This window comes from Bufo bufo, chromosome 6 (assembly GCF_905171765.1).
Source record: "Bufo bufo chromosome 6, aBufBuf1.1, whole genome shotgun sequence".
NCBI lineage: Eukaryota > Metazoa > Chordata > Amphibia > Anura > Bufonidae > Bufo > Bufo bufo.
The window spans coordinates 74,326,570-74,470,748 of NC_053394.1; the positions used below are offsets into that span (position 1 = coordinate 74,326,570).

General features: G+C 44.5%; 1 protein-coding gene across 2 annotated transcripts; it reads left to right on the top strand.

Moving 5' to 3' along the window:
* Positions 1-24,982: 24,982 nt before the first annotated feature.
* Positions 24,983-119,792, top strand: HERC4 (HECT and RLD domain containing E3 ubiquitin protein ligase 4). Of its 2 annotated transcripts, XM_040439069.1 has the most exons (25): positions 24,983-25,163; positions 34,984-35,282; positions 42,413-42,572; positions 47,423-47,499; positions 54,520-54,741; positions 55,196-55,287; positions 62,780-62,910; positions 64,845-65,005; positions 65,107-65,183; positions 66,488-66,612; positions 67,965-68,024; positions 74,275-74,386; positions 76,864-77,053; positions 78,228-78,400; positions 78,610-78,729; positions 80,798-80,821; positions 83,029-83,127; positions 95,284-95,451; positions 95,538-95,681; positions 97,226-97,392; positions 101,775-101,841; positions 105,727-105,809; positions 115,280-115,463; positions 117,610-117,712; positions 119,275-119,792. In XM_040439069.1, the coding sequence occupies exons 2-25, from the start codon at positions 35,057-35,059 to the stop codon at positions 119,481-119,483; spliced, it is 3,174 nt and encodes a 1,057-aa protein (XP_040295003.1). In that variant the 5' UTR covers positions 24,983-25,163; positions 34,984-35,056; the 3' UTR covers positions 119,484-119,792. The 2 variants fall into 2 exon arrangements, with proteins under 2 accessions (XP_040295003.1, XP_040295004.1); XM_040439070.1 differs by lacking the exon at positions 80,798-80,821 and having other exon boundaries at positions 24,986-25,163.
* Positions 119,793-144,179: the final 24,387 nt, after the last annotated feature.

A 144,179-nucleotide genomic window follows, 5' to 3' on the forward strand; every position in this document is an offset into this window, starting at 1 on the left:
CCATAAAATACGGAATGCACGTGGCTTTTTTGGTGTTTTATTTTTTTTGCGTGGTATCGAATGGTATCAAGTATCACAATACTCAGTGTGCACTATGTTCTCTCCGGCCAGACAGTGGAGAAGGAGGGAGGGAATCCCTCTCTCCTATGACGCCATCCAGGACCATGCAGTGCCTGATTTCCTCCAGACATGACACTTAGAATTGAGGCCAAAAAGTTAAATTCTAGTTTCATTAGACTAGAGAATCTTGTTTCGCAAAGTCTAAGAGTCCTTTAGGTGCTTTTTTTTTCCCAAGTCCAGGCAGGCTATCATTGGTCTTTTACCGAGGAGAGGCTTCTTTCTGGCCACTGTACCATAAAGGCCAGATTGGATGACTGCTGCAGTGATTGCTGACCTTCTAGAAACTTTTTCCATCTGCACAAATGATCTTTGGAGCTCAGCCACAATGACCATTGGGTTCTTGGTCACCTCTCTTATCAAGGCCCTTGTCCCCCGATTACTTAGTTTGGTGGTGCAGCCACCTCTAGGAAGGGGCCTAGTTGCTCCAAACTCCTTTAATTTAAGAATTATGGAGGCCACTGTTCTCTTGGGAACTTTCAGTGGAGCAGAAAATTCTTGTACCCTTCTCCACCCAATCCTGTCTGGGAGCTCTACAGGCAGTTCTTTCCTCCTCATGGCTTGGTTTTTGCTCTGATATGTATTAGCAGCTGAGAGACCATATGTAGACGAGACTGTGTCTTTCCAAATCATGTCCAATCAACTGAATTTACCACAGGTGGACTCCAATCAAGGTGTAGAAACATCTCAAAATGATCAAGAGAAATGGTATGCTCCAAGAACTACATTTCAAGTGTCATAGTAAAGGGTCCGACTAATTATGTACAGGCAAAATTTCTAAAATGTTGTTTTCACTATGTTATTATGGGATATTGAGTGATTGTTGGGGGGCTATTTAAATTTTTTAATTTTTTTTTATTTTAGCACAAAATAACAAAATGTGAAAAAAGTGAAAGGGTCTGAAGACTTTCCGAATGCATTGTAACTGGAATACCTCTTTAAATAGGTTTCCCGTAAAATCATTTATCACCTACCCAAAAGATGGATGATTGCTGGGGGTTTAACCACTGGGATCCTCATTAATCACAAGAATGTGGGTCCCTGTTGAATCGAGCAGTAGTACACGTATATAACTGCCACTCTATTCACTTCTATGGGACTTATGAATGAGGGCATGTGACTATCTCCATCAGGTCAATAGAAGTGAATGAAACAGTCGTCACGCAGTCAGATTGGATCTGTGAGCAGCAATTTTCCCAGATTCTCAATGGGATTTAAGTCTGGACTTAAACTGGGTCATGCTAACACATGAATATGTTTTGATCTAAACCAGGGATGCTCAACCTGTGGCCCTTTTAGATGTTGTAAAACTACAATTTCCATCATGCCTGAACAGCCTACAGCTATTAGGGCATGCTGGGAGTTTTTTGCAACCGCTGGAGGGCCGCAGGTTGAGCATGCCTGATCTAAACCATTATAAAAGAGAAATATAGTGTCTCACCCGTTTCAATTTCTGGATCTAGATGCACTGTTATCAGACTGCCCCACAGTCTATAGGTAAAAAATTATGTTTTAAAGTGTTAACAGGCACTCAATCACCGGGAACTGTATCGAAAACCAGTAATTTATTATACCAAGTGTAGATAAATAAATGCAGGCAATAAAAATAGATAAAAATAGATAAAAAATAAAGTGGTAGATATTAACATAAAAATAAGAATAAGTATTTAAAAACAAGTACACGTCACAAATTAATATATCAGCTGTCAGTTGTGTGTTCTCCTATGTCAGATTCAAAGCGACTGCCAGTGGTACATAGGACTGTGCTAGATATACTGTAGGCTGGTACTCAGTTATATATGTGACTAAGCAAGACAGGGACACATCCTGAACCAATATACACGATATAATTAGATCCAAAGAAAAGAACACTATTAGATCATAAAAAGCAAGCTCAGTATGATCCTAATGTACCGAGTTCATCCAGTAATCATACTAATTTGATTAAAACGTCCTTTTTATATCCAAAAGTAAATTAATGCTCATTAATTGCAAATAACTGTGAATAATGTCATTTCTTCATGGTTCAATTTTATTCTCTAATCAATGTTCATGATTATGCACAATGAATGGTTACTTGATCCAGATATTGTATGTAGTTTGATTTATGAATCAGTGCTCATTATTTTCAAGGTGCAAATGATGTTATAGCTACCGTAATTCAATTTCATTCATAAATCAATGTTCATAATTATAAACATGAGAAGATAGCTTGATTCAGATATTATTAATCAATGTTCATGATTCACACTGTATATATATTATTTTTCTTTTCAGGTGTAGATAATATAATTAATAGCTTAAGCAGTTGTTCTCGCTATGCTTTGGATGCTTATGTAAATATTGTAACTTTCTTTGTTACTAATGATTAGATTTCACCGCATCGTTCTCCGACTTCTCTGGAGCGGGTCTTCTATTCGAGCACTTGTGTTTTGCTCCTAGACGGAGTCTCCTGGCACCCCGTATCACAGCCGGTGCATCTCCTATGTTCGGCGTCCCACGTGCTTGGGCTGTTCGCTTGATCTCCGATGCAGCGCACTGCTAGTTGATATATCTCAGATTATTGTATCAAGCATTCAAATCTTGCACTCCTGGATCGTGCTGTGGTTACACCGGGGGTATCTTTTGGATTACTGTAATCATACCGTACGTGTTTCGTAGCTACCAGCTCCTTCCTCAGTGGCTCTTACACGTAATCCATAAACTTGTACTATTTATACCCAGTAAATGGGTGGAGCGAGCGTCTCTCTAGGGTTTAACAGAAATACATATATACCTCCAACAGATATGCAGATGCACTAGAAGTATTAAGAATAGAATGATCTTTTTTAATTATTAATCCTAGTGGACCAATTATGGAGATGTCCATTTTGTTACACCAGTCTTATGCCACTTATAACCGAGAACGCATTTTGCGTTTTGAATATATATTTTAGTATATTTTATATACGTTTCTTCAAAGATAAGAAAAATAAGAAAAAAGAGAAAAAAAAAAGCAAAAATGATATGGAATAGAAAGAAACAAATCCTCTCTTCGTAAGTATTGTGGACCTATAAATTTTTAACCCTCAAGGGCCAATGATTAGACATATTTTACTTATTCATTATCCCTTTTTTGTTCTTTCATTCTTGATAAATGAACTATGGAGACTTCTTATCCTACCTCCCCACTAATTGACCTCTATTAGGGTGTAACAGCATCTGCTGTGCGACGCTGTTACACTGCTTACTGCCGCTGTCCGGGACACTCTGTGTGAGTGAAGTTGCTTCTGAGGATTCCGCTCCACAGCTTCCATTCAGCCCTGGACACAACATGAGTTGAGTTTGGCTGGTTTCATGTGTCACTGCTCTAAGGGAGGTACGCATCACTCCCTGGGCTGGGTCAGGTGACCTTGTTGACCAACCGTGGCTCTCCTACACATACTTAAGGGGCTCAGCCCTTTTCCCAGATGCCTGAGTGTCAAGGTCTTAGTCTGTTGCTAAAGAGCTTGATAATCACTTGTATTACTGACCTATACATTGTCCCTGGACTTCGCTTATCGTCTGATCCCTGCCTACTTGCTTTGTCTCTCCCGTTGCCGACCCGGATTGCCTGACCTGTACCTGTGCCGCCTGCCCTGATCTTCTGCCTGTCTGACTACACCTCTGCCTCATCCTTTGGTTCCTGTTTTGTTACTCCTGGTAATGACCCTGCCTGTCTTGTTCCCATTGAGATCACCAGAGAAAAGAAGTTCTTCTTCTGTGCCCTCCCAGATGAAAATGATATCATCTATATAGCGGCGATAGAATTTGATCTTGTGGTGGGCGAGCAGGCCATGTCTTTCTTCAAAGAGGCCCATAAAAAGGTTAGCATACGATGGGGCAAACTTAGTCCCTATCGCAGTCCCTTTGTTCTGGAGATAAAAATTTTCATTGAAAATGAAATAATTGTGCCGTAGAATAAAATCTACAGATCTAGTTAGGAACTCTTTTTGTGAATCTGGCATGGTGGAGTCCAGAGAAAGATAATGTTCTATAGCCAAAAGTCCAAGTTCGTGTTTGATGTTGCTATACAATGAAGCTACATCTAGGGTTACCGACAAATAGTTATCTTGCCAGTGGAAAGGTTTTAGAAGATTAATGAGATGGGCTGTGTCTCTCAAATATGAGGGAAGTGTTTGTACATATTTCTGTAGAAAATAATCAACATAAGCTGAGAGGTTGGAAGTGAGTGAATCTATGCCTGAAATGGTGGATAGGTGATAAATTTATGTATGTTCGGAAGAAAATAAAACTTGGCCAAAGAAGGGTGAGGAGGTGAGAGAAATTGCTTTCCCATTTTGTCTAGTAAATTGGAATGGAGCACTGAGTCTATTAGTTCGACTAATGCTCTCTTAAAGATTGTTGTGGGATCTTCATTTTGGACTCTGTAGTATTCAGGGTCTGACAGGATCCTATGTGACTCATTAACATAATACTCTCGGTCCATAATGACAACACCCCCACCTTTATTGGCATTTTTAATAATTATTTCTACGTTCTCACGTAGGTTTTTATAAGCTTTTCTCTCTCTCGGTTTAAGATTTTGATGGTTCTTAATCATATCTTTATTTTCATTTTCATTTTTGTTTTTATTGTTTCTAATATTGCAAGGCTGGTCTTCCTTACACATTTTCTCCAGTTCTTCTAATACTATGTTATAGTAGCTTTCTATATGTGCACCTCTGCTTTCCAGGTGATAAAACTTGGATTTATTCTTCAAATTAGATGGTATAGGGATCGGCGAGGTGGAATGTGTGCCTGTGTCAGTTGTAAAATCGGTGCTGTTCTCATTAACAGGTGGTTTGGTAAGCTCCTTTATTGTGAAATGACGTTTCAAGGTGAGCTTCCTAATAAATTTGTTGAGATCTATAAATAACTCAAACGGATCAGGGGTATTTGTTGGGCAGAATGATAGTCCTTTGCTGAGTAGTTCTAATTCATTAGGTTCTAGAGTGTAACTAGAAAGATTAAAGATCCCTTTTTCTTTTTGGTTATGTAATTTAACATGATCAGATGAAGAACCACCTTTACTTTCTATTGTTTTGGTACCATTCTTAGCCTTTTCTTTTCTGGTCCGTTTGGATTTACCTCCTCTACATCCCCTAGTTCATTTTTTTTGGTGATGTTAGGGGGGGTGAAAAAATGTGTTATTTTGAGGCTCTGTTGAGTTCCTGTTGGAGTGAAAAAAGGGGTGATTGGTTGATAGACAGACGAAGTCTGTCGCAGAGGGGGGGTCATGAGAAGAGGTGGTGTGGTTGGTGAAATTTTCCCTAAAAAAGGACTATCAGATAGATTGGTAGGTAAGGCTAAGAACGCTTCCGATTGTGTACTAGAATTGGAGTAGGTGGAAATGTTCAAGGAAGATTCTATAGCATTATCCGTTGCATTGGTCATTGCAAGGGGCAATGTAATGGTCATATTGTTAGCCTCTAGTGATCCTATTAAACCCATGTCAGCTGTATTGGTAATTTTGGGATTCGGGGTGACATGGATAGATAAATTAAGCAATTGATCAATACTGGAAACGGAATGGGTGTCATGTGAAGGGAGGCTCAGGATAGTTACAGGGGGGATAATTCCAAGGGTGAAGAGTAGGATGAATTAGGTCGCTGGTAGAGGTCGGATCTCGATTCAGTCTCCTATGATGTGGGGTTCCTATTCGTCATGGAGGGGGTCGGTTTAGTAGCACAGGGATTATTAAACTCTATTGCAAAAGTGGAAGAGTTTTTGGAATTAGAGATATTTGGACACTGCTTTGGATTGATGATCCTATTCGGGAGTAATTTTTTTTGGGGATATTACTATTATAAAATGTTTTTCTTGTCATCGTAGGTATTTGTCCATGTTGTCCTTTGTTGGCAGTATTGATAGTTCGCACCGTATTGAATAGTGCGGGTTTGCTAGGAGCATTGCTGTTGGGGGGGGGGGGGGGGTCTGAGTAGGGTGAGGTGGGGCATGTTGGGTAGAAGATTCTACAAAAATCCAAAGAGTTCCATTACTGCATTTAAACCATTTGAAATTAAAGTATCAAACTCAAAAATTCTCCTAGATTCCCTTCTTGACATGGATGCTATGTGATCTCCTCCCCTCCTTTGTTTCTTCACTTTTTCAAGAGCTATAAAGGTAAGTGTTGATGGATCTTTATTGTGGAACTCTTTATTGTGGAAACCGTTTTTGAGATTGTTAATATGTTCGGATATTCTCTTCTTTAATGTATGTTTGTATACCAATGTATTGTTTGTTACATGATCATTGTATAATGAGATTACATCTGTTGAATTGCATGTCCGATTATCTTTGATCTCTAAATAGAAAGAGTTCCTTGTAGAATATACCTTAGTGGTCTTCTTTGGGAATTTGGTGATTTTAGAATTGTTGCATATCCCACACCTAAAAAATCCATTTAAGTCCAACGAATTGTGTGCTTTCATTACGCCAGTTTTTTTATATGAAGGGGCAATTTTCAAACCTAGATTTGGTGCTTTTGTATAAGTCTATCTGTGGAGTTGGAGTTAGCATTGAACCTATTGTTTTATCTTCTAATATATGATGCCAATGTTTGTTTATTATCTTTTCTACCCCTTTATAATGACTATTAAAGGGTAGGATTATTTGTAAGTTATCATCTTCATTTTTTTCAATTTATTTTTATTTTTTTTAAAAGTCTCTCTCCATAGATCTAACTTTATTTAGGGATGTATTGATTAATTTTAGGGGATATTCTTTTATTAGAAGTTGTTCACTCAGTTGTTGTGCCTCCTTCTCAAATTGATCATCTACGGTACAATTCCATTTTAGTCGTCTAAATTGGCTGGTTGGTATGTTTATCAGCCATCTTGGTAGGTGACAACTTGAGTATGCAACTGTTTCTCGTAACTGATTTTTGGTATGTATTACAAATTAAGTTATGATTTTGTCTCTTAATTGTTATATCCAAAAAATCCACCTTTTCTCTACTAATGTTTGTAGTGAAACTTAGTTTTTTTTAGTTCATATTAATCTCTTGTATAAGGTCCTCTTCTGATTTTTGACAAATTAAAATGATATCGTCTATACAGGGTGGGCCATTTATATGGATACACCTTAATAAAATGGGAATGGTTGGTGATATTAACTTCCTGTTTGTGGCACATTAGTATATGTGAGAGGGGAAACTTTTCAAGATGGGTGGTGACCATGGCGGCCATTTTGAAGTCAGCCATTTTGAATCCAACTTTTGTTTTTTCAATAGGAAGAGGGTCATTTGACACATCAAACGTATTGGGAATTTCACAAGGAAAACAATGGTGTGCTTGGTTTGAACGTAACTTTATTCTTTCATGAGTTATTTACAAGTTTCTGACCACTTACAAAATGTGTTCAATGTGCAGCCCATTGTGTTGGATTGTCAACGCAACCCTTTTCTCCCACTCTTCACACACTGATAGCAACACCGCAGGAGAAATGCTAGCACAGGCTTCCAGTATCCGTAGTTTCAGGTGCTGCACATCTCGTATCATCTGAAGGCAATCGTCTATGCTGTGAAGATACGAGATGTGCAGCACCTGAAACTACGGATACTGGAAGCCTGTGCTAGCATTTCTCCTGCGGTGTTGCTATCAGTGTGTGAAGAGTGGGAGAAAAGGGTTGCGTTGACAATCCAACACAATGGGCAGCACATTGAACACATTTTGTAAGTGGTCAGAAACTTTTAAATAACTCATGAAGGAATAAAGTTACGTTAAAACCAAGCACACCACTGTTTTTCTTGTGAAATTCCCAATAAGTTTGATGTGTCAAATGACCCTCTTCCTATTGAAAAAACAAAAGTTGGATTAAAAATGGCCGACTTCAAAATGACCGCCATGGTCACCACCCATCTTGAAAAGTTCCCCTCCTCACATATACTAATGTGCCACAAACAGGAAGTTAATATCACCAACCATTCCCATTTTATTAAGGTGTATCCATATAAATGGCCCACCCTGTATATCATCGCCAGAGCGCCAGGCTCTCCCTCAGCTTAGGAATGATGACCTCATCCTCCCAATGTGCCATAAAAAGATTGGCATAACTGGGGGCGAAACTGGTGCCCATGGCGGTCCCCCTGGTTTGTTGAACCCTATAGAGAAGCTTACTCCACTCACGTACTGGGTATAAATAGTACAAGTTTATGGATTACGTGTAAGAGCCACTGAGGAAGGAGCTGGTGGCTCCGAAACCCATATGGTATGATTACAGTAATCCAAAATATACCCCCGGTGTAACCACAGCATGATACAGGAGTGCAAGAGTGGAACGCTTTATACAAGGATCCGAGATATATCAACTAGCAGTGTGCTGCATCAGAGATCAAGCGAACAGCCCGAGCACGTGGGACGCTGAACAGAGGCGATGCACCGACTGTGATACGGGGTGCCAGGAGACTCGGTCTAGGAGCAAAGCACAAGTGCTCGAATAGAAGACCCGCTCCAGAGAAGTCAACGATGCGGTGAAATCGAATCATTAGTAACAAAGAAAGTTACAATATTTACATAAGCATCCAAAGCATAGCGAGAACAACTGCTTAAGCTATTAATTATATTATCTACACCTGAAAAGAAAAATAATATATATACAGTGTGAATCATGAACATTATTTAATAATATCTGAATCAAGCTATCTTCTCATGTTTATAATTATAAACATTGATTTATGAATGAAATTGAATTAGCTATAACATCATTTGCACCTTGAAAATAATATAATTACCTATCATAAGCACTGATTCATAAATCAAACTATATACAATATCTGGATCAAGTAACCATTCATTGCGCATAATCATGAACACTGATTAGAGAATGAAATGGAACCATGAAGAAATGATTTTATTCACAGTTATTTGCAATTAATGAGCATTGATTTTCTTTTGGATACAAAAAGGATGTTTTAATCAAATCAGTATGATTATTGGATGAACTCGGTACATTAGGATCATACTGAGCTTGCTTTTTATGCTCTAATAGTGTTCTTTTCTTTGGAACTAATTATATTGTGTATATTGGTTCAGGATGTGTCCCTGTCTTGCTTAGGCTACTTACAAACTCACGTTTGGTCCGGATCCGTCATGGATCTGCACAGACTGATCCGTTCAAATACTGTATTTTTCGCCCTATAAGACGCACTTTCCCCCCCCAAAAGTGGGAGAAAAATAGCAGTGCGTCTTAAGGGACGAATGCTGCTGATTTTGCCGAATTTTCAATGATACACCCGCCGCGATGCCGCGCGGCGGGTGTATCAGCTGTGAGGGGGGAGGGGCTGGGGGCCGGCATCTGCTTTCATAATGACAGAGGGGCCCGTGCAGTGACTGTATTCTACTACACGGGCCCCGCTCACTGTATAATCGTATCTGTAATAGTTAATTATGTATATACCGGTAATCGCATAATCAGCGCCTGTATTACTTACAACTACAAGCGCTCGGTAGGTAGCAGAGAGGAGGGAGGAGGCAGACCGGGAGGACGGGCGCCGGCAGCGTGAGTCACTACGTCACGCGCCTGCGCCGCCCACTTTATGAATGAAGCAGCGGCGTGGGCGCATGACGTAGTGACTCACGCTGCCAGCGCCCGTCCTCCCGGCCTGCCTCCTCCCTACTCTCTGCTACCGAGCGCTTGTAGTTGTAAGTAATACAGGCGCTGATTATGCGATTACCGGTATATAAATGATTAACTATTACAGATACGATTATACAGTGAGCGGGGCCCGTGTAGTAGAATACAGTCACTGCATGGGCCCCGCTGTCATTATAAAAGCAGATGCGACCCCCACCCCCTGTATTGTGGGTCATTCACTACAGGGACACTGTTTTGGAGGGGATCTGTGGATGACACATAGCATAAGATGCTATATATGTGTCATCCACAGATCCCCCCATAACAGTGTCATACACAGATCCCCATAACAGTGCCATCCAGAGACCCCAATAAGAGCCACCCACAGATCCCCCATAAGTGTCACCCACAGATCCCCCATAAGTGTCACCCACAGATCCCCCATAAGTGTCACCCACAGATCCCCCATAAGTGTCACCCACAGATCCCCCATAAGTGTCACCCACAGATCCCCCATAAGTGTCACCCACAGATCCCCCATAACAGTGCATCACCCACAAATCCCCCATAACAGTGCGTCACCCACAGATCCCCCATAACAGTGCGTCACCCACAGATCCCCCATAACAGTGCGTCACCCACAGATCCCCCATAACAGTGCGTCACCCACAGATCCCCCATAACAGTTCGCCATTCACAGATCCCCCATAACAATTCGCCATCCACAGATCCCCCATAACAGTGTGCCATCCACAGACCACAATTAGTTCAAACCCCACCAAAAGCACACCTATTGGTTCAAAATATTTTTTTTCTTATTTTCCTCCTCAAAAACCTAGGTGCGTCTTATGGGTCGGTGCGTCTTATAGGGCGAAAAATACGGTAATAGAACCGTCTGCATCCATTCAGAACGAATCCATTTGTATTACCTTTAACATAGTCAAGACGGATCTGTCTTGAACACCATTGAAAGTCAATGGAGGAAGGATCAGTTTTCTATTGTGCCAGATTGGGTCATAGAAAACGGATCAATCCCTATTGACTTACATTGTGTGTCAGAACGGATCCATTTGGCTCAGTTTCGTCAGATGGACACCAAAATGGTCCGCCTCCAAAGCGGAATGGAGACGGAATGGAGGCAAACTGATGCATTCTGAGCGGATCCTTTTCCATTCAGAATGCATTAGGGCAAAACTGATCCGTTTTGGACCGCTTGTGAGAGCCCATGACGGATCTCACAAATGGAAAGCCAAAATGCGAGTGTGAAAGTAGCCTTAGTCACATATATAACTAAGTACCAGCCTACAGTATATCTAGCACAGTCCTATGTACCACTGGCAGTCGCTTTGTATCTGACTGAGTAATATAGGACATTCAACTGACACAACTGACAGCTGATATATTAATTTGTGACGTGTACTTGTTTTTAAACTTACTCTTATTTTTATGTAAATATTTACCAATTTATTTTTTATCAATTTTTATCTATTTTTATTGTCTACATTGATTTATCTACACTTGGTATAGTACAATACTGGTTTTCGGTACAGTTCCTGGTGATTGAGTGCCTGTTAACACTTTGAACACTTCTTCTTTACACTTCTCCACAACTTTATCTCTGACCTGTCTGGTGTGTTCCTTTTTTTCATGATGCTGTTTGATCACTAAAGTTCTCTAACAAATCTCTGAAGCCTTCACAGAATAGCTGTAGTTATACTGAGAATAAAGTACACACAGTTAAACTCTATTTACTAATAAGGTGACTTCTGAAGGTAATTGGTCACACTGGATTTTATTTTGGGGCATCAGAGTACAGGGATCTGAATACAAATTCATGACACACTTTCCAGATTTGATTTTATTTTAAAAAAAAATTATAATATTGAATACCATGTATTATTTTCTTTTCACTTCACACATACTTGCTACTTTGCGTTCGTGTATAAAATATTTTTAAGTTTGTGGGTTTAATGTAAAAAAAAATTGGAAAAGTTCAGGGGGTATAAATATTTTTTTAAGGCACTGTAAATCACAGTGCAATTTTGCAGTAAAAATACGTCGGATTGGTTTTTGCCTGTCATGTGCCCACCTTTCAGCTGGGCTGTGTTCACAATTGTCTTTCAGACATGCTACATACAGGATTGCCTCAGTAACTGTGCCGCCCAGCATACTCCGTGCATCTCTCCACACCCACTGTCAGATCAGGCAAGGAAATGGAATTAAAGGGACACGTTAAAGGATCCTTTTGGTTTTCCAGTAGTTTTGATAATAATAATGGGTACATTGGATGTACAGTCTTTGTACACTATAATCCATCATGATCAGGGAATCCATGCCATGAAAGAACAATTAACACATGATGGAAAATTACCTATTCAACAGATAGAATATATAACGGAGGCGGTTCGATTTATATTGGATCATAATTATTTTTACTTTGATACAGAATTTTACGTTCAAGTGCAAGGTACAGCCATGGGCACCAGGTTTGCCCCCAGCTATGCCAACGTTTTTATGGCTCAGTGGGAACAGGACACCATTGTCCCAAGGCTGGGGACAGACCTGGTGCTCTGGAATCGTTATATAGACGACGTGTTGTTTATATGGAAAGGTGATCAAATATCACTTGATCTCTTTTTAGAAAGTATTAATGACAACTTAGGCCTCTTTCACACTTGCGTTGTCCGGATCCGGCGTGTACTCCACTTGCCGGAATTACACGCCGGATCCGGAAAAACGCAAGTGTACTGAAAGCATTTGAAGACGGAACCGTCTTCCAAATGCGTTCAGTGTTACTATGGCACCCAGGACGCTATTAAAGTCCTGGTTGCCATAGTAGGAGCGGGGAGCGGGGGAGCGGTATACTTACAGTCCGTGCGGCTCCCGGGGCGCTCCAGAATGACGTCAGGGCGCCCCATGCGCATGGATGACGTGTCCAATGCGATCACATGATCCATGCGCTTGGGGCGCCCTGACGTCACTCTGGAGCGCCCGGGGAGCCGCACGGACGGTAAGTATGCTGCTCCCCCGCTCCCCGCTACACTTTACCATGGCTGCCAGGACTTTAGCGTCCCGGCAGCCATGGTAACCACTCTGAAAAAGCTAAATGTCGGCTCCGGCAATGCGCCGAAACGACGTTTAGCTTAAGGCCGGATCCGGATCAATGCCTTTCAATGGGCATTAATTCCGGATCCGGCCTTGCGGCAAGTGTTCCGGATTTTTGGCCGGAGCAAAAAGCGCAGCATGCTGCGGTATTTTCTCCGGCCAAAAAACGTTCCGTTCCGGAACTGAAGACATCCTGATGCATCCTGAACGGATTTCTCTCCATTCAGAATGCATTAGGATAATCCTGATCAGGATTCTTCCGGCATAGAGCCCCGACGACGGAACTCTATGCCGGAAGACAAGAACGCAAGTGTGAAAGAGCCCTTACTGAACTTGCACTTTACGGCCACCACAAGTACCTCTTCAGTCGAATTTTTGGATCTGCAAATTAACATAGAAAAAGAAAAATTAGTTTGTAGCACCTATCAAAAACCTACGTCTAAAAATAGCTATATATTATATGATAGCTGCCATCTACCACAATGGTTGGTCAATATTCCATCAGGACAATTTAGACGGATCAAAAGAAATTGCTCAAAAGAAGAAATTTTCGAATCAGAAGCGATAAAATTAAAGGACCAATTTTTGCAGAAAAAATACCCACTGCAAGTATTGGAATCCTCTCTAGAAATAGTGCGCAAACTTGATCGAAATACTTTCTTTTTAGATAAAACAGAAATACCAAAGACCGACGAGAATGTAAGACTAATATTGCCTTTTAACTCTCAATATAAAAAGATCAGATATATAATTAATAAACATTGGCATCATATTGTCAAAGACAAAACAATAGGTCACATTTTACCAAATAAACCTCAAATCACCTTCACCAAAGCTCCCAACTTGGGCTTATTGGTAGCACCCACAATCATTAACAAACTCCCAAATACACCATCAATTCAAAAATGGATAGGGTTAACAGGTTTTCATAGATGTGGGGCATGTATGGGATGTAGATCCACCACATTCCCTAAAAAAACTATTGAAGTTAAATCTACCAGCAACACTTATATTTATAAAATCAGAGAGTTCTTGACATGCAATACAGAAAGTGTCATATACATTATTCAATGCCCATGCAGAAAACAATACGTGGGCAGAACGAAAAGAACACTGAAAAAACGTATTGCTGAGCATATCTCAAACATTAAAAAAGGTTATGACAAACATACCTTATCCCTGCACTTTAAGATGGTACATAATCAAAATCCACATGGAATGACCTTTGCAGCCTTGGAGAAGGTGAATATTCACTGGAGAGGAGGAGACCATATAAGTCGCATGTCTAGAATCGAATCCCAAAAAAATTTTGAGTTCAATTCTATCCTCCCTCTAGGACTAAATGCGGAAATGGAAGTTTTTGGTTTTTTGTAGATTACTGACCTTGTATGCATTATTGTTCACTAGGAATATTACACAATTAATCCTTAGTTGACGTTGGTGCCAGCCATGCATTTGATAAATTGGGTATAGAAAATTAATAACTGATAAATATACTAACTGTATCAATTGCATTGATTATATTAATATCTTACTAAATTATGTAATATTGTACTTTAAAAAAACATTTTTATTATTTTTATCATTTTTATCTATTTTAATTACAAAGTCCCATAGGTATTATTCTGCATCATAACAATCCAATATTGATTATATTTTATATTGTAACACATATTTTTATACTCAGATATATATATATATATGATGCTGTTTGACCGGGGACACCTGTATATGGGGATCAACACCTATGATCCATAATGAATAAGGATGTAGACACGGTCAAACAACAGTGAATACGACAAATACGATAAATGAAGCAGAATAATGAGTGGAATTGTATCATTACCAGTATAATATAGATACCCAATATGATTAATGAACGACCCATTGGATAACTCTATAAATTATACTATACATAATATATGCTGGTCACAATTTTTATATTTTTTAAATTTTTTTAATCTTTTATCCTTTTACTATTTTAATCTTGAAGAGCGGTATTCTTAATAATCTGATCTTGCTTGTATTTCTACATGCAACTAAATAAAGATCACAATTGTGTTTATAGGGACAAAACGCACAAAAACCGCATCAGATTGAGAAACAAGCAACATCAAATATCAACCGCATCCAAAGATATATGAAATGACGATTAGATATAAATCACATGCTATATGCAAAGAATCCTGTATCAATAAGTAATTTTAAACTAAACTCATATTTAATTCGACTATGATGGTTTTAGGACTTTGTTCACATGGAAGACCGCATGAAAATATCATACCATCAGCCAATGCGTTTATTTTTATTATTTATTTTTTATACACATGTATATATACATTCATATACATTACTATGTATTTCCGACACTTAGATTATGTTTATAGGTATATATTCATGTGCAAATAATCAATAACCAAATGTCAAACAGTCGGCAATCCTAAATCCAGATTTTCCGTTCCACCTCATGATGATGAAATAAATCATAATGAACAGATGGCTCTAGCCCTATATAAACTCTTGGACAGCAGACGAGACTTGACCACTGAGGAAGGAGTCACTGCCAACTCCGAAACGCGTCTGGTGCACAAGTCTCGAGTAAAGCAAGTAAGAAACCGCAGCGTATTACCTGCGCAACATTTGGAGTTCTTTGAAGCGCTTTCTACATATCGGACAGGAAGAAATTTAAGTCCAGCTGTGTCTATACCAACAGACAAAAACACAGAAATATAGTGGCAATACTGGAGGAGCGGCTCAACCCCTAACACTGTAGCGTGTTTTACATTGGGGGAGCAGCCCCACCGCATGCGGACCGCAGCAAACGACTATCCCCAGCAAAAAATGCATACGGTGGAGGGGTTGAGCCGCTCCTCCAGTATTGCCACTATATTTCTGTGTTTTTGTCTTGTTTCATATGTAGTGTATGTGCCGTTACCTGGCATTCAAACACTCTTTTGCACCTGGTGACCTCCATCACAGGCTCTGATATGGGCGTGGCTTGCAGTCTTGGCTTTGTTCACATTGCACTAGTTGTCCTGCTAGGCGTTTGTGTGGAAGCCTGGCTGCGAGCTGGATTACATCGCCTTCAGACCGTGTTCACACCATAGGTAGCGTAGTGGTAGGACCCTTTGCCATGCTGAGTGACCGTGACGTGGTGCAATGATGGGCTCCGATATTTTCCTGACAGGAATATATTGGCGAAAGTCTCAGCTTTTAATATCTGCATTTATGACTAGCCAGTATAGTCAGTGGCATATCCGTTTGGTGCATTTTTTCTGTGATTTATACCAACAGACACCAAGGTAACGCCGACAATTCAAGTGGGTCAGAACATACAGACCCCGGCGTCTAAACGGACAGTTTCTTTCCCTGCCACGGTACCCTGCTCACATACACCGAGAGCGGACCAGAACTGAGACCTCTTGTGCTGCAACACGTGGGACGCCACGCTGAGCACGAGTGACCGGTCACTTTACCGCTTCAAACAGTGAGTAGTGTGTTCACACACAGCAAGCCACTATAAATGCATTATTTGATATGCTGTAACAATCAGCAAGCAAGATACGAGACTTTGAATACCATTGCAACATACTAGCCACAGCTGCTAGTCACTATTCAATACTAACAGAGATATAGCGCATTTACCATTGCGCAATTGGATATATTCATTATTAAACCCACGATCCCTATTGAGTACCAGTGACACCCCTACTGGTTATTCGAGTCCACAAAGATGGTTATTTATGTATTAAATGTATTTTATTGAAAGTATTTTATGATATTAAGTTACCATATATTATTTTATTGCGACAATTAAATAGTCTAAACGCATTGGCTGCAGTTCCATTTGATTTTCACATGTAGGTGTGCCCCTCTGCTCTACTTAATACATTTTACAGTTGGTTTCATATTGATAAATATGGAGAGTAAAAAATCATTTAAAGAGAAAGGTGGTGCTCAGAAAATACGAGAAAAACGGTCCAAAGAACTTGAGTTAGCAGGAAAGGATCCTAAGCAAATGAAACAATCTTTTTTGGTGGTATGTTAAAAGTTCGAAAATTAAGGCTGGTTCTTACATTTTATGTCACAGAAATGTATATTCACTCTTTAATAACAAGAATGAATATATCTACCATATATACTCGTCTATAAGTTGATCTCGTCTATAAGTCGAGTGCAGTTTTTTTTACCAACAATTGTGAAATATGCTATTACTCGTGGATAAGTCAAGGGTAAAACTTGGGGCAATGAAATCCTGTAATTTTTATTATTTTGTTAGATTTTACCTAGGCAAAGATCCTGGAACAATCAAACAGTTACGGTACCTACTTCTCTGGATCTCAGTGCACACACCCAGCTCCAAAGCTATTAGATGACCATGCCTGAATGTAGCAGGCACATTCGGTTAGCGTTATCTCGCCAGCTAGTGTTCCTACTTGTGGCTCACTACAGCCACGGCTGCAATAGTGACGTGGAAAGGGGGTACCGATAGGTGGCAGTCATCAGCAATAGCTGCACTGTATTCTAAATCGGCCTGCTGTTGTCCGTGTGTGTACCCGGTATCTGGGTTGACGTACAGCTAAGTACACTAGCACTACCGGTAACTCGATATTGCCCAGCATTCAATGTGAACAAAATTCTATCTAAACTAGCATGAACCCGTGGATCTGTGTTTTAAAATGGAGTTTACGATTAAAATTTCTCGAGTATATAAACGGTAGTCTGTTGGCATGTGCGATGTGCATGATGAAGTTTTATGTTTGTTAAGATTCATAATGGATTATCAAGGAGTGTGCATACTTGACTTTCCATAGTGATCAGTTTTACTTTTTTTTAAGATAAATATTTACTTATTTGAAATCTCATAAAATCTTACATGTAAGGTAAGTATGAATTGTATATCCTTTGTTTGCATGAGTTTTTATTTTTTATTTTTATGTTACCATAAAAGTTTGGAGTTTCTTGGTTACATCTATTTTGGGGAGATTAAAATAGGTTGACAAAAAAAATGTTATTTTAGGCTGGTGGTATACATCCAAGAATTCCTGTTGATGAGGTTCATACCAGCCAAAGTGCTCCTTCAAGCATGCCAGTTGTGTCCGTCGAAGATGAGGTGAGCCTACTAGCAGAAGAACAGGTGATTGAGGAGGAGCTGGTGTCAGAATGCAGAGAGCAAGCGCAGATGAATGACCCAGATGTCTTTGAAGACCTTCCTGAATTAGAATGTATCACACCTGAAGACATGTCAGAAAGTGTTATAAGTGATCCATCAGAAATATATTTTAGTCTTCCTCCTGCATGTTCCATAGCAGAAAAAAATTATTTTGTTGAAAAACACCCTTTTCAGCCAACCAGGACTGAATGTGCAGATCTTCCTTTTCAATTTTTTATTACCGCAAAAAGTCCAATGGGCATCGTATTAAGTGTTCATGGCTGAGTTGTAAGATAAAGGATCGAAAGTTAGAAGCATTTTTTTGCAGCATATGCATTGCCTTTTCTAATCCCTCTTCCTCGTTCACTAGTGGTTGTTCTAATTTTCGACATTGCATTCAGCAGCAAATAAGCACGAATCTTTAAAAAGTCATTGTGATGCTGTTAGTGCTTATTTTACCATGAAAACAAATGGAAGCATTGACACATTAATAAATCGGGCTCAAGTCTCCAGAAGAAAGAAGGAGATACTACAAAGTATTGAGGTATTAAACCGTATATTTAATATTGTAAAACTCCTCGGAAAACAGGGATTACCATTTCGTGCCCATGGCGCTAATGAATCGCTGTACAATTTAAATAACATTGAAATAAACCATGGGAATTTTCTGGAAATTGTCCTACTTTTTTCACAGTATGATATTCCTCTTAAAAATCACCTTGATAAATGTGTTCAGGACAGTGAAAAAAGAAAATAGCGATTGAAAGACAGAAAAACATCAGGAAAACATTCAACTGGACGTGGATCTCTTGTGACATTTTTGTCCAATAATACAATAAAAAAGTATTTGCCGCAATAGTTCGAAGAATGAAAGACGCAATTGTGTCTGAAATCGGAGAGAAACGATTCAGTATACAGGTTGACTCCACACAAGATGTTGGAGTTGTAGATCAAGCAACAGTAGTTGCGAGTTATGTGCAAGATAATGCCATTAAAGAACGGCTTGTGGCGATTCTCCCTGTTAAAGATGCTACAGGAAAAGGATTTCACAAACTTTTAATGTCCTGTTTTGTTGTACTTGGATTAGATTTCCAAACAATTGCCGGTGAATCATTTGATGGTGCAGCAAATATGAGGAGTGCGTATGTGGGACTACGTGCACAGATTGCGAAGGTAGTGTCAGATGCGGTTTATATCTGGTGCTATAGTCATATCCTTAACCTGTGTGTCTCAGATTGCTGTCAAGTATTGGAATCAAAAAATTTTTGGGGTCTCCTAAATCGCTTGGCAACCTTTTATTGGAGACTCCCACAAAAGAATGAATATCTGGAAAGACTAACTGGATAGACGACATGGACAGGAAAAACATTTAAAGTTACAAAAAATTGGAAAGACAAGATGGTGGGCAAAAGAAAAGGCCCTTAACTGGATTTTTGGTGAAAAACATTCTCTTTATTTAGACACCCTTGAAGTTTTATATGTAGTTTCCCAGAGTAACTTCGAAAACCACTTCTGAGGCCTCATCCCTTTTTCACAATCTTTGTCAGTTTAGGATTATCCTTACAGCAAACATATTTTTACAGGTTTTTGATGTTATAGAGCCCGTGTCAAAATATCTACAAACCAGTGGCCTTGACTTCAAGGCAGCATGGCAAATGGTCGAACGTGCAGTTGAGCAACTGAAAAAAATTAATTTCAACAATCTTAAACAAAAGGCTGAACACTTTGCAATAAAAACAAATTAGTTAATGGATGAAAGTGATGTTCTCAACTCCTTGGAAGTCGAGACCATGCTTCCAGTTCGAAGAGTGGCACGAAAAAAACGCTTGGCTGGAGAATCTTCACATGTTGAACAACCTGATGAAGAAATGCAATGTTTTCGAGCTAGTGTGTTCAGATCAATTCTGGACCAAATCATACAAAGCATGACAGAGAGATTTTCAGAAAATAAGCAATTGGTCATGGAATCCCACTACTTGGATCCTCGCACGTTTCAGAAAATTAGGACAGATCCCAAAGTTCTAGATAGAGGGGCACTAGAGAGAATTTCTAAGTTAGCCAAAGTAAATGAATGTTCTCTCAAAACTGAATTAATAAGTTTTGCCAACTTATTTCCAAGTCTTACAGGATGTCTTTCTGAAGACGAGACACAGAAAGTGGAAATAATTCTTGATGATGATGATGATGAGGACATTAATGACTGGATTCCACCTACTGACAAACTAGGTGAGGTACAAAAGGAATCAAAGTGCGGTTCTTGCAAGCAGTGCTTTCTTTGCTGTCACAGGTTGTTGTTAAAATACAACCTTTATTCTACAGCTTATGAAAATCTTTCTATCACGTATGAGTACCTGTTGAGCCTTTCTTTTACACAGGTGTCATGTGAGAGAGCATTCAGCAAGCTAAAACTCATCAAGACCCGACTGCGAGCCACAATGGGACAAGAACTGCTTGATGCTCTAAAGCTCATGTCACTGGAGAGAGATCTTCTGGAACAGGTCCAGTTTCCAGATGTATTGGAAATTATTCCTCAAAGTTCTTCCTTGATGAGGTCTTTGCTAAACGTTTGATCAAATATTTAGTTTAAAAGTTTTATACAGATATTTCTTTCTCTGGCTTCTGTATTTAAAAAAAAAGGGTATTGTGTCCATACATTGTTCATTTGTTAAAACTGTAGATTTTATTTTTGTTAAACATCATTTTAGAAACATAGAAACATAGAATGTGTTGGCAGATAAGAACCATTTGGCCCATCTAGTCTGCCCAATATACTGAATACTATGGATAGCCCCTGCCCCTATCTTATATGAAGGATGGACTTATGCCTATCCCATGCATGCTTAAACTCCTTCACTGTATTTGCAGCTACCACGTCTGCAGGAAGGCTATTCCATGCATCCACTACTCTCTCAGTAAAGTAATACTTCCTGATATTACTTTTAAACCTTTGCCCCTCTAATTTAAAACTGTGTCCTCTTGTAGCAGTTTTTCTTCTTTTAAATATTCTCTCCTCTTTTACCTTGTTGATTCCCTTTATGTATTTAAAAGTTTCTATCATATCCCCTCTGTCTCGTCTTTCTTCCAAGCTATACATGTCAAGGTCCTTTAATCTTTCCTGGTAAGTTTTATCCTGCAATCCATGTACCAGTTTAGTAGTTCTTCTCTGAACTCTCTCCAAAGTATCAATATCCTTCTGGAGATATGGTCTCCAGTACTGAGCACAATACTCCAAATGAGGTCTCACTAGTGCTCTGTAGAGCGGCTTGAGCACCTCCCTCTTTCTACTGGTAATGCCTCTCCCTATACACCCAAGCATTCTGCTAGCATTTCCTGCTGCTCTATGACATTGTCTGCCTACCTTTAAGTCTTCTGAAATAATGACCCCTAAATCCCTTTCCTCAGATACTGAGGTTAGGACTGTATCACTGATTTTATATTTTTTGCTATTACAATTAAATTATGTTAAACCACATTGTATAATATTTGTCTTGCTTCATAACATCAAAATCCGTTATAAAACAAGGTTAAGGTGGGTGTGGACGGTGAGCTGATTTGGTGGTGCAATGGGCCACTTGACTGGATTTGCCCCCCAGGACTAAGGCTGCCAGCCCTCCCCTGTACAGGGCCCCCATTCCTGTGATGGGTAAGGTCCCAGTGGTCAGAGCCCCATGATCCAATAGTTATTTCTTCAGGATAGGGGCTAACTTGATATAAGCAGAATACTCTTTTAACGATAATGGTTCCTGTCACCATTCAACTGGTATTTGTCTAAGGCCTCTAAGGCAGGGATCAGAAACCTCCAGCACTGCAGCTGTTCAGAAACTACAACTCCCAAAATCCTCCTTTCACTTCTATGGGAGTTACAAGAACAGGCAAGTAAGTGTGCAAGCTGGGAGTTGTAGTTTCACAGCACCTGAAGTGCTGAAGGTTGCTGACCCCTGCTGTAAGGCCTCTTTCACATGTCAGTGAATCATAGATGTGTGTAGGGTTGCACCAGATATCGAATTATCAATACCCCCCTCACTATTACATTCATTGGTAGCGCAGTCCCCCCCCCCTCAGTATTATATTCATTGGTAGCGCAGTGCGTCCCCCCTCAGTATTATATTCATTGGTAGCACAGTGCGTCCCACCTCAGTATTATATTCATTGGTAGCGCAGTGCGTCCCCCCTCAGTATTATATTCATTGGTAGCACAGTGCGTCCCACCTCAGTATTATATTCATTGGTAGCGCAGTGCGTCCCCCCTCAGTATTATATTCATTGGTAGCGCAGTGCGTCCCCCCTCAGTATTATATTCATTGGTAGCGCAGTGCGTCCCCCCTCAGTATTATATTCATTGGTAGCGCAGTGCGTCCCCCCTCAGTATTATATTCATTGGTAGCGCAGTGCGTCCCCCCTCAGTATTATATTAATTGGTAGCGCAGTCCCCCCCCTCAGTATTATATTCACTGGTAGCGCAGTGCGTCCCACCTCAGTATTATATTCATTGGTAGCGCAGTGCGTCCCCCCTCAGTATTATATTCATTGGTAGCACAGTGCGTCCCACCTCAGTATTATATTCATTGGTAGCGCAGTGCGTCCCCCCTCAGTATTATATTCATTGGTAGCACAGTGCGTCCCACCTCAGTATTATATTCATTGGTAGCGCAGTGCGTCCCCCCTCAGTATTATATTCATTGGTAGCACAGTGCGTCCTCCCTCAGTATTATATTCACTGGTAGCGCAGTGCGTCCCCCCTCAGTATTATATTCATTGGTAGCGCAGTGCGTCCCCCCTCAGTATTATATTCATTGGTAGCGCAGTGCGTCCCGCCTCAGTATTATATTCATTGGTAGCGCAGTGCGTCCCCCCTCAGTATTATATTCATTGGTAGCACAATGCGTCCTCCCTCAGTATTATATTCACTGGTAGCGCAGTGCGTCCCCCCTCAGTATTATATTCATTGGTAGCGCAGTGCGTCCCCCCTCAGTATTATATTCATTGGTAGCGCAGTGCGTCCCGCTTCAGTATTATATTCATTGGTAGCGCAGTGCGTCCCCCCTCAGTATTATATTCATTGGTAGCGCAATGCGTCCCCCCTCAGTATTATATTCATTGGTAGCGCAGTGCGTCCCCCCTCAGTATTATATTCATTGGTAGCGCAGTGCGTCCCCCCTCAGTATTATATTCATTGGTAGCGCAGTGCGTCCCCCCTCAGTATTATATTCATTGGTAGCGCAGTGCGTCCCCCCTCAGTATTATATTCATTGGTAGCGCAGTGCGTCCTCCCTCAGTATTATATTCATTGGTAGCGCAGTGCGTCCCCCCTCAGTATTATATTCATTGGTAGCGCAGTGCGTCCTCCCTCAGTATTATATTCATTGGTAGCACAGTGCGTCCCACCTCAGTATTATATTCATTGGTAGCGCAGTGCGTCCCGTCTCAGTATTATATTCATTGGTAGCGCAGTGCGTCCCCCCTCAGTATTATATTCACTGGTAGCGCAGTGCGTCCCCCCTCAGTATTAAATTCACTGGTAGCGCAGTGCGTCCCCCCTCAGTATTATATTCATTGGTAGCGCAGTGCGTCCCCCCTCAGTATTATATTCATTGGTAGCGCAGTGCGTCCCCCCTCAGTATTATATTCATTGGTAGCGCAGTTCGTCCTCCCTCAGTATTATATTAATTGGTAGCACAGTGCGTCCTCCCTCAGTATTATATTCATTGGTAGCGCAGTAGTTGCTATGGGTAACTAAGGCCTTGTTTACATTTCCGTTTTTCACTAACGTGTTCTATCCGCAATTCCCACGGACAGCACACATACCCATTGATTTTAATATGTCTGTTCGCAGATCAGTATTTTTTTATTGACCATGGGTCAGTGAAAATATCACGGCGACATGCACTACTTTGGTCCATGATGCAGACCAAACACGCCCATTGACCTCTATGGGTCCGTGAAAATCATGATAAATCACGTCATCCATGTTTTGTTCGTTTTTCACTGACCGCTTATACGAGAGGCTTTCGAAATGAATTTTCAGTCTAGCAGTGCCCGTGGAATACGGAGGGCAAATAAACGGACAGACAGGCCAAACACGGATCCTTCATGGACAGCTTCGCGGATGAGATGTGCGGACAAATTTTCGACATCAAACAAATATGGAAATGTGAACGAGGCCTAAGACAGTTTTGATACATGAGGTTCAGCGAGGTGTAAATAAACCCATTAAAATCAATGGGCACGTGTCATGTCTGTGGAAAATGGTAATGTGAACGAGGCCATATTTGGTGGATCTGCACTTTGAGGACTGGAAAATACAAAATACATCCAGGTGTGCGCATGAGGCCACATGAGGGTATTCCAGCTTTAATGTTCTCATTTACATCTATTTAAAACTTTGCTGGTAGACCTTTATTATTGCTGTACATTTGCCTCTCCCTAAAGAAAAAAACTGGTGCGGTCCATTTTAGTCCTGTAAAATGCATCCCTAGGGGAGCTAGGACCAAACATGGCGTCAGTCATGTGACCCTGACAAGTATCATGTGACCTGGCTTCCAGTTCGGTGCCCAGGTATCTGCATATACTGTACTACCTGCAGAAGCAGAGCTGTGGGTGCTCTTATTTATTTTTTTAAAAACCCCTCTAAACTTTATTGACAACATGACATCATTTTAAGACACACGCACACACAAAGATGTAGTGACTGAAATACCCACAATAAAAATCCTGATTCCACCACCAGTGCAGATACATGGGCTGTACCATTTTTTGCATATAGGGGTGAACTGCATTATATGAGGGAAGTACTTATGCAGAATTTTACATACGTATAGATTAGAAAATTGTATTCATTCCTATTATATAAACAAATAAGTTCAAAAATAAAAACCGGAACACCCCTTTAAGCCATGACTCTAGTGTGAGGAGAACCCCAGGCATTTTAGCTACTAAACTAAACTCCTCTGACCACGGCGCCCCCGGCTGACACAAACACTGCCATGACCACCGGACCCTGAGCCGCGAAGCTTCGGGTAGTTTCCAGCGACGAGGATGGCGTCACGTTACGTAAGGCGTTCGGTGCTCAGGCCCCGCCCCTCCCGTTAACCCAGAACTCCCTGGAATGTTCCACATCCTTCCCCGGTCACCGCGCCGAGCACACAAGTCACTGAGCTGCAGGGAGCGGGGCAGGGTGTGAGCGCGGAGGCTGCGGGTGAGTAGTGGCTGCGGGGGGCGCGCATGTAGCAGAGCTGGGAGTGTGACAGGAGCCCCTCTGTGTGTACTGCGCTGATGCGCCGGGCCTGATTGTTTCTGCCTGTCATCCTGTGCTGCCCACATCTGCAGCATGAGGGGCACTCCCCTGTATCACATGTACACTGCTGGCCTCTGTATGTGCCTGACAGCCTGGAGTACCGTGCGGTAGTGTATAAGGCAGTGTTCACATGTCAGACGGGCAGTATACCGTGCGGTAGTGTAAGGGTACTTTCACATTAGCGTTTTTCTTTTCCGGCATTGAGTTCCGTCACAGGTGCTCTATATCGGAAAAGAACTGATCAGGCATATCCCCATGCATTCTGAATGGAGAGTAATCCGTTCAGGTTGTCTTCAGTTCAGTCGTTTTGACTGATCAGGCAAAAGAGAAAACCGTAGCATGCTGAAGACTTGCCTGAATGCCGGATCCGGCATTTTTTCCCATAGGAATGTATTAGTGCCGGCATTCAGAGTGATCCGGCATTCAGAATACCGGAATGCCGGATCCGTCCTTCCGATCTGCACATGCGCAGACTGAAAAAAAGTGAAAAAAATAAATGCCGGATCCGTTTTGCCGGATGACACTGGAAAGATGGATCCGGCATTTCAATGCATTTTTTCGACTGATCAGGAATTTTTAAGACTGATAAGGATCCTGATCAGTCTTACTAATGCCATCAGTTGGCATACGTTTTGCCTGATCCGGCAGGCAGTTCCGGCGGCGGAACTGCTTGCCGGATCACTCTGCCGCAAGTGTGAAAGTACTCTAAGGCAGCGTTCACATGTGTGAGAAGCAATAGTACCGTGCAGTAGTGTATAAGGCAATGTTTACATTTGTGTGACAGGCAGTAGGAAAGACATGAAGCGTATATACAGAACCGTGCAGTACTGAAGTGGTGTAGAGTGTTAGGCAGTGTTCACATCAGCCTCACAGGTTCCGTTTAAGGCCCCTTTCACACAATCAAGTTTTCTGCGCAGGTACAATGCGTGACGTGAACGCACAGCACCCGCACTGAATCCGGACCCATTCATTTCAATAGGTCTGTGTACATGAGCGTGTTTTTTTTTTTTTTCATGCATCAGTTCTGTGTTGTGTGAGAATCGCAGCATGTTCTATAGGCTACATGCACACAACCGTATGTGTTTTGCAGTCCGCAAATTGCGGATCCGCAAAAAACAAACAAACGGATGACATCCGTATGCAATGCCTAAGGGTACTTTCACACTTGCGGGAGAGTGATCCGGCAGGCAGTTCCGTTGCCGGAACTGCCTGCCGGATCCGTCAATCTGCATGGAAACGGACAGCATTTGTAGACGGATCCGTTTCAAATTATTTTTTTCACATTTTTACCGGTCTGCGGGAAGGACGGATCCGGCATTTCTGTATGCACTTATGCATTCCTATAGGGAAAAATGCCGGATGCGGCATTCAGGCAAGTGTTCTGGTATTTTAGCCGGAGATAAAACCGTAGCATGCTGCGGTATTATCTCCGTCCTGAACAGTCAAAAAGACTGAACTGAAGACATCCTGATGCATCCTGAATGGATTACTCTCCATTCAGAATGCATGGGGTTAAAACTGATCAGTTCTTTTCCGGTATAGAGCCCCTGTGACGGAACTCAACACCGGAAAACAAAAATGCTAGTGTGAAAGTACCCTAAAACGGACAAGAATAGGACCTGTTCTATTTATTTATTTTTTTGCGGTGTGCTGTCTTCATTTTTTGCAGACCCATTGAAATGAATGGGTCCGCATCCTATCCGCAAAAAAAAAAAAAACAGAATGGACACGGAAATAAAATACGTTCGTGTGCATGAGGCCTTATTCGGAATATTTCACGCAGCCCTGGCCCCATAAAAGTGAAGGGGGCTTCAGTGAAAAAACTCATTGCATCCGGATATACTGTAATCCGGATGTAGTCCTGGGGGCGATGCGTTTTTCACTGATGGTTGCTAGGAGATGTTTTTTGTAAACCTGCATTTTTATTTTTTTCATGCACCCGTGCGGAAAAAACGGAACCACTGAACGCAATGGCAGACCAAACTGACTGAACTTGCTTGCAAAATCTGCAATATGGGGTTCACAAGGCCAGTGCCTGTGTTTTGCAGACCGCCATCTGTGGTGTCGCTACATGTGCACGGTGACCACACGGTCGTGTGAATGGGCCCTAAAATGAATGGGCACATGTGCTGTCCGTGAATCGCTGACATGCGAATAAGGCCTTAGGGTACGACCGCAGGTATGACCAGGTAATCTGACCTGCAGTGTGGACATTAAATCTGCAGCCTATCGACCAGCTGCTTCGGAGGGGATGTTATGTTTAGGGCTCATGCACACAACCGCTGTCTGTTTTGCGGTGCGCAAACTGCAGATCCGCAAAACACAGATACCGGCCGTGTGCATTCCTCCTTCTGTATGAAATGTCCGGCCATAATAGAGCAGTCCTATCCTTGTCTGTAATGCAGACAGGAATAGGACATGTTCTCTATTTTTGTGGATTCCACACAACGGACATACGGATGCGGACAGCACCCGGCGTGCAGTCTGCATCTTCACTGGGGCCCGCTGAGGTGAGCGGTTCCACATCCGACCCGCAAAAAAATCTGATCAGATGCGGACCAAATATAAGTTTGTGTGCATAAGCCCTTAGACAGACGCATCCCATGGCACGAGCCGCTGTGCTGCGGGTTCTGCCATAGGTTTCTGTTCAGACCTTCACTAGGTTTTGCTCCATTAAATGGGGCTAATCCGCAAGCAGGCTTCCGCTGCAGGTCTGTGAGGGGTCCGGGTGGTAGCTGCGCTTCCGCTGCAGGTCTGTGAGGGGTCCGGGTGGTAGCTGCGCTTCCGCTGCAGGTCTGTGAGGGGTCCGGGTGGTAGCTGCGCTTCCGCTGCAGGTCTGTGAGGGGTCCGGGTGGTAGCTGCGCTTCTGCTGCAGGTCTGTGAGGGGTCCGGGTGGTAGCTGCGCTTCCGCTGCAGGTCTGTGAGGGGTCCGGGTGGTAGCTGCGCTTCTGCTGCAGGTCTGTGAGGGGTCCGGGTGGTAGCTGCGCTTCCGCTGCAGGTCTGTGAGGGGTCCGGGTGGTAGGGGCGCTTCTGCTGCAGGTCTGTGAGGGGTCCGGGTGGTAGCTGCGCTTCCGCTGCAGGTCTGTGAGGGGTCCGGGTGGTAGGGGCGCTTCTGCTGCAGGTCTGTGAGGGGTCCGGGTGGTAGCTGCGCTTCCGCTGCAGGTCTGTGAGGGGTCCGGGTGGTAGCTGCGCTTCCGCTGCAGGTCTTTGAGGGGTCCGGGTGGTAGGGGCGCTTCTGCTGCAGGTCTGTGAGGGGTCCGGGTGGTAGCTGCGCTTCCGCTGCAGGTCTGTGAGGGGTCCGGGTGGTAGCTGCGCTTCTGCTGCAGGTCTGTGAGGGGTCCGGGTGGTAGCTGCGCTTCTGCTGCAGGTCTGTGAGGGGTCCGGGTGGTAGCTGCGCTTCTGCTGCAGGTCTGTGAGGGGTCCGGGTGGTAGGGGCGCTTTCGCTGCAGGTCTGTGAGGGGTCCGGGTGGTAGCTGCGCCAAGTACATTCTTGGTCTTGAAAACAGTGGCACAGCCTACCATTGAACACAATGAGAGGCCGTTTCAGCACCAAATCTGCTGAGAAACCTGTACCCAAAATGCTCTGTCTGAAAATACCCCAAATCGGTAGCAAATTCAGCAAGTATGTCCACGACAAAATGATTTTTTGCTGCAGAATTCCAGGAGAAATCCACGGCAGACGCGGTACACACTCTTAGGCCCCTTTCACACGGGCGAGTATTCCGCGCGGGTGCAATGCGTGAGTTGAACGCTTTGCACCCGCACTGAATCCTGACCCATTAATTTCTATGGGGCTGTGCACACGAGCAGTGATTTTCACGCATCACTTGTGCGTTGCGTGAAAATCACAGCGTGCTCCTCTTTGTGCGTTTTTCACGTAACGCAGGCCCCATAGAAATGACTGGGGCTGCGTGAAAATCGCAAGCATCCGCAAGCAAGTGCCGATGCGGTGCGATTTTCACGCACGGTTGCTAGGTGACGATCGGGATGGAGACACGATCATTATTATTTCCCCTTATAACATGGTTATAAGGGAAAATAATAGCATTCTGAATACAGAATGCATAGTACAATAGGGCTGGAGGGGGTTCGGGTTTGGGTACCAAACATGCCGATTTTTCTCACGCGCGTGCAAAACGTGTTATAATGTTTTGCACTCGCGCGGAAAAATCGCGCATGTTTCCGCAACGCACCCGCACCTTTTCCCGCAACGCCCGTGTGAAACCAGCCTTAGGGTTGTTTCACACGAGCGGATGCTGTGCGGTAATCCGCTGCGTGAATGAGAGCCAAGACCCGCTGCGGAGAGAACAAGCATGGAGCGTTAACATGACCTGTGACCTTTTTACTACAAAATCACATTGAGATAAAGTTGTCACCGTGATTTTGTAGTAAAAAGGTCCCAGAGAGGCACAGAGCATTATCAATCATGTTAATGCTCTGCGTCTCTGCTGGCCATCGTTCACGCAGCGTATTACACGCACGGCATCCGCTCGTGTGAAACAGCCCTTAGGCTGAGTTCACACGAGCGTGTCCGGATGCGTTGCGGCAAACCCGCGCGAGTAGGTACCCAATTGCAGTCAGTTTTGACTGCGATTTGCGTTCCGTTGTTCAGTTTTTATCGTGCGGGTGCAATGCGTTTTGCACGCGCGTGATAAAAAATTTACTGTGGTACTCAGACCCGAACTTCTTCACAGAAGTTCAGGTTTGGGTTCTGTGTTGTGTAGAACATGGTTATAAGGGAAAATAAAAGCATTCTTTAATACAGAATGCTTAGTAGGTGGTCAATTGAGGGTTAAAAAATAAAAAATAATTAACTCACCTTCTCCTCTTGATCGCGTAGCTGCCGGTCTTTTCTTACTTCCTTAATCATGAGCTGCCGGCTAAAGGACCTGTGGTGACGTCATATCACATGGTCCAATCACATGGTCCATCACCACGGTTCCGCAAAAAATAGAACATGTCCTATTATTGTCCGCAGACACGGACAAAAAAAGGCATTTCTATTTAAAATGCCGGCTATGTGCGGTCCACAAAATGCGTAACGCACATGGCCGTTGTCCGTATTTTGCGGACCTGTGAATGGACCCAAATTCAGGAGGGGGACCTGCTAGTGTTAATTGAAATGCTGAGAGCCTCCGATCATCATGTACCCAGTGACCGTGAGGAGGGCTCACCCAGGCGCATAAGTACCTGAAACTTCTACAGGGTGGCCTCCTGGGCATCGTCCCACTGGGAAATTTCCCTGTAGGGTCCATGGCCAGTCCGCCCATGCTGCTCAGAGCATTTACGGATTACATTTCTGCCTGTAGGACAATCTGTTCTCCTCTTAATAAATTTGGTGCATGCCACTGTAATGATCTTTAGTTTAAAGAGGACCTTTCACCGGTTCTGACACTTACAATATCCGTATCTCGCACTGTAGGGCATGTTTAGGAGATGTCATGGCACTAATTATTTTCTGCTCTGCTGCTCCGTTGTCCCCCATTCGGTTTTGGCGCCCTGTATGCTAATCAATAGCTTTGGTACAGGGAGGAGGAGCCGGCCGTGTTCCTCAGGGGGCGTCTCCTTCTCCAGTCACAGCGGAGCTCGTCACAGCTAGGGAGAAAGTGAGCAGTGTTTTCTCAATGGCTGTGATGCTAATGATTAGCATACAGGGGGCCAAAACCGGGGGTCAAAGCACCGCAGAGGATCTGCCCATGTCAGAACCGGTGACAGGTCCTCTTTAAGACTGGCATATGAAACAACGTAGCTTACTGTTTGCAAAGCTTCCATTTGACTACTATGGGAATTACGGAAACAGCGGAGAGCCGGCTGCTCTGCCGTTTCTGTAACTCCGCCTCCCGGGGCACCATGAAAGGACAAGTTGGGACAACCCCTTTAAGGATGTCTAGAGCCCCCTCACACATACTATTTAAAGGGGCTGTCTCACTTCAGCAAGTGGCATTCATCATGTAGAGAAAGTTAATACAAGGCACCTACTAATGTATTGTGATGGTCTATATTGCCTCCTTTGCTGGCTGGATTCATTTTTCCATCACATTATAGCCATGGTTACGACCACCCTGCTTGCACACTATAGGAAAAAGTGCAGGCCTCTCACAGACCATGGGAGTGCACATAGGCTGGTGCTTTTTCCTATAGTGTGCAAGCACGGCCACCACTGATGGATTGCAGGGTGGTCGTAACCATGGCTATAATGTGATGGAAAAATGAATCCAGCCAGCAAAGGAGGCAATATAGACCATCACAATACATTAGTAAGTGCCTTGTATTAACTTTCTCTACATGATGAATGCCATTAACTGAAGTGAGACCGCCCCTTTAACAAGAATTTTACCATTTTACGTTCTCCATTTACCGCCATATCCTTCTCCCTGTTTGTGTTGAGTCCTAATGCCAGGGAATCCATCATCGAGTTACTGCCATGAATTAATTATACATGTTCTGGGCTTGGGTGACAATATACCTGTGTTATCTTAGGGTTTACTGTCATGCAGACCTTGCATAATGGAAGGTTAGACCCATTACTTGCCCAAGAAATCCCTTGCCAGTCCAGTGCCACTGCTCTCGTGGTCTCCACCACCTTTGTTTGCTTGGCTGCAGTGATAATGTGCCGTCTACCCATGTGACCTCTGCAGCCAATGGCCACTATGATGATACTAGCCGGTACAGTGCTAGACTGCTGAGGCCAGTGATACGGGCACGGCGCTGCTGCAGCCAGGTAATCAAAGTTTGTCAGAACCCCTGTAACGGAGAGCGTTTAATCAGAGGAGTATCGAGTCCCTTATTATCATAACTTTCCCCCTTGGCCTTTGTTTTCCGAACTCTGAAAGCCCCTTTTAATAATGCGGGCAATGAGGGAAGTTGCAGTGGATGTATAGACCGTTTCGGATTTTACTTTAGTAGCTTCTCACAGTCGTGTCCCTTGACTGAGCCCTCGTATCGTTTGTTTGTCTACCACATCCGGCTGTGTTTGGTGTCATTCCTTGGTACATAAAGTCATTTTTGCCCTAAGCAACATTGAACTCTCTAGTACAGCGATCAGCAACCTCCGGCACTCCAGATGTTCTGAGACTACAACTCCCAGAATGCTCCATTCACTTCTATTGGAGTTGTGAGAACAGCTGAGCACGTTTACATGCTGGGAGTTGTAGTTTCAAAGCAGCTGGAGTGCTGCCGAAGGTTGCTGATCCCTGCTCTAGTAGGGTGGTGGTGGTATTTTTTTAAATTTTATTATACTAATACCATAGCTATTTAAAGGGGATGTTAGAGATTTTGGTATTGACGTCTTATCTTCAATATCAGATTGGCACGGGTCGGACTCTGGGGATCCTGCCGATCCCGTGTTTGAAGAGGTTGTGGCGCTCCCGTGAGCACTGTGGCCTTTTCTTAGGCCGGTGACATCACGTTCATCAGTCATTTAAGTGAATGGGGCTGAGCTGCAATACTAAGAACAGCCACTATCCTATGGACGGCGCTGTGCTTGGTAAATTGCCAGAAGCCCACAGCCCATGCTTAGGCCTGTATTACACCAACTGATTATCTGACCAATATCTGTCCAATCAGACCAATAGCTGGTGTGTGTAACAGAAGATCTGTGTGTGTAACTGGCCATCTGACCAATGACTGATCAGAAAATCTGTCAGATAATCTGTTGGTGTAATACAGGCTGATCCGCAGGGGTGCCAGGCCCTGCCTATCTGATATGGATGAGCTATCGTGATCTAATATTAAAGGGGTTGTCCCCGCGCGATGAGCTCTATGAAAGGAAGGCGATAGACATAGCAGCGAGCAGGAAGAGAGAAGAGGGACGGCACGCACGCACGCACGCACTGTGCGCGCATTCCCTTCATACAGCTGATCGGCGTGGGTGCCGAGTGTCGGAGGATAGGTCATCAATATTATTAGCCCAGAGAACCCCTTTCAACATCTGGACAATCCCTTTAAACGGCATTTATCATGTAGAGAAAGTTAATACAAGGCACTTACTAATGTATTGTGATTGTCCATATTGCCTCCTTTGCTGGCTGGATTCATTTTTTCTTTACATTATACACTGCTCAGGGGTTACGACCTTCTTTTTCCTATAGTGTGCAAGTACGACCACCGCTCCTGGATTGCAGGGTGGTCATAACCGCTGGATACGAGCAGTGTATAATGTGATGGGGAAAATGAATCCAGCCAGCAAAGGAAGCGATATGGAAAATCACAATACATTAGTAAGTGCCTTGTATTAACTTTGCATAATAAATGCCATTTGCTGAAGTGAGACCGCCCCTTTAAAACAACCCTCTGTTTCAAGAAGAAAAATCACATTAACTAGGCCACAAGCAGAACACTTAGATGGAGACCTCCATTTCATCTTTTTAGCTGCAGATCCGCTAATTCTTGGGCTTCTCTTGTGCCTCTCAGGATGGCGGCACTGCTCTTCAGACTGTGCATCGGTAGTCCAAGACGCTTCCTCGTTGTACAGCCGTGCTCTCGGATTGGCCGGCACTGTACATGTGAGCAGTGCTGGCCAATCCAATGGTAGCAGGGAGTGTATTGGGCTGCAACAGGAAGTCTAAGAAGTGGATGGCAGAAGGGGAGCCTGGGAATTGACGGATCTGCAGCTAAAAAGACGAAAAGTAGGGCACCCGGAAAGTGTTCTATTCGTTCCCCTGTATCTTCAAGTCAATGGGTCCTATTCACACCGCCAGCGCCCCTACATTGCGGATCCGCTGTTTGCAGTCTGCAATACGGGTACGGATGGACCCTTAATGTGATTTTTTTTTTTTTTTCTCTTGAACTTGAGGATCTCTTTAAGGCCTCATGCACACGACCGTTGTTTTGGTCCGCATCCGAGCCGCAGTTTTTGCGGCTTGGATGCGGACCCATTTACTTCAATTGGGACCTCAAAAGATGCGGACAGCTCTCCATGTGCTGTCCGCATCCGTTCCTCCGTTCCGTGGTCCGCAAAAAAAATATAACCTGTCCTATTCTTGTCTGTTTTGCGTACAAGAATAGGCAGTTATACCAATGGCTGTCCGCGCCGTTCCGCAAATTGTGGAAGGCACACGAACGCCATCTGTGTTTGTGGACCGCCAAACACACATCGGTCGTGTGCACGGGGCCTAATTCTGTATTGTAAATGGCACAGGATAAACGTCAGCGGTGCGTTGCTTCAGTGTAGGCTACGACTTCATATGACATGATGGCGTGCATTGTTGTAGCATCGCCGTACTGCACCATTACAACACGCTCATTAGTAAACTGTAGCCAAAACCAGGCAGCTGCTGAGATGTCAGTGTTCATGCACATAGCAATGCGTGAAGGGTGTTTGTCCATATTGTTCGTCCACGAGTCGCCGTATTCTCCTCTGGGAGGCATCTAGTAGAGAATACATATGGAGACGCATGCCACAATTTTAAGAAGAAAAAGGTGTTGCTGTGTGGGCTCTGTTTCTACCATATTATGGATCCTTTATATGGCTGTGTGCATGAGCCCTTAAAATGGAAATGTGATACATGTCTGCATTTGGATACTTTGTGCCAGCACAGATTTGTGTCACGTTCTAAAAACTTCTCGGATGAAGCGCTGACTGGTGTCGGCAAGAAACGTCTTGGTAGCTGGTGCGTTTGTCCGGTAGTTAGACATCTTGTGAGACATTCCTATTGCTTTTATGTGTCGGAGCTCCATACTGTTGTCGGTTTTCATATTTTACCTCACTTCATTTTTGCAGCATGTTCTATCCCTGAAAGAGCCTCCTCGGCCGGCTGTCCTGGATTATCGCTAATATTTGCAACCCACCAAACATGTTGTGCTGGGGAAACGCTTCCTTTGGACAGCTGGGACTAGGTGGAATCGATGAAGAAATAGTCGTAGAGCCCAGAAGATGCAACTTCTTCCTCCACAAAATAGTCGGGGATGTTGGCTGTGGAAGCAGGCACACTGTTTTTGTACTAGACGATGGGACTGTCTATACGTGTGGGTGTAATGACTTGGGGCAACTAGGTCATGACAAAAGCCGAAAAAAGCCAGGTAAGACCCTCTATTACTGTGTTAGAGTATAAGACCTGCAGTAGTGTAATGTGCAAAAGCTTTAGGCAGGTTTGGGAAAAGTGCTGCCGAGCAAGAGGAACGCTTTCAAAAATAGAAGTGTTAAAGGGGTTTTCCCATCTCAGACAATGGGGACATATCGCTAGGATATGCCCCCATTGTCTGATAGGTGCGGGGACCCGCACCTACAATGGGAACAGAGCAGGGAAATGAACGGAGGGCGCATTGCGCATGCGCAGCTGCCCTCCATTCATTTCTGTGGGGCTGTCGAAAATAGCCGACCGTTGGCTCGGGTATTGCCGTCTGCCCCATAGAAATGAATGGGAGCATGGGCTGCGCATGCGCGGTGCGCTTCCATTCACTTCTATGGGAGCAGCGCTTGGTGGTGGACGGACCCCAGGAAGTCCGGGGTCCTCCAGCCACAGCGCTCACCGCTTCGTTCTCGTTGTAGGTGCGGGTCCCGCACCTATCGGACAATGGGGGCATATCCTAAATACTAAGTGATAAAACAAAAGAGGAATCTGAATCTGGTCAATATTTGGTGTGACCACCCTTTGCCTTCGAAACAGCACCAATCCTTGGTAGGTACACCTGTACACCGTTTTTGAAGGAGCTCATCAAGGAGATCCCAGAGATTTCTGCCAGTTCTGAGTTCATGGCGATGCTGGACATCTTACAATTTCAAAATAATGCGTCTTTCACCTTCCGTACCAAGTTTCCTTGGCCAACCATTGTGTCTACAGTCCTCAAAGTGTTCAGGATTAATGCTGTCCCCAATGCTGAGAAATTTTGGTAGATACTTGTCAATCAAGCATTACCATCACAAAGGCTTCTTGATTGGCTCCAAATGTATTCTGCAGCAGGACAACAACCCCAAACATACAGCCTATCTTCAGTATAACGAAAAACAAGGAGTCCTGGAAGTGAAGACATGGCCCCCACAGAGCCCTGGTCTCGTCATTGAGTCTATCTGGGATTACATGAAGGGACAGAAGGATTTGAGCAAGCCTACAGTCACAGAAGGTCTCCAAGATGTTTGGAACAACTTCCCTTGCCAAGTTCCTTCAAAAACTGTCTGCAAGTGTACCCAGAAGACTTGATGCTTTTAGAAGGTAAAGGGTGGTCACACCAAATATTGATTTATCTTTTATTCATTCACTTTGCGTTTGATAATTGATAAAAAATAAACTATTACCACTCGTATTGTTCAAAGTATTCTTACTTTGCATCACCTGCCAATTCTGTATATTACTGCATACTTTGGTTAGAGTATTTGTGAAGGATGGTTCCCACCACTTTCAGACCTCCGCTGGGCTTTCCTTTGGGGGTATAGGTATGAATATCCGAACCTGTATTCAGACATATACCATGACCAATCAATTCATTTTAAAGAGGTTTTGCAATGATATCAATGTATCCCCCATCCACAGGAATGGAGTGGCAGGTCGAGCATGCGTGCTACCTCCCAGTTCGTTCTCCTTGTGACTGTAGGAAATTGCCAAGTGCCTTAGGGTCCATTCACACATCCGTAGTGTATTGCGGATCCGCCATACACCCAACCGGCACCCCCCATAGAACTGCCTATTCTTGTCCGCAATTGCAGGCAAAAATAGGACATGTTCTATTTTATTTTTTGCGGAGCTGCAGCCTGGAAGCTCGGGGCTGCGCTCCGGAGATGCGGAGAGCACATAGTGTGCTCTCCGCATCTCTTCCGGCTCCATAGAGAATGAATGGGTCCCGATATTGCGGAACGGATGCAGACCCATTTGCGGACGTGTGAATGGACCCTTACTCTGCTAATTCCAGGAGCCCCATAGAGAATGAATGGAGCAGCAGGGCACATGCTTGAATGGCTACTCCGTTCCTGTGGATTGGGGGGATACAATTATTTCGGGGCACTATGTTAGTTTCTACTTCTGGCAAAAAAAGAAACGGACACAGGTCAAACAATGAATTGAATCCTTTGGACTCTGTTTCCCTCACTGATGTGAATGGATCTGTCGCAGGATGTATGAATGCCGTTTTGGGTATGGAAATGCTAACGGAGGGATCATTGTGGAGTGAACCGATTGTAAGCTATTCGGAAGCAATTATTATGTTCCGTTGAAGCAGAGAATGTTGTCTCATGCTGACAGATCTGCTTTCGCTTTGCTTCTGGCTGTCCTCCACCAGGGCAGAGGTCCACCCTGTCCACATTTTTAAGCTAAATATGTTCTCAGAGTCGTCTTTGTTCAGCTTCTCCAGCCATTGTGAAACAAACCAGCTGTGTAATGTGGCTGTCTCCTCTGCCATAGCTACCCCCTGTTTCCCCGATTTATTAATTTTTTCTCCCAAAGATGCGCTAGGTCTTATTTTCAGGGATGTCCTATTTTTCCATGACACAGGGGGATCAGAGGGGGAATCAAAATGACATAGGGGGATTAGAAGGGGGAATCAAAATGGCACAGGAGAATCAGAGGGGGGATTACCATTTTAGTACCCCCTTCTGATCCTCCTGTGTCATTTTGATTCCCCCCTCTGATCCCCCTGTGTCATTTTAAGTGACCCCCCTCCCCTGTGCCAGTGGACAGTGGATTATTTAGTCTCTCTCCCCCCTCCCACCTTCACCAGACTTCCCCACCACTTTATCAGACATTCCCCCCCCCCCTCAGTCACCCCTGTGTGTCCGTGCCAGCCGGATTCCACACAATGTGCCCGACTCCTGCCCTGCGCGACTCACTCACTGTCTAATTGTGAGTCAGCCAGACTCCGTCAGGGCAGAGCGAGCAGCAGGCGGCAGCTTGTCCTGTCGGCGGCGCGGGCTCTCTGATTTAAAGAGACCTTGCACTGCCCGAACAGCTCTGGCTACGCTGCGGCCAATCAGTGAGCTGCGCGGTGGCGCCCGCCGCTACGGTCCAGAGGAGTCAGACGCCTTACGGTAGCTTCGGGGGCCTTATATTCCGGGGGGGGGTCTTATTATCGGGGGATGTCTTATTTTCGGGGAAACACGGTAATATAGTAAGTTGCCGAATTCATGAAAAGGGAACCATGTTGTTCACACTGTAAACCGGTATGCGATCATAGGCAAGTCCTTTTACTCCATTTGCCTCGACATGCCCTCAATGAGGGTATAAAGGTGATGCGTCACTTTTTATAGCCACCATGATGCTCTTGGACTGTCCTTGTTACACTCCAGGTACCTAAAATTGTAATAATACTAGAAATCAATTGTGCCACTGCTTTTCTGGTTGCCCAGAGGTGCTCGCTGCAGTCGCTTGCACAGGCACATTACTGTTCAGTTGCTCGTATTATCCCAGAAGTGAAACTGCTGCTCGGTAGCTTGGCATTCCCCATATCTGCTGAATACGCCCCCCTCCTGTTGCTGACATTTGATAAGTTCTTGAACGTTTTCTCTTTTTCTTCTGTAATTTATCTGCGGTAACAGACATCAGGGATGTCAGCGCTGAATCACAAGCAGAATAAAAATCCAGCAAGGCTCGCGCGGTGTGAAGGGTCATTTGGGCTGCTCCCTGTCGGCTCCTCGCTTTGCTCAGCTTGATCGGTAGGTCTCTCCCTGTACAGAAATAGGAAGAGACCTGTCGGTCTAGTTGGTCGGGTGGAGCCTGTTGGGGTTTTTATACTGAGTGTGGTTCTTGCAGAATTAACCCTATTACATTGGCTGACATGAGCGATGTGCTAATGTCAGGAGACCCTAACTGTACTATATTTATGCTTATAAATGCCCCGGTTACTTCACAATTTTAACTTTGATGATATGCTAATTAGCCTCTAGGAGCGGGGGGGGGGGGTGCGTTGCTCCTGCTCCTATAGGCTCCGTTCGCCCACCTCAAGTCACGTCCTGCCATCCTTGATTGACAGGGCCAGGCAGCGTTCGTCTCCTCCGCCGGCGCTGTGTGCTGGAACTGCACAGGCGCAAGATTTATCCAAGATTTACGGAGCCTATAGGAGCAGGAGCAACGCCCCCCCCCCCCCCCCCCCCTTACCAAGCCTAGCGCCTTGTGTTGTACAGCAGCTGTGCTTGTTATTGCACTTAGCCCCATTCAGTTCTATGGGGCTGAGCTGCGCCTAGGGCACGTGACCGATAAGTGTCATCTTGCATTTTTCTCACTCCCATCACTATAAATTACTATTTGTTTCTTCAATACGGACAAGAATAGGATATGTTCTGTAATTTGCAGAACAGCACACAGATGACATTTGTGGGATGTCCACTGTTCTTGGACCTATAGAAATAACGGGCCTGTTCGCAGTCCTCATAAAATTTTGATTGACACATGCAAAATATGGTTGTGTAGTTGAGGCCTAAGAGATATGCATGCAGATGGGAGTGCTATCACTCATGTAGACACCCAGGGCAACGTCAAAGCACTTATCTAAAACGACAGGTACGCTTTAAATAAATAAAAAAAATATACGCTCAGGTAGCTTTAAGATAATAAAAGCATTAAAGGGGTTATCCAATATCATAAATAGCCCCCCCATGTGCCAGGCCCCTTAGAGGTAATATACCGGTACTTAGCCCGATCCCCGAACCGCCACTGCCGCTTCTCCCTGTACACGGATAAAAACATCCGGTGTCGGGGGGAGCAGCCAATGGCAGGCAGGGACAGGAGGGGGGCTTCCCTCGCATCGCGGGTGACTCTAGGGAGGCTCGTCCCCGCCTGCCATTGGCTGCCTGTCCCCGACAGCAGATGTTTTCATCCGAGTACAAGGAGCAGCGGCAGTGCGGGGACCAGGAGGGGAGCGGGGTAAGTATATTCCCCCTGAGGCACCCGACACATGGAGGGGCTGTTTATGATATTGGATAACCCCTTTAATGCTTTTATTATCTTATCAATCACCCCCATTGCTCCTGCTCCTCTTCCTAATCTCTGCGCTTCTTAATCTCTCTCTTCACAGGCATGTGACGCTGCAGCCAATCCCTAGCCACAGTGGTGACCGTCTGCAGTGGTCACATGTCTGTACAGAAAACTGGCACCAAACAGGAGTGGTGGGAGAGAGGTAAGGGGAGCAATGCTGCTCTTATAAGTGTTAGACAGCTCCTTTTATTGGTTTTCCTTTAGACATTTTCCAACATGCCAAAAGACTTTATCATTTGGCTTCTTCAAGCTAGTAACCATATCTAGAGTAACAGACACGCCACCAAAATCAATGGGATGTTGACGTGCATGTGCTTAAAGGGCATCTGTCAGCAGATTTGTACCTATGACACTGTCTGACCTGTTACATGTGCACTTGGCAGCTGAAGACATCTGTGTTGGTCCCATGTTCATATGTGCTCTCATTACATGTGTGATGATATTTTTACTGCCTGGCCCTGTCAATCAAAGTGTAGAGGGCGCAGCAGTTGCAGAGAGAGCTGAGCCTCTAGGTGTAACGGCAACACCCCTGTAGCATCCAGAGGCTTGATTGCATATATTAACATTTATTATATATATATATGCAATGCGGGCACATATGAACATGGGACCAACACAGATGTCTTCAGCTGCCAAGCGCACATGTAACAGGTCCGCCAGTTTCCAGTATAAATCTGCTGACAGAGGCCCTTTTGAAGGTTATATTATTATCTGGTAATATATATTGGTAACCTATCCTCAGGATAAGTCATCGACCTCAGATTGGCGAGCATCTGACACCCGGGACCCCCCTCGATCAGCTGTTAGAAGAGGTCCAGCGCTCTGTGCGTGCTCTGTGGCCATGTGACATCACCGTACATCGGTCACATTGACTAGACAGACATCCAGTTGCGGAAAGCACACAGATCACCCGCATCTGTATTTTCATTTTGCAAAAAGAGAGCATATGTCTGCCAGATGTGGACCACGGACCCATTGAAGTCAATGGGTCTGCAAAAAATTAATGCAGATGGCTCACAGACCGCATCTTTATTTTGTGGACCCACAGTTTGAAGCCCGCAAAACAGACATGGTCGTGTGCATGAGGCCTTAGGCTACTTTCACACTGGCGTTTTGGCTTTCCGTTTGCGAGATCCGTTCAGGGCTCTCACAAGCGGTCCAAAACAGATCAGTTTTGCCCTAATGCATTCTGAATGGAAAAGGATCCGCTCACAATGCATCAGTTTGCCTCCGATCTGTCTCCATTCTGCTCTGGAGGCCGACGCCAAAACGCTGCTTGCAGAGTTTTGCTTTCCGCTTCATGAAACTGAGCCAAACTGATCTGTCCTCCATTGACTTTCAATGGTGTTCAAGATGGATCCGTCTTGGCTATGTTAAAAATAATGCAAACGGATCCGTTCTGAGCGGATGCATGCTGTTGTATTATCTGGACGGATCCGTCTGTGCAGAACCATGACGGATCCGCACCAAACGCGAGTGTGAAAGTAGCCTTACTTTGAAGGGTGTCTGTTCGCAGCTTTGATCGTTCTATACAGCTGACCGCATTAGGTGAGGTTTGGGGAGAGCAATACAGACAAATCTTTGTGGGGCTTTTATCATCGCGAGTAGTGTGAATATGAACTTTTATGCTGCCAGGCTCTGCTGCAGCTATATCATCCAATCCGGAGACCCCTACACCTGTCACGTCTAAGTAATATATATATTTTTATATTTATAAATTCTTTATTTAAGTGGCCATATAAAAGGCAAGTACAAATGTCTCATCATCCAAATAAAACATGTCAATCACATAATGTGTGGAGAGTAATCTTTGGCATATCAAAAACAGCGCAAATATGTTCGGTCTACTAGACAAAAACCTGACTGTAGGTCAGCATATTTAAGATGAGCAAATGAAAGCACGAAGATCCTAAGGAAAAGTACAATCCTTATCGGATCACCTATACTTTAAGTGCAACATTTTTCATACACACAGGGAGGTTGGGATATCAATAGGGGAGAGACGGACTGTAACAAATAAATAGATAAATAAGCCATTAAGTTATACACAAGGGAGAGAAAATAAAAATTTAAACTAGAGGTCCCCTTTAGGCAAGAAGAGCTTGGTATATCGGTGTGTTCTGGAACAAAAACCATGGGGTCCATGCTGAAATGCATGCCTCATGGGAGTTTTTCAGAAGGGCAGTCAGTTCCTCCATTCTCCGCATATCCTCCACCTCCGTCTGAGTAATATTTTCACTTTTCTTCTTCCAGAACAAGTTGGAGCCCTTGACGCTCAGAATATCGTTGCGGTCTCGTGCGGGGAGTCGCACACACTTGCACTAAATGACAAAGGTCAAGTGTTCTCCTGGGGTCTGGCTAAGGATGGCCAACTGGGCTTCTCCATAACAGAAGACTATATAAGAGTACCAAGGTAATAGCTTTCCTAATAATCATTGCACATTTGTATGGTGCTGTTTTCGGTATGCATAATCATGTAATTCCCAGAAAAAAAATCACAGCGCAACCAGCATGAAAATATTCACACCCAAGTGTGAACCGTCAGCTATACTGAATAGATTCACATTTTGCTGCAGAGGGTGAAACCCACAGACAACTCTGCTGAAAAACTCTTGCGAATCTGCACCCTCCCTACAATTCTCTGCAGAATATTTCCATTGCATGCGAATCAGGGCTGGTAACATCCTGTTCCCTCGCATTGTGCTGTACTTTGTTGTGGATTTTCAGTCTGGATTGCACAATGTCCTAGTCTACCATGGATGTGGGATTTTGGTAAACACATAATTATGACGTCCACAGGTTTTTTGCAGTACAAACATAATGGAGCAGATCTAGTAATCCTGTCTAAACCTAGACAGTCTAAAGATGGGCCGCATTTATTACAGTGGCCCAGGCTGGATGATAAATATGGGGCTCCTTGAGACACTTTTTTCTCCAACTTTACATCGCCTATAGGTTGGATACCTTTGCGTCAAAAGTTTGCATCAAAATTGCCTTCACCGATAAATTTAGCTCCGAGGCCTTCTCTCAGCTTTTACTAGGCCGAGTGACGACACGTCCATGTGTCACGTGGCCTAGGAGTAGCTCAGCCACATTCAAGTGAATGGGACTGAGCTGCGATACCAAGCACAGCCTCTGTATAATGACTTCTATGAAAAAATTCTTCTAGGCCTGCTCTGTGCAGAGGTCAGGAGGGAGTAGATGAGCTGTGATATCACCCATTGTAAATGGTGGATCATGTGTTATCTATATAGAGGTGTTACTTCTGCCTGTGGAGATCATGATAATGTCTACTGAAAAGTTACCTGCAGTGACCAGGAAATCATGGCTTGTTATTAGACCTAGTGGCCAGTGTGAAAATTGCAGCATTAGATACATTTTTATTAAATATAAACAGTGACCTAGAAAAATAAAAAAACTCACCAAAAATTCTAAAAAATATGGGGGTCATTTATCAAACCAGTGTAAAGTAGAGTTGGCTTGGTTGCTACGCCAGTTCTACTTTACACCAGTTTGATAAATGACCCCCCATATGTTGAACATAAAAACGTGACTTAAACAATAGGTCATTTGTTGATGACACATTCCCTTTGAAGGGGTTGTCCGTCCGTCCCAAAGGTAAAATTGGTTGAGGCGTGGGAGGCGTCACTGGCCTCAGCTGTCACGTGCTGTTTGGGGACACGTAACTGCTGAGGTCAGTGAATGGCTGCAGCCGTACACATGGCAACGAACGGGGTGTCATGCTTTCAGGCCTTAAAGAGTCGGAAGCGGCAGGGGGAGGAACATCAAGACTGGAATGGAGCACCAGCCAGTCAACAGGTAAGTGGCTTTCTCTTTTTTATGTATTTAAACACATCCTGGGCTTTAGTTAAAGGGAACCTGTCACCGGGATTTTGGGTATAGAGCTGAGGACATGGGTTGCTAGATGGCCGCTAGCGCATCCGCAATACCCAGTCCCCATAGCTCTGTGTGCTTTTATTGTGTGAAAAAACTGATTTGATACATATGCAAATTAACATAAAAGAGTCATATCTTAGGCCTCTTTCACACTTGCGTTGTCCGGATCCGTCGTGCACTCCATTTGCCGGAAGTGCCCGCCGGATCCGTAACACCGCAAGTGAACTGAAAGCATTTGAATACGGATCTGTCTTCAAAATGCGTTCAGTGTTACTATGGCAGCCAGGACGCTATTAAAGTCCTGGCTGCCATAGTAGTAGTGGGGAGCGGGGGAGCAGTATACTTACAGTCCGTGCGGCTCCCGGGGCGCTCCAGAATGACGTCAGAGCGCCCCATGCGCATGGATGACGTGATCCATGCGATCACGTCATCCATGCGCGTGGGGCGCCCTGACGTCACTCTGAAGAGCCCCGGGAGCCGCACGGACGGTAAGTATACTGCTCCCCCGCTCCCCACTACACTTTACCATGGCAAACAGGACTTTAGCGTCCTTGCAGCCATGGTAACCATTCAGAAAAAGCTAAACGTCGGATCCGGCAATGCGCCGAAACGACGTTTAGCTTAAGGCCGGATCCGGATTAATGCCTTTCAATGGGCATTAATTCCGGATCCGGCCTTGCGGCAAGTGTTCAGGATTTTTGGCCGGAGCAAAAAGCGCAGCATGCTGCGGTATTTTCTCCGGCCAAAAAAGTTCCGTTCCGGAACTGAAGACATCCTGATGCATCCTGAACGGATTTCTCTCCATTCAGAATGCATTAGGATAATCCTGATCAGGATTCTTCCGGCATAGAGCCCCGACGACGGAACTCTATGCCGGAACACAACAACGCAAGTGTGAAAGAGCCCCTTACTTGTGTGACCAGAAAGGAGTCATATTTTCAAGCTCTGACTCATCTCAGGTTAATTTGCATATGTATCAAATAGTTTTTTATACATAATAAAAGCACACAGAGCTATGGGGACTGGGTATTGCGGATGTGCTAGCGGCCATCTAGCAACCCATGTCCTCAGCTCTATACCCCAAATCCCGGTGACAGGTTCCCTTTAAAGTTTTTCGGCACTTAGTTCCGTCCTAGGGGCTCAATACCGGAAAAAACTGAGCAGTTTTATCCTAATGCATTCTGGATGGAGAGCAATCCGTTCAGGATGCATCAGGATGTCTTCAGTTCAGTCATTCTTACAGTATTTGACCAGAGAAAAAATTCCAGAAAACTTGCCGGAATGCTGGATCCGGCATTATTTTCCGTGCATTAATGCCGGACCCGGAACCAAGTGTTCTGGCAATACGGATCCGGTTTTCCGGTCTGCGCATGTGCAGACCTTTAAAAATGCAAAAAATTTAAAGTACCGGATCCGTTTTTCCGGATGACACCGGAGAGATGGATCTGGTGTTTTTAATGCATTTGTTAGATGGATCCGCATCTGGATCAGTCTTCAAATGCTATCTGTTGGCACACGGATTTCCGGATCCGGCAGGCAGTTCCGGCAGTGGAACTGCCTACCAGACACAATGCAAGTGTGAAAGTACCCTTAGTTGATTTTTACCTTGGGAACGGTTAGACAATACTTTTAAAAATAGTCAATTGCTTTAAGGGTATGTTCATACCTGTCAGATTTGCCTATGAATAATCTGATGTGTATTTATAAAAGAAACTGCAGTAGAAATCCAAGGTTGACACTCAAATTTCTGCTGTGGATGTGCTAGTGGATCCACGCAAGGATTAGCTTCATTCAATGGGCTCAACCACATGGGGATCTGTGCTTTGTCTGCGCAGAAACACTGCTAGTATGGGCATGCGTAGATGAATTATATTTTGCATATTACTTTATATACGTATTAGAGTTGTATTGACAGAAGTGTCTGTCAATATTGGTAAAAGACTGCAAGCTTCTTTTCAGACACATTCCCAACATCTTAGTGGAGCTCTTGTAATGCGGTGGGACAGTGAGACTCCTACAGTACATCAGGTGACTGTACAAAGAACACTGTAAAATGTTCTCTTGCTAAAATGCAAGTTTAGATCTAGCTTTGTGCAGATATTGAGGCCAACTTTCATCTCTGAAGTTTGCAGAATTGTGAATGCAGCTCTGGCCTTGTTCACCCATGTTGGTGAGTCTTCTACAAAGGGCCGTTTCTTGGGACGGGCCGGGCAGCCGCCCGGGGCGCTGTCAGAAGGGGGACGCCGGCAGGGCACAGCAGGAGATGAGCGCTGCGCTTCCATTGTGGAAGCGCTCACTCATCTCCAGTCATCTCATCTGTATCGCCGTCCTCAGGACGGCGATACAAATGTCTGTAATGCGGAAGAGCAGGGAGAGATGTGTCCCCTCCCTGTTCCTCTGGTAGGCTGCCAGCACTAGGCCGGCAGCCTATTAGAGGCCGGTCGCGGTGCGATGACGTCATCGCGCCGCCTGAGCCAGCGAGGGACACAGGCCGGAAGAGGCCTGCATCGCATCCTGGAGGAGGTAAGTATAAGTTTATAAAAAATGTGGGATTTTTAATAAGTGGAATTTCTTGCCTTCTAAATGGGGTTGGGACCATCAGTTGCGTTGAGGAGAAGTCAGGTGAATACACAGCTGATATTCCTACTGAATAGACTGTTAGAATTTGTATTATGGCAAGAAAAAAGCAGCTAACAGTCTATTCAGTAGGACTATTAGCTGTGTATCCACCTGACTTCTCCTCAACGCAACTGATGGTCCCAACCCCATTTATAAGGCAAGAAATCCCACTTATTAAACCTGACAGGGCACACCTCTGAAGTGAAAACCATTTCAGGGGACTACCTCTTGAAGCTCATCAAGAGAATGCCAAGAGTGTGCAAAGCAGTAATCAAAGCAAAAGGTGGCTACTTTGAAGAACCTAGAATATGACATATTTTCAGTTGTTTCACACTTGTTTGTTATGTTTATAATTCCACATGTGTTAATTCATAGTTTTGATGCCTTCATAGTCATGAAAATAAAGAAAACTCTTTGAATGAGAAGGTGTGTCCAAACTTTTGGTCTGTACTGTGTGTATGTATATATATATATATATATATATATATATATATATATATATATATATATATATATATATATAATTAGTGAGACTGTTGCAAGTACTCTTCTGATATGATTTTATCGAGCAGTTTTGGGGTGGGGTTTTTTATTTTTTTTAACACTCGCCCTGAGAGAAATTTTACCTAGAAACTGCACTGCTTCTACACATGCTTAGCTTGAGATGTACCTGACACCATAATCGTATGACAACGCATCTGCTTTATTCCATGTTCTAAACATTTTATTTGTTTTTTTTCCCCCTAGAAATATAAAGAGTTTATCTGATGTGCAGATTGTACAGGTAGCCTGTGGTCAAAAGCACTCAATCTCTCTCTCCAGAGGTAATGTGTTTATAGTACTACTAGTTTATTGTGCTATGAATTTAAAGGCTATTTACACCTTCGGAGGCAGTTTTTTAATGATTGCATGTTACAAATTTTTGGCTTTTTTTATAGGCCTTTATTAAAAATGTTGAGCTGTTCTGTCACAAAGGGTTAAAGGGAGTCGGTCATCAAAGTTTCACCTTTTTAACCCTTCCCATAGCTTTCTAGCAGCCTTACAGTTAATAAAAACATTACCTTTATGAGCAATCCTGGACTTATAAAACCGGCAAAAAAAAACTTAGTAGCATATGCAAATGAGGGATCGCAAGTGCCCAGGGGCGGCGTTACCCTCGTAGGTGCCCAGCTAGCTCAGCCTTATCGTCACTTCCCCCGCCCATCTTTCCCTCTGACCGCCCATCCTTTCCCTCTGACCGCCCACTACTTACTTGTTTCGCCGAGAACCCGCGCCTGTGCACTCAGTCCGTCGGCCGGCACATGCGCACTGCGATGCCCATTCCTATGCGCATGGGCATTAATTACTGTGATGCCGTTCAAGGAATGGGCATCGCAGTGCGCATGCGTCGGCCCGACTGACTGAGTGCGCAGGCGCGGGATCTCGGCGAAACAAGAAGTAAGTAGATCGGCGGTCAGAGGGAAAGAATGGGCGGGGGAAGCGACAATAAGGCTGAGCTAGCTGGGCACCTACGAGGGTAACGCTGCCCCTGGGCACTTGCGAGCCCTCATTTCCATATGCTACTAAGTTTTTTGCCGGTTTTATAAGTCCAGGATTGCTCATAAAGGTAAAGTTTTTATTAACTGTAAGGCTGCTAGAAAGCTATGGGAAGGGTTAAAAAGGTGAAACTTTAATGACAGACTCCCTTTAACTGTTTTTCTAGCTGTGTGACTGGTACTTTCACTTTGTCATCTAATAAACCTTATCTCTAAATTACTAAAATGTCATAAACACTTATTTAAGCCACATTGCTATCAGTAAGATAAGAGCTAAGCTATAATGAGTGTTTATAATGTCAGAGAGCTGAGATAATGAGCCCGTCAGCTCCTGGTCTGACGGAAAAGACAGAAAATCCACAGGCTGCTACTAGAGCATGTCAGCTATGTACAGAAAAACGGACGCCATTTTTCTAATAAAGGCAGACTTAAAAAAATATTTTTAGCTCAAAATGAGTACAAGGCAATAATAATAAAAAAAAATTGCCCCCAAAGGTGTACATGGCCTTGAATGTCTGATTATCAAGATTTCTTGTGCCTTAGACAGGTAGAATCTTAGTCTCAAAGAAGACTTCTGGTGGATGCTCAGCTTTCCATCGTATCACCCACCATGTGATGTTCTGTCACATTTTACACTTCTTTGTGTATATTGTACTTGCTTCCCTGCAATTCAGCTTCCCAACTCCCTCTGATCAGACACCATCTTAAATTTTAGATTTCTCACTACTTTCTCTCTGTGTTATCAAGATGACATTCACAGCGAGAGCTTTGCTGCAATTATCTCTGGTTAAATAAGGCTGTAGTCCCATGTCAGAAATTATGGAAATTCCTATAGAACTGACGGACATCATGGTGGAAGCCCGACAGACGCATTTTAAAGGGGTTGTGCATTGGTTTATTTATTGATGGCCTGTCTTATAGGTCGGCGGGGGTCTTTCTCCCTGCACCCCTGCCAATCAGCTGTTTAAAGGGGCAGCGTCTCTCATGTGAGATCTGCTTCCTCTTACCTGTGCACCCTCTCTTTTGTGGCAGAGGTGCAGTATAATTTCAACTGCTTGTCCCATTCCTTTAAATGGCACATAGTAATTTTGAAGAGGAAGCAGGGCTCACTAACTATCAATTCAAGCAATTGATCGCCCAGGGTACCACAAGTCTGATCTCCACTGATCTGATATTGATGGCCTATCCTAAGGAAAGTTCATCAACATTGAGCCACTACATAATCGTCTTAAGTCAACGGGGTCCGTCAGGCACTGTTGGTGTCCATTATTGGGAAAAGTCAACACTTTGTTATTTTAGATTTTCTGATTCTATGATGGAACAGAAAAAAAAAAGAAGAAATTTTTCAATCGTATCATTGGGGGACACAGGCTTGACCATGGGTATATGATGCGGACACTAAGCACAAAGGTGTGAGTTCCTCCCTTCAGCTATTCCCTTCCTACAGGGACTAAGCTTAATCAGTTTTTTTTTTTCTTCTTTTTTCTTGCGGGAGTTCAGGCAGTTCTAAAAGCTGCCTGCAATCCCACCCAGGAGACGGGAGATCGGGGGTCACCCAAGCCAGCTGCTCTTTCCTGTTCTCCAGAAGCAAAGGAGGACCAAAGGTTCCTAAAAAAACCTCTATACTTCCAGTGTTCGGATCACTATGGCCGTCACTGCAAGTCCCCTCTGTTTCCAGTGTAGCGTCCCTCCCCAAGGAGGAACGTGGTCACGCGAGGAACACTCCCTCCCAATCAACGTTCTGGAGTTTAGGGCGATTAGTCTATCTCTACGGTATTGGACCGACCAGCTCAGGCGATGTCCAGTTCGGGTTCAGTCCGCCAACTCTACGGCGGTGGCGCACCTCAATCACCAGGGCGGAGCTCGGCAGCCATGGTGGAGACAGCTATGATTCTCAGCTTGGCGGAGAACCATGTTCCGGCGCTGTCGGCAGTGCACATCCCCGACGTCCCGACTCCTCAGCCAGGAGCGTCTCGATCCCGGGGAATGGGCTCTTCACCTGCAGGTCTTTCGAACCATCTGTGAGCGATGGGGTCGGCCGGATGTCGATCTCATGGCCTCCCGCTTCAACAACAAGGTCGAGGACTTTGTTGCACGGTCAAGGGATCCCATGGCCCTGGCGTGCGACGCGCTGGTGATTCCGTGGATTCGGTCCACGTTTCCTTACGTGTTCCCGCCTCTTCCTCTCATTCCATGTCTCCTCCGGAAGATCAGATCCGGAGGACTGCCCCTCATTCTCGTGGCCCCCGATTGGCCACGCTGAGTGTGGCATGTGTATCTGGTCACCCTTCTCGCCGACAAACTCTAGTGTCTTCCTCTTCGGGAAGACCTCTTGTCGCAAGGACTGATCTTCCATCCGAATTTAGGGTCGCTACATTTAACGGCATGGCTGTTGAAGCCACCGTACTAAAGGCTCGGGGTTTCTCAGATGCCGTGGTCCAGACCATGATTCGTGCCAGAAAGCTGTCGTCTTCCTGAATCTACCACCGGACCTTGAAGTCCTACTTTAGTTGGTGCGAGCGGCATCAGCTGTCTCCTGTTTGGTTCTCTTTGCCGCGACTTTTGTCCTTCCTGCAGTCGGGCATGGACTTGGGGCTGGCTCTCATCTCCCTCAAAGGGCAAGTTTCTGCCCTCTCCGTTCTTTTCCAGCGGAATTTGGCTTCGCTTTCGACGGTTCGAACCTTTCTGCAGGGGGTGGTGCATGCCGCGCCCCCTTTTTGTCCTCCGTTGAATCCTTGGGATCTTAATCTGGTGCTCAACACTTTCCAGTCTTCACCATTTGAGCCTTTGCAGCAGGTGTCGCTTCGCTTCCTGTCGTGAAAGGTGGCATTTTTGTTGGCAATCGCTTCCATCCGTAGGGTGTTGGAACTCGCGGCTCTTTCATGCTAGTTGCCTTTCCTCATCCTCAATCAGGATAAAGTGGTCTTTTGCCCTGTTTAATCCTTCCCTTCCAAAGGTGGTGTCAGCATTCTATCTAAGGTTACTTTCACACTAGCGTTGTTTGAATCCGGCGTTCAATTCCGTCACCGGAACTGCCTGCCGGATCCGGAAAAACGTGTGAAAACGGATTACATATGAATCCTGATCAGGATTTTGATCACAATGAAAAAATGCATTGGAAAAAACAGATCCGCCATTTATGGACTAACTTTTTTTTTCTAATTTTTCGGGTTTAACATGCAAAAGCCGGATCTGGTTTGACGGAACACACGGCGTTAATGCAAGTGAATGGGGAAAAAGGCCGGATCCGGCGTTCACTCAAAGTGTTCCGGATTTTTGGCCGGAGGTAAAAATACAACATGCTACGGTTTTCTGAAAAGCCTGATCAGTCAAAAAGACTGAACTGAAGATATCCTGATGCATCCTGAACGGATTACTCTCCATTCAGAATGTATAAGGATAAAACTCATCAGTTCTTTTCCGGATTTGAGCCCCTAGGACGGAACTCAGCGCCGGAAAAGAAAAACGCTAGTGTGAAAGTACCCTAAATGAGGAGATTATTCTCCCTTCATTTTGTCTTGTGGGGGATTAGCTCTTTTCCGGTGGTTGCAATCACACACTTCTTCACAGACACCAGGATTTAGGGGCCAAACTGTGCTTTATTGTGGCACACGGCATAAAGAAAAACACACAAAGCCAAAATAAAATACCTTGCCCGTCTGGGCCCTATCTAAACACATAGGTTTCCCTGACTCACCTAAAGCGTACCACAGTTCACACCCGTGATGAGATGCGGCTTTCCCAGCCCAACCTCCAGGCTGCTCCCACACCAGGGTCTCTTGTGGGATAGTGGTCTTTCAGCCCTCCCGGCTCAGACCACACGGAGCCACTCCAGCCTTCTGTGTGCAAGTCCCCCAAAGTCCAGGCTATTGCCTAGCCTCGTGGCCCCTCAGCCTTGCCTAGCTGAGACCACACTGACAGAGCCTCACCAGGCCTCTGTCTGCACACTCTCCAGAGTGAGACACACCCAAGATCCAGTAGCAGGATTAAATAGGATCCCTGGACATGAGCATGGCCTAAGTCCCGGACTGGAACCTGGGGAAACACCACCTCAATGTTCACATTGCCACAGTCTGGACCCGTCTCATCCTCTGGAGCAGTCGCTCCACATTCAGACTTGAACGGCTCGTACCAAATTCAATCTGTCCCAGACGTCCTCTTTCCGGGGGACGGATTCCCTGTTCGTGATTCCAGAGGGGCCGAGACGGGGGCTGGCGGCGTCGAAGGCTTCCATTTCCCGATGGATTTGTTTGCCCATTGTGGAAGCGTACCGTGTCAAGGACCGGGCCCCACCCTTTTGGGTGACTGCTCATTCGATGGGGGCCTCTTGGGCAGTGCATCACGGGGCTTCGGACCTTCAGGTATGCAAAGCGGCTACCTGGTCGTCTTTGCACACTTTTTCCAAGTTTTACAAAGTACACACCTTTTGCGTCTTCTGACACTTCTCTGGGGCGTAGAGTTTTGCAGAAGGCGGTTCTCTGATGGGCAGGAGGGTTTCTTGTTATGCCCACTCTTGGGGACTGCTCTGTAACATCCCATGGTCAAGCCTGTGTCCCTCAATGATACGGATGAGAAAACAACTAGATTTTACCGTAAAAATCTGTTTCTCTTCCGTTCATTGGGGGACACAGCTCCCACCCGTTCTCTTTTTACGGGCCTCTTTGCGGCCTGCATGGTTTTGGGTTTGTACCTTGTTTGGTTTTCCTGCTTTTTCTTGCTTCTCCTACTGCTTTTATACTAACTGATTTAGCTTAGTCCCTGTAGGAAGAGTATAGCTGAAGGGAGGAGCTCACACTTTTGTGCTTAGTGTCCGCCTCCTAGTGGTAACAGCTATACCCATGGTCAAACCTGTGTCCCCCAATGAACGGAAGAGAAATTGTATTTTTAACCATTTCTGGCTCTATTTTGAGAAAAAAATTTATTTTGAAAACCCCTTTAAAACAACCTGCTGCTGTCTAGGCGCCAAATAGCACAGAACACCTGTGGAGGTCTTGTGAAGTCCATGCCTTGACAGGTCGGAGCGGATTTCTGGCATGCTGGGTATCTACACAATACCAGGCTGATTAGTGTATTTATTATCTGAGGACTTTGTATAGTTTTAAAGATCCTGTAGCCTGTCCTCCCAGTCTGTGAAGGACCATATTGATTCTAATAGTGACCCCCCACCGCTAGTCGAGGGGGGAGATTCTCCGGTGATCAGTTCTTAAGACTGAGCAATGAAACGTTACACTGCATCCTAATCAGTAGGGTGTCTTATGTAATGTATGGATCTTGGGCTGGACATGCTGGCTTCCTATTACCTCCATATCAGCTAACAGTGCATATGTGCAGAGGTATTCCTAAGCAGAGAGGGGGTCATTTATTATCCTGAAATATGTCTATTAGTTAGGAAGCTGTGTTACATTGACTGGCGCTGGCACCTCTTCATAACTTTGGCAGATCCACCGCCAGATATAGGTCTAAAACGCCGGTCTTAATAAATGACCTCCATAGTCTCTCTGCAGTTAAAGGGTTTCTGTCACCCCACAAAACTCTTTTTTTTTTTTTTTTTTTGGATAGTTAGATTCCTCATAGCGCGATATAGGAGAATATAATAGTCTTACTTTCATGCGGCCGATTCTTTAGAAAACGAAGTTTTATAATATGTAAATCAGGGCTCTACCATCAAGTAGGGCGTCTACTTGCTGGTAGCCGCAGCAGAAAACCGCCCCCTCGCCGTGTTGATTGACAGGGCCAGTTGTGATCTCCTCCTCCGGCCGGCCCTGTCAGTATTTTAAAAATCGCGCGCCTCTGGTCATTCGGCGCAGGCGCTCTGAGATGAGGAGGCTCGTCTCCTCAGAACTCCCTCAGTGCGCCTGCGCCGATGACATCACCGAAAGAGAAGACGTCATCGGCGCAGGCGCACTGAGGGAGTGCTGAGGAGACGAGCCTCCTCATCTCAGAGCGCCTGCGCCGAATGACCAGAGGCGCGCGATTTTTGAAATACTGACAGGGCCGGCCGGAGGAGGAGATCACGGCTGGCCCTGTCAATCGGCACGGCGAGGGGGCGGATTTCTGCTGCGGCTACCAGCAAGTAGACGCCCTACTTGCTGGTAGAGCCCTGATTTACATATTATAAAACTTCGTTTTCTAAAGAATCGGCCGCATGAAAGTAAGTAAGACTATTATATTCTCCTATATCGCGCTATAAGGAATATAACTATCCAAAAAAAAAAAAAAGAGTTTTGTGGGGTGACAGAAACCCTTTAACTGAAAGAAAATGTGACATTATATCTTTTTTCATTTGTAATTTCCATTTTTATTCCGCAGGAAGTGAAATTTTTGTTTGGGGAGACAACAGATATGGCCAGCTTGGATTGGGCTGTGAGCTCAAGAAGGAGACAACACCCAGGCCCCTGAAGTCCTTATCTGGGATCCCCTTTCATCAGATTGCTGCTGGGGGGGCACATAGTTTTGCTCTGACGCCGTCAGGAGCCGTTTTTGGTTGGGGACGGAATAAATTTGGACAGCTTGGTCTCAATGATGACAGGGGTAAGAAAGATATTTTATACATAATGTAGGGCTAATAACATTGCTATTACTAATCATGTCTAATTTTTAGACAGTGTAAACTTAGACTAGACAGTCAACGTTTTTACAGTGGCTCATGCTGGATGATAAATCTGGTACACATTTAGACTGTCTAGGCTACGTTTACATCACCCTGTAGTTGGCTTACTTTTCACCAGAATCGTGAGGCAAATTCTTGGTTCATTTTTTTGGCATATATTGCTGCACATTGTCCACATCCCTTTCCCGATGGACCATCCCCTTGTCAAATGAGTCAGAGAAAGGGTGACTTCATAAATGGGGTGGAAGGCATGCATGCCAGCCTTTTGGTGCAAATCAAGCTAAGATTGTGGTGCATTTTGATGAGTCTCTCCCGTTATACAGTAATGTGCAGTCAATGATCTGGTCACTCATCTATTATTCTCTTTACCTACAGACAGATATTGTCCATGCCTTCTCAAATCATTGCGCAGTCAGAAAATTGTACACATCTGCTGTGGTGAAGATCATACCGCTGCACTGACCAAGGTGAAGAAGCTTACAAAGATGAAGAGTCTCTGTCAGAGTTGCACTTCAAAACTTTTAGTCATGACAGAAGGCAGTCACATCAGCGTCCCAAGAGAATTAAAGGGGTTTGGAGAATGGGTGACAAATGTCAAGCTTGGTATCATTTCTTAGGCTACGTTCACATCTCCGGTAAACGTATCCGGCAGGCTTTTCAGGTAAAGAACAGCCAGCCGGAATTCACTGGATACTGCTATTCACCACCAGACCCCATTGACTATAGTGGGCTATAGGTGCTTTCCAGCATAAGTGTCAGGTTTTGGATGGACAAAAAAACGTTGCATGTAGCGGTTTTTCCCTGGCCAAAACAAGGCATTTTGCTGGAAAGCGTCTGGATCCCCGCCAGATTCCTTTTATAGTCAGTGGAGAAATAAATGAAAAAGTTATGACTGCTGGAACACAAAGGGGGAACATGTTACTAGTCCTTAAAGCTAAAATTAATTATGTCACTAAGGAGTTAAATGCAATTATGTCACCTGAGTTGTGCGCCAACAAAATTTACTTCAGACATATATTAAAAATCTACAATAAAAAAGTGACATTTTTGGATTTTCCAATTTTAATGTGACTGTGTAGGTTAAAGAGGACCTGTCCCCGCTCCCGACATGCCTGTTTTAATAGCTACATACATTCCCCATGTAATAACAATTCCGGAGCATCTATTCTTATGGCTCTATGTTGTGCCTTTCCTGTATTATTCCTACTAGAAGTTATGAATGAATTGCTAGCAGTAAAGGCACAGTCTGACTCTATCCAGTCGGTGCTGCTAGTGTCACTGTGCAGGTTCACCCCCCCAACTGGTTACCGCCCCTCTGTACCCTTACTGCAGACTGCTAGCAATTCATTCATAACTTCTAGTGCAGATACTAAAGGAATGGCACAACATAGAGACATAAGAATAGATGGTCCAGAATTGCTATTACATGGGGAATGTATGTGGATATTAAAACAGCAGTGGCGACAGGTCCTCTTTAAGTAACACTGCAGTATATTTCTCTTACTTTGATTGGCGTAGCTAGAATTGACTTGGCCCCACAGCGAATTTTTGAATAAAATTTCTCGCCCATATTCCTTTGGGGACACAGAAGACCTTGGGTATAGCTCAGCTCCCTAGGAGGCGAGACACTAAGTGAAGACTGTTAAGCCCCTCCTCCACAGCTATACCCTCAGCCTGGAGAGAGAGACTGCCAGTTTTTGCTTAGTGTCCAAGGAGGCAAGACACTCCCTGCTCTGCAGGGCTGTTTCTCCTTGTTATTTTTTCCTTTTAATTTTAATTTTTGTTTCTTTAGGGATACCAGAGACGCCTGGAACTCTCTGCTCTCCCGGGGTCGAGTTGCGCCAGTGCCGGTCACCCGCACTGCTGCCTCCCCCACAGAAAACAAGGTGGACCAGGGCAGCCTAGCTCCCCTGCATCCCGCCAGCATAAGGGTCGCCCGCACGCCAAGTCCCTCTTCCAGCGTCCTGCCACTACAGTGCCAGTAGCTGAAGGGGCGACCCTGCTGGAACGGACCGAGGGTAAAGACGGCGGAGGGTGAGAAAGATGGCTGCTCCAGCCCAACGCCCCCCTCCCGGTCTCCTGCGTGACTAGCTGCATACGCTTGTGGGACTCCTCTCTGGGGCACCATGCCATGGGTTGTGGTTGGTGGGCAGGCTCCCCTCCCCGTCTCCTATACTGCCTTTCCCTGCTGAACCTAGGCTGGCTCCGGGGTGTCGCGGGGGCTGTGATCTTCTCTCCCCCCTCCCTCTGGGCCCTACTTTCCCCATGCCGGGACCAGCAGCGGTAACCTGACCACTCCACCGGCAGCGTTTTAGGCACAGAGTCATCTACCTCACCCTGCCCACTCCACCTGCCGAAGTCCGGGTCACATGAGGATGCGGTGCGGGCTATGTCCGCTCCTCAGCAGCGGCACTTGCCGCTATGTTTACAATGCTGGCGCTCCTTCGCTGTATCTGGGCCAGTAGCCCCTTATCTCCGAGGCTGCACGGGCGGCTATTCCGCCGCCCGGTCATAGGACAAGGCCTCTGCCTCCGATCAGCGATGGGTTTTTCCCGGCCCCCGGGGTGGGCACCCGCGGCCGGCATATGCAGCGGGCGCTTTTCTGCGCGCCGCTCCGTGCGACCGCCGGTACATGCCGGTTGGCCGGGCGCCGCAAAGTTAGGCCCAGGCAATTCCAGCCCCTAGTTGGGGGGGGGGGGGGAAACGGACTCTGCCAGGCGCGAAATCTTCCCGCCGGGAGGTTCCTCCTCCCCCGTGTGTTTGCTACTCCGCCCCCGGGCCTGTAGGTTAACCCCTTGGTGCCAGCCACCCCAGGAAGCGGGCACCAATATGGAGGAGGCTTCTGAAGTCTGGTTTCTTTTCCTCCTGGACGTTTTTTTGTGGCCCCTCCCTCAGAGGCTGTGTTTTAAAAAAAAATTAAAAAAAAAATAATAATTTGTGTAATAATATTTTTTTTTGTTGTTGTTGTTGTGCTGCGCTGGAATCTGGCGTAGCCTCCCACGGTGCAGAGCTGTCACCAGGCTGCTCTCGTTTTCTGATCTGGCCATGTGCGTGACCCCCCTTCCTTAGGCGGCATGTCGCGCTCACCGGTTGCGCTGCTGGCCAGGTGCATGACACTCCCCCCGTCCATAGGCGGAATATTGCGCCCTCCCTCAGTACGTTGTCGGCCGTGTCCATGTCCCCTTTCCATAGGCGAAATTCTGCACTTCACTGGATATGGTGCTGGCCGTGTGCATGACCCCCCCCCCCCCCCCCCCCCCTTTCCACAGGTGGAATACTGCACTCTCACTGGATACGGTGCTGACCACGTGCATGACTTCTTTCCATAGGCGGAATACTGCACTCTTCCTGGCTGCGGTACTGGCCATGTACATGACCCCCTTTCTATAGGCGGAATACTGCACTCTCCCTGGCTGCGGTACTGGCCATGTGCATGACCTCCTTCTATAGGTGGAAGACTGCACTCTTCCTGGCTGTGGTACTAGCCATGTGCATAACCCCCTTCCATAGGCGGAATTATGCACTCTTACCGGATTCGCTACCGACCTTGTGCATGACCCCTTCTATAGGCGGAATACTGCACTCACTGGATTTGCTGCCGTCATGTGTATGACCCCCTTCCTTAGGCGGAATGCTTACACTCTTACTGGATGCGGTGCTGACCATGTACAGGACTGCCTCCCCTTTGCATAGGCAGAATATTGCTCGCTCATGGTATACCATGCTGACCTTGTACATGCCTTTTTCTTAGGCGGCATTTCGCACTCTCACGCAAGTGCTGGCCACGTGCCTGTCCCTCTTCATTGGCCGAGCAGTGGCACTCTCACAGGTTCTGTGCTTGTCGCGGGCTTGACCCCTCCCTTGTTGGATGGTTGCACTCTCGCTTGCTGCGAGGCTACCTGTGTGTGTGTTTCCCTTCCCTGGGTGGGCTTCCTGCGCTCCTACTGGATTCTGTGCGGCCATGTGCATGGCCTCTTCTGGACGGAATATGGCTCTTCTGGTTGCAGTACTGGCCGGACATATGGCCTTCACACTGTGCAGTGCTTCTTGCGGAATGTACCGGCCTTGGGCCCCCCCCCCCCTCCCTTAGGCGGGCTGTTCCGCTCTTCCCGAACGCAGTGGTTGCCATGCGCATATCCCCCTTGTGGGCTGTTTGCGTTTATGTGCATTCTGTACTTGTCTTGTGCATGGCTCCCTCCGGCTGGCATATTGCACTTCTCCAGGCACTGCGGGGCTCTGTGGTGACCCCTTCATCTTGTTGATTGCCCTATATGTGTAACTTCATGCGCACACTGTTAAGTGTACGGCCGTCTGCGCTTCCTCCTCCCATAGGGGGTTGGCACCCTCGCTGCTTGCGGGGCTGACCATCCACATGCCCCTCTTCCTTCAGCCTTTCTCTTGGGATAGATGCTGGCCGTATGCTTCCGCTCTTCTCGAAGAGGTAATTCTGCTGAACCGGGCTAAGCAATCATGTTCCCTGGTCCGGGGGGCATTGCGCTTCTACTTGTGTCAGTATCCACCATATTCCTTGGTCCTTCCAGGGACCTCCAACTGGGGTTCTTCATGGTTCACCTTCTGCGAGGCGGTATGCCAAGCGACGCACGGAGTATCGTGTGATCCACCAGTTGAGCTGTCCAGCTCTGTCTCCGGCTGTCCTGTCACCCTCTCCTTCTTTTCGGTTGGAATGGTTAGGGCGGCATTCTGCCTTACATGCTTCTTCTTCTAGCTGTGGTTTGCTTCTGTTCTGGGCATCTCCCTCTGATGTGGCTTGGGGGGGGCCCTCCCGGTCCGTCCGGGGCACTTGGTCTCTATCGGAGTCCAAACTTCCGATCAACGTCCTGGAATTGAGGGCGATCCTCCTGTCCCTCCGACACTGGACTCCCCTGCTAGAGGGTCATCCCGTCCGGGTCCAATCGGACAATGCCACGGCCGTGGCGTACGTAAACGCCAGGGGGGCACTCGCGGCGATGCGAGAGGTTGCCCTCATTCTCCTCTGGGCGAAAGCTCACGTTCCGGCCTTATCAGCGATTTTATATTCCAGGGGTGGCAAACCGGATGGCGGACTTCCTCAGCCGGACCACCATCGACCCGGGCGAGTGGCCTCTACACCCGGCCGTGTTAGAGGTCATTTGTCTTCGTTGGGGTCGCCCCCGGATGTGGACCTCATGGCCTCCAGGTTTAATCACAAGCTTCCCACCTACCTGGCCAGGGCAAGGGACCCGAGGGCGTACAGCATCGACGCCCTCGTTCCTCCGTGGCACCATTTTTTTTTCCTTCTGTATGTCTTTCCGCCCATTCCCCTCCTACCCCGGGTTCTTCGGAAGATCGCGGCAGAGGGCAGTCCCACGATCCTGGTCGCTCCAGATTGGCCTCGCCGGGCTTGGTACGCCGACCTGATGCTACTCCTGGGAGACGCGCCGTGGCCACTGCCTCTCAGGGAAGATCTTCTCTCTCAGGGACCGATCTTCCACCAGCATTTAAGGTCTCTACGTTTGACGGCGTGGCTATTGAGACCGCCATGTTCACGCGACAGGGTTTTTCCGCGGACGTGGTCCGCACCATGATCCGGGAAGCCTGCCTCATCCAGGATCTATTATCGGACTTGGAGGTCTTACCTGGGATTCTGTGAGACTCGGGGCGTTCTCTCTCTCCGCTTTTCTCTTCCCATGGCTCTGTCGTTCCTCCAGTCTGGTCTGGACCTGGGACTGGGCCTCAGTTCTCTGAGGGGTCAGGTGTCGGTGCTGTCTATCCTCTTCCAGCGTTCCCTGGCCCCTCTAGGGCCTGTCAAGACATTCCTACAAGGGGTGGCTCACTCGGTTCCTCCGTACCGCTTCCCAGTTCCGCCCTGGGACCTGAATGTGGTGCTCTGGGCGCTTCAGGCTGCCCTCTTCGAGCCGTTGCGGGAGGTCTCCCTACGCCTTCTGTCCTGTAAGGTCGTGTTTCTTGTGGCCATCCCATGTCTGAGTTAGTGGCCCTTTCTTGTTCTGAGCCTTTTCTGGTCTTTTCACCAGGATAAGGCTGTTCTTCGTCCCGTCCCTTCCTTCCAAAGGTGGTCTCCGCCTTTCATATCAATGAGGACATCGTCCTTCCCTCCTTGTGTCCCTCCCCTTTCCACCCCAGGGAACGGGGCCTGCATCGTCTGGACGTTGTCAGGGCCTTGAAGATATACTTGGAGGTCACCGGCTCCTTTCGGCGCACGGACTCTCTTTTTGTGGTTCCGGAGGGTTCGCGCAAGGGGTTGGCGGCCTCCAAAGTGGCTATCACCCGCTTCGTCAAATTGGCCATTGCTGAGGCTTACCGCGCTAAGGGCAGGGTCCCGCCTTTCGGCGTCACTGCTCATTCCACCAGAGCGGTAGGTGCCTCCTGGGGCCAGGGGCATCGGGCTTCGACTGAATAATTGTGCAAGGCGGACACTTGGTCCTCCTTGCACACCTTTACCAAGTTCTACAGGGTGCATACTCATGCATCGGCGGACGCTGCCTTGGGCCGCCTGGTCTTGCAGGCGGCGGTTCCTTGATACCTACGGTGGCTTCGCCTTGAGCTGTAGTCCCTCCCCTCTTGGACTGCTCTCGGACGTCCCAAGGTCTTCTGTGTCCCCCAAGGAATATGGGCGAGAAAAGGAGATTTTTTTTTATAACTTACCAGTAAAATCTTTCTTGCTCTTCCTTGGGGGACACAGCACCCGCCCTTCATTGATTGTTTTCTACACGATTATGGTCTTGGTTGCCCCGTTGGGTAGTTGACTTGTTGAATCCATTGTTGGTCGTTACCTTTCTCACTACTTGGACACGCAACTGGCAGTCTCTCTCTCCAGGCTGAGGGTATAGCTGCTGGAGGAGGGGCTTAACAGTTTTCACTTAGTGTCACGCCTCCTAGGGAGCTGAGCTATACCAAGGTCTTCTGTGTCCCCCAAGGAAGAGCGAGTAAGGCCTCTTTCACACTTGCGTTGTCCGGATCCGGCGTGTACTCCACTTGCCGGAATTACACTCCGGATCCGGAAAAACGCAAGTGTACTGAAAGCATTTGAAGACGGAACCGTCTTCCAAATGCGTTCAGTGTTACTATGGCACCCAAGACGCTATTAAAGTCCTGGTTGCCATAGTAGTAGTGGGGAGCGGGGGAGCAGTATACTTACAGTCCGTGCGGCTCCCCGGGCGCTCCAGAATGACGTCAGAGCGCCCCATGCGCATGGATGACGTGATCCATGTGATCACATGATCCATGAGCTTGGGGCGCCCTGACGTCACTCTGGAGCGCCCGGGGAGCCGCACGGACGGTAAGTACACTGCTCCCCGCTCCCCACTACACTTTACTATGGCTGCCAGGACTTTAGCGTCCCGGCAGCCATGGTAACCACTCTGAAAAAGCTAAATGTCGGATGCGGCAATGCGCCGAAACGACGTTTAGCTTAAGGCCGGATCCGGATCAATGCCTTTCAATGGGCATTAATTCCGGATCCGGCCTTGCGGCAAGTGTTCCGGATTTTTGGCCGGAGCAAAAAGCGCAGCATGCTGCAGTATTTTCTCCGGCCAAAAAACGTTCCGTTCCGGAACTGAAGACATCCTGATGCATCCTGAACGGATTTCTCTCCATTCAGAATGCATTAGGATAATCCTGATCAGGATTCTTCCGGCATAGAGCCCCGACGACGGAACTCTATGCCGGAACACAACAACGCAGGTGTGAAAGAGCCCTAAGAGATTTTACTTGTAAGTTATACAAAAATCTCCTTTTTTTTTTAGTCCTGCTCCTGCATGGACCCCTTCTGAGTTCGGGCCCCAAAGCAGCCGCTTCCCCTATAGCTACTCTCCTGTTGATTGCTATAAGACAGAATATCATCAAAGGATAGGACTCTAATAAGGAGGTCTCCTGTAATTGCTACAGCAATGCAAAACCCAATGCGATAAGTTGAGACTGATTTCAGATTTCACTCATAATTTTGCTCTCTGGTTTCTTTAGGAAGGAGGAGTTTTTACTTTTGGAGCTGGAGGATATGGACAGCTTGGTCATAATTCTACAAACAATGAGATCAACCCTAGGAAAGTGTTTGAACTCATGGGGAACATTGTCACACAGATCGCTTGTGGACGGTAAATTTCGCTCCCGTTAGGTTATTCTGCAGCTGACACATTTGGACAAGGTTTATCCTTTTCTTTCTGCGTTAGGTGCAATAACCAGATTAATGTAAAGTTACCATCAGCGGGGGCCTCAGTGGTCAGACTCGCACCGATCAGACACTTGTTGATAGGGGATGTGTTTTCTTATGACATAAATCCTTTATGTAAGCTTTAAAAGGGTTTTCTGGTGAAATAATTTTAAATAAAATCAGCGTCCGGGTAAGGCTCCATTCACACGTCCGGAAATAGGTCCGCATCGGTTCTGCAATTTTGCGGAATGGGTGCGGACCCATTCATTCTCTATGGGGACAGAAAAGATGCAGACAGCACACAGTGTGCTGTCCGCATCCGCATTTCCGTGCCGCAGCCCCGAACTTCCGGTCTTTGGCCCCGAACTTCCAGGCCGCGGCTCCGCAAAAAATAGAACATGTCCTATTCTTGCGGACAAGAATAGGCAGTTCTATGGGGGGTGCCTGCTGGGTGCATTGCGGATCCGCAATACACTACGGACGTGTGAATGGACCCTTAGTTAAAATAACAAAGGATCAATGCTCACCTCACCATTCCTCATTGTTGCTGTCCCACCTCTGCCTCAGTCCCTGCAGTGGTGGGGGATCGGTGAGGTCAGTATGATTATTATATCTTCCTCCTACCCCATTTTAAATAAAATATATCCCCCCCCCCCCTTCCCCCCCCAACAAAAATCTTTATTATTATGTCCTTATTAAAATTAACATCTGCAATAACAGTCCAGACGAGTGTTCCCACTTGGGTGGGGTGTCCCTGCTCAGTCTCACATTATCCAGTCAGGGCTACTTGTGGAAGACGGTGCAGGGACACACACCCAACTGGTAGTTGCCAAAACAGGCATGTCAGGAGAGGCAACAGCTCCTTTATAAAGGTGTTGTCCAGTCATTCTTTCCTGGCTGATCTGACATCAAGTGCAGGGGGGAGACTAATGCACATTTGTTGGAAAATTAGCAGATTTCTCCATATAATCCCTGTCAAGTATTGCATGGGTCCTATTTTGATTATGGGACCAGTGCATAAGTGTCCTTGGTGTGCATCTGTCTGTTGCCTCATCAAGTGTAATGTCCTTCGTGTATTTGCGTCTCTCCATGTCCAGTGTATTCCTGAGCAATGTTTTTAAATCAGTGCTTTTAAGGGAGAACCCTTACTAGTATGTGGCATCCAACTGAGCATGCCTCGATTGATGTATAGTTTGAAGTTCACATACTAATATATGGTTCCATTAAAATCATTAATGCCATGTTCTGGATCCGTGTGGTATGGCTCTCTGATAAGTAGTGTCCATGAACTCTTCACACTGGCGTTTTGAATTCCGTTTGTGAGATCCGTTTCAGGGATCTCGCAAATGGTTCAAAACGGATCAGTTCAGCCCCAATGCATTCTGAATGGATAAGGATCCGCTCAGAATGCAACAGTTTGGATCCGTTCCGCCTCCATTCCGCTCTGGATGCGGACACCAAAACACTGCTCACTGATGAAACGGAGCCAAACGGATCCGACCTGACTTACAATGTAAGTCAATGGGGACGGATCCGTTTTCACTGACACAATATGGTGCAATTGAAAACGGATCCGTCCCCCATTGACTTTCAATGTAAGTCAGGTCGGATCCGTTTTGACTTAGACTTTTTTTTTTAAAGAATAATGCAAACGGATCCGTTCTGAACCGATACAAGCGTTTGAATTATAGGTGCGGATCATTAGTGTATGGGGGTCTTTACTTAACTTAGAACAAGTGACTCACTTACGTTTTTGGCACAGTATTCACGATTAGTCTCATGGATACGTTCATATGTGGATTACCTTTGTAATACATTTCTGGTGTTGGACTCATAAATGGTGACAGTGTTTTCTCTTATATTTGTGTCTGTTCATAGACAGCACACTCTGGCCTTTGTTCCTTCATCTGGTCGTATCTATTCCTTTGGACTTGGAGGCAATGGACAACTAGGAACTGGGTCAACATGTAACAGAAAAAGTCCTTTTACTGTGAAAGGAAACTGGATATCCCACAGTGATTTCTCCCAGCATCCTGTCAGTAAGTGGGTTTTTGGTTCTACACTGTGGGTATTGCCGCTCTTGTATTTCTCAGTTTGGATGTAGTACAGTATTCATAACCACACATTAATTTAATTCTAGGTATAGATGGGTGCTACTGTGTGAAGAAAATTTTTTCTGGTGGAGACCAAAGCTTTTCACATTACTTTCATGTACAGGTAACAAGAAACACCCTGTAGGGGTCATTTGCTAAGCTACAATGCGCATTTAATTAGGCATATTTCAGGCACAGAGATGGTACAATGGTTAGTTGTGCCGCTATCTGCGACTTTTCCCCGCGCACGCCAGTTCTAAAATTAGGGGGATGGGCCGGCAAGCCCATCTCATTCACCATTTTCTACGCCTGTTTTAGGCGTAGAAAATGGTCTAAATGTAAGACGGCAAGGAAGCTTTCGTACATTTTAGAACTGGCGGAGGATGTGCCGAAGTTATGGAGAGGCCAGCGCCTCTTCAAAACTCCAGTGGATCCACCGCCAGCGATCAGGCTTTATTAAGACCGGCTTCTAAAACGCTGTTCTTAATAAATGTGCCCCTATGTTCTTATTCTCTACTTTCTCTAAAATATCTGTGTTTTACAACATTTGTGAAGTGCTAAAACGCGCAGCTTCTATAGGGAGGAATGTATGTAATGGAACAAGTCTCACTTTGCACCAAACATTCGTGACTTTCACCTGACTTTTCGGTCATCCTTACTACTTTCATCCGTGGCCCAACACTTTTTTAATAATGTCTGTGCCAGAAAGCTGGCACACATTACACCTGACTTCTATGCTTCCTCTTAATAATTTTGGCCCTTTGTTCTCCAGTGAGATTTCTAATTAAAGAGGTTTTCCGAGATTCTGGTATTGATGGTCTATCTTCAGGATAGGTCATCAGTATCAGATCTGTAGGGGTAAAGCTCCCTGGACCTTCACCAGTCAGCTGTTTGAAGAGGCTGCGGTGCTTCGATGAGTGCCACGATTTCTTCCTAGGCCAGTGAAGTCATGTTTATCAGTCACGTGAATAGACTGAGCTTTAATACCAAGCACAGCCACTATCTGATGGATGATGCTATGCTTGGTAAGCTTCGAGCAGGCTGAGATGCTCAGCGGAGCATCACAGTCTCCTAAAACAGCTGATCATCGGGGGTCCCAGTTGTCGGACGTAGCAGATCTGATATTGGTGACCTACCTTGAGGATAGGTCATCAGTATAAGAATCCCATAAAACCACTTTAAGATTGGTGTCATTAAATGTTCTTTTATGTTTTATATCTTCAAGTGGTTTTATTCCAATAAACCACTTGGTATCGCAGCCACATTTTTCAGTTATCGTCTTCAAATATAGGAAAACCTCTCAAACATGCTGTCACAAGAACAGCATTTATTACTGATCCATAAGATCAAGTGTACTACCCTTCGGACCCTTATAGTTAGAATGTGGACCCCAGAAGTTGTAACATTAAATACGTTTCCTTTTTCTAGAACTGCCTTCCACCAGATGACTTCCGGAAGTGTAACCATTCCACACCAATATGGACCATAAATGAGGAGCTTATTCAAAGATGGCAGAATTTCACATCAGGAAGACTTCCATTAGATATAGTAAAGTAAGTGAATCAACTCATTCATCCTACATTTGTTGCATGACTTATATTACAATTTTTGATTCGTTGGTCCAATCATCATGCTGATTTACACACACAAATTATCACAGCAACATACTAAAATGATAGGGCAGGGGTGGCCAACCTGTGGCTCTTGTGCCGCATGCGGCTCTTTGCTTATTCAAGTGCGGCTCTAGCTGTAGAGCCAGGAAGCAGTCAGACGGCTCACTCTCCACCCCATACTCAGATTTCTTTTCTTGATCGGGCACTGTTCCTACTTTGTAGCTCCAGCTCACTCTCCACTACGTCCTGATGCACACAGTGTGAGAACCTAGTACGCGGAGACACGGTCTAGGACCCGACGTTGTGCTCTTCAGGTCACAGTGGAAAGCGTGTCAGACCTGCAAAGTAGCAGCAGCCCAGTGCCTGATCAGGAGAGGGAAGAGGTTTTTTTAAATTATAGAACTGGGGGTCTGATCTGAGCAATGGGGGTCTGATCTGAGCAATGGGGGTCTGATCTGAGCAATGGGGGTCTGATCTGAGCAATGGGGGTCTGATCTGAGCAATGGGGGAGGAAGATCTGAGCACGGGGGAGGAAGATCTGAGCACGGGGGAGGAAGATCTGAGCACGGGGGAGGAAGATCTGAGCACGGGGGAGGAAGATCTGAGCACGGGGGAGGAAGATCTGAGCACTGAGGGTCTGACACTGGGAGTCTGATTTGTGTTGTCTGATCTGAGCATTGGGGGTATGATTTGGAGGTCTGATGAGGTTTGAGGATCTTATTTTAGATCAGATGAAGATTGGGGATCTAATTTAGGAGTCTGATCTGAGGTCTGATGAAAAATATATTTTTTCTTTTTTTTTCTCTGCTAATGAAAAATCAGAGAAAAAAATATTTTTTATCAAACCTTAGATCAGATGAAAAATACTTTATTTTTCTCTTACTTTTCTTTGTTAAAACCTAGGTGCATCTTGTAGGGCGAAAAATATGGTGACTTGTGTGTAAATGTATAGCTTGTGGCTCCTGACAGTCATACGTTTTTTTTGTTTTTTTTTGGCTATTTGTTACTGTAAGGTTGGCCACCCCTGTGATAGGGCATGCAGCCATTTTCTGTGTCTGTACCTGTGTGGTTGTTTTGCAGTTCTAAACAACTGCATCTATCTATTCATTCTGTCTATATAATCTCTATCTCTCTTTGTCCATCTCTCTAGCGATCTCTCTGTCGATCTCTCTATCCATCTCTCTAGCTATCCATCTATCCTATGACATGGATTTTCCAATGTGCATCAATTATGCAGGATAGCACAAGGCGTGAACCCTGAATGATAATTTCTTTGCTTTTTGCTTTAATAGTGAAATTGACAAAGTATTCTCATCGGCTGCTTGTATAAATGGAAGTTTTCTCTCTACCAGGTGAGTTTTGTGCCCAAATGATTTTTCCTGTTATTCATATCTATATCCTGTGAAGTGTCTTTTTTATGGCCGCAGTGGTAGACTCGCTTGTACCTCTTTGGAGGTGCTTTGCTGAATATTAGTGCATTCAGAAACTGTAAAGTGACAGTCCATTCATTTCACATAGAACAGTCTATTGGGGACTGCTCTTCACAGATACAACCTTGTAATAGGGTTCCAAACAGTGCGTCCTTCATAATGTGTCAGACCGTTATAATCAAGGCAGAACTGGCTTTGTGCAAATTGTTAATAGAGATGGTTCACCTACTAATCAAAGTATGGAATGGGTGCACCTACAAAAAAGATCCACCCAAAAGGTAAATGTGAAATAGAAAAGTAGTGGGGCACACCTACACTTGGCTACACATGGAGGATTATTTATACAATAGATTTATTTGATAAAGAACTGGCTTTGTGTTGACGGCAGGTACTCTACTTCTGGCTGGATACTACGTTTCACTGTCAGTGTTGCAAACTGAAATGTCATCCAACAACTTAGGCTATGTTCACATCAGCGTTCAGCCTTTCCGTTCTCCTGCTCCGTTATAGGAGCAGGAAAACGGAAAGAACGGATTTGGCTCATAACTGAGCCGAACGGAGCCTACGGACCTCATAGACCCCCATAGACTATAATGGGGTCCGTTAGGTTTCCGCTCAGAAGATGATTTTGGAGCGGAGACAAAAGTCCTGCATCGCATCACCGATGTCAGCCGTTTATACCAGGGTGTCAGCAATGTGCTGACACCCTGGAATACCCACTCTACACCAACAAATTTTCAAGGGGAGGCAGGCGGGGGATCGCGATCCCGCCTCCCGCACCGCCCCCACCGCCCACAACTCCCCCCTGCACCACCCGCCGGCAAAAAATCATGCAGGGGTGCAGGGGGGGTGTAAAATCTATGTTTGAGGGACACTAAAGTTTCTGATCCCCTGCGGTTTGCGGCGATCGCCGATAGGAGGGGGGGGGGGTCACATGACCCCCCCTGGCGGCGTGACAGGATGCCGGCTGAATGATTTCAGCCGGCATCCCGTTACCATTAACACCTGCGGCGCCGCAATCTGCCTATTTCCCTTAAGGACTCTGGAAATAGTGGAAATAGGGCGTACCAATTTGTGCAGAAATCCATATCATTCCAAAGGGTTTATATATATATATATATATATATATATATATATATATATATATATATATATATTTTTTTTTTTTTACATAGTAACCTATGGAACGAGGGCTTCCACCGTATGGCATCTGTTTAATGCATACCTCCCATGAGGTTTTCATTTTTTTTTTTATTGTTTTATTTGATCTTTTTAACAGCAAAATACAAAAGATACATTTTACTTAAGTAGTAAAGTAGAAGAATAACCTAAAAAGCAAGTCCCTAACTCCCCTCCCCACCCATCCTTTTTTCTCATAGAGAGCTTACCGTCTACTCTCCAGGGGCAATATACAACGTAACGCTTTCCTAGTAGGTGTCAAAACACATTATACATCACCAGCTAGTGAACCCGATATCTCGGAGGTGATATACCAAGCTGTGTAATGGAAAGGAGACACCACTTCATTTAGCTCAGTATAAGAAAGGCGCGCATGAAAGAGACCCACTTTTTGAGTGTTTCTTTTTTGTGCTCAGCCTCCAAGAGGTCCATATCTAAGCATACTTTGACCTGCGTGCTTGCTTTCAGCCGGTGAGGTAATAAACTTCTCTTGGCCACCAATAAGATGATGTGAACAAGCAGAGGGATAGAAGATCTCATCTGGTATGGCTTTTCTTCACTGGTCCATTTACCAGATGCATTTATAGCGTATAGGCATTAATGGTATCTTTTCAGTCATGATGGCACTGCTATGCATCCATCACCTCTTCCTATTAATGTATATGTTGGGAGATTTTCCAACAAATGAGGAAAAAAAGGACACTACATAAACAAAAGAAAAAAGTAAACTTTGCGTAACTCCAGGTACTTAGGTGAAAAATAGTGGTTTTTTATTTACCTATGTCTGTACAACGTTTAATCCTCTCCAGGATCTTTCTCAAGTACAATGAATCTAAGTTCAGCGCAGCATTTTATAGCGACCACGTCACATGTGACATAATTAATTAGATCCATCATTAAACATCAATAAAGTGCATGTGCTGATACATAATCACACAAACTTCATAAATCACGTCTGTGCCAAACAATAGTTCCCATGATTCTGTGATAATCCAGGATATCCTTTAGTGCCCATGTTATTCCACATAAAGTGCCTAGTGCTGTGCAAAAAGTGTCCATACTTCATACATTATATTCATAAGACATAACCTGGGGGAGGAGAGAGGACGCTCTTCCAGATCTAAATTTCATAGAGTAATTGTAGGCCGATGCGCTGGCGTTCTCCTGATCTTACTGCGCCTGTCTCTTTTTTTACACGCACATCATAGTTAGGAATAAGGAAGCTTCACTCTGTGTGATGGTGGCACATGCATGCCACTCTGTTAAATAAGCGACCGCCATCTTGTAAAAAGCAAGAAAGTAATGGCATACATATTCTACAGTTTCTTGAGAAACAGACTCACAAAAAGCATTGTTATGGCTGAAAAACTCTGGTAACTCGGCCCAGCCCGTTGTCTTCGCCACCTTTTCTGGGAAGCGATATACACTGTATGTTTTGCCCTATAAGAGACACCTGCCCATAAGACACACCTAGGTTTTAGAGGAGTATCAGACCTACATATTAATAAGTCCCCCAGTCAGACCACAGATCAGACCTCCATGTGAATGATCCCCATGTTCAGATCAGATAAAAAAAAATAAAAATCAACTTGCGTCTCCTGCTCTGGGTGCCTCCTATCATTCAGCTCTCTTTTTCTTCCTGCCGTGCTGTGATCCGAGGTCACAGAGTGCGGACGTCCTCACATTGCGAGCGGCCGAGGAAGACCAGGAAACGGTGAGTACAGAGCTCAGGGAGTGCTGCATTCACTGATTCCTGGTCCTCCTGTGCTAATGAATGCTTCCATAATAAAAGTACTTATTGGGATTCGCCCCATAAGACAGACTGACATTGCGTCTTATAGGGCGGAATTATATATATATGTGGAGATCACTGTCAAGGGGGTAGGGTGCTGTGGAACTCACTGTTAAATGGGCAGGCTGCTGTAAAGCTCAAACTTAGGGGATGGGCTGCTGTGGAGGTCCCATTTTAAGGAGGGTGGGGTCAGTGTTTAGGGGTGGGGGGCTGTGGAGGTCACTGTTATAGTGGATACTGCCTACTTTTAACGACAGATGAAATATACCCGTGCAAAGCCAGGTCCTTCTGCTAGTGTACAGTGGTATGTATGTGTGTGTATGTATATATATTATTATATTAAACGCTGGATGTTCTTTGGTGTTTTTGCAGCAATTTTTATGGGGAAAAAACGCCAAATCTAGGTAGCTGTAAGTCTCTGAGAACTATGCAGTGCAATTTATTATTATTTTTTTTTGTGACATCTTTCTTCACTTGCACTGCATTTTTGGCTCCATGGCATTTTTTTTTTGCAAATAGCAGTTTCTGAATGCCTGAAAAAAGCCTGCCAAATATGTGTGACCAACAAAGGCAGAAATAAAAAATAAAAAAGTACAAAATGCCTAAGAGAATTTCAGTAGCAGTGGTTAAAGTTTTGTTTTACTTGCAGAGATACTAGCTTTTTTTTTTTTTTTTTTACATGGTGACCATTTTCTATAAAAAGCACAGCAGCGAGCACAGCCATATTGATTGTCTTATTTCAATTAAATTATTAGAAATTGCAGATGAAATATTATCTTGGCAGCACGTGTAATTGAAGGGTTTCTGTCACCAGAATTAACCCTATTAAACTGGCTGACATGAGCGATGTGCTAATGTCGGCAGACCCTAACTCTCCTAATCTTATACTTATGGATGCCCCGGTTACTGCACAATTTGAATATGGGTCGATCCGACATTTCGGGTTCAAAACTCTTTGTTATCATTAGCAATTAAATCACGTTCTTTAACTAGCACAATCCAATGCGGATTCAACCGGAAATTCCCGAATTTCTTCTCTTAAAATGTGAGCAAAATAGGTGAATGGTCAGAGCTTCGTACTTCATAGACGAGACAGCGTCTATAAAGTCTGGACTAGAAAGTGCCAAATCTATTCTTGACATAGCCCCATAGGAGCGGCTGTAACAAGAGAATATAAATTTGTCCCCGTATAGTTGGCCGTATAATATCTATTAATGCCATCTCCTGACATGCTCTGTAGAGTAGGGGATCCCTCTGTTACCTTCCGCTCCGATAAGGTAGAGCGTCTATCTGTCTACATACTCCTGACATTGTTAAAGTCTCCCATAACCAGGATCGGACATTTATTCTTACTATCCGCAAATTCAGTGAGGCGAGACATCACATAAAGTGAAAAAGGAGGGGGGATATATATAAAAGCAAGAATACAAATCGCCCCGTTCCAGCGGGCATGTAAAAAAACGAATCTACCATTGCTGTCTATCAACCGGCTCAGTGGTTCAAAGTCTACCTTATTATGAATATATGCACTTACTCCACGAGAGTAAGATGAGAGGCAGGAATGATGCTCGTATTGAGCCCACCTCTTTTTCACCGTATCCAACCTCTCAACTGTCAGATGAGTTTCAACGAGGCAAACTATAGCGGGGAGATGTCTTGCAATAAGGTCAAATACAATACACCTTTTTATTCTGTCGGCCAACCTGCGGACGTTCCAGACTAAGACTCGGTGCATTGAGTCCTATAGAAAAAAGAGAAACAAGAATGAGGCCCTGTGGCTGCCCTTACACATAACTTATAATCAATGGTTACGTACCTTCCCAACCCGAACCCCTCCCCAAACCCTTCACCCTAATTCGCGAGGAAAAAATACCTCATAAATATCTTACAAAGCAGCCCATCCCCTAGACCCTCCCCCAACTCCCTCCACTACCAGACAAGAAAAATAATCTGCAACAGTTAATATCCCTTAGTGTCCAGCCACCCCGATACATCATCATCCGATCTAGTGAAGAACTGAACTTTAGGGTCCATTCACACGTCCGCAATTTCGTTCCGCATTTTGCGGAATGGAATTGCGGACCCATTCATTTCTATGGGACCTGGAATTGCGGATCCGCACTTCCGGGTCCGCAATTCCGATCCCGAAAAATATAGAACATGTCCTATTCTTGTCCGCAATTGCGGACAAGAAAAGGCATTTTCTATTAAGTGCCGGCGATGTGCGGACCGCAAAATGCGGAACGCACATCGCAGATGTCCGTGTTTTGCGGATCCACACACACGGACGTGTGAATGTAGCCTTATACTGAAAAACTATCCTCAATTTCGCTGGGTATAGCATAGAGTATTTAATTGTGGCTTGAATGAGGCTTTTTTTTTTTTTTTTTTTTTTTTACATCTGGAAACTCCGCTTGTTTTGAGTGTCTCTTGAGAAATCTGGAAATATCTCAATCTTGTTATTTTTAAATTCTATCTCCGGCAGATCTCTCTTTTTTTTTTTTTCTCAACACCAAATCGCGATCTTTCGCACACATTAGCTTTGCCAATATCGCTCTAGGGGGGCCCCCAGGCGGAGGCTTTTTCATTTGGATCCTGTGGGCTCTCTCCACAGCAAACCAAGGAGATAAATGTTCGGGGCCAAGCACCTCCGATCTTTGCGTGCATTTTGTTCATATCATCTTTAAGAGATGTCAGATTGAACAGATGCAACTTTTACCAAGAGATCTCCCAAAGCTAGATTAGAGTGGTTCACTACGGGTAAAATATCTGCCAATTTCCTATCGATGATATCAATCCTACTGTCCATCCCATCTGTTTTATCAGAGGCCATACAGCGGTCCAAGAGTACTACAGGGTTCTGGTGGGCTCCACCGGCTTCCCTTATTTCCAGGTTCCCCTGATTCCGCTGGGCCAATCTAGTCTTAACTGGAGGGGATTTTAGGAATTTATCCAGCTTTGTTATAAGACTATCGGCACCAGAATTTTTAGGAGAAGTCATTCCCCCAGTTTTCCTACTTTGGGCCTTGGGAGGCATTTTTATTTTTTGGTATGATATTAATTTGGCTTCTTGTTTTTGTTTTGCTGTTGCAGTTGTCTTGGATGGGCGCATATGTAAAGGAATTATGTTTATCGCTGTGTTGCATTTCATCACTGATTCTAAGGAGACATTGTTAATGTTTTGTTATTTTGACTTCATAGCAATGATGATCATTACCGAACAAGTGCCAAGTTCTCAGGGATAGATATGAATGCTGCTAGACTCCTGTTTCACAAGCTGTTGGATTCAGCACCACAGCAAGCTGTACAGCAGGTAGGTGTGGGTAACAAAACCTATTTCCCAGCAGTTCCTTCCTTCATCTCCTTCATCTGTAAAGATGTCTTCTGTATGTCTCTCAGAAGCCATGTCCCCACTTCTTCTCATTATGTTCTGTTTGGCTGTAAGACAACTGGCTAGAGCAGGAGCCTCCACCTTTGCCCTTTCTGCAGTAGGACAGATAGTTATGTGCCATCACCCTTGCTTAAAGGAAATATGTCCCCAAAACTTTTATCTGCCAGTTAAAATCAGATAGTACCACATATCATTTTTTTCTAATCTTTTTTTACTTTCTGATTGCAGATTTATTTCTTCAATTTACTGAACATGATTATGGGGGCGGCCATCTTTCCTGAGCTGTTCTTAACAACATTTGCAGAGCATTAAGAAAATTTGTTTTATGGCAGCCCCATGGTCCATAGACATAATGGTCAGGAGGGGACCTCTGACTTCTATGGGAGAGTTGTCTAGGCTGCTCTGTGACCTGTGCAGAGGTCATTGTACAAGGAAAGAATAGATACGCTCCGACAATCACCTATTGTGAATGGAGGATCCTGTCTTATCTGTACACAGAGGTGATATCATTACAGGCAGGATTGGAATGATTTAACTGCTGTAAAGTGATCTGTACAGACCGAGAAGTGGCAGCAGTTATTAGACATTGTGACCAGTGTGAAAACTGCAGGATTCTATCTTTTGTTTAAAGGGATTCTGTCACCTCGTTTTAGCCTATAGAGCTGCGGACATGCACGGCTAGATCGCCGCTAGCATGTCCGCAATATACCTGTCCCATAGCGCTGTGTCCTTTTATTGTGTTTAAAAAATATACATCCCTTGTGGGGCAGCTTCTATGTCTAATAATAAGCGCTACTTTTTGGTCTATTCAGATGACTTTTTACCAGTCATCTCATAATTACAGGCAGGATTAGAATGACAGCGCAACATAGGAGTTTTTTTTTTTTTTTTTTTACTATCTCTGCCTTACCTACCACTGTATACACATCGCTCAGTGAGCACTGTGTATACAGATCAGGCAGTGCTGCTCCCTGCTCCAGTCCTAAAGGCTACATTATCGCAGGGCTCTGTTGCATGTCAGCCACAGTTACAGGGGAAATCAGCAATAAACACCTTTTAAAAGGGTCACAATTTTAGTTTCAATTTGTGCTGTTAAAACAAAAATATCGAACCTGATTTGGAGTGCTTTATGTTCATGTAAAGGCTTATGCACATGACTGGTACGGGAATCTTGGCCCGTGTCTCTGACTATATTGTGATGCAGTCAGTTTGTAACTGATTGCAGGTCTGTTGTACCGTGCTCGCATCATCATGTGAGTACAGTACAACAGACTTGCGATCAGACAGGATCTCACTGCAGTCAGTGTAGGTCAGAGGAGTCGCCGTCAGTCTGGGAGATGCTGCTGACACACCGGTCATGTTTCACGGACTGAGATCTGTTGTGTGCAAGAGCCGTAAACTGATTTCAATGAAACGGAGAAATTCCAGCATCCAGATGAAAGATCTTAAAATCGTTGACTTTAGTTGTATTATTAACAACAGGGGTGAACTGAGAACTTAAAGTGGCCCTTAAAAAAACTTAAATGTGTCCCCAAACTGACAGAACACGGGGCAACACAAGTAGGCAGGGACAACAGAAGCAAGCAGGGACAACAATACGGTGATGCAGAACAAAATGCCACCCCAACAGAACCAAATACCACAGTGCAGCACAGAATACTGCCGCCCGTGCCAGAGTATGAAACTGTATCATCGTCCTGAGGACGGCAATACAGTTGAATTCAAGAGGACACCTGCGGCTGCTGGCCAGGCACATAAGTACCTGATGCTTCTACAGGGAGGCCCCCTGGGCATTGGCCCATCTGGAAATTTCCCTGTAGGGTCTATGGCCAGTCTGCCCCTGGTTAACAAAATAAATGAAACATTCCAGACAAACCAACGCTTATGCATTTGAGGACTGATTTGATGTAAAGTTTGCATGTTCTTCCTCCCAAATAGGGATGAGCGAACTTGTGGTTTCAAGTTCGGTGTACAAGGTTAGGGATTGGGTTATCTAAGAACTCTGGTATGGATTCCGCTACCACGGACCATAAGTTATGGTCCATTGTAGCGGAATACATAACTGAATTCTTAGATAACCCGAACCTTGTACATCGAACTTGAAAACACAGGTTGGCTCAACACTACTCCCAAACTCTGAAGACATACTGTTAGGGAATTTAGATTGTGTGCTCCACTGCACTGTGGAATATGTTGATACTATACAAGTAAGTAAAACAAATAAAATGTAATAAAGCCCGGAGTTCTTCTAAGATTTTTCATCCGGATACTGAAATATCTGTGTTTTGCTGGTTAATAAGTCTTGTCCCACACCTACATGCATCAGACGAGCAGCTTGTAGGTGTATTGTTCTTTCAAACTACCGTAATTTCATTCTCACTCTAGTGTTTTACATTTAGGTGGCTGCCAGCTTGGAAAAAAGTCTCATACCAAAACTACCAAGTTCCCCACCTGACATTGAGGCTTTGAGACTGTACCTCACGCTGCCAGAGTGCCCTCTTATGACCGACCCAAACAACTTTTTGTCTTTAGCAATTCCGTTTGGGACTGCAATTATTAACCTTGAAAAGACTCCGTCAAGAGTTCTTGGTGAGTCTTTTTTTTTAAAAGAAATTGGTAACTTGTACAATGGCTCCCACAACCAGCCACCCATATTGATTTGGGTTTATTTACAGTCCTCCCCCTATATAATCTCTCTGCCGCTGTGCTGTGTGTAAAATGACCCCTCTGTGACAAGCTGCAGTGACTTTTATACTTTTGATGGTTTTTTCAGTGAGTACAGTGATTCTGAACAGTGACGGAAAGAAATATTTGATCAGGAAGGAGCATTTTTCTTCAAGACAGTACTGTATATTACAAAATGTATTATATTTACTTATGGCATTCATTTATGGAAATAAAAGAATCACTAGGTAAAGGGTCCGCATCTCCAGAAAATGACCCATTGACATCAGTATTGGTGGCTTGTGTGAATGCATTCACTACTAATAGAAAATTTCACATATGTTAAAATAATAAAGCCCATCTTTCAGGCAAAATGTTAACACCTCCATGAGTCACATTTATTAAGACTGGTGTTTTAGACACCGGTCTTAAAAAAGCTCCGAAGTTATGAAGAGGAGCCGGCCTCTTCATGCAGCGCCAGTTCTAAATGTAAGACCGCTTTCTAGCTGTCTTACATTTAGACCATTTTCTACGCTTAAAACTGCACTCCCACGCCCACAATTTTAGACCTTGCGTGAGCGGGGAGAAATCGCAGATAGTGGCACAACTACATATGTTAGGAGGCAGTCTATTTTTTTACATCAGTCATTGCATAACCCCTTTAATCTAGATTAAGTTAAATAGATTTAAATCCCCCTCAAATGTATATGTCCTTTAGGCTGCATACACACGACCATTGGGTGTTTTGCGGTCCGCAAATCACGGATGGCGTCCGTGTGCGTTCTGCAATTTGCGGAACGGCACCGACAGCCTTTAATATAACTGCCTATTCTTGCCCGCAAAGTGCGGACAAGAATAGGACAGGTTATATTTTTTTGCGGAGCAACAGATGCGAACAGCACACTGAGTGCTGTCCGTATCTTTTGCAGCCCCATTGAGTGAATGGGTCCGCATCCGAGCCGCCAAAACTGCGGCTCGGATGTGGAGCAAAACAACGGCCGTGTGCATGAGGCCGTTAACTGTTGAATTGACTTCCTCTTTCCTTCCACTTCAGTTGTCAGATGTTTATTCCTGTTTTTTTTTTATATCTTTTTGATAGAAAACTGGTGGTCTACCCTTGAAAATCCAGGGTTCATGCGAGTAGTGCAGCTTTTCAAAGATGTTGTGTTGCATCTATTGAATTCTCTAAAAGTTGGAGTTCCTCATGCGGAAAGAAGAACTTTCAACACTTTTCTTAATATTGCCCTGAAGGTTTTGGAGAGTGTGCATAGGGTATGTTTGCTTTATTATTGTCTAATTGTCTGCTTTAATTCTAAATTCCACTATATCACAGATGTTTATAGATCTATACACACCAATATGTTTTACTTAATTCTTACTATTTTGAGTTTCCTCTAAATCCTAACTATCCAAGACTACAATTAAAACTTCCAATAAAGGTGTCTGGGCTCTTATACAATGTGTGATATGACCTTTTTCAGGTAAATGAAAGATCAGGACAGATTATACCTTATGATAAATTCTACATCCATGAAATACAAGACTTAATAAGTATCCAGCATGACTATCTGGCTTGGATCCAGCAACAGGCACTTGGTATGGTAAGTCAGGACTTATTGACTATCGCTTATTAACATTCTATAAATTCTCAAACTTTAGGCTCGACAGGACATGTTTAAAATGATGTGATCAGGATTGTAGGTGTTATATTTGTTATCGGGTGGCGATGTATTATTAGTTTTATGTTGTGAGGGATTACAAATTTTGCACATGTTGAGGAATATGTTTGTGCTGCATTAGTTTGTTATACAGATGGCTTTTGAATAGGACTAGAAAAGATGGCTTACTTTCGTTTAGCACAGCCTGGGAAAAAGATTCCAAGAAATTTCTGGGAAGGACTGGTCTTAATCATTAGAGATTACCTGGTCTGTATCTGCTTCTTGTAAATTACAAGTAATGTATGGTATAGGTATAGGCCGCTAGATAAACTCCATAAATCTTATCTGACAGTTCCCAGTCTCTGTAGGAGATGCAATACTGCCACAGGAACTATGACACATTTCTGATAAAGCTCGAAAAAAATTCGGCTCTTAGATGGCTCTGTATTTGCCTTAAAAGAAATGTTTAACGTATTTTTAAAGAATTTTTGATTTTTAATTTTCCATGTCGTTATCTATATTTAAGCAAAAAACATAAAATTCTGCAGTTTTCACACTGGCCACTAAACCTAATAGGCGCCACTTCTTGGTCTGTACAGATCACTTTACTGCAGTTACCTGCTTATCTATACACAGAAGTGATCTTATTACCGGGAGGATTAGAATGACAGATAAGGCAGGATTCACCAATAACAATAGGTGATTGTCGGAGCTTATCTATTCTTCCCTTGTTCAATGACCTCTGCACGGGTCACAGAGCAGCCTAGAAAACTCTCCCATAGAAGTCCGTAAGGTCCCCTCCTGTCCATTGTGTTTATGGACCATGGGGCTGGCGTAAAGCAATTTTCTTAATGCTTTCTAAATGCTGTTAAGAACAGCTCAGGCAAGATGGCCGCCCTCATAATCATATTCAGGAAATAGATTAAAAAAATAAAAGTGTAATTGGAAAATAAAAAGAGACTAGAAGAAAAGGCTGTGTGTTACTATCTGGTTTTATCTGGCAGAAAAAAAATTGGTGACCCATTTCCTTTAATTGAATCAACTGCACTCCCCAGTGATCGCATTTTTCTTCTCGCATTGTTTGCAGTCTTTTTGAAGGTACTTGCATGTGTGCAGGTCCCATCTGTAATGGTTCATATTTAAATGTTATATGCCATATGTAACATATACTGTGTTTTATTTTGCAAGGTCTTAAAAAGCAATTATTATTTTTTTTCCCCATAAATGAATAGTACAGGTGAACATAGGAAACTTTGTAATATATCTCATCAGAGAAAGATGCTCCTTTCTCTTCTCCTGCTCCCTCTCCGCTTCATTAGTTTTAAATTCACTGCTCAAATCCATCTACAGTGAAGACGGGCTGCCTGCTCACTGAAGGATCAGATTCCATAGAAGTCTACAGGGAGGGGAGGAGGAGAAGGGAGTGGTCCCTGCAGACACACAGAGTCAGAGAGACTGCTGGTGATTTGTAAGTCATTTACGGTCTTATTTAACTGCTGGATTGCTCAGTATTGCTGTGTAGTGTCCTACAGCCATTATTGCTGCAGCTTTTAGGTTGTGCTACAGAGAGTTATTAAGCATGTCCTGTGTATGAATATTCTGTTTTAATAAGAAATAGGAAAATATTGAGTCGTAAAAGGTTGAGGGTACGTCTGCATGGGACTGCAACGTTGCAGATTTGCCACCACAGGTTTGCAAGCCGCAAATCAGCAGTGCTTTTCGGTACCTGAGATTTTAAGGATTCTCATCCACACACTGTAAATTTACCTTCAGTCTAGGGTTTAAATCTGCAGCAATTTATGCTGCGGATTTCACCCTTTGCAATGCGAAGGCTGAAATCTGCCACAAAATCCATGTCAAATCCACATGTAAATCTTGCAGATTTACAGTGGATCCATTGCAAACCCTGCACAAATTGTGGCCCATGTGGACGTACTCTAAAACACTTATATGCAAGATTTGTTGGGAGTTCAGGTACTAATTAGCACTTTCCTCCTACTGCATTTCTTAGGACGTAAACCAGGGATTACCTGAGGTAAGACTAGGATTTTGCTGTTTTTTGATCTGTGCCGTAGTCGTACAACCTAAACTCGCATACTAAACGTCATCTTGTGGCAAATTCAGATCAAATCGTATTCAACATTGTGTCATTTGCTCATTCAATGTAGAAGTAATTGCTTTGGTTTGGTTTTTTGGGGGGAAGGGGATATGTTTTAATATATCCCCCCCACTCCCCCCCCCCCCCCCCCCCCATGTTAATTAATTAATTAGTCTATACTAGTATCACAATATCAGTTTGCACTTTATCCCAGTCTAGCAAGTAATGTGAGTTGCCAAGTAACTGTTTTGCAGCCCACATTAAAAGTGAATGCTTTGCCCTCAAGTTTACTAATAGGAGGAGCTTAAAGGGGTTTTCCTGGAGTTTTACATTGACGATCTATCCGCCGTAGCGCCATGGCCTTCTCGCAGCTTTCCCTAGACCACGTTAGTCATGTGGCCCAGGCGCAGCTCAGCACCTTTAAAGTGAATGGGGCTGAGCTGCTATATAATGTACCGCGCTGTGCTGGGCTTGCTGAGAGAAAGCAGTGGCGCTACTGCGAGCATCATTGCCTTCTCTAACAGCTGATCGGCGAGGACCCCCCACCAATCAGATACTACAGCCACAGATCAGAGATGGAACAGATTTACCTGGGAATTTCCTTTTATAGAGGCCCTGTTGTCTATACAGTAAAACATAAAAAGAGCATCTATGAGGCAGTTGTATTAAAGGAACACTAGACATAGAAAACGAATGCAGAAACCAGCAAATGTTCCATTTCTTTGATCCTGTTTTACTTATACTGTAGTCAAAACTGAGAAATTTTCAAAGAAACCCTTTCTATACGCCTTGAAAGATCAGCTATTTCCTTCCTACTCCTTTCAGTTCTGTGCTCGGCTGTGTGACAGCTGGCTGCAGCAGGAGCCTCCCCCTCACAAGAACATAAGGAAGTTTTTTTACACTTTTCCTAGTGAAATAGGTGCGTGAAGTCCAGGTGGCTGTTGCTCTTTATCATCCCTACTCTCTCACACTGCTTTGTACAGGAGCACGGATTACACTGAGAGCTGTACACGCCAGAAGATCGCTGCTTCTTGGACCAGTGCTTCTCTTTTATATAGGGATCTTGAAGTGTTTTTAGACCAAATAGCTGTATTTTAGTCTGCTCACATTATACACTGCCCGTATCCAGGGGTTACGACCACCCTTGCAGTGCAGCAGCGGTGGCCGTGCTGATGGCCGAGACTGCAGGAGTACGTATAGACCGGCGCTTTTACCTATAGTGTGCAAGCACTACCACCGCTGCTGGATTGCAGGGTGGTCGTAACCATGGAAACGAGCAGTGGATAATGTGATAATAAAAATGAATCAAGCCATCAAAGGAGGCAATATGGAGAATCACCATACATTAGTAAGTGCCTTGTATTAACTTTATCTACATGATAAATGCCATTTGCTGAAGTGAGTCACCCCCTTTAAGTTCTAGCTTACAGCTGTTTATTGGCCAAAAATGGGATGGATTAGCAGGAAATTAACCCTTGTGGGACGGCGGAGGCGTGAGATTTTCTTAGTAGACCCCGGCCGGCGGGAGGAGAGCAGCGCTGCCCTGGCCCTGTCAATCAAGAGAAGAAGGTGGGCAAACGGAGCCTCTAGGAGCAGGTGCAACCCCCCCCCCCCCTGCTCCTAGGGTCTAATTAGCATATTATAAAAGTTAGTTTTTCTCAAGAACGGCGGCACAGAGTGAGATGGCACTAATATAGTTATGTTCAGCTGACATTAGCACATTGCTACTGTCAGCCAGCTTAATACCTATTTTTCAGGTGACAGAAACCCTTTAAATCTTCATTTTATCTTAGATGATGTTTTGGGGCTTTTCAACGGATTACTCGGTTTCAACATACAATGGTTGTCCTGGAGCCGTGAAATATTGTAACCTGAGGGACCACTGTATACGATTTAGAATATGATATGGATGGATATAAATTATGAGGAATTCATCATTGGTCATACAAAATAATATCATGCTAAAAGCAAGACCCATCCTGACATTGCTGCATGTCTGCATGAAATTCCCAGCAAAAAGCCTTTTTATTTTTTGAAGACCAGTGACACAACGTGTGTGTTTGTCTACTGTATACTGTGTGTACTGCCAAAACTTCCGCTCACAGATATTTCTCATACAGCATGTATTCCTCTCTGTTGTACAGGGACCAGATGGCTCTCTCACAATTTGTACATATCCATTTGTTTTCGATGCACAAGCTAAGACAACGCTTCTACAGACGGATGCCGCCATACAGATGCAGGTATGCCGCACAAGCATAAAATGAGGCCTATGGGGTGAGATGTATTGGTGAACAGTCAGTTCTTGATGTTGATGTGTTTGTTGAAAGCAGAAACGTGGACAAGGATTTGAGTGATTTTTACAAGAACCAAATTGTGATGGCTTGGTGACTGGGTCGAAGCATCTCGAAAACAGCAGGTCTTACAGGTTGTTCCTGATGGTCAGTGATTAGTCCCTACCAAACGTGGTCCTAGGAGGACAGACAGTGAACCAGTAACCGGTTCTTCGGCGTCCAAGGCTCATTGATGTGAGTTGGAAGTAAAAGGCTAAGGGTACTTTCACACTTCCGGCAGATGATTCCGGCAGGCAGTTCTGTTGTCGGAACTGCCTGCCGGATCTGTAAAAATGTATGCAAACTGATGACATTTGTCAGACGGATCCGGATACAGATCCGTATGACAAATGCATTGAAATGCCGGATCAGTCTCTCCGGTGTCATCTGGAAAAACGCATCCGGCATTTATTTATTTTTTCACATTTTCTGCGGTCTGAGCATGCGCAGACCGCAGTGCCAGATCAGTTTTGCCGGAACACTCGGGGCCAGATCCGGCATTAATGCATTTCAATGGGAAAAAAGGGCAAGTGTTCCACAATTTTGGACGAGATAAAACCGCAGCATGCTCCGTCCTGGAAAGTCTAAAAGACCGAACTGAAGACATCCTGATGCATCTTGAACAGATTGCTCTCCATTCAGAATGCATTAAGATAAAACTGATCAGTTCTTTACTGGCATTTCCTCTTCAGCATAAGGCAGCATGACCTCTTCAAGTATTCTGATGTATTTAATCTGATCCCTGGTATGCGATAAATAGGCCCAACACCGTAGTATGAGAAACATCCCCATATCATGAAGCTTGCTCCACCATGCTTCACTGTCTTCACAGTGTACTGTGGCTGAATTCAGTGTTTGGGGGTCGTCTGACAAACTGTTTCCGGCCACTAGACCCAAAAAGAACAATCTTACTTTCATCAGTCCACAAAATGTCTCTTTAGGCCGGTCAATGTTCTCTTTGGCAAATTGTAACCTCTTCAGCACGTCTTTTTTTTCAACAGTGGGACTTTGCGGGGGCTTCTTGCAGATAGCTTGGCTTCACATAGGCGTCTTCTAATTGTAACAGTACTCACAGGTAACTTTAGACCTTCTTTGATCTTCCTAGAACTTCCTTGCCATTTTGGCTATTCTTCTATCCATTCAAATGGTAGTTTTTCGCTTTCTTGCACGTCTTTCAGGTTTTTGTTGCCATTTTAAAGCATTTGCAATCATTTTAGCTGAGCAGCCTATCATTTTCTGCACTTCTTCTTTTTTTCCCCTCTCCAATCAACTTTTAAATCAAGGTACACTGTTCTTCTGAACAATGTCTGGAACGACCCATTTTCCTCAGAATTTCAGAGAGAAATGCACTGTAACCAGCATGTACAACATTTGCTGTCTTCCTTCCTTAAATAAGGGCAATAATTGCCACCTGTTTTTCAAATAATGAATGACCTCACTGATTGAACCACACTGAACATTCCTCTTTCAATTAGTGATTTAATTACACAGAATCGGCAGCATGCATGGCATGACGGTTGGGTCTGTTGGATTTCTATTGCTCTACTACACCTGCTAATAAATTATTTGCCATGTAAAAATATGGATGCATGGACCACCCTTACCTGGGACCCTTAAACGGATCCGTGTTTTTGTTTCACTAGTGTTTCCGTTCCGCTTCCATTCCGTTTTTTCGTTCAATTTTTTTGTTTGGTTTCCGTTTGTGATCTGTTTTTTAACGGATCGGAAACGGAAGCATACAATAATGTTTAAACAGTAACAAAATCGTCTGGGCATACAATTTTCAATATATGGTTCCACAGGAACGGATACGGATGACATCCAGATGTGTTCTGTATACATTCCGTTTTTTTTTTTGCGTACCCGTGGACTTGAATGGAGCCACGAAACGTGATTTGCGGGCAGTAATAATAACATATTCTATGTTTGAACGGAAAGACGGAAACGGGAGGCATACGGAGTACCTTCCGTTTTTTTGGCGGATCCATTGAAATTAATGGTTCCGTATATGGTCCGTATACGGAAGGGAACGTAAACAGAAAAAAAACATTTGTGTGCAGGAAGCCTTACTGTAATGCAGTACATAATAAAATTGCACTTTTTTGTTTACTGGTATCAGCTTTACTTCACTCAGAAATGCTCTGATATGAATTTTGCTGACTGCTGTCATCTCCTGTGAGACTCTGTGGGCATTCCTGTGGATTTCACATGCACAAGCTCTGCTGCCCCGCCCCCACATCCTATTACACAGCTATCAGCCACTTACATATAGGCTGCTGGAACTTGTAAGATTTAATTCCAATCCACAACATGGTGAGTCTTACAATATGCTACAACCTGTAATCGACAGATCTTTCTCACTTTCCATTCTGTAGAAAGTCCATTATTTGTAGACACAATAGATATTTCTGCTGATAACGTTAGTGCAGAGATGTACAGTCAGAACCATGGCGTTATAAGCAGGATATAGATCTCATTACTGACGCTGTCACTACAATTCTGAACACAGTATTGTATGCAGTCTACACAGTGAGCAGTCACTTTTCCCACACAGATTAGTACAGTGTGACGACACACAATGCTATGTACACAGTGGGGGAGATTTATCAAAACTGGTGTAAAGTAGAACTGGCTTAGTTGCCCATAGCAACCAATCAGATTTCCAATGAAGCTGTGAAAAATGAAAGGTGGAATCTGGTTGCTATGGGCAACTAAGCCAGTTCTACTTTACACCAGTTTGATAAATGACATACATATATATATATATATATATATATATATATATTCATTCACCCCTGTGGTCGCAATGTTTTCAGCTCATTCACAGAGTCTCTTTTCAAGCTATGAGCTGAAATGTTGCGACTAGTGTTGAGTGAACTTGTGTTTCAAGTTCAGCGTACAAGGTTCAGGTTATCAAACAATTCCGTTATGAATTCCGCTACCACGGACCATAAGGGTCCATTTACACGTCTGCAACTGTTTTGAGGTCCGCAAATTGCATAGCCACAAAACACGGACATGGCCTTGTGCGTTCCGCATTTTGCGGACCTCACATGGCAAGCACTATGATAGAAATGCCTATTTCAGAAAGCCATATCTTTTTTCTTTTTTGGGCGGTTGGCTTAGGTAGGGTCTCATTTTTTGCGAGAGGATAGGATGGTTTGATTGGTACTATTTTGGGGTACATATGACTCTTTTGATCACTTTTTATACCAGTTTGTGGGAAGTGCGGTGGGCAAAATTGGAATTCCATCATAGTTTTTCATTTATTTTTTTTATGGCGATCACTGTGCAGTAAAAGTATGTGATCCTTTTATAGATCAGGTCGTTACGGACGCGGCGATACCAAACATGTTTAGTGTGTTTTATGTTTTACATTTTTAACCAATTATATGTGCGGCTATAGGAAGAACTTTTATTTTGTTCACTTCACTTTTTTTTTACACTTTTTTTAATCAGACCCACTTGTTTCTTGAAGAACCAGTGGGTCTGATGCCTCTACAGTACACTGTATAATGTACTGCAGTGTATTGTCATTCTCAGTAAGCCTGATCAGGCTCAGCTATACTATGGCAATCTGGATGCCTGTGAAGGTGTCCGGTTGCCATGGTAACAATCGGACCACGGCATGGAAGGGGTTAAACGGCTGCCATTGCTGCTTGCACCGATGTCGGCCGTTTCAAGCAGTGTTACAGGTTACAGCTAACACGCTGCCGCTCTGAAGGGAGGGGGGCTTGTTGCCTCGCCGGCCATCCTGAAGGAAGGGGGAGGGGCGGGGGGGCTTGTTGCAGCGCTGGCCATTCTGAAGGGGGGGGGGGGTTGTTGCCTTGCCTGCCATCCGGAACGAAGGGGGGGGGGCGGGTGCTTGTTGCAGCGCCCGCCATCCTGAAGAGCGGGGGGGGGGGGGCTTGTTGCCATCCTGAAGGGGAGGGGGGTGACGGCTTGTATGGAGGTGAGGACGGCCATCCTACAAGGCGGGGCGAGAAGGACTGCATCAGGCCGCTGCCACAGCAGAGCAGCGGCCTGATGGTTAGCCCCTTCCATACAGCGATCATTAACCCCTCCCATGCCATGGTCCTTATGTCTGCAGTTTGAAGCAGAGTAGAGTTTACACAATTTTTTTTCCAGAAGAGTAAAAATACTCCTCTTAACAATTTTAAGGAGTATTTTTAGCCGAGGAGGAGTACAAATATTGCGGTAATTCACATATATAATGCATAGACCCACATAATGTTATGAGGCTGATATTTCTGCAGGGAAACCATTACTAGTCCCCCCCCTGCAGAAAGAAATGTAGACAATTTAACATTTATCCAACGTCATACACTAAACATAAGACCACTACTGCCATACACAGGGCCCGTCTGACGCTGCCATACACAGGGCCCCCCTGACGCTGTACAATAGACTGGTTACACTGACATACAGGCTCGGACTGGCTCACCGAGGAGGCCGGGGATTCCTTGGTAGGCCCCCAGTCTCCTGCACCTGGAGATAAGACAGAGGAGTAATTATTTCTCTGGTTTCTCAGAGATAATTATTGTAGCAACTAGGTGGCAGTATCGCACAGCAATGCAGCCTCCTACTGGTGTAAATTGTACAGGAGGCCCCGTAGTATCTTCTAAACTTCCCAGCTGCTAGCAGTGAAGGAGGAGAGAACATGTCTGGCCATCCTCCTGCCGTCCCTGCTGTCAGAAAACTGGCTGCTGGAGAGAAGGACTCTGCGGTGTGTGACAGTATTGAGCTGTAGAAGAGTAAGGGGGAAATAGGGGATTTTTTTTTATAGCAGACACAGATCTATGAATGTGTGCTGCTCTCTGCAGAGTTCAGAGTGGCATTGGGGGGGACTCTGCCCTAGGCACCCCCAATGCCTCTGCTTTAGGTGCACCCTCATAAATGTCCCAGCTCCAGATGCCCCCACTCTAAATGCACCCCTAATATTGCATCTTTTCCAGTTTGCCCCCTTAATACCTCTGCTCCAGGATTCCCACTATTACCCTACCTCAGGCGACCCTAATGCCTCTGCTTTAGGTGAACTCCCATTAGTGCCCAAGCTCCAGATGCTCCCACTCTAAATGCACCGCTATTATTGCCTCTTCTCCAGTTACCCCTGCTCCAAGATCCACACTACTACCCTGCCTCAGGTGACCCTAATGCCTCTGCTTCAGTTATGACCCTCCGTTTGTTCCCTTTGCTCACGTTGCTGCTCTAGCACCTTTGCTTGGGCTTTGTTAAAGTTTATGACCTGCAAAGGGGGTTGGACTTATGACTGAAAAATTCTGCACAGTGCATCACATTCTCCAGTATTGACACGTATGGTTTACATGCCGGTAGTGATGATATTCCGTATTTACAGGCATCACTGCTGCCATGTAAAAAGATACTGGTGGAGTATTTAAACATATGCCCTGCTGCTCCATTTATTCTCTTTGAGACCACTGGAAATAGCCAAAGCTGTACTCTGCCATCTCCAGTGATCCCATAGAGAATGGATGGAGAGGCAGGGCATATGCTCGATCTGCCACTCAGTCAAGAAGGGTGATTAGCGGGGGCTCCAGTGTTCAGACCCCTACAGATCACTTAGTTACCCCGATCATGTGGATAGAGGATAACTAGAAAAGTGGACACAGGCCCTGTAACAGCGAGCATTTTTATTTTAGTTTGACACATATTTTGGGCCAGATTTTTTATTTTACATTTATTTTTTTTACACCCAAAGAAAACCTTTAAAGATAGGGAATGTGAAAAGGTCCAACAGCTATGACACTACAGGTGATAAGTGTCTGATTGATGAGGGTCTGACTGCTGGGACCCCCATGATCAAGGGAACGTGGTCTTAAGACTCTTGTGTACATAGGTTGGCTGTAATGTAATTGAATGTCTCAGGACCCCCTTTTTCATGATCAGTGGGTGTTCCAGCAGTCAGACCCCAGCAATCTGATATTTATCACCTATCCTGTAGATAGGCAATAGGTCATTATGGTAGGACAACCCTTTAATGGGTCCATTCACACGTCCGTGGTGTGTTGCGGACCTGCAAATTGCAGATCCGCAACACACCTGGCCGGCACCCCCTATAGAAATGCCTATTCTTGTCCGCAGCTGCGGACAAGAATAGGACATGTTCTATCTTTTGCGGAGCTGCGGACTAGAAGTTCGGGGCCGCACTCCGCAAATGCGGAAGCGGAGAGCACATAGGTGTGCTCTCCGCTTCACTTCCGGGCCCATAGAGAATGAATGGGTCCGCACCCGTTCCGCACCCTTTTGCGGACGTGTGAATGAAGCCTAAATATACTGTAGATTATGTGCAATATGAGGAGGTTAAGATTTGGTAAATTTCATGCCAGCCATTTATGCTTAAAGGGGTTGAAGGGTTTGTCTCACTTCAGTAAATGGCATTTATTATGCAGTTAATACAAGGCACTTACTAATGTATTGTGATACTCCATATTGCCTCCTTTCCATCATATTATACTCAGCACGTATCCGTGGTTATTGCCACCGTGTAATCCAGCAGTGGTGGCCATGCTTACACACTATAGGGAAAGGCTGGAAGTGTGCATAGGCCAACACCTGTACCTATACAGGGCTCCAGACTAAAAAAAAATATCAAGGAGCCATTGGCTCCTAACCTGAAAAATTTAGGAGCCAAATTTACATTTTTAGTCGCCAAATTTAAAATACATATAATTACGGTATTATAAAAAAAACAACACATGTCTTACCTAGGGTTGTCACGATACCAAAATTTAGACTTGATTTCGATACCATAAAAAAGTATTGCGATACTCGATACCACGTGAAAAAAATAAAACCCCAAAAAAGCCGCATGCATTCCACATTTTATGGAACGTCTGGACCATAATAGAACAGTCCGATCCTAATTTTTGTCGGGACAAGGTGACAAAAAAATTGCAAATTGCACTTTTTTTCTTTTTTTTTTTTCTGTTACGGCATTCACCGCATAGGAGATATTTTTAAATATTTTAATAGTTCGCACTTTTCGGGCGTGGCGATATGTAATTTAATTTTTTTTGGTTTATTTATTTTATATGTAAAATTGGGCAAGGGAGTGATTTAAACGTAATATTTTGAGGTTTTGTTTTTTTAATCTTTTTTTTTTTTTTAATACCTATTTATCCCCTTAGGGGCTAGAACCTGGGATCTTTCATCCCTTGTCCTATTCACCCTGATAGATCTCTATAAGGCCCCTTTCACACGAGCGAGTATTCCGCGCGGATGCGATGCGGGAGGTGAACGCATTGCACCCGCACTGAATACCGACCCATTCATTTCTATGGGGTTGTCCAGATGAGCGGTGATTTTCACGCATCACTTTTGCGTTGCGTGAAAATCGCAGCATGCTCCTCTTTGTGCGTTTTTCACGTAACGCAGGCCCCATAGAAATGAATGGGGTTGCGTGAAAATCGCAAGCATCCGCAAGCAAGTGCTGATGCGGTGCGATTTTCACGCACAGTTGCTAGGAGACGATCGGGATGGAGACCCGATCATTATCATTTCCCCTTATAACATGGTTATAAGGAAAAATAATAGCATTCTGAATACAGAATGCATAGTAAAACAGCGCTGGAGGGGTTAAAAAAAAATAAAAAATCATTTAACTCACCTTAATCCACCTGCTCGCGTAGCCCGGCTTCTCCTTGTGTCTCCTTTGTTCAAGGACCTGTGGTGAGCATTAAATACAGTTACAGGACCTGTAATGACGTCACTCCGGTCATCACATGGTACGTCACATGATCTTTTACCATGGTGATTCACCATGGTAAAAGATCATGTGACGTACCATGTGATGACCGGAGTGACGTCATCAAAGGTCCTTTACCCAGGTCCTAAAGAAAGGAGACAGAAGCAGATGCCGGCTGCGCTATCAAGTGGACTAAGGTGAGTTAAACATTTTTTCTTTTTTTTTTTTCTTTTTTTTAACCCCTCCAGCGCTATTTTACTTTGCATTCTGTATTCAGAATGCTATTATTTTCCCTTATAACCATGTTATAAGGGAAAATAATACTATTTACAGAACACCGATCCCAAGCCCGAACTTCTGTGAAGAAGTTCGGGTTTGGGTACCAAACATGCGCGATTTTTCTCACGCGCGTGCAAAACACATTACAATGTTTTGCACTCGCGCGGAAAAATCGTGCGCACCCGCACATTTTCCCGCAACGCCTGTGTGAAAGAGGCCTTAGGGTGAATAAGACCTCACACTGTCCCTGCTGCTCTGTGCTTTGTGCACATAAGCAGCAGGGAGCCAGCTGACTATGGCAGCCAGGGCTTCAGTAGCGTCCTGGCTGCCATGGTAACCGATCGGAGCCCCAGGCTTACACTGCTTAATACAAACGCAGGCTGCAGGTCCCGGACATATCCCATACCCGGCACCCAGCCTCTATGACTGCGCGCTGTGATCCGCCGCTATTAACCCCTCAGGTGTGGCAGTGGCCATAGGCCCTCCCCTCCTCCTCCCTGCTATCAGCCTATTGGTGGCCCTGCTATAGTGTGCAAGCACGGCCACCGCTGCTGGATTACACGGTGGTAATAACCATGGATACGAGCTGTGTATAATGTGATGGAAAGGAGGCAATATGGATAATCGCAATACATTGTAGTAAGTGCCTTTTATAAACTTTCTCTACATGATAAATGCCAATTGCTAAATTGAGACGACCCCTTTAACCCTTTTGAGTGTGCTACACTTAATAGGGTTAGGCATAAATGTCTTGGTGTGTGTATTGCGTGTTTCCTATGTGGGATTGGTGTGTGCTATATATGATCTATGTATCAGTGGTGTATGTGCAGTATGTAACATATGCATCAGTGGCATGTGAGCCATGTATAAGTGTCTTGTGAGCCACATGTGTCCAATGAGTGATTGGTGTGCGCTGCATGTGTCTAGTTTCTGACTGACTTAAGTGCAGGATATGCATATATGTGTATATTCTGCCACATGTATGTTTGTGCATTTTGCTGTGAGTGTCTACCATCATACTTTATCTTTAATATTTCTGTTATCACTGTAAGTGCTCATGAATACGACCGTTGGATGTTTTGCAGTCCGCAAATTGCGGATCCGCAAAACATGGATACCGGGTGTGTGCATTCCACATTATCAATCATAGGACATGTTTTATCATTTTGCAGAATGGCCATGCGGACATCCAGAGACGGAATTCACAGAGTCATTTTTTTTGCGGCCCCATTGAAGTGAAGGGAACGGTACAAACATGGGGGGGGGGGGAGTTTGTGTGCAGGAGGGCCCCCAGAGTCAGTTACACTGGTGGGCCCTAAGTAGCCCAGTCCGACACTGCAGATTATAGCCCTGCTTTATACACACCTTCCAAACATAAGGTACCTCTGCATTCTCCACCAGCACAGTCCTACACCGAGCCTGTGTTCCCCTAACTCCTTCCACACACATGGCTGATCACATGACTGTGACATCACCACAGGTCCTGTAACCACAATGTACTCTGGAGCTTCTCCTGGTGAGAGAGATGTCTGTGAGGAGCGGGGCTTCATGTGTGCTGGACCTGGCAGCTTCTGGTACAGCGCTCTTGACTGGGGGGGGGGGGGTTGGGGTTGGGGTACAGGAGGAGCAGGGAGAGGGAGACAGTGCGCGCTACTGTGTGCACACAGGAAGAGTTGCAGAAAATCCGTCAGATGACGGATTCTGTAAACTCACTGAGCAAGAAGCACAGCAGGCTGTATATTTTTACAAAGCGGTCCATATCCTTTAACATTGTTGCAGACCAAGTACACCTTTTCATGGTATGGTATTCCCTAATGCCAGGAGTCTCATTTAGTAGGACAGTGTGCCCTACTACACTGCAAAAGTTGCTGAAGAATAGCTTGAGGAACATTCAAGGTGTTGACTCGGCCTCCAATTTCTTCAGATCAACCCAAACAGACTTTTTTTTTTACCAGCACACATAAAAAAAAAAAAAGTCTGCAGCCTCCTAACATATTGGACCTAAAGGATCTGCAGCTAACGTCTCGGTGCCAAATACCACAGGACCCCTTCGGAGGTCTTGTGGAGTCCATGCCTCGACAAGTCAGAGCACCTTTAGAGACACAAGGGGCATCTACACGATGTTAAAGGCTATGGACTCTTTTTGATCATTTTAATTTTTTTATTGTAATTCACTTTGTCCTGAAAACAGATATTTTATGTGAACAGACCAGACAGCCTAGCCTGTTTGTATACTTTTGGGAGCCCATGGCCTTGTGGCTGTTTACCAGTTGCCCTTCCTTGGACCACTTTTGGTAGGTACTAACCACTCTAGGGAGATGCTCTGATCAAGTCATCTAGCCATCACAATTCAGTTCTTGCCATAGTTGCTTGTTTTATCTGCTTCCAAGACATTAAAGGGAACCTGTCATCAACTTTATGCTGCCGTTAGTATGGACAGAATAAAGTAGAGACAGGTGAGTTGATTTCAGCGGTCTGTCATTTAAAAGTTAAAAGTAAGTGGTTGCCGAGAACAAGCATCACAATCATTGCAGACTGGGCCTGGAAAAGAGTCACGGCCACCTGAGAAGAGTCCTGGTCATTCATGAATTCCTGCCCACCTGCTGATGACTGACTGTCTTCTACCTAGTTCCCTTTCTCTCTAGGAGAGAACTGCCAATCATCAGCAGATGGGTGGAAGAGCAGGAGATTAGGAATAACCAGGACTCTTCTCAAGTAGATTTGACTCTTTTCCATTCCTGGGCTGCAATGATTATGATGCCGGTTCTCGTCAGCCACTTACTTTTAGCTCATAAATGACACACGGCTGACATCAGCATTTCTGTCACTATTTTATGCTGCCCTCAGTGAGTTCAGCATAAAGTTGATGACCGGTTCCCTTTAACTTGTAGAACTGACTGTTTGTTCACTTTGTCTGATATATCCCCTCTAGACAAACTTCAAATTGTCTTCTAATATTCTTTACAGTAGGAGGTATATTATTCCTTAAAATATTCACTGGCTGCTGCAGAAGCTCTTTTTGAAGATTGAGAGATGCGTGTATTACACGTTATGCAGGACCTAGAACATAAAAATCCCTCACCTCATCCACGCCCAGAGGCAGTCGCTCCTCTCTTGATTCTGAAGGACCTGCGCTCAGCGTGATCACGTCACCACCATGATCGCGTGTGACGTCCTCACGCTTGAGCGCAGGTCCTTCAGGATCAAGAGAGGATGGACTTTCTCTGCGTGTGTGGATGAGGTGAGGGATTTTTTTTTTTATCCCCTAAAAGGCCATATTGTCCTAGAGTACCCGTTTTTAAAGGCCATTAGACGGGTGCACTCCTGTCTAAGGCTACATTCACACGACCGTATGTTTTTTGCGGTCCGCAAATTGCGGATCCCGGCCGTGAGAATGTAGCCGGCCCTGTGATAGAAATGCCTATTCTTGTCAAGGATACGACATGCTCTATCTTTTTTGCGGGGCCACGGAACGGATCTACGGATGCGGACAGCACATTGTGTGCTGTCCGCTTCTTTTGCGGCCCCATTGAAATGAATGGGTCTGCACCCGTTCCGCAAAATTGCAGAACGAATGCGGAGCCTAAAATACAGTCGTGTGAATGTAGCCTAAGGCCTGTATTACCAACATATTATCTGACCAATCATTGATCAGATGGCCAGTTACACACACAGATCTTCTGTTATACACACCAACTATTGGTCTGATTGCACAGATATTGGTCAGATCTGTTGGTGTAATACAGGCCTGAGTGGCTGTTAAAAACAGTACCATTGATGTCAGTGGGGTCCGTCTGGCTGTGAAAACAGCCAAAAATAGGACATGTCTATTCTATTAAAAAAATGGCCATGTGAATAGCCCCATAGACTGCAATGGTTGTGAAAATGGCCGTCATACAGCGGTTTTTCACTGTCGTGTCCATGTAGCCATACTTATCTATAATTCTGACATCAGAGTGTGATCTTCATACAGATATTAATTACAGGCATGTCTCTGGAAAATTGCTGTTCATGTCTGTTGTATCAATATCATTACATCCTGACTCATGATGATTTTTAATATGCACTTTGTATTTTATTAGATGGCGGTCGATCAAGCCAACAGACAGAATTTTTCATCACTGTTTCTTCCAGTGGTTGAATCGGTGAACCCGTGCCTAATGTTAATCGTCCGCAGAGAAAACATTGTGGGGGATGCTATGGAAGTTTTAAGGAAAACCAAAAACATTGACTACAAGAAACCTTTAAGGGTAAAATGTCAATTTTCCTTTCTTTGCAGCATTTCAACCTGATGCATTCTGTTCAATGATATTGTATATTGCGTTGGCCATTACAGGTTATTTTTGTGGGTGAAGAAGCTGTTGATGCAGGTGGAGTACGTAAGGAGTTTTTCTTGCTCATAATGAGAGAACTTCTAGATCCAAAGTATGGAATGTTTCGTTTCTATGAAGATTCCAGACTCATTTGGTTTTCAGACCAGGTACCCCATATTCCAATATTCTGTGCAGTCTTTAGCGCTCAGTATGATAAAAGGTAGTCTATCAGCTTTGACCCTGCAAAACTGCTGCCACTGCTTTGTGAGAGCTTTTTTAAAGATACCGTTATCTATGCTTTTATTATCAAATATAAAAACTACAGCTTAGCCTACAAAAAAAAAACAAGCCCTCACACAAATTAGACTACTTTCACACTTGCGTTGTTGCTTTCCGGTATTGAAATCCGGCAGAAATCCGATCTCGATACCGGAAAAAAAAAACTTTTCCGTTTTTAGTCCTCATGCATTCTGAGTGGAAAGAGATCCGTTCAGGATGCATCAGGACGTCTTCCATTCTGTCAGCATTGCGCTTTGTGACCGGACACAAAACTGCTTCAAGCTGTGGCTTTGTGTCCGGTCTTAAAAAACGCATCTGGCACTGAAACAATGTAAGTCAATGGTGACTGATCCTTCTTTTTTTTTTTTTAATGGAGCCTAAAAAACTGGACCTGTCACCCTTAAAAAAAAAAAAAAGGATCCACTACCCATCCATTTATTTCTGTTTTGATTTCACACAACCACATCCTAACAGAACAGATGTATCCTGATGTGCAAAATCAAAACAGATCCGTTTAATTCCGGTATTGAGATCCTCTGCCTGATCTAAATACCAGAGCAAAGCAAGTGTCAGAATATGCTGAAAGAAAAAACATTTTTCATTTTAAAGAGTACCTTTCACCTCTTCTGACATTACAGTATCAATACCTGGCACTGTAGGGCTAATTCTTTTTCTGATCTGTTGCACAGCTGTGCGCCCCTGTATGCTAATTATTAGCATCAGCACAGGAAGGAGGGGACGGCCGTGTTTCGCAGGGGGGCATCTCCTTCTCCGTGCCTGTGTGCTGTCCAGTCACAGCTGATCACATCACAGCCAGGGAGAAGGAGACGCCCCCTGAGAAAAGCAGCCATCTCCTCCTCCCTGTACCTATCCTATTGATTAGCATGCAGGGCGGTAAAACAGAACGGGGTGCACAGCGGCGCAGCGGATCCAAAAAAATATATTTGCGATGTCACATCTAGTAAACATGCCCTACAGTGCCAGGTATTGATGCTGTAATGTCAGAAGAAGTGAAAGGTCCTCACTTCTTCTGACATTACAGCGGAAATTCCACCCGGCAGTGTGTTCAGTGACGTCACCGGCTCTGATGTGCGGGCTTTCACGCTAATCCCGCCCATCTGTGTCGGTGACGTCACTGGGTTTCCTGGCAGCCCCATGGAGAGCCCCGGTACGTTACCGGATCTCCGAAAAATGCCTTTGACATGCGTGATTTAGCGTAGGGCAAAGGAGAGCATCGGAGCATAAACTGCTCCGATGCTCAAGTCACGGGGGCTGCCGGGGTGAAAATGGAGGTTTTTCCGGGTTCAGCTCTAAACCCGGACAACCCCTTTAAAGGCTCTTTAGCACACAAAAAAAACTGCACACTGCAAAATTTATTTTAGATATTTAATGTGCATGTATCTTGTCCTGTGAGCAGTTTTTGTTCTTTCAGACCTTTGAGGACAGCGATTTGTTCCATCTCATCGGTGTGGTTTGTGGCTTAGCAATTTACAACTTTACTATTGTTGATCTTCACTTCCCTTTGGCTTTATATAAGAAACTTCTGAAGAGGAAGCCAACCTTAGATGATCTAAAGGAGCTGATGCCAGAAGTTGGCAGGTGAATAAAAACATTCATATTAGGCCTTGTTAATTGGGATCTTACAGTAGTTCTCCATAAAAGTAATTGCTTGAAACATAATACCCAAATTTAGATGCTAACCCTCCAGTGTCTGCAATGTTTGTGCATTTTGAATTTGGTGGATCTGCCCAAACTGCACCAAATAGAAACATATCGGTTCCTGACGCAGTCTGGAAATCTATATGGAAATATACCACAGCAATATGGATGACGGCGCAGACTCCCATTGACAGCAATAGGAGGCAGTTTCATTACGAATTCTTCACAGTTTTCGCCGTGTACAAAGCTCTAAAGCTCCTTTTCCTCCAATATAGCAGGAGCAGTGGGAAAGATGGAGGCAGTTTATAACCACTTCTGTCTCCTTCCCAGCTTACAGTGAATGTAATGATTGATTGCCGGGTGTCTCTAGGTATTAGCAGAGCTTGCTTGGTCTCAGATCAACTCTGCCAGTAAATAAGGCTACTTTCACACTGGTGTTTGGTGCGGATCCATCATGGATCTGCACAGACGGATCCGTTCAGATAATGCAACCTCATGCATCCGTTCAGAACGGATCCGTTTGTATTATCTTTAACATTGCCAAGACGGATCCGTCTTGAACACCATTGAAAGTCAATAGAGGACGGATCCGTTTTCTATTGTGCCAGCTTGTGTCAGAGAAAACGGATCCGTCTCAATTGACTTAAATTGTGTGTCAGAACGGATCAGTTTGGCTCAGTTTTGTCGGACAGACACCAAAACGATGCAAGCAGCGTTTTGGTGTCCGCCTCCAAAGCGGAATGGAGACGGAGGGGAGGCAAACTGATGCATTCTGAGCGGATCCTTTTCCATTCAGAATGTATTAGAATGCAAACTGATCCGAGAGCCCATGACGGATCTCACAAACGGAAAGCCAAAACGCGAGTGTGAAAGTAGCCTTATGTGTATATGTATGGATATATACTTGTTACAGTATGTAAAAAAAAAATACAGTATAATAACACGTAAGAAAAACAAAAAATAAAATACACCTAAAGAGACATGCATACCCACCTTTTCATCCAAGACTGTACATGAATAGTGTGTATCAAACGACTGACACAAAATAGGAAACCAAGTTTTGGTTATTTTGGTATGAGTTTGCACATTTAAAGTATAAATAAACTTTACATATAATAAAAAAAAATATATAATTTTTATCTAAGGCTACTTTCACACTTGCGGCAGTGTGATCCGGCGGGCAGTTCCGTCGTCTGAACTGCCCGCCGGATCCGCCGATTTGGATGTGACTGAAAGCATTTGTGAGACGGATCCCGATGCGGATCAGTCTCAGAAATGCATTGCAAGAACGGATCCGTCTCTCTGCTTGTTATGTGGACAGACGGATCCGTCTTGTATTTTTTTTCACATTTTTACCGGTCTGCGCATGCGCAGGCCGGAAGGACGCATCAGGCATTCTGGTATTTTGAATGCTGGATCCAGCACTAATTCATTCCTATAGGGAAAAATGCCGGATCCAGCATTCAGGCAAGTCTTCAGTTTTTTCCGCCGGAGATAAAACCATAGCATGGTGCAGTATTATCTTCGTCCTGATCAGTCAAAATGACTGCCATACGACTATATACGTGCTAGCTGCACATACCCCGTGCAGCTAGCACGTGTATAGACTTCATGGCAGTTCTTTAATCCAAGCGCTGCAAAACGCTTGGATTAAAGCTTCTTCCCCTGCCCTGCTGCTGTCACAGACAGCATACAGTGCAGTAAAGCCGGCAAGGGACCAATCAGAGTGGTCGATGGCAGCGCCCGATGGTTGCCATGGCAACCGGACGCTTTGCAAAGGTCTCCGGTGTTGCCACCTACAGGAAATCTGATAGTATTATACTTTGCAAAAAAGTATAGTACAGCCATCAGCTCCACTGGATCTTCAAGATCAAAGTGAGACTTGATTAAAAAAAAAAAAGGTGAAAATAATAAAAGTACAAATAAATAAAAAATAAATATGTAAATGAAAAAAATAAATAGCCTTTTCCTATATAAAATGAAAAGAAAAAAAAACTACACATTACGTATCGTCCGTCTCTATAAATATATCACATGATCGGCCCCGTCTAATAAACACCATGAAAAAAATAAAATAAAAGCTTTTTTTGTCACCTTACATCACAAAAAGTGCAACACACGCCTTGTATGTCAAACAAAATGGTACCAATAAAACCGTCACCTCATCTCGCAAAAAATTAGACCCTACATAAGAAAATCACTCAAAAAATAAAAAAAATATAGCGCTCAGAACATGGAGGCACTAAAACATAATAAATGTCACATGACCTAACCCCTCAGGTGAACACTGTAAAAATATATACAGTAAATAAAATGTGCCAAAAAAGCAATTTTTTGTCACCTTACATCACAAAAAGTGCAACACCAAGTGATCAAAAATGCGTATGTCACCCAAAATAGTACCAATCAAACGTCACCTCATCCTGCAAAAAATGATACCCTATTTAAGACAATCACCCAAAAAGTAAAGAAGCTATGGCTCTCAGACTATGGAGACACTAAAACATAATTTTTTGGGTTTCAGAAATGCTATTATTGTTTAAAACTAATAAATAAGGAAAAGTATACATATTAGGTATTGCTACGTCCGTAACGATCTGCTCGATAAAACTGTCACATGACCTAACCCCTCAGATGAACACTGTAAAAATAAATAAAAAAAACTATTCCAAAACAGCCAATTTTATGGTCACCTTGCGCCATAAAGTGTAATAATGAATTATCAAAAATTCATATGTACCCAAAAATGGTACCAATAAAAACCTCAACTCTTTCTGCAAAAAACGAGCCCCTGCACAAGACGATAGGCAGAAAAATTAAAAAAAAATGGCGTTCAAAAAATGGACACACACAAAAACATAATTTCTTTTTCGAAAATGCTTTATTATGTAAAACTGAAACAAACAAACAGAGAGTAGACATATTTGATATCGTTGCGTCCGTAACAACCTGCTCTATAAAAATAGCACATGATCTACCCTGTCAGATGAATCTCGTAAAAAATGTAAAATAACAAAACGGTGGCAAAACAGTCATTTTTTGGTTACCTTGCCTCACCAAAAACTTAATATAGAGCAATTAAAAATCATATGTACCCCAAAATAGTACTAATAAAACTGGCACCTTATCCCCTAGTTTCCAAAATAGGTTCACTTTTTGGGAGTTTCTATTGTAGGGTTGCATCAGGGGGGCTTTAAATTGGACATGGCATCTAAAACCAGTCCAGCAAAATCTGCCTCCCAAAAACCATAAGGCGTTCCTTTCCTTCTGCGCCCTGCCGTGCGCCCTTACATCAGTTTACGATCACATGTGGGGTTTTTCTGTAACCCGCAGAATCAGGGTAATAAATATTGAGTTTAGTTTAGCTGTTAACCCTCAGTGTGTAAAAGAAAAAAATGTAATAAAATGGAAAATCTGCCAAAAAAGTGAAATTTAGAAATTTCATCTCCATTTTCCTTTAATTCTTGTGGAACACCCAAAGGGTTAACAAAGTTTGTAAAATCAGTTTTGAGTAACTTGAGGGGTGTAGTTTCTACAATGGGATCATTTATGGGGGGTTTCCACTATGCAAGCCTCACAAAGTGACTTCAAACCTGAACTAGTCCTTAAAAAGTGGGTTTTGGAAATTTTACGACTTGCTTCTAAACTTCTTTTACCGCCCTTCTAACGTCCCAAAAAAATTAAATGACATTTCCAAAATGAATTTAATAGAATTTAAAAAAAAATTGGAAACAGAAAATAAAAACAGATTAGGAAAAAAAAAGATGTGTTACGATCCGGTTTTAACTGGCATAAAAAAATGTCTGCGTCCCATTCCCTTTAAGGGTATGTTCACATGGTTGCAAACAACGCTTGGAAAAATCTTGTGTATTTTCTGCAAAATCGAAGGTTGACCCTTGTACTTCTGCTGTGGATTAGCAGATTAGCCCCAATCAACGGGTCTAATCCGCGTGCGAACACCTCCTTCGGTTCTACGCCAAGAAGGGACATGTTCTTTTTTGACACAGTTTAGTTTTGAAATCCGTGCAGAAAAAAATGGCGTCCTTATGAACAGCAGCGCAGGTTCGTATTGAGAAACCATGAGAGGAGGAAGACTCCGGTTTTTGTGGATGGAAATCTGCCCTATGGTTCTCTTTCTAGTAAGTCTCCTTTTAATATCCAACAAATCTAGTGGAGCTCATGTAAGTCTGACGAGAGCTTTCTAGAATTATTTAGTTGTGCGTGAAATTGCTTTATTATTTTATGTTTTATACATTTGTTTGAAATTAGCAGAGTGTAATTCACTGTGAAGATGTGGTGACAGAGATCTGCGTGTGTTTCAGGGGCATGCAGCAGCTGCTGGACTACATGGAGGAAGACCTTGAAGAGACCTTCTATCTCAATTTTACAGTATGTGTCTGCTCTTGAAAATGTCATTGATAACACATTTAGCCGCCACCGAGTCATACTGGAGCCAGGGGCCTCCTCAGTGTCTGTTTTTTTTGTTTTTGTTTTTTGGTGCGTGGTGTCAGACTTTCACATCTGTCTAGTTCATAATTCATGAATCTGAATGTTTGAGTAAGGGTACTTTCACACTAGCGTTTTTCTTTTCCGGCGTTGAGTTCCGTCCTAGGGGCTCAAATCCGGAAAAGAACTGATCAGTTTTATCCCCATGCATTCTGAATGGAGAGTCAGTCCTTCAGGATGCATCAGGATGTCTTCAGTTCAGTCTTTTTGACTGATCAGGCTTTTCAGAAAAACGTAGCATGCAGTATTTTTACCTCCGGCCAAAAAGCCTGAACACTTTGACTGAACGCCGGATCAGGCCTTTTTCCCATTGACTTGCATTAACGCCGGATCTGGCACTGTGTGTTCAGTCAAAACGGATCAGGCTTTTGCATGTTAAACCCGAAAAATGTGAAAAAAAAGTTAAAGTCCATAAATGGCGGATCCGTTTTTTCCAATGCATTTTTTCATTGTGATCAAAATCCTGATCAGGATTCAAATGTAATCCGTTTTCACACGTTTTTCCGGATCCGGCGGGCAGTTCCGGTGTCGGAATTGAACGCCGGATTAAAACAACGCTAGTGTGAAAGTAGCCTTAAAAGAGTAGAGATGTAATTGTACCAAATTTTAAATGGACGCTACAGTTTAACACATTTAGATACAATAGAAGAAAGAGGACACTTTAGATGGCATCGCTTTTCTTCCTACCCCCCTTTTCCGCCCATACACATTTTCGTGTGTTCTAAATATGGAGAGAGGGGCTGGCGATATCTGATGTGTACGGCCAGTTTAAAGCTGACTATACATATTAAGTGGGTTATCCATTGACTAATGCAAAAAAATAAATAAAATCAGACCTCCATATAGTACATGACCAGTTTCTTTCTAACACAGCTAGAACCAGCCCTGGACCTCACATGGATCCAGAGATCTCCCCATTCATTTCTCCAATTGTTCTGCTAGATTTATTTTAAGCTGGCAGCTCAGGGCGTTGTCCATTCTGCTGCAGCTCAGGAGGCGTGCCCTTTCTGCTGCGGCAGTTGAAGGATGGAACTGAGCATGTGCATCCACCTCAGCGAGGTGGACAGTGAAATAAAAAAAATAAAAAACAGCAGGTGGCGCTATACAGATTTTATTGAATAACTCAGTGGCTATACTACATTTTTAATTACATGCAATTACAAAAGTATTCAGATCCAGGTGCTGGTTTGAAAACTGCAGAAATTTTTTTGTGGGACAACCGCTTTATATAATTGCCAAAACTAGATGATTTAGGCTACTTTCACACTAGCGTTTTTACTGGATCCGGCAGGGTTCAGCAAAAACGCTTCAGTTACTGATTATACAACCGTCTGCATCCGTTATGAACGGATCTGGTTGTATTATCTTTAACATTGCCAAGACAGATCCGTCATGAACTCCATTGAGAGTCAATGGAGGACGGATCCGTTTTCTATTGTGTCTGAGAAAACGGATCCGTCCCCATTATTTTGCATTGGGGATCATGCCGGATCCGTCTTGCTCCACAACCAGGGCAGAAAGTAAACTAAAACATGTTGCGGTTTGCCCTCCGGTATGGGAACGCAACTAAGGCTACTTTCACAGTGGCATTTCTGGGTCCGATTGTGAGATCCGTTTCAGGGCTCTCACAAGCGGTCTAAAACGGATCAGTTCAGCCCCAATGCATTCTGAATGGATAAGGATCCGTTCAGAATGCATCAGTTTGCCTCCGTTCAGCCTCCATTCCGCTCTGGAGGCGAACACCAAAACGCTGCTTGCAGCGTTTTGATGTCCGTATGACGAAACTGAGCCAAACGGATCCGTTCTGACTTACAATGTAAGTCAATGGGGACAGATCCGTTTTCACTGACACAATATGGTGCAATTGAAAACTGATCCGCCTCCCATTGACTTTCAATGTAAGTCAAAACGGATCCGTTTGCATTATCATGGTAATGCTAACGGATCCGTTCTGAACGGATACAAGCGTTTGCATTATAGGTGCGGATCCGTCTGTGCAGATACCAGACGGATCCGCACCTAACGCAGGTGTGAAAGTAGCCTAAACGGAACAGAATGCATTTTGGAGCATTCCGTTCAGTTCAGTTTTTGAGTATTCCGGTATTGAGACCCTATCCGGCAAACTAAAACGCTAGTGTGGAAGTAGCGATCTGCTGACATGTTAATGGAGGCGGGATGATGCTCCCATGATGACATTCCTCAGGGGAAAGACTTAAAGGGGTTGTCTCAATTCAGCAAATGGAATTTATCATGTAGAGGAAGTTATTACAAGCCACTTACTAATGTATTGTGATTGTCCATATCGCCTCCTTTGCTAACTGGATTCATTTTTCCATCACATTATACACTGCTCATATCCAGGGCTTACGGCCATCCTGCAATCCAGCAGCGTTGGCCATGCTTGTACACTGTAAGGAAAACAGTCAGCCTATCCACACTTCTGCAGTCCCAGCTACCAGAAAGGCCAGCTCCTTTTTCTATAGTGTGCAAGCACGACCACCACTGCTGGATTGTAGGGTGGTCGTAACCCCTGGATACAAGCAGTGCACAATGTGATGGAAAAATCAATCAAGCCAGCAAAGGAGGCAACATGGACAATAACAATACATTAGTAAGTGTGTGGTAAATGCCATTTGCTGAAGTGAGACATCCCCTTTAATGAGCATGTTGGATTTTAATGTTTGATTTTCAACATGCCTGATGAAGGACCATCACCTTCTGGAAAGAATTCTGCCGTGTTTGAAATCTTTGTCCGATAGTCGGATGAAAGATCTTTCCCAGATCGTTCGTCCATCGCCCAGTTTCATTGAACGTGTGTGGCCAGTTTGAGCACTGTAATGGTCAATATGGACAGTGTATGGCTGTGTGAAACGATCGTTGACCAGATGATTGTCTCATGTGTGGGCAGTCACTGGCAATAACTGGTGTACAACAGGATGCACTGGGGCGGAAGTACAAAGCTAACTGCGCCAGAATTACGGCTCAATTTGTGGCAAAAAACTGACGTACGCCTGATGGCAGAGTTATTATGTGTTTTAGATGGTTTATGCGTCTCACTAGACCGTTTTAGCATAAAATATTGGTCTAAATATTGCTCTCTCATTCAACGTGAGCCGCTGTGATAAATTTGGCGGATAGTTTGCATGTCTGGTCTAGTTTTAAGATGTAAAATTTAAGACTGTAATAAATCTCCCCCAATTTTGTTGCGCATCAGCCTTTGGTTAAAAGCTTTGCAGATTGTGCTGTATATTGCCTGTGATGCCTCAGGATTATATGACCTATAGCGGCGGGCCTTTTATTATAATAGTGTGTAATGTACAGTGCCATAAAACTGCCATAGAAGAATTCACTGAAATAGGTCAAGCATATTCAAGGGGTTATCCAACATGTAAAACATGCCCCCCAATGCACGGGCCACTCATATAGATGATATTTACTCCACTCCCCTGCACCCACGTGGCCCCTGCTTCTCCCCATCGCTCGGATCAAAACATACGGGGAAAGAGGGGGGGGGGGGCAGCCAATAGTAGCCCGCGACGGGAACGACCCTCCCTAGAATCGCGGGTGACGCTAGGAGGCTCGTCCCCCTCGTGGCCTGTTATTGGCTGCCCCCAATGCCCCCCCCCCCCCCCCCCTTCCCACATCACCGGATGTGTTGATCCGCACGACGGGGAGATGTAGCGGCGGGTGCATTGGGGGCATGTTTTACATGTTGTGGCTTCTCTGGTTTATGGGTAATGGAGGACTGACTTCCCCTCTCTTGTACAGGTTACGGTGGATAAATATGGAACTACAGAAATCAAGGAACTGATTCCTAATGGTGCAGAGACACCGGTGAACCAGAAAAACAAGTAAGTGTTTTTGTGATTGATTCAGCTTCCCCGTCTGACATTTCTCTTCCGGTGTATAAAAGAAAAATACTTTAATACTTGCCAACTTTCTGGCTGACATCTCCAGGAGTGTGGCACGTGTAGCAAACTGGCTGAAATTTTCCAGGGCTACCGACACACCCCTTTTCCCCCAAGCCACACCACTTTAAGTGCCGTGGCACCGCTCCCTTCCTCGATACTTGCCCGTCAGGACTGTGTCTGATGATGGAGCCCTGGCACCACACAGCTAGAAGCTTATCTCCAGTAGGTGCCAGGCGGATTCATCAGCACCTGAGAGATTTGCCAAGTCTTCCTGGAGTCTGGAAGTTCTCACATTTTTCCAGGAGCCTCCCGGACGTTCTGGCAGAGTTTTCAAGTATGCCTTAATTATATACAGTCAGGTCCATAAATATTGGGACATCAACACAATTCTAAAATCTTTTGGCTCTATACACCACCACAATGGATTTGAAATGAAATGAACAAGATATGCTTTAACTGCAGACAGTCAGCTTTAATTTGAGGGTATTTACATCCAAATCAGGTGAACGGTGCAGGAATTACAACAGTTTGCATATGTGCCTCCCACTTGTTAAGGGACCAAAAGTAATGGGACACAATAATAATCATAAATCAAACTTTCACTTTTTAGTACTTGGTTGCAAATCCTTTGCAGTCAATTACAGCCTGAAGTCTGGAACGCATAGACGCTGGGTTTAATCCCTGGTGATGCTCTGCCAGGCCTCTACTGCAACGGTCTTCAGTTTCTGCTTGTTCTTGGGGCATTTTCCCTTCAGTTTTGTCTTCAGCAAGTGAAATGCATGCTCAATCGGATTCAGGTCAGGTGATTGACTTGGCCATTGCATAACATTCCACTTCTTTCCCTTAAAAAACTCTTTGGTTCCTTTTGCAGTATGCTTTGGGTCATTGTCCATCTGCACTGTGAAGCGCCGTCCAATGAGTTCTGAAGCATTTGGCTGAATATGAGCAGATAATATTGCCCGAAACACTTCAGAATTCATCCTGCTGCTTTTGTCAGCAGTCACATCATCAATAAATACAAGAGAACCAGTTCCATTGGCAGCCATACATGCCCACGCCATGACACTACCACCACCATGCTTCACTGATGAGGTGGTATACTTAGGATCATGAGCAGTTCCTTTCCTTCTCCATACTCTTCTCTTCCCATCACTCTGGTACAAGTTGATCTTGGTCTCATCTGTCCATAGGATGTTGTTCCAGAACTGTGAAGGCTTTTTTAGATGTTTGGCAAACTCTAATCTGGCCTTCCTGTTTTTGAGGCTCACCAATGGTTTACATCTTGTGGGGAACCCTCTGTATTCACTCTGGCGAAGCCTTCTCTTGATTGTTGACTTTGACACACATACACCTACCTCCTGGAGAGTGTTCTTGATCTGGCCAACTGTTGTGAAGGGTGTTTTCTTCACCAGGGAAAGAATTATTAGGTCATCCACCACAGTTGTTTTCCGTGATCTTCCGGGTCTTTTGGTGTTGCTGAGCTCACTGGTGCGTTCCTTCTTTTTAAGAATGTTCCAAACAGTTGTTTTGGCCAGGCCTAATGTTTTTGCTATCTCTCTAATGGGTTTGTTTTGTTTTTTCAGCCTAATGATGGCTTGCTTCACTGATAGTGACAGCTCTTTGGATCTCATTTTGAGAGTTGACAGCAACAGATTCCAAATGCAAATAGCAGACTGGAAATGAACTCTGGACCTTTTATCTGCTCATTGTAATTGGGATAATGAGGGAATAATACACACCTGGCCATGGAACAGCTGAGAATCCAATTGTCCCATTACTTTTGGTCCCTTAACAAGTGGGAGGCACATATGCAAACTGTTGTAATTCCTACACCGTTCACCTGATTTTGATCTAAATACCCTCAAATTAAAGCTGACAGTCTGCAGTTAAAGCACATCTTGTTTGTTTCATTTCAAATCCATTGTGGTGGTGTATAGAGCCAAAAATGTTAGAATTGTGTCGATGTCCCAATATTTATGGACCTGACTATGTTGTTGGACTATGAACCTTTGTAATACGGGTTCTGTGATGTCACTTGGTTCCTCATAGCAGAGACATTGACTACTAGGGTAAGCCAGTTGGCATGAAGCATCTTTATGTAAAGAGAAACAACTTGGGACATTTGGGATCAGAAAAGCGGGTCTGCTTTTTTCCCCCTGATACAGAAACGGCACCACTTGTCATGGGCTGTGTCTAGGACTGCTATACCCTATACAGATCATGGGAAAAAGCACACCTCTTTTTCCTGAATATTTTCCACCCCCTTTAAATTACAGGCTTGCTTCTGAACACATTTACACTTTATTAAAGAGCTTATGTACATAAGAAGAGTAAGAGTAACATCTTACCTTGTACCGATCCCGGGTTATGGCCAATAGTTGTATTTAGAGATAAGCGAAGTTTTGGAAAATTTGATTTGGATGCTTCACCGAATTTCACAAAGAAAGTCGCTTTGTGATAAATTACTTAGTCACAAAGCGCATTTCTCGCTCATATCATTGGGGGACACAGGACCGTGGGTATAGCTTGCTGCTGCCACTAGGAGGCGACACTAGGCTGAAAACTGTTAGCTCCTCCCCTGCAGGCTATACCCCCTCCAGCCTCGAGAGAGCATTTCAGTTTTTAGCTTAGTGTCGTAGGCACTTAGCAGGGTGGCTCTTTTGGAAATTTTATTTTAATTTTTTATTTTATTAGGTTCATTGGGCACAGAATCGCATGGCGTCTCTGTCTCCCTGAGTAGGTGGCCCCTTTCATTACTGGGTCGTTTGGTAGAGAGATCACCCACAGTGCAGCCCTCACCTTCGCAAGGCGCACAAACTAGGAGCAGGCTTACTAGCAAGCGTCCCAGATCAGGTCATCATTCCTCCTCTGACGCCTCTGCATCCCCCCCCCCCCCCCTCCCCGATTCCCGATCTCAGACGTCCTCCATCAGATGGTGAGATTGCGGATTCAGATACGGAGATGGACCTGGAGCAGTCTTCCCAGATTGCGTCTATGGTAGATAGTCTGATTTCAGCTATCCGGGACACTTTCCAAGTTCAGGAGGAACTCCCCTCCACCAGCCACCAGGGAGTGTCGTTTTTGCGTACAAAGCAGACTCCTAAGTCCTTCCCTGTACACCACGACTTTTCCGTTGTTGTCGCAAAGGCTTGGGACCAGCCAGGTTTGCGCTTCATTGTCCCAAAGCGGTTAGACTTGCTCTACCCTCTGCGAAGCGGCTCTGGACGCGGGGACGATGGTCGTCTGTTCCTCTGCTCTCGCGGTATCTATCCGCCGAGAACTGTGGCTTAAAGTCTGGTCGGCGGATTCATCCTCCAAACGTTCTCTTTCAAGACTTCGCTTTGCCAGGTCTAGACTCTTTGGTACCCGGCTAGATGATATTATTTCGGAAGCAACAGGGGGAAAAAGCATCCATTTACCGCAACCCAAGGCGAAACGTTCCTTTCGTCCTAGGGTCACATCTTCCCGTTATCAGTCCTTTCGTAGGTTTGCGGGCACTCGTCCGGCGGCCCCACCTGCATCTAGGCCACCCAATCAGGACCAGCGAAAAGGCCCATCCTTCAAACCCCAGCCAGCATGGCGTCCGCAAGCGCAACAGCCTCGTTCTGCTCCCGGTAAACCGCCCTCAGCATGAAGGTGCGGCCCCACCCTTACAGGTGGGGGGTCGTCTCCTTCTTTTTCAGGAAATGTGGCGAACTCCTATATCAGACGCTTGGGCACGAGAGGTAGTGACATCAGGATACAAGATAGAATTCAAATCTATCCCACCCAACCGTTTTTTCCTCTCCCAGCCGCCCAAGGATCCAGGTCGGGCGGCTGCTTTCTTCCCTTAGACGAAAGATTTACGGGTTTCTATTCAAACCTTTTCGTAGTACCCAAAAAGGAAGGCGATGTTCGCCCAGTGCTGGACCTCAAGATAGTGAATCGCTTCCTCCGCATTCAACGGTTCAAGATGGAGTCACTTCGCTCTGTGATTGCCTCTTTGGTACAGGGAGAACTCATGGCATTGATAGACATCCAAGACGCCTACTTACACGTTCCCATCGCACCCACTCATCAACGTTTTCTTCGTTTTGCCATTCATTCATGTCACTACCAGTTCGTCGTCCTGCCATTCGGCCTAGCGACTGATCCGAGAGTGTTCACAAAGGTGCTTGCCCCCCTCCTGGGTCTCCCGCGCTCCAGGGGCATCACTCTCCTACCGTATCTAGACAATATCTTGATCAAAGCATCTACAGTCTCCCAATGCGAGGAGAGTCTTCAGATCACTTTGAGCACCTTGTCCTGCTTCGGGTGGATAGTCAATCGGCGGAAATCCTGCTTATCTCCCACCACACAAATCAGGTTTCTGGGCATGATACTAGACTAAGGTGCAGCCGTGGTACGCCTGCCATTGGACCAGAGCGTGGACATTCAGAGATCTATACGCATATTACTCCAATGCCGCAATACGTCTATCCGCTATTGCATGCGGGTGCTGGGCATGGTGGTGGCCTCCTTCGAGGCCATTCCCTTCGCTCAATTTCACACGAGGTGTTTTCATCGAGCCGTTTTGTCATCTTGGGACAAATCCCCGGATTCTCTGGATCGCCGGATCCGGCTGTCCCTCCAAACACGTACAGTCCTCGGTTGGTGGACAGAGTCTGCGCATCTGTTGGCGGGGAAATCCTTCCTTCCAGTGATATGGACGATCATTACAACAGACGCCAGCCTTCGCGGTTGGGGCGGAGTTCTCACCACACGGACGGTCCAGGGTGTTTGGTCTCCATCGGAGTCCAAACTTCCCATCAACATACTGGAACTCCGGGCCATTTATCTCTCCCTTGTCCATTGGACTCCACTTCCACAGGGTCGTCCGATCAGGGTGCAGTCGGACAATGCCACAGCTGTGGCCTACATCAACCACTAAGGAGGGACTCACAGCCTTCCGGTGATGCAGGAGTCTGCGAAGATTTTGCAGTGGGCGGAGTCCCATGTTCCGATGATTTCGGCAGTCTTCATCCCGGGAGTGGACAACTGGACGGCAGACTTTCTCAGCCGGACAACAGTGGACCCGGGGGAGTGGTCCCTCCATCCGGAGGTGTTCGAGGTCATCTGTTTCAGTTGGGGACGTCCGGAAGTAGACTTGATGGCATCCAGGTTCAATTACAAGCTCCCGTGCTTCCTCTCTCGCGCAAGGGATCCAGCAGCACACGGCGTGGACGCTCTTGTGGCGCCTTGGGACAGCATCGCGTTTCTTTACGTGTTACCACTTCTACCTCGGATCCTACGCAGAATCAGGAAGGAAGGCATCAAGACGATCCTGATCGTCCCAGACTGGCCTCGACGAGCTTGGTACTCAGGACTCATTCTTCTGCTAGGAGATGCTCCGTGGCCTCTGCCAATCAGAACCGATCTACTCTCCCAGGGCCCAGTCTTCCATCAGAGTTTAGATACGCTACGTTTAACGGCGTGGCTGTTGAAACCTTTCTGTTGAAACGCAGAGGTTTTTCTGATGCGGTCATTCGAACCATGATTAGGGCCAGGAAACCTTCCTCTTCTAGGATTTACTACCGGACCTGGAAATCTTTCTTGCGTTTCTGCAAGGAACGAGCTCTTCCTCCCAGGCGTTTTTTCCCTTCCGACGGTTCTAGCGTTCGTTCAGTCAGGATTGACCTGGGCATGGCTCTCAGTTCCCTCACAGGACAGGTCTCGGCCCTGTCCATTTTTTTCCAACGTACTCTAGCCGTCCTAGGTCCGGTCAAGACTTTCTTGCAAGGAGTAGCTCACACCGTTCCCCCATATCGGCCCCCATTACATTTTTGAGACTGGGACCTGAACCTGGTTCTCGGTGCACTCCAGACAGCGCCTTTCGAACCTCTGAGTGAAGTTTCCGTCCATTTATTTTCCTGGAAAGTGGCCTTTTTAGTGGCCAATACCTCTATTCGACGGGTTTCGGAACTGGCAGCTCTCTCCTACAAGGAACCCTTCTTGGTGTTTCACCAAGATAAGGTGGTTCTTCGTCCAGTGCCATCTTTTTTTACCAAAGGTTGTTTCTGCCTTTCACGTGAATGAGGACATTGTTTTGCCCTTGTTTTGCCCTCAGCCTTCTCATCCGCGGGAGGTCTCCCTCCATCGTCTGGATGTAGTATGGGCCTTGAAGATCTATCTGTCGGTGGTGGCCCCCTTTAGATGCACTGATGCTCTGTTTGTTATCTCGGAAGGCCCTCGTAAAGGTTTGGAGGCTTCAAAGGTGACTATTGCTCGGTGGATTCGCTCGGCCATTGCCGAGGCCTATCGTTCCAGGGACAAGGTTCCTCCACCCGGGATCACAGCTCACTCTACCAGAGCGGTCGGGGCTTCTTGGGCACACCTCCACCACGCTTCTGCGTCTCAGTTGTGTAAAGCAGCGACTTGGTCCTCTCTACACACCTTTACTAAATTTTACCGGGTGCATTCATTGGCCTCGGCGACTGCTTCTCTCGGCCGCAGGGTTCTGCAGGCCGCAGTTCAGTGACTTCCATAGAGAGTTGGCACAAACTGAAATGCTCTCTCCAGGCTGGAGGGGGTATAGCCTGCAGGGGAGGAGCTAACAGTTTTCAGCCTAGTGTCTCCTCCTAGTGGCAGCAGCAAGCTATACCCACGGTCCTGTGTCCCCCAATGAATCAAGCGAGAAAGAGATTTTACAGGTGAGTTCACAAAAATCTCATTTTCTTTGTATGTCCGATGCAATGACTGGGAACGGCGATGGCGCTTCCCCCGTCATTGAACCCTTCAGATGCTGCGTTCATCTGTGATTGCGGCATCTGAGATTAACGTTGTGGGCTATAAGGAGTTAATCCAGTTAAAAAAATACTCATCCTATCCATTTGATCACGTAGAGGCCACCACATATTTTTCCTGAAATTCGGATCGAAGTCAACTTTGGATACTTTGATTCGCTCAACACAAGTTGTATTCAAAGTTTGTCAGGCTTCAGAGCCGAAATCTCCCAGCATTCCTTGCTTACTCAGTGCTTGCAGGTTCCTCTGGTGATTCACATTTTGGCGATTTACACCAGGCTTGATTTTATTTAGTACAAAACCAGCTCCCTCTTTGCATTATTAGAGCTTAGATGTGACTTTACAGTAGCAGCCAGCAGAACGGTGAATGCAGCTCTGGTCGGCAAGATACTGTAGTTCAATTCAGGGTCAGTACAAATGTATTTGCAGAATGATTCTTCAATTTAGCGTATGTGATTTCAGTATCCGAACAGCAGAATGGGGTTTAGAAGTGAACATACGGCTTTACATTCCTTGTGATGACAATAAAAGTGATTGATTCCACTCCCATTCTAAATTAAGAGAGCCCAAACTAACGAGTGATGTCACCTTTCTGGAATGGATTAAGTGCACAGAGCTCGCAGATGACAGATTTCCAGCAATGCTAACACCTCATGCCTTCTAGATATAAATAGGTTGAGACGGCCAGGCAAACCCTTCAGTGCCATAATGCAAAGAACTGATGACAAACCTATAAATGCCAGCGTGAACAAATAGCCTGTGGTTATTAATTAGCACGTCTGATCGCCATGTTGTAGTTATTGTTGGAGCAGATCACCAGGCTCCTCCATGACGTGTTTGGGCACAGGTCAGGTGCCTTCACCAGGCTCCCCCGTGACGTGTTTGGGCACAGGTCAGGTGCCTTCACCAGGCTCCCCCGTGATGTGTTTGGGCACAGGTCAGGTGCCTTCACCAGGCTCCTCCATGACGTGTTTGGGCACAGGTCAGGTGCCTTCACCAGGCTGTAACGTAACTATAAAACCAGATATATCAAAAAGGGAGGGAAAATGACATCATAGGGAAGGGGTAATGTGACAAGGGAAAATTTACATCATAGAGCATCACATTCACCTGTCTGACCTTTGACTCTTTACCACTGCCCCTATGTTGTCATTATTGGAAATGAAATTTAAGTGAACCCAGTGGATACAATTGACTATGTCATCTGTTGCTTTACGTCAGGGGGCCAGGATTTTGACCGGACTTGATTTTTAACAGAATCTGCTTTAGAAGCTGCTAACAAAGCCTCTGACGCAAATGTTAAAACAACATTAAAGGGGTATTCCCATCTCAGATATTGGGGGCATATCCCAGAGGTGAGACCCGCACCTATCTCTTAAACAGAGATTTGAAAGTCACGGCGCGGCCCTCCATTAATTTCTATGGAGACGCTGAAAATTTCTGTTGGCCCCATAGAAATAAATGGGAGCGGTGTCCGCAAGCGCGGTGCGCCCTCTGTGGCTTTCAAAGCTCCGTTTACGAGATGGGTGCGGATCCCACCTCTCAGCCCCCTATCTATCAGACAATGGGGGCATATCCTAGCAATATTCCATTGTCTGAGATAAGAATACCCCTTTAAGGTCCCTTTACACTGCCCAATGTTTGTAGGAACGCTCATTAGTGACTATCTGCCATTGTTAAGGTGCTGCCGAATACCCGATGAACAAGTTAATTGTCTAAACAGCGCTCTGCTGCCATTAAACAATGGTTCTGTATGGGGGCGAGCGATGGCACTAGCAATCACTTCTCCCCATACTGTGGAGGAGATCGATGCATGTAAATGCAGCTTTCCCCTTCACTGACTAGCAAGTGATTGTCAGGAGGGAATGCTCCATCAGGCCATGTAAGAAAGCCTTTAGACTCTTTTTAACCTATTGTCAAGACTTCCATTCACATGGAGCTACGACAGCTACATCAGGTCTGGTTTCAAGTGGATCTCAACGAAACCTGAAGGAGCCTATTGATTTAAAATTGTGGGGTTCTTGTTAGAGTATGACTGGTATTAAAATGTTCCTATAGTTCTAGCTTTTGATATCATTGGTACTGAGAGATTATTTATGAGGCCATTCATTCCACCATTATTGAATTAGTACCTAGAAGGAAGTGCTGCAAATGGTTTAAAAAAAATAAAAGAGCCTATACTCACCTCACCGATCCCCCCCCCCCCCCCCCCTGCTGCTGCCTTTCCAGTGGTGCCTGCCGACCTCTTGACATGGCTGGGAATGCCACTCAGCCAATCGCTGGCTGAGGCGGGTCATCACTGCAGCCAGTGATTGGCTGATCTGCATTCATATTTATTTCCTGCCGCGTCGGGACGTCAGCAAGAAGTGGAGCGCACTGGAGTCCATGCAGCAATGGGGGAGCAAACGGTGACGTTCGGTGAAGCTCTGTAATTTTTATTATTTTAATTTTTTTACAGTGTTGGAAAGTTTGCTAGTAACTTTGTAGCTTTAAATGATTTCATAGTTTATTTCATATGATAAATTTACCTTCCTATAGCATAATTCTATAGTTTGAATTGGCGATGGCAGAAATGTCATTACTCGGTGCGTTCATGTTGTGTTCACTGGTTTTTTATGATTTTTCTTTTTTTTTTTTTTTAATTCTCAGGCAAGAATTTGTAGATTGCTATGTGGACTACATCTTCAGTCATTCAGTGGCTTCCTTATTCAGTGCGTTCTTTGCAGGCTTTCACAAGGTGTGTGGAGGCCGAGTGCTAGACCTCTTCCAACCAAATGAGCTGCAGGCCATGGTTATCGGCAACACAAACTACGACTGGAAGGAGCTGGAGAAGGTTGGTAAACAGGCCTTCTTATGGTGTTTCATTGTGAATAGTGTTGAGCGAACTTCTGTTTTAAGTTCGGCGTCTAAAGTTCGGCTTCCGGTTAGCGGAGAATCCCGATATGGATTCCGAATTCCGTTGTGGTCCGTGGTAGCGGAATCAATAATCGGCCATTATTGATTCCGCTACCACAGACCACAACGGAATTCGGAATCCATATTGGGATTCTCCGCTAACCGGAAGCCGAACTTTAGACGCCGAACTTAAAACAGAAGTTCGCTCAACACTAATTGTGAATAGGTAATGTCTCCCTGGAGAAAAAGCGAGTCACCCCTGTATTTCCTGACCTGACAGACACCCATAGAATGACCTGAACTATATAGTACAGTTTTGTCAGTCTGCGGAGAACCGTTGCTCTAGCTGGATTCATTATCCCATTAGGCTTTGATGAGTACCTACGTTGCCCTCTAGTGGTTGTTTTAAAATACAGTGTATTGGAAATTTTAACCCTTTCATCCCTGGAGTTTTTTTTTATTTCTGTGTTTTTGTTTTTCACTCCCTGCTTATCCAGGGGCCATAACATTTTTATTTTTCTGTTCACATAAGCCGTATGAGGGCTTGTTTTTTTGTGGAACAAGTTGCACTTTGTAATTCCACCATTTAATATTGCATACGATGTAGTGGAGAGCTGGTAAAAAAATTCCAAATAGGATGAAATTAGAAAAAAAAAACATGTAATTCCACAATGGGCTTTGTTTTTACGGCATTCCCTATACGGTAAAACTGAGCTGTTACTTTCATTCTCCATTTCGATGATACCACATATTTATAGTTTTTCTTGCGTTTTGATACTGAAAAAAAAAATTAAAACCTAGGGAAAAAAAAAAAAAAAAATTTCTTATCGTCATATTCAGACCCCTATATGTGGGGGCAGTTTTTTTGCGGGTGAACTGAACTTTTCGGTTATATCATTTTAGGGTGTGTATGACAATTTTATCACTTTTTATTTAATTTTATTAAGGAGAAGTGACCAAAAAACACAGAATTGGCCGTTTTGACTTTTTTCCTGTTTTTGCCGTATGGGATAATTATTTTTATATTTTAATAGTACGAGCGTTTTCAAAGGCGGCAATGCCCGTGTGTATTTCTTTTTTTATTGTTTATATATTTTTATTTACATTTTGGGAAAATGAATGAATTTTATGTTTTCTTTATTTTTAAAAACATTTATTTTTTTACACTTTGCTTGTCATAGTTCCCTATGGGAACTTTAAAAAAAATAATAATTAGATTGCTTCTCTCAGACACTCCAATACATTAGTATTGGAGTGTAAAAGAAATACACTATAGGGGTCATTTATGAAGACTGGCGTTTTAGATGCCGGTCCTAACCCCTCGCGCTGGCGGTGGATCCGCCGAAGTTATGTAGAGGCGATGGCCTCCACATAACTTCCTCATCGACCTCTGGTCTAAATGTAAGCCAGTTTCCTTGCTGCTGTAGATTTTAAATATTTTCTAAGCCTAAAACAGGCGTAGAAAATGATAAATGAGATAACATTTGTGCCGCAACCTGCAACAGATATATGCCAGAAAACGGGCGTATATCTAATACTAAATTACTCCCTATGTTCCTATGGAGCCATAGGCAGGGCATCCATTGAAACTAATGTGCTTCAGCTTCTGTTCATTCAGGAGGACAGAAGCTGCTGCACATTGCATACGGCTCCCCCGATTCTCACGTTTGACCACAGCATCTAAAGGGTTAAAAGTTCCTGACCACCAGGCGGCTGGGAAACGGTGCATCAGGAGCAGTTTCAGATTACAATTTAGGGAAACAATGACATGGGAGCCGACATACACTGCATGCTGAAACTGCACAGCGCCTGCCAGCTCCGCTGTCTCCTGACCGCCTGGTGATCGGGGTTTAGTCGCATCTTGCCTTAGTAACTGATATTAATGAGGTTGTCAATATTTAATTCCCGGGAATCCGATGTAAACTTGCTGTTTTACTCATTTTCTGATTTCTTATATATCTATCAGTTCTGCCCCCCTATAATGGCTTACCTGTCTCTGCTGTGTTGTACGGTGACACATTTATAATAGGTAGTAACATGATTGTAGCACACTAATATGTATTTTAACTTTGTGTTTTCTTTAGCTTACTGAATATAAAGGAGAGTACTGGGCAGATCATCCCACCATCAAAATATTTTGGGAGGTTTTCAATGAGTTACCACTTGAACAGAAAAAGCAATTTTTATGTAAGTATTATTGAATGCTGCCTTCATCTTAAAGGGCATCTGTCAGCAGTTTTGTACCTATGAAACTGGCTGACCTGTTACATGTGTACTTGGCAGCTGAAGGCATCTGTGTTGGCCCCATGGTCATATGTGGCCGCATTGCTGAGAAAAATGATGTTTTATTTTATACAGATGAGCCTCTAGGAGCAACGGGGGCGTTACCGTTACACCTAGAGGCTCTGCTCTTTCTACAACTGCCGCGTCCTCTCCACTTTGATTGACGGGGCCAGGCAGGCATGATCACTTTTACACTGCCTGACCCTGCAGAGGGCACATATGTAACATATGGAAACTAGATATGGATAATGAATCTCTTTCCATCTATCTACTGATACAAGGGCACAATCACCAGCAGCATGTAAGATGTATTCAGATGGGGCAGTTAAAAACATGTGATGTGACAAATAAATGTTTTTACCCAGTAAAAACCGCAACCACATTAAAAACCATGGCAAAAGTGTAGTATTTTTTGTGGCTTTAACTGCATTCGACCACTCCACATGAAGGGTCCTCGTGTTCATTTTTACCCTCCATGTGCCATCCATATTTCACATGCACTGATTTGCTGAAAAAGGGATTTCCTGAGCATCTCGATGAAAACCAATGACAGAATACAAATGCCATTGATAGTCAGTTGTTTTCATGGACACTTAGACTTCAATGGACGTGTTTGCTCCACAAAGTAGCGCATGTCTCAATTGTTTTTCCACTGACCCACAGTCCATGGACTGACGAGGATAAATGAATAAGCACATTGAAATCAGTGGCTAGGTGTGCTGTCTGTGGCATACATGACTGTGTTATGAGGGAGCTCGCCCAGGTGGAAAATACTTCTGAAAGTCACTTACACTCCTACCATTAATGCTTAGTATTATACCTGCATATAGATAAGTGTGTATTCAGACATGGCAGTTGCGGTGTGTTTACCACACAAAGCACCCACCCGCCAAAATCACAAGGCCAGACTACATCCTGCATAAATGCTAAACATGAGATATTAGTTGATATTTTGGCCAAACTGCACAAGCTTGCAACCTACCAAGGGTTTCTTCATGGTCTTGCAAGATTCAGCACTGGCATTAGGATAGTTTCAAATCTCCATTGACCTGATCCGGCAGAGGAACTGCCTGCTGGACCTCACTGTCTCTGGCATAGCCGGTTACTGCTGTTCACCACTGGACCCCATTGACTATGGCATGAGTGCTGGGTTTCGGCCAGAGAACAGTTAACTCCGGCAGGCTGTATTGTCAGTATTAAAATGAATAAATTGTCTTTTATTGACATACCAAGTTTCCGAAGTATTTCACTAGAACTGTTGACTGTTCTTCATTCATGCACTAGTTGGGGGGGGGGGGGCACAGGTTTTCTTAGAGTTGTGATCTTCAGACATGCCTAACTGACCTATAATATTTGATAGATGAAAACCCTTTATAATGAATACACCCATGTATGGACGTCTGTCGATTATGCACCGCTACCATCCTTTCCACGAAGTCCTCATGTGTCCTTTGGTTTCTTTGCAGTGTTTTTGACAGGCAGTGACCGGATACCAATTCTTGGAATGAGAAGCTTAAAACTTATAATACAGCCGACGGGCGGAGGAGAATGTTTCCTACCTGTTGCCCACACGTGTTTCAATCTCTTGGATCTCCCAAAATACACCTGCAAAGAGACACTGCGAGAAAAACTGATCCAGGCTATTGATCATTACGAAGGCTTCAGCCTTGCATAAAGGAGACTTTCCGCCTTCTCCACTTTACTTTGCAGCCTTGAGTACCTGAGCCATGCCAAGATGATATTTAAGATTCTATATAATTTAAGTTTTCTTAGAGCTGTTTATACCATTAAGGCAGAAGACCTGTACAGGCTGTGGACACCACCTTGTACATACCCGTGAGTGTCGCTTTCTCCCAATTTTCAAATTGGACTTTCTCTACAATGAGTGAATTTAAGTTCATTTACCTCTATATTGTTTATAGCACTCAACACATTTTAAACAAGTCTGTGAAAAAAAATCAAACTAATAAAAGTTTTTACTTTAGCATTTGAAGCTTGTTTTTGTTTCACACCGGTATTTGCTTCATTTTCAGTTTTATGTATAATCTGTAGAATGTGGAAAAACCTGAAAATTGAGGATTAGAAGTAAAAAATATTTTTTTTCCAGGATTTAAATACTCATAACCTAGCCATCATCAATATCCGATAAGTCATCAATATTAGATCAGTTGGGGTTTGACTCCTGGCGATCAGCTGTTTGAAAGGGCCGCAGCAATCAGACAAACATTGCAGCCTCTTTATACTATGCAAAGGCTGGCACTGTCCATTATATAGCGGATGTGCTTGGTATCGCACTGTCCATTATATAGCGGCTGTGCTTGGTATCGCACTGTCCATTATATAGCGGCTGTGCTTGGTATTGCACTGTCCATTATATAGCGGCTGTGCTTGGTATCGCACTGTCCATTATATAGCGGCTGTGCTTGGTATTGCACTGTCCATTATATAGCGGCTGTGCTTGGTATTGCACTGTCCATTATATGGCGGCTGTGCTTGGTATTGTACTGTCCATTATATAGCAGCTGTGCTTGGTATTGTACTGTCCATTATATAGCAGCTGTGCTTGGTATCACACTGTCCATTATATAGCGGTTGTGCTTGGTATTGTACTGTCCATTATATAGCAGCTGTGCTTGGTATCGCACTGTCCATTATATAGCGGCTGTGCTTAGTATTGTACTGTCCATTATATAGCGGCTGTGCTTGGTATCGCACTGTCCATTATATAGCAGCTGTGCTTGGTATCGCACTGTCCATTATATAGCGGCTGTGCTTGGTATCGCACTGTCCATTATATAGCGGCTGTGGTTGATATCACACTGTCCATTATATAGCGGCTGTGCTTGGTATCACACTGTCCATTATATAGCGGATGTGCTTGGTATCGCACTGTCCATTATATAGCGGCTGTGCTTGGTATCGCACTGTCCATTATATAGCGGCTGTGCTTGGTATCGCACTGTCCATTATATAGCGGCTGTGCTTGGTATCGCACTGTCCATTATATAGCGGCTGTGCTTGGTATCGCACTGTCCATTATATAGCGGCTGTGCTTGGTATCGCACTGTCCATTATATAGCGGCTGTGCTTGGTATCGCACTGTCCATTATATAGCGGCTGTGCTAGGTATCGCACTGTCCATTATATAGCGGCTGTGCTTAGTATTGTACTGTCCATTATATAGCGGCTGTGCTTGGTATCGCACTGTCCATTATATAGCGGCTGTGCTTGGTATCGCACTGTCCATTATATAGCGGCTGTGCTTGGTATTGCACTGTCCATTATATAGCGGCTGTGCTTGGTATCGCACTGTCCATTATATAGCGGCTGTGCTTGGTATCGCACTGTCCATTATATAGCGGCTGTGCTTGATATCACACTGTCCATTATATAGCGGCTGTGCTTGGTATCGCACTGTCCATTATATAGCGGCTGTGCTTGGTATCGCACTGTCCATTATATAGCGGCTGTGGTTGATATCACACTGTCCATTATATAGCGGCTGTGCTTGGTATCACACTGTCCATTATATAGCGGCTGTGCTTGGTATCGCACTGTCCATTATATAGCGGCTGTGCTTGGTATCGCACTGTCCATTATATAGCGGCTGTGCTTGGTATCGCACTGTCCATTATATAGCGGCTGTGCTTGGTATCGCACTGTCCATTATATAGCGGCTGTGCTTGGTATCGCACTCTCCATTATATAGCGGCTGTGCTTGGTATCGCACTGTCCATTATATAGCGGCTGTGCTTGGTATCGCACTCTCCATTATATAGCGGCTGTGCTTGGTATCGCACTCTCCATTATATAGCGGCTGTGCTTGGTATCGCACTGTCCATTATATAGCGGCTGTGCTTGGTATCGCACTCTCCATTATATAGCGGCTGTGCTTGGTATCGCACTCTCCATTATATAGCGGCTGTGCTTGGTATCGCACTCTCCATTATATGGTGGCTGTGCTTGGTATCGCACTGTCCATTATATGGCGGCTGTGCTTGGTATCACACTGTCCATTATATAGCGGCTGTGCTTGGTATTGCACTGTCCATTATATAGCAGCTGTGCTTGGTATCGTATCTCTCCATTATATGGTGGCTGTGCTTGGTATCGCACTGTCCATTATATGGCGGCTGTGCTTGGTATCGCACTGTCCATTATATAGCGGCTGTGCTTGGTATCGCACTCTCCATTATATAGCGGCTGTGCTTGGTATCGCACTCTCCATTATATAGCGGCTGTGCTTGGTATCGCACTCTCCATTATATGGTGGCTGTGCTTGGTATCGCACTGTCCATTATATGGCGGCTGTGCTTGGTATCACACTGTCCATTATATAGCGGCTGTGCTTGGTATTGCACTGTCCATTATATAGCAGCTGTGCTTGGTATCGTATCTCTCCATTATATGGTGGCTGTGCTTGGTATCGCACTGTCCATTATATGGCGGCTGTGCTTGGTATCACACTGTCCATTATATAGTGGCTGTGCTTGGTATCACACTGTCCATTATATAGTGGCTGTATTGTATATATAGACAGGCACACTACACTTGGAACAACATAGAATAAAAAGTTGACAGTGTCCTTGTATTAATTTATTAGTCAATAAAATATAAAAAACTGATATAAAACTAACTAATATACAGGTGCATAAATATTTAGAACATGGAGCATATATTGTAATTCCCTCTGTTTGCTCTATATGGGGTGAATTACTAAGATCGTCTTCACCTCCCACAAAGCAATCAATAGCGGAATTCCATATATATATTTCTTACAATCTGATTGGATCCAATTTTGTAGTCCGATATTGTGCTGATGTTGAGATATTGTCTCTGTAGTTTAAAAATAAAACTTATATAATAATATAGTGTCTCCTTCTTTCCAGGATATTGAGAAACTTAACGTCACTGTGTACACAAACAGTCGCTTCCCATAGATATTTTGTATATCATTAGTTTGTTGATTTCTGGATCTCCTTTATATGAATAGCCATTTGTATATAATATTAATCGAGAGTCTGTACTCACTATTAGGAGCAATGTGCTGCTATCCACCGTGGCGTCCCACGTGGTAGCTACAGCGCTCACCTCGGGTTCAGCGTCTCTCACAGTAATATCTCCAGCGGGGGCAGCGATACCTGTTCTGTAACATTTTCAGTGTGTGCATATATAGATAAAAAACACACTGACGTTAAGTTTCTCAATATCCTGGAAAGAAGGAGACACTATATTATTATATAAGTTTTATTTTTAAACTACAGAGATAATATCGAACGGAATGCTAGTATAGTGGTATACGTCCCTTACACAATAATCAATTTAACCTAAGCCTGATAGGAGCCTTAAAATAAATAAACTTTATTGGTATTACTGGTTTAAAACTTACGGGTGTGTTGGCCCAAATTTCATATATGTAAAAAACTGGCTTCAAGAGGAGCATACACTGTGTGGCTTGATGAAGCAATAAATCACCACGCAGTGAATGTTTCTGAACCAAAAAGTGTCCAAGCTCACTGACATACGGCTCAGACCCTCCTCTAGCTGAAGGCAGACCAGTGGCTCCTGTGAGATGGCCTTCAGACATTCTGTTTACCTAGAGGAGGGTCTGAGCCGTATGTCAGTGAGCTCTGACATACTTTTTGGTTCAGAAACATTCACTGCGTGGTGATTTATACAAATCAAATAAAACATAAGGAGAATAGTCCTCAAAGGATTATCTCTAAAACTTTAAAGAGAAAATGGTATAAAATGTTGGTTAGAACGTTCCTGGTTAGGTAGGTCTATGTTGTTGGTGCAAGGTAATGGAGTCGCAGCATAGTTCCCAACATGTGAATCAGGACAGGTGGATGGGTATGGGATGGAGACGAATGGAAAAATGGGAGGGGGGGGGAGAGGGAAAGAGAAGAAGAAGGAAAAAGAAAGGGGGGGGGGATTATAGTATAATAACCATTAAAATAATAATAACATGCCTGTTTTTTACATATATGAAATTTGGGGCAACACACCAGTAAGTTTTAAACCAGTAATACCAATAAAGTTTTTTATTTTAATGCTTCTATCAGGCTTAGGTTAAATTGATTATTGTGTAAACCAATATACTAGCATTCTGTTAGAAATGTGTTTGTTTGGAGTTCTTTTGACTGGGGGATGGCAGGTTTTTTTATCAGGGAATATCAATACTGAGGAATGGATGGGGGATCCTAGTGAATTTTTTTTAAGAGAAGGAACTTCCCACATCCTTTCGATCACAAAGCATTACGTCAGCCTTTAAACAGGTGACCCGGATTTATAAGAACTTTATAAGATCCTGGTGGGAAGTGCAGTCTCTGGAGGGTTATATAAAAAAACTAAATCGTTCCCAGAGGTCTGTGGAACCCCATCGTCCCAGTGTCCCGTTTGAGATCTAATGAGTTTATTAAGAAATGGGAAAAGGAATCGATAGAATCCTCACTTAGATTAATGAAGCTGTTGCTAGAGGAGGAAAAAAACAGTACTGTCCAACACTGAAACTGAATTAAAAGATAATATTGAACAAGTAAAAAAGTTCAACACACATACGGAGTTTAGTAAAAAAAAATAAAAATCCAACCTTCAACTAACAACTGAAAAATACACGGCACAGTTGAAAGAGAAAAAGCACCGGTTGTTCAATAGGGTTATTAAAAATTTCAAAGAGGGGAGGATCTTTGACTATAGCTCTAAACACACGGACACCCTTGAATTAGACATGGACGAGTCTTCATCCGAGTGCGAGACTGAATCTGAACAGACAACATCTAGTAGAGGACAGTACAATCAATCGTACAGGCGTCCTTATAGTACAAGAGGTCGTGGGTGACGTGGGCGAGGGCGCTTTATTTTTTTTAGACAATACCCCCATCCCCAGTGTCCCAATATATGCTCCGGAACAAAAAATAACTAGCTGCTACACCACCCCCACTACCAAGGACGCCCTGCAGGTGGTAAACCTGTCATCCCGAGTATTATCTGATCTCGAAATGCAGGTTCTTTGTAAGGGCTTCTCCTTTGTGCCCATCCGAAGATTCAATCTTTTGGGATGGGTAAAAGATTTATACCTTTTCGCACGCAAGCTTAAATGGCGAAAAAAATGTATGCATAATAATCGCCGTAAATGCGTAAAGGAGTTGGGGATCGAGGAGGAAGACCTCCCAGATGTCAGACTTCTAGCAGACCTTTATGCTGAAAGTCTGCGAGATGAGGGTAATGGCCCCTTTACCACTTTACGACTCCCCTCTAGGAAACTTCCACCCATTGGTGACAACACACCAGTTGATACATTTGTGTCTATTGTCACCAATAAGCTTTGGAATCATGCATATGTGGGTCAGACAACGTCAAAGCTGTAGAAAGAGAGGCCTTAAGGGGACTTCAGCAGGACAGTGACATTGTTATAAAACCATCTGATAAAGGCGGTAACATTGAGATCCTGGGACATGATCAATATCAAAATATGTTCCCGGATCCTAAATGATAAACACACGTATACGAAGCTACCGTCAGATCCTAAATTAGTGTTCAAAGATGAACTGTCACTGATCCTCCATAAGGCTCTTGATGCAAAATTGATCAATAAGTCTTAGCTACTGTTCCTCCTTCCAGAATTCCCGATTCTTGCCGCCTCCTACAGCTTGCCAAAATTGCATAAGGTGGTGACCCCTTTAAAGGGTAGGCCGATAGTGTCGGGCATAGGCAGCCTAACAGCGAATATAAGTACCTATGTTGACACTATTCTGAGACCATTTGTTACAAGCTTGCCTTCCTATGCAAGGGACACAATGGACGTCCTCTGTCGACTCAATGACATCCACTGTGAGGAGGGAATCTTTCTGGCCAGCCTTGATGTTGAGGCCCTTTACAGCTCAATCCCACATGGTTTGGGCTGTGAAGCGGTTCTCACATTTTTACAACAAAGAGGTCAGCACCTTATACGGCACAATCGATTCCTTATGGAATTGCTGGAATTCATTCTCACGCACAATGTTTTTACCTTTAACTCTCAGATCTTCCACCAGCTCAGGGGTGTGGCAATGGGGAGCCCCTGTGCCCCCACTTTTGCCAACCACTACCTGGGCTAGTGGGAGAGAGAATATGTGTTCAGTGATGCATTAGAACACTTTACATCATTGGTTTTACTTTGGATCAGGTACATTGATGATGTCTTGATCCTGTGGCGAGGAAGCAAAGCGCAATTTTCAGACTTTGTTGCAGCTCTTAAAAACAATCAGCTGGGTCTTTTCTTTACTTCAGAGATTAATGAGAAGCAAATCTCCTTTTTGGATCTTAAGATATCCATTAATGAGTCTGGACAGATTGTCACGAGCATTTTTCGGAAATCCACAGCCACGAATAATCTTCTTAAGTGGCAAAGTGGTCATCCGGTGTCCCTAAAAAAAAAAGGGATACCCAAGGGACAATACCTAAGAGTCCAGAGAAATTGCTCTCGTCTGTCTGACTTTAGGTCTGCTGCGAAAGACCTACAACAGATTCAGGGTCCGTGGTTATCCCCAAGATGTTTTTAAACAGGAGAGCCAACATTCCCTGAGTGTCAATAGAGAACAACTATTGTGTCCCAAGAACAGAGAACAAAAGGACGGTACACTCAGGATTATTGGGACATATGACAGATCCCATAATGAAGTGATCAATTTGGGATATTCTGCTATCAGACCCTGATTTAGGCGCCGTAATTCCTGCACAACCAGCTATCACATATCGCCGTAGCCAAAATCTGAGAGACAGCTTGGTTCATAGCTTTCATCAAAGGCAGAACCAGCAGACATGGTTACAGAATATACTAGTGGGCACCTTTCCATGTGGGTCATGCAAATTCTGCAGATATATTCTTAAAGGTAAATCATTCACTGGCAGTATCACTGATGGATCTTAGTACATTAGATCGTTCATAGTGTTGGGCGGGCATGCTCGGCCGAACTGCTGTTCGGCTCGAGCATCGCTATGCTTGGCACATGGCGGTACCCAGCCGAGTAACGAATGTGCTCGAGCGCCATGCTAGAGTCTCCTTCCCGCACGTTTCGCGGCTGCTATGCAGCCAATAAACGTGCAGGTAAGTAGTGCCATCACTGTAATGCCTTAGCTTGTTGGTTACTGGCATTACAGTGATTGGCTGGTTGGAACACGTGATCGGGTGCTATATAGCACCCAATGGCGCGTGTTCGGCTCATTATTAGTCAGGGAGAGCTTCGCTTAGGAAGGGACAGATAGTGTAGGGAGATTGTGATCGCAATCTATTTAGTTGAAAAACGTTTCAAAGACTCAAAAGTCCTTTTAAGGACTATTGTGTGTGGTGGCAGCAATATAATATAGCCATCAATTTTTTTTTCCAGACTTTTTAATAATTTTTCTATAGAGGGTGACTGGTGACATCTGTTCAATACCTTCTGTGTGTCAGGGGCAGAGATGGGGAAAATATAAGTGAAAACTAGTATATTTTTTCCATACTTTTTCTATAGAGGGTCTTTGCAGTGACTTGTGACATCTGTGCAATACCTTCTGAGTGTCAGGGCCAGAGATAGGAAAAATATAAGTAAAAACTAGTATATTTTTCTATAATTTTCCATACTTTTTCTATAGAGGGTGTCTGCAGTGACTTGTGACATCTGTGCAATACCTTCTGTGTGTCAGGGCCAGAGATAGAAAAAAATAAGTGAAATCTATTTTCCTTTTTCCATACTTTTACGTACTTTTTATATATACTGTGCTTGCTGTGAACTGTGACTTCCGTGCCACATCTTGTGTGTCAAGCGTGCATATAACATTTAGTATGAAGAATGCGAGCATTAAGGGACGGGGAAGTGGCCGTGATGCTGATGGTGCACGCAGAGGCCGTGGCCCTGGGCGCGTTGAAACTGTGCCTGATGCCAGAGCACAAGAAAAACAATCATCCACGATACCTAGCTTCATGTCCCAGGGCGTCGCAGGACAAAACTCTTGAAGTCAGACCAGTGTGACCAGGTGGTCGGTTGGATTGCAGCAGATAATGCTTCCAGTCGGTTAAGCACCACCCTGTCTTCCACCAAGTCCAGTCTCAGTAGCCAAGAGTCTGGTCAACACAATCCTCACCATGACGGCACACTGGGTGAACGTTGTGGAGGTCGGGAGCAAGTCGGCTGCTGGCACCAGACTTGCCCTCCAATAGATCTTCGTTAATGGAAAGTGTACTCATTCCAATAACAGGGCCTCTTGTTATTTATCATCACTACCTCCCCGAGTCGGGAGTGGGTAATTGCCGCGCGCCTGCTGCCTTCCTTGGACGCTTGTGCTTTAATAACTTGACCCACCCTCTCTGGGTGGTTCACAATTAGGAAAAAAAGGGGCAAGGCAACAACAGCCAATCTGATTTCAGCCATTGACCTCCCTTGGATGTGGTAGCCCTTTCTCAGGCTCCCTCTCCGGCATCGAACCCTGATTCTCCGTTACCCGTGATCACCATGGTAGGCGCAGAAAAGAACATCGAAAGTTGATAGGGCAGACATCCGAATGGATCGTCGCCGTCACAGGGAAGTGCAATCACCCAGAGGTTATCTAGAGTCACCAATGCGGCAGCAGGCCATCACCCCTAATGTTTAAGAGGGTCACCAGCAGGCCATCAATCATAATTTTTCAAGGCTGTGTATGATGCCCTCCTTTATGTGTAACAAAGGGTTTATTGGAGTGCCGGTTCCTTGTAATTTTTGGCAGCCCTTTCACTTAGTGCATAGGCTTTATGAGTGTAGGAGTCCCACTACATAAACAATTGTACCACAATGTGAATGAGGCCCTCCTTTATGTGAGATACAGGTTGTATCGGAGTGCCTCTGCCTTGTAATTTTTGGCATCACTTGCACTTTATATACAAGTAAATATACAGGAAAGAATGTTTCTTAACTATTTTTCCTCTTTTTTTTTGTTGTGCTTATTATTGTCCGTCTGTAACAGTGGCGCACTACTCGGACAACATCGTTCCCAGCAGCGACCTGGGAGTCCAAGATGCATCCAGACATCCCCCCATGCTGTTCCCGAACCATTTCAGTGGTGTTTCCATAAATTTCTGACCTTTTCCTATGAACCAGACACCCTCCCCTCTTCAGAGCAGGGGGTTCTCCCATTGACTTCAATTATACTTTGGTGCTCAATCAACACTAATCGTTCATTAACTGCAAATCTGTGGGGTGGTTTACCTGATGACATGTATCTGTGGTGTAAAGTATGTAGGTAAAACTAAGCGCGAGTTGAGGCGACGCATTGGGGAGCACATATCTGACATAACAAAACTGAAGGACACGGCCATTGCACGTCATGTTGAGGAATATCATGACTGGAGAGTGGCATCAGTGAAATTTCAAGGCATCGAATTGGTCAAGAGACCATCGAGAGGTGGCGATATTGACCGGCTGTTACTTCAAAAGGAGGCCCAGTGGATATTCAGGCTAGATACAATCAAGCCCGCGGGCCTCAATGATGCATCATTTATTTGAAAAGTGGTCTGTTTCAGCATAGGAAATTTTACTCTTAAGTCCCTCCACTTAACTATGGCCTACTAGAATCCCCATGTGAGACTATGTGTGAGTCAGTATTGTAATTCATGAACCAGGAGGCTCAGGATGAGCAGCTGTAGGCTTAGTTCTGGGGAATAGCCTGGAAAGGGCGCAGTACAGCAAACTTTTAGTTGTTGTAGGACTATACACTGACAGCAAGCAGAAACTTAAATCACAAATTAGTAAGTTGCTGAACTTCAATGTGTAAGACATAAATGTGTTAGTCCGTACTCCCATCTAGGGGAGCCATCGTGCGTACAGTCGTGGCCAAAAGTTTTGAGAATGACACAAATATTAGTTTTCACAAAGTTTGCTGCTAAACTGCTTTTAGATCTTTGTTTCAGTTGTTTCTGTGATGTAGTGAGATATAATTACACGCACTTCATACGTTTCAAAGGCTTTTATCGACAATTACATGACATTTATGCAAAGAGTCAGTATTTGCAGTGTTGGCCCTTCTTTTTCAGGACCTCTGCAATTCGACTGGGCATGCTCTCAATCAACTTCTGGGCCAATTCCTGACTGATAGCAACCCATTCTTTCATAATCACTTCTTGGTGTTTGTCAGAATTAGTGGGTTTTTGTTTGTCCACCCGCCTCTTGAGGATTGACCACAAGTTCTCAATGGGATTAAGATCTGGGGAGTTTCCAGGCCATGGACCCAAAATGTAAACGTTTTGGTCCCCGAGCCACTTAGTTATCACTTTTGCCTTATGGCACGGTGCTCCATCGTGCTGGAAAATGCATTGTTCTTCACCAAACTGTTGTTGAATTGTTGGAAGAAGTTGCTGTTGGAGGGTGTTTTGGTACCATTCTTTATTCATGGCTGTGTTTTTGGGCAAAATTGTGAGTGAGCCCACTCCCTTGGATGAGAAGCAACCCCACACATGAATGGTCTCAGGATGCTTTACTGTTGGCATGACACAGGACTGATGGTAGTGCTCACCTTTTCTTCTCCGGACAAGCCTTTTTCCAGATGCCCCAAACAATCAGAAAGAGGCTTCATCGGAGAATATGACTTTGCCCCAGTCCTCAGCAGTCCATTCACCATACTTTCTGCAGAAGATCAATCTGCCCCTGATGTTTTTTTTGGAGAGAAGTGGCTTCTTTGCTGCCCTTCTTGACACCAGGCCATCTTCCAAAAGTCTTCGCCTCACTGTGCGTGCAGATGCGCTCACACCTGCCTGCTGCCATTCCTGAGCAAGCTCTGCACTGGTGGCACTCCGATCCCGCAGCTGAATCCTCTTTAGGAGACGATCCTGGCGCTTGCTGGACTTTCTTGGACGCCCTGTAGCCTTCTTAACAAGAATTAAACCTTTTTCCTTGAAGTTCTTGATGATCCTATAAATTGTTGATTGAGGTGCAATCTTAGTAGCCACAATATCCTTGCCTGTGAAGCCATTTTTATGCAACGCAATGATGGCTGCACGCATTTCTTTGCAGGTCACCATGGTTAACAATGGAAGAACAATGATTTCAAGCATCACCCTCCTTTTAACATGTCAAGTCTGCCATTTTAACCTAATCAGCCTGACATAATGATCTCCAGCCTTGTGCTCGTCAACATTCTCACCTGAGTTAACAAGACGATTACTGAAATGATCTCAGCAGGTCCTTTAATGCAATGAAATGCAGTGGAAAGGATTTTTTGGGATTAAGTTAATTTTCATGGCAAAGAAGGACTATGCAATTCATCTGATCACTCTTCATAACATTCTGGAGTATATGCAAATTGCTTTTATAAAAACTTAAGCAGCAACTTTTCCAATTTCCAATATTTATGTAATTCTCAAAACTTTTGGCCACGACTGTACATCATGATGTTACTCTCCTAGATGTCCCCTTGTTTGAGTTCATTGGAGTTATACTTGATGTGTGCGAAAAATATGGGTTTATGTAGTTCAGCTTCAAAGCCTCTCTGGACAATAGACCTAGTGGCATTTAAGGTATTTCTAGCAGCCGGTATTCAATGATTTATAGATCTGTAGGATGGTAGGGGTCTCCCCACATTCGTTCCTGGAACACTTCACTTTCCCTGGGATAGCCGCTGTAATTGTGTGTCCCCGTCCCCCCCCCCCCCTTGATACAATTTGCGCTTCCCCCGGAGGCTTGCCTTTTGAAGTTATGAGGCGTTCCGACAGTCGGATGAATACGGGGAAGCCTCTCACATCCGACTGGCTGGCCGAATCAAGCCACGCCCCTGGGGGTGGGGTGTATTCCCCTTTAAAGCTTGGTGCTCACACGGCCGCGTGCGGCCATCCTAGCGCCGATACTTCCACCAGAGTATCATAGTCACTTTCAGGCAGGGATATTATGCAAACAAGGTCTCCTGTATATGGCTCCGGACGAAGTGCTAACAATTAGAGCACAGAAACGCGTTGAGCCACGTGTATTTGATCTTATCCTAAAACCTGGTGTTGATCCACGGTACTGGCCATACTAGATGCCAGACTTTAAGCAACATTGAGACTTATAGTTGTGAATTTTAGGGAAGTTACTAGTTAAATTCTCTGGGATAATTGTCTGAAGGCATGCCAGTGGCTCCTGTGAGCTGGACTTCAGACATCGGAGGGTCCGAGCCGTGTGTCAGTGAGCTCGGACATACTTTTTGGTTCAGAAACATTCACTGCGTGGTGATTTATTGCTTCATCAAGCCACACAGTGTATGCTCCTCTTGAAGCCTGTTTTTTTACATACAGGTGAAACTCGAAAAATTAGAATATCGTGCAAAAGTTCATTTATTTCAGTAATGCAAATTAAAAGGAATTGTATTAATGCAGCTTAAAATTGGAATTTTGTGAAAAGGTTCCATATTCTAGGCTCAAAGTGTCACACTCTAGTCAGCTAATTAATCCATACCCCCTGAGCAAAGGGGACCTGAGATTGTGACTTTGGGGTTTCATAAGCTGTAAGCCATAATGATCCAAATTATAACAAATAAAGGCTTGAAATATCTCGCTTTGCATTTAATGAGTCTATCTCGTATGTTAATTTCACATTTTAAGTTGCATTACTGTCCATTATATAGCGGATGTGCTTGGTATTGTACTGTCCATTATATAGCGGCTGTGCTTGGTATCGCACTGTCCATTATATAGCGGCTGTGCTTGGTATTGTACTGTCCATTATATAGCGGATGTGCTTGGTATCGCACTGTCTATTATATAGCGGCTGTGCTTGGCATTGTACTGTCCATTATATAGCGGTTGTCCTTGGTATCGCACTGTCCATTATATAACTGCTGTGCTTGGTATCGCACTGTCTATTATATAGCGGCTGTGCTTGGTATTGTACTGTCCATTATATAACTGCTGTGCTTGGTATCTCACTGTCCATTATATAGCGGATGTGCTTGGTATTGTACTGTCCATTATATAACTGCTGTGCTTGGTATTGTACTGTCCATTATATAGCGGATGTGCTTGGTATCGCACTGTCTATTATATAGCGGCTGTGCTTGGTATTGTACTGTCCATTATATAGCGGCTGTGCTTGGTATTGTACTGTCCATTATATAGCGGCTGTGCTTGGTATTGTGCTGTCCATTATAACGCAGCTGTGCTTGGTATTGTACTGTCCATTATATAGCGGCTGTGCTTGGTATTGTAGTGTCCATTATATAGCGGTTGTGCTTGGTATTGTACTGTCCATTATATAGCGGTTGTGCTTGGTATTGTACTGTCCATTATATAGCGGCTGTGCTTGGTATCGCACTGTCCATTATATAGCGGTTGTGCTTGGTATTGTAGTGTCCATTATTTAGCGGCTGTGATTGGTATCGCACTGTCCATTATATAGCGGCTATGCTTGGTATTGTACTGTCCATTACATAGCGGCTGTGCTTGGTATCGCACTGTCCATTATATAGCAGTTGTCCTTGGTATTGTACTGTCCATTATATAGCAGCTGTGCTTGATATCACACTGTCCATTATATAGCGGATGTGCTTTGTATCGCACTGTCCATTATATAGCGGCTGTGCTTGGTATAACACTGTCCATTATATAGCGGTTGTGATTGGTATCGCACTGTCCATTATATAGCGGTTGTCCTTGGTATTGTACTGTCCATTATAACGCAGTTGTGCTTGGTATCGCACTGTCCATTATATAGCGGCTGTGCTTGGTATCGCACTGTCCATTATATAGCGGATGTGCTTGGTATCGCACTGTCCATTATATAGCGTCTGTGCTTGGTATCGCACTGTCCATTATATAGCGGCTGTGCTTAGTATTGTACTGTCCATTATATAGCGGCTGTGCTTGGTATCGCACTGTTCATTATATAGCGGCTGTACTTGATATCACACTGTCCATTATATAGCGGATGTGCTTGGTATCGCACTGTCCATTATATAGCGGCTGTGCTTGGTATCGCACTGTCCATTATATAGCGGCTGTGCTTGGTATCGCACTGTCCATTATATAGCGGTTGTGCTTGGTATCGCACTGTCCATTATATGGCGGCTGTGCTTGGTATTGTACTGTCCATTATATAGCGGTTGTGCTTGGTATAAAACTGTCCATTATATAGCGGCTGTGCTTGGTATCGCACTGTCCATTATATAGCGGTTGTGATTGGTATCGCACTGTCCATTATATAGCGGCTGTGCTTGATATCACACTGTCCATCATATAGCGGATGTGCTTGGTATCGCACTTCATTATATAGCGGCTGTACTTGATATCACACTGTCCATTATATAGCGGCTGTGCTTGGTATCGCACTGTCCATTATATAGCGGCTGTGCTTGGTATCGCACTGTCCATTATATAGCGGATGTGCTTGGTATTGTACTGTCCATTATATAGCGGATGTGCTTGGTATCGCACTTCATTATATAGCGGCTGTACTTGATATCACACTGTCCATTATATAGCGGCTGTGCTTGGTATCGCACTGTCCATTATATAGCGGCTGTGCTTGGTATCGCACTGTCCATTATATAGCGGATGTGCTTGGTATTGTACTGTCCATTATATAGCGGCTGTGCTTGATATCACACTGTCCATTATATAGCGGATGTGCTTGGTATCGCACTTCATTATATAGCGGCTGTACTTGATATCACACTGTCCATTATATAGCGGATGTGCTTGGTATCGCACTGTCCATTATATAGCGGCTGTTCTTAGTATCGCACTGTCCATTATATAGCGGCTGTGCTTGGTATCGCACTGTCCATTATATAGCGGCTGTGCTTGGTATCGCACTGTCCATTATATAGCGGCTGTGCTTGGTATCGCACTGTCCATTATATAGCGGCTGTGCTTGGTATCGCACTGTCCATTATATAGCGGCTGTGCTTGGTATCGCACTGTCCATTATATAGCGGCTGTGCTTGGTATCGCACTGTTCATTATATAGCGGCTGTGCTTGGTATCGCACTGTCCATTATATAGCGGCTGTGCTTGGTATCGCACTGTCCATTATATAGCGGTTGTGCTTGGTATCGCACTGTCCATTATTTAGCGGCTGTGCTTGGTATAAAACTGTCCATTATATAGCGGTTGTGATTGGTATCGCACTGTCCATTATATAGCGGCTGTGCTTGGTATCGCACTGTCCATTATATAGCGGCTGTGCTTGGTATCGCACTGTCCATTATATAGCGGCTGTGCTTGGTATCACACTGTCCATTATATAGCGGCTGTGCTTGGTATCGCACTGTCCATTATATAGCGGCTGTGCTTGGTATTGTACTGTCCATTATATAGCGGCTGTGCTTGGTATTTCACTGTCCATTATATAGCGGCTGTGCTTGGTATTTCACTGTCCATTATATAGCGGCTGTGCTTGGTATTGTACTGTCCATTATATAGCGGTTGTGCTTGGTATTGTACTGTCCATTATTTAGCGGCTGTGCTTGGTATCGCACTGTCCATTATATAGCGGCTGTGCTTGGTATTGCACTGTCCATTATATAGCGGCTGTGCTTAGTATTGTACTGTCCATTATATAGTGGCTGTGCTTGGTATCGCACTGTCCATTATATAGCGGCTGTACTTGATATCACACTGTCCATTATATAGCGGCTGTGGTTGATATCACACTGTCCATTATATAGCGGCTGTACTTGATATCACACTGTCCATTATATAGCGGATGTGCTTGGTATCGCACTGTCCATTATATAGCGGCTGTGCTTGGTATCGCACTGTCCATTATATAGCGGCTGTGCTTGGTATCGCACTCTCCATTATATAGCGGCTGTGCTTGGTATTGTACTGTCCATTATATATCGGATGTTTTTAGTATCACACTGTCCATTATATAGCGGCTGTGCTTGGTATTGCACCTCAATCCCAGTCATTTAAATGAGACTGAGCTTCACAGTGTCCATGTGACCAAAGGATGTGGCGTTCTGGCCTCCACCAAACTGAATGGGTCCGATAAACAAAACACACATGAACATAAATTGAAAATATTTTATTGATAAGTCACACAAAAGACGACCAAAAATTAGAGAATAATAAATATATTAACCACCTCCGGACCGCCTAACGCAGGATCGCGTTCCGGAGGTGGCAGCCCTGCGCAGAGTCACGCATATATGCGTCATCTCGCGATGGCCGAGATTTCCTGTGAACGCGCGCACACAGGCGCGCGCGCTCACAGGAACGGAAGGTAAGAGAGTTGATCTCCAGCCTGCCAGCGGCGATCGTTCGCTGGCAGGCTGGAGATGTGTTTTTTTTAACCCCTAACAGGTATATTAGACGCTGTTTTGATAACAGCGTCTAATATACCTGCTACCTGGTCCTCTGGTGGTCCCCTTTGTTTGGATCGACCACCAGAGGACACAGGTAGCTCAGTAAAGTAGCACCAAGCACCACTACACTACACTACACCCCCCCCCCGTCACTTATTAACCCCTTATTAGCCCCTGATCACCCCTGATCACCCCATATAGACTCCCTGATCACCCCCCTGTCATTGATTACCCCCCTGTCATTGATCAACCCCCTGTAAAGCTCCATTCAGATGTCCGCATGATTTTTACGGATCCACTGATAGATGGATCGGATCCGCAAAACGCATCCAGACGTCTGAATGAAGCCTTACAGGGGCGTGATCAATGACTGTGGTGATCACCCCATATAGACTCCCTGATCACCCCCCTGTCATTGATTACCCCCCTGTCATTGATTACCCCCCTGTAAAGCTCCATTCAGATGTCCGCATGATTTTTACGGATGCACTGATAGATGGATCGGATCCGCAAAACGCATCCGGACGTCTGAATGAAGCCTTACAGGGGCATGATCAATGACTGTGGTGATCACCCCATATAGACTCCCTGATCACCACCCCTGTCATTGATCACTCCCCCTGTCATTGATCACTCCCCCTGTCATTGATCACCCCCCTGTCATTGATCACCCCTCTGTAAGGCTCCATTCAGACATTTTTTTGGCCCAAGTTAGCGGATTTTTTTTTTTTTTTCTTACAAAGTCTCATATTCCACTAACTTGTGTCAAAAAATAAAATCTCACATGAACTCACCATACCCCTCACGGAAACCAAATGCGTAAAATTTTTTAGACATTTATATTCCAGACTTCTTCTCACGCTTTAGGGCCCCTAGAATGCCAGGGCAGTATAAATACCCCACATGTGACCCCATTTCAGAAAGAAGACACCCCCAGGTATTCCGTGAGGGCCATATTGAGTCCATGAAAGATTGAAATTTTTGTCCCAAGTTAGCGGAACGGGAGACTTTGTGAGAAAAAAATTTAAAATATCAATTTCCGCTAACTTGTGCCAAAAAAAAAAAATTTCTATGAACTCGCCATGCCCCTCATTGAATACCTTGGGGTGTCTTCTTTCCAAAATGGGGTCACATGTGGGGTATTTATACTGCCCTGGCATTCTAGGGGCCCCAAAGCGTGAGAAGAAGTCTGGTATCCAAATGTCTAAAAATGCCCTCCTAAAAGGAATTTGGGCACCTTTGCGCATCTAGGCTGCAATAAAGTGTCACACATCTGGTATCGCCGTACTCAGGAGAAGTTGGGGAATGTGTTTTGGGGTGTCATTTTACATATACCCATGCTGGGTGAGAGAAATATCTTGGTCAAATGCCAACTTTGTATAAAAAAATGGGAAAAGTTGTCTTTTGCCAAGATATTTCTCTCACCCAGCAAGGGTATATGTAAAATGACACCCCAAAACACATTCCCCAACTTCTCCTGAATACGGCGATACCACATGTGTGACACTTTTTTGCAGCCTAGGTGGGCAAAGGGGCCCACATTCCAAAGAGCACCTTTAGGATTTCACAGGTCATTTACCTACTTACCACACATTAGGGCCCCTGGAAAATGCCAGGGCAGTATAACTACCCCACAAGTGACCCCATTTTGGAAAGAAGACACCCCAAGGTATTCCGTGAGGGGCATGGCGAGTTCCTACAATTTTTTATTTTTTGTCACAAGTTAGTGGAAAATGATGATTTTTTTTTTTTTTTTTTCATACAAAGTCTCATATTCCACTAACTTGTGACAAAAAATAAAAACTTCCATGAACTCACTATGCCCATCAGCGAATACCTTGGGGTCTCTTCTTTCCAAAATGGGGTCACTTGTGGGGTAGTTATACTGCCCTGGCATTCTAGGGGCCCAAATGTGTGGTAAGGAGTTTGAAATCAAATTCTGTAAAAAATGACCTGTGAAATCCGAAAGGTGCTCTTTGGAATATGGGCCCCTTTGCCCACCTAGGCTGCAAAAAAGTGTCACACATCTGGTATCTCCGTACTCAGGAGAAGGTGGGGAATGTGTTTTGGGGTGTCATTTTACATATACCCATGCTGGGTGAGATAAATATCTTGGTCAAATGCCAACTTTGTATAAAAAAATGGGAAAAGTTGTCTTTTGCCAAGATATTTCTCTCACCCAGCATGGGTATATGTAAAATGACACCCCAAAACACATTCCCCACCTTCTCCTGAGTACGGAGATACCAGATGTGTGACACTTTTTTGCAGCCTAGGTGGGCAAAGGGGCCCATATTCCAAAGAGCACCTTTCGGATTTCACAGGTCATTTTTTACAGAATTTGATTTCAAACTCCTTACCACACATTTGGGCCCCTAGAATGCCAGGGCAGTATAACTACCCCACAAGTGACCCCATTTTGGAAAGAAGAGACCCCAAGGTATTCGCTGATGGGCATAGTGAGTTCATGGAAGTTTTTATTTTTTGTCACAAGTTAGTGGAATATGAGACTTTGTAAGAAAAAAAAAAAAAAAAAAAAATAAATCATCATTTTCCGCTAACTTGTGACAAAAAATAAAAAGTTCTATGAACTCACTATGCCCATCAGCGAATACCTTAGGGTGTGTACTTTCCGAAATGGGGTCATTTGTGGGGTGTTTGTACTGTCTGGCCATTGTAGAACCTCAGGAAACATGACAGGTGCTCAGAAAGTCAGAGCTGCTTCAAAAAGCGGAAATTCACATTTTTGTACCATAGTTTGTAAACGCTATAACTTTTACCCAAACCATTTTTTTTTTACCCAAACATTTTTTTTTTTATCAAAGACATGTAGAACAATAAATTTAGAGCAAAATTTCTATATGGATCTCGTTTTTTTTTGCAAAATTTTACAACTGAAAGTGAAAAATGTCATTTTTTTGCAAAAAAATCGTTAAATTTCGATTAATAACAAAAAAAGTAAAAATGTCAGCAGCAATGAAATACCACCAAATGAAAGCTCTATTAGTGAGAAGAAAAGGAGGTAAAATTCATTTGGGTGGTAAGTTGCATGACCGAGCAATAAACGGTGAAAGTAGTGTAGGTCAGAAGTGTAAAAAGTGGCCTGGTCTTTCAGGGTGTTTAAGCACTGGGGGCTGAAGTGGTTAAGTATGATGCAGTAATGTGGTGGCACTGCAGAACAGCGCCCCACCAAGGTTACACAAAGATCGTTATATACCCAGGGCCCATGTCTCCGATTATTATCAAGATGAATTATCTCATCACAGGCAAAAAGGAGACGTGAGCTTTAAGTTAGAAAAAGTGCAGGTGTTAGCATGCTTGCAGGAAATAGCAGTTTGATAGACGCAGTGTGTGAATCACACATCCCAACATCAGATGTCATTATATGCCACCTGCAACCACCATGTATCAGATCACAGCAAACATAAAACCAACACATGTAAAAAACTTTAGGTTTCTAGTTTGCAGAAAAGTAGTTAATGTTTGTTTGTTTTTTCCTCTACTTTAGTTGCATTTTCTGCTAATCTTATATTACCCTAAGATGTAAGGTAGAGATCAGCTAATGGATTTGTATGAATCTATTTGTCTCATCAACAGTTCTTCACCTATGAGGGGCTGTCCTCGCTGCTGAAGAAGCTCTCGCTGCCTTTTGATAGACAGGGCCAGACATCTCGCCTGACCCTGACAATCTCACACTGCACCACTGCTCTAAAAAGCCGCAAAAGTGCACCGACTCCACTTCTGCTTACGTAGCAGTGACTGCTTGTGTACCGCTACCCAGAAATGTAGTGGTGTGTGCACAGGCACCAAAAGTAGAGCCTCTGCTCTTGCGCTGCTACCCGGAGTCACAAGCACGAGATTATCAGGGCGATATGTTCTGCCCTGTCAATCAAGCGGCAATGGGAACTTCACCCCTGACCAGCCCTTACTGTAGGTATTCCCATATCGGCCAGGAAATGCTGAGATGCGACAACCCCTTTACAGGTAAGTGCTTAGCAATGGCTGTTTGTTGTCACTAATACTGTGTAGTATCATTATAATACCTTGATCCCATTTAAGTTTTCAATACGTAATATACAGAGAGTGGAAGTAGGTCTCAGGGGTGCTTCTCTAGGACAGTAGTCTTTAACTTGCTGCTGGTCGTCAGAAAGAGTAGTAGGGAATGAGAAAGCTGCCCTTTTTGAACCTTTTCCCTTTAGATCTGTGCATTGGTGTAGTTTACTATGGAGCAGTACTGGATGTGTGGGCACCCAACCCACAACCGTATGTAGAAGGTATCTGGAACCTGATGGTGTTTTGATGGTGAAACCACTAGAGGGCGCTTTGGTGCTGCAGTGTTTGGGTGGCAATGGAGGAGACAAGATGGGGAGGCAATTCATAGTGCGGGTAATGTTGGTATTTGTGGACACTACAGTGAAGAATACAGGAGGTAGTGTGGGAAAGTATGGTTATGGCGGAGGCCCTTCATACATACATACGTTTATTGCTTCATCAAGCCACACAGTATATGCTCCTCTTGAAGTCTGTTTTTTACATACAGGTGAAACTCGGAAAAATTTGAATCTCGCGCAAAAGTCCATTTATTTCAGTAATGCAAATTAAAAGGAATTGCATTAATGCTGCTTAAAATTATAAGGCCTCCTGCACACGACCGTTTTTTTCCCCCGTTTACTGGCCGTTTTTTGCGTTCCGTATACGGAACCATTCATTTCAATGGTTCCGCAATAAAAATGGAATGTACTCTGTGTGAATTCCGTTTCCGTATTTCCATTTTTCCGTTCCGTTTAAAGATAGAACATGTCCTATTATTGCTCGCAAATCACGTTCCATGGCTCCATTCAAGTCAATGGGTCCGCAAAAAAACGGAACACATACGGAATTGCATCCGTATGTCTTCCGTTTCTGTTCCGTTTTTTGCGGAACCATCCATTGAAAATGTTATGCCCAGCCCAATTTTATCTATGTAATTACTGTATACTCTATATTCCATACGGAAAAACGGACCAGAAACGGAAACACAACGGAAACAAAAAATGGAACAACGGATCCGTAAAAAACGGACCGCAAAACACTGAAAAAGCCATACGGTCCTGTGCAGGAGGCCTTAGTTTGTGAAAAGGTACAATTTCCTAGGCTCAAAGTGTCACACTCCAGTCAGCTAATTAATCCATACCCCCTGAGCAACGGGGACCTGAGATTGTGACTTTGGGGTTTCATAAGCTGTAAGCCATAATCATCCAAATTATAACAAATAAAGGCTTGAAATATCTCGCTTTGCATGTAATGAGTCTCATATGTTAGTTTCACCTTTTAAGTTGCATTACTGAAATAAATGAACTCTGCACGATATTCTAATTTTTCGAGTTTCACCTGTACATGTTAATCAGCCTTGCTATCCCACATATGTTGCTGCTGGGCTTCTTTCATGTTACTACTCAGGTCATATGCTTCCAACCAACATAGCTCCTTGCAGCTTTTTTTCTAATTACTGATTGTCCAGCAGTTAAAACTTTACTTGCATTCTGTTTGTGACTTCTGGTTAGTGGCCGCTGTCTGTAAATGGAATCCAAGTTATGTACTAATCTGAATGGTTCCGAAAAGTTCCATTTTTTTTTTGTTGGTTTTTGTCTCCAATGGGGATGCTCTGGGGCAGTGCACCTTTCAGATAGGAGATCGGGGGGAGGCATTAGCCACATGTTATCTTGAGAATTGATTCACGTGATTCTAGTTTCACTAAGGTGGCAAACAAGAATGGAAGGCACAGAACAGGCAGGTATCTGACTCAGTGCCGTGTACCAACCACTGCTTTCTGATGAATGATCTCATAGCAAATAAAAAACCATCAGGTTGATGTGCAGGCAAAATTGAAAAGATCTTATCAGTCAGATAGCATTATTTTTTCCCCAAGAGCAGTCTGTGACCAGAAATGTGCACGGATATTAAATCCTATGATCAGATAGGGCTGGTTTATTAGTTCACATCTTGGCGGGTACAAGACTCTCCTTGCAGTAGTCACTGATGATTTAGCGGTCCTATAAGAAGCCTTTGTTATCTAGATACAATCTCTTTAGCAGGTGCCCAGCATGCCCTGCAGCTTTTAGAAAATGCTGCAAAAACATTGTGAAACTTTACTATTATATATACAAAGGGGAGGACTGGGAACTTAAAGTGGCCCTGGAAAAAATACTAAAAGTGGTTCAAATTGATGGAAGACAGGGCCAGAAATACTGTATTGCGGCACATTAGACCAGCCCAACAGAGCCAAATACCACAGTCCATCACAAAACACTGCTGCCAGCAGCACAAAATACATCCCCAAACACTTCCACTGGCCGGCTGTGAGGGGGGCTCAGGTGGCCCCCTGGGCATCGGCTCACCGGGAAATCTCCCTGTAAGGTCTATGGCCAATCCGCCCCTGTGACAAAGCGGACTGGACTGTTATATAATAATGAATGCATTAAACTTGTGTGCCGCCACACACATTAGATAAATGTCGGCCAAACCCATCGATTTCAGCGGAACCCGCCGACCATCTAATGTTTCGGTGGGGTCTCTGACTCTACAGATGATGGGGGAGGTAAGGATTGAGCAGTTGGATTCCCTTTATTGTTAATGGGTATGGAAGGATCGGGAGAGATGACTGTCGGCCAAGTGAGGGATTGCCTGTCATATATCATGAGTATAACAAGTTTGAGGCCAGATTCAGATGGGTATATCCAGTCCATGTGGGAGCAATATCTCCCGGACTGAGCACTGCACCTCTGAAGTGAACTCACCGCATCCTGATTATTTATATGCAGGGTATAAAACCTAGATTTTTGTTTGGATTTCTCTGGGTTTTCTGCACCAAAAACCGCATGTTTTGCTGTACTTGTAAGATCTCACCCTTGTATTGTAAAGGGTGAAATCCACACAAAAAACTGCACAAACAATTGACATGTTGTGGATTTTACCATCCACATCGCAGCTCAGTTTTCACACGGGGAAAAAAAAAGGTGTACATGAGATGACCAGTATGGCGTCCCCATTCACTTCTATGAGATGGCACTCTGGCAGTCACTTGAACAGGCAGAGCCGTCCCCTAGAAGTGAATGGGGAGGCCATACTTGTAATTACACCTGCTCGCCACTGCCATTTCTGCGACAAGCAGGTCAACAGAGCAGAGAAGGCAGCGATCGTACGCTTCAAACAGCTGATTGGAGGGGGGGCCGAGTGTCTGACCCTCTCGGATCTGATATTGATGACCTGTCCTGAGGATAGGTCATCAATAGTTAAAAGCGGACAGCCCCTTTAAGTGTGACATTTGGTATAAAGTGTAACTGTTAGAGCCTCTAACTATGCAATGCGGCGTCTGTGTAAGGACACAAGAACTTCTCAGCTCTGTATTCTCTTCTGTTATTACAGGTCACTGGACTGGATCCCAAAATGCAGGACAAAGAAGGAGCTGAGAAAGGCTCATGTGAACGAGAGCGTGTCATCCAATGAACGGTGCTTTGTCTCTGCACACCCAGTCATCAGGAATTCATATACTGTACAGCAATAAACAAAGGCCGTTACTACAGATTATTTATTAGAAAGTACAATAAAGATAACATAAGATAACACTAACCATAAATACATACATATATTTATAAGCACTCGATAGTTTACATCATATAAAAGTCAGGAAAGAAGGGTTTAGTACTGAGCAGCAATTCTTAGTGTGACTGTAATACTCTCGGCTATACTGAATTGGAGCTTTGGGGCCATTCACCAGTTTGCCAAGACTATCAACCCTATTTTAGAAAGACTGAAGGAGATGCCGCCTGCACTGGCATCTTCCCGTGCAGTGCCGATGGCAGGCAGTCATATCGTGCAGCACTTGTTCCCGTAGTACTACAATCATCCATAACGCTAACCTGCCCTCTCAAATGACCCGAGCTGCAGGTTTACTGCCATAGGATAAGCCAGCACCAGACACATGCATTGTGGTTTATCTCCTGGTGAAACAAAGGATCATGTTAAAATCTACCATATTCTCGATACTACTTTCTCATGACAGTGGATATCAGAAGAAAGTTGAGCTGTTCTCTAGCTTAAAGGGGGTCCGTCGCGTCATTTAAAC

Excerpts from the sequence above, each read along its gene's own strand:
- HERC4 (XM_040439069.1), top strand. The coding sequence starts at position 35,057 with ATGTTGTGCTGGGGAAACGCTTCCTTTGGACAGCTGGGACTAGGTGGA. Across the intron at positions 35,283-42,412 it reads CAAAAGCCGAAAAAAGCCAG|AACAAGTTGGAGCCCTTGAC; the intron begins GTAAGACCCTCT and ends TTCTTCTTCCAG. Across the intron at positions 66,613-67,964 it reads CTTCCATTAGATATAGTAAA|TGAAATTGACAAAGTATTCT; the intron begins GTAAGTGAATCA and ends TTGCTTTAATAG.